Consider the following 142,173-nt stretch of genomic DNA (forward strand, 5'->3'; position numbering starts at 1 on the left):
GTGTTAGGTAAGTGTGAGGCGTAAGGAAAGTGTTAGGCGTAAGGAAAGTGTTAGGCGTAAGGTAAGTGTTAGGCGTAAGGTAAGTGTTAGGCGTAAGGAAAGTGTTAGGCGTAAGGTAAGTGTGAGGCGTAAGGTAAGTGTGAGGCGTAAGGTAAGTGTTAGGCGTAAGGAAAGTGTTAGGCGTAAGGTAAGTGTGAGGCGTAAGGTAAGTGTGAGGCGTAAGGTAAGTGTTAGGCGTAAGGTAAGTGTTAGGCGTAAGGTAAGTGTTAGGCGTAAGGTAAGTGTTAGGCGTTAGGTAAGTGTTAGGCGTAAGGTAAGTGTTAGGCGTAAGGTATGTGTTAGGTAAGTGTTAGGTGTAAGGTAAGTGTTAGGCGTAAGGTAAGTGTTAGGTAAGTGTTAGGCGTAAGGTAAGTGTTAGGCGTAAGGTAAGTGTTAGGCGTAAGGTATGTGTTAGGTAAGTGTTAGGCGTAAGGTAAGTGTTAGGCGTTAGGTAAGTGTTAGGCGTAAGGTAAGTGTTAGGCGTAAGGTATGTGTTAGGTAAGTGTTAGGTGTAAGGTAAGTGTTAGGCGTAAGGTAAGTGTTAGGTAAGTGTTAGGCGTAAGGTAAGTGTTAGGCGTAAGGTAAGTGTTAGGTAAGTGTTAGGCGTAAGGTAAGTGTTAGGCGTAAGGTAAGTGTCAGTCAGGTTTCAAGACTAGTCATTCAACTGAGACTGCTCTTCTCTGTATCACGGAGGCGCTCCGCACTGCTAAAGCTAACTCTCTCTCCTCTGCTCTCATCCTTCTAGACCTATCGGCTGCCTTCGATACTGTGAACCATCAGATCCTCCTCTCCACCCTCTCCGAGTTGGGCATCTCCGGCGCGGCCCACGCTTGGATTGCGTCCTACCTGACAGGTCGCTCCTACCAGGTGGCGTGGCGAGAATCTGTCTCCTCGCCACGCGCTCTCACCACTGGTGTCCCCAGGGCTCTGTTCTAGGCCCTCTCCTATTCTCGCTATACACCAAGTCACTTGGCTCTGTCATAACCTCACATGGTCTCTCCTATCATTGCTATGCAGACGACACACAATTAATCTTCTCCTTTCCCCCTTCTGATGACCAGGTGGCGAATCGCATCTCTGCATGTCTGGCAGACATATCAGTGTGGATGACGGATCACCACCTCAAGCTGAACCTCGGCAAGACGGAGCTGCTCTTCCTCCCGGGGAAGGACTGCCCGTTCCATGATCTCGCCATCACGGTTGACAACTCCATTGTGTCCTCCTCCCAGAGCGCTAAGAACCTTGGCGTGATCCTGGACAACACCCTGTCGTTCTCAACCAACATCATGGCGGTGGCCCGTTCCTGTAGGTTCATGCTCTACAACATCCGCAGAGTACGACCCTGCCTCACACAGGAAGCGGCGCAGGTCCTAATCCAGGCACTTGTCATCTCCCGTCTGGATTACTGCAACTCACTGTTGGCTGGGCTCCCTGCCTGTGCCATTAAACCCCTACAACTCATCCAGAACGCCGCAGCCCGTCTGGTGTTCAACCTTCCCAAGTTCTCTCACGTCACCCCGCTCCTCCGCTCTCTCCACTGGCTTCCAGTTGAAGCTCGCATCCGCTACAAGACCATGGTGCTTGCCTACGGAGCTGTGAGGGGAACGGCACCGCAGTACCTCCAGGCTCTGATCAGGCCCTACACCCAAGCAAGGGCACTGCGTTCATCCACCTCTGGCCTGCTCGCCTCCCTACCATTGAGGAAGTACAGTTCCCGCTCAGCCCAGTCAAAACTGTTCGCTGCTCTGGCCCCCCAATGGTGGAACAAACTCTCTCACGACGCCAGGACAGCGGAGTCAATCACCACCTTCCGGAGACACCTGAAACCCCACCTCTTCAAGGAATACCTAGGATAGGATAAGTAATCCTTCTCACCCCCCCTTAATGATTTAGATGCACTATTGTAAAGTGGCTGTTCCACTGGATGTCAGAAGGTGAATTCACCAATTTGTAAGTCGCTCTGGATAAGAGCGTCTGCTAAATGACTTAAATGTAAATGTAAATGTAAGTGTTAGGTAAGTGTTAGGCGTAAGGTAAGTGTTAGGCGTAAGGTAAGTGTTAGGCATAAGGTAAGTGTGAGGCGTAAGGTAAGTGTGAGGCGTAAGGTAAGTGTTAGGTAAGTGTTAGGCGTAAGGTAAGTGTTAGGCGTTAGGTAAGTGTTAGGCGTTAGGTAAGTGTTAGGTAAGTGTTAGGCATAAGGTAAGTGTTAGGTAAGTGTTAGGCGTTAGGTAAGTGTTAGGTAAGTGTTAGGTAAGTGTTAGGCGTTAGGTAAGTGTTAGGTAAGTGTTAGGTAAGTGTTAGGCGTTAGGTAAGTGTTAGGTAAGTGTTAGGCGTTAGGTAAGTGTTAGGTAAGTGTTAGGTAAGTGTTAGGTAAGTGTTAGGCGTTAGGTAAGTGTTAGGTAAGTGTTAGGCGTTAGGTAAGTGTTAGGTAAGTGTTAGGTAAGTGTTAGGCGTAAGGTAAGTGTTAGGTGTAAGGTAAGTGTTAGGCGTTAGGTAAGTGTTAGGTAAGTGTTAGGCGTAAGGTAAGTGTTAGGCGTTAGGTAAGTGTTAGGCGTTAGGTAAGTGTTAGGTAAGTGTTAGGCGTAAGGTAAGTGTTAGGCGTAAGGTAAGTGTTAGGCGTAAGGTAAGTGTTAGGCGTAAGGTATGTGTTAGGTAAGTGTTAGGTGTAAGGTAAGTGTTAGGTAAGTGTTAGGCGTAAGGTAAGTGTTAGGCGTAAGGTAAGTGTTAGGCGTAAGGTAAGTGTTAGGTAAGTGTTAGGCATAAGGTAAGTGTTAGGCATAAGGTAAGTGTTAGGTAAGTGTTAGGCGTAAGGTAAGTGTTAGGCGTAAGGTAAGTGTGAGGCGTAAGGTAAGTGTGAGGCGTAAGGTAAGTGTTAGGCGTAAGGTAAGTGTTAGGTAAGTGTTAGGCGAAGGTAAGTGTTAGGCGTAAGGTAAGTGTTAGGTAAGTGTTAGGTGTAAGGTAAGTGTTAGGCGTGAGGTAAGTTTTAGGTAAGTGTTAGGCGTAAGGTAAGTGTTAGGTAAGTGTTAGGCGTAAGGTAAGTGTTAGGCGTAAGGTAAGTGTTAGGCGTAAGGTAAGTGTTAGGTAAGTGTTAGGCGTAAGGTAAGTGTTAGGCGTTAGGTAAGTGTTAGGCGTAAGGTAAGTGTTAGGCGTAAGGTAAGTGTTAGGCGTAAGGTAAGCCTTTTGATTCAGGTTTGGGTTACATTAAAAATCTGATTTTAAGAATGAGAAAGTGTAGAACTTTGCATCTTGGTCAGATAATATTTTTTTTTTAATGTTTATATTTTAACCTTTATTTAACTAGGCAAGTCAGTTTAAGAACAAATTCTTGTTTTCCTACAATCATCTGCCTGTGTGTGAGGTGGAAGTGGTTCTGTTTGAGTCAAAGGTGGTAGGTCCTGTCCTCTAATGGCGATGGAAGGAATAGCAGCTAGTGATGGTAAATTATTACATGATAATAAACACTATTAACTCATCAAATAGAATATATACAATGATATATATTTTTTTAAAGCATAAATTAAAAACAATTTCTAAATAGATTGTTTCAATAATAAATCCTTAAAATGATTACCGGTATATAAGGACATGGTCACAGGAAACACTTTGTTCAGGTAGATTGATTATTAAAATAAAATAAATGGAGACAGGTATCTAAGGCATCTGAGTAAATAATAACATTACGTAGCTCTTAAGTAAGGACCTACATTCATAAACTATTCTGTAACGAGACTCGTATTTTAGTTGGATGACCGACCTAAAAGGTTTCTTCTATTACCGAAAACCTGGCGTGTGTTTTAAAGCATCTCAAAATATTCAGTCAGGTGTATCATCATCATGTTTCTTTCCATTGAGAATTGATAACATAACCATAATAAATATTATAAACATGTTGCATGACTTGGTATGCAGTGATGTCAGTGACAGGGGTTTACCCAGGTGGTTTACCAAATTACCAGGATGACATGCACTTCCTTTAGGGTCATCACCATCAGCAGAATGACATGCACTTCCTTTAGCATCATCACCATCAGGACTTTGCTAGAATCTACTGACACGGAGTCACCCATTGTATGCTATGTATTTTTTATTAGCTAAGCAATAAGTGGTAAATGCAATTTCAGTATATACAGGCTCTCTGTCCCACCTCGCAGGGCAAACAGAGAACTGACTTGTTCCTGACAAAGATATTATAATATACTCTTGACAGAAGTAGTTCCTGCTTCCGAGCCGGCCTGTCAGAGTAGAGACTGGGCGTGGTTTAAACTCACCCAGCCTATCGTTGATTGTTAGCGCCCGAGCTGGTCCCAGCCCCCTAAGCGCTTCAGCGGTCAGTCGTTGTAGTTGTGTAGAATATATATGCGCTCACACACTCAATAGAGTTATCACAACACCTGGCTCCTGTTCTCTAACAAAAGACTGTTTGTTCTCGCAACACTACGTTCTGAATGTGCCCCCACAACTCATTGCACAGGTCCTGTCTTCATGTTATTCTGTATTTTTTCCATCACGAGAAAGGCCCATGGCCCTGAAACTGTTAACGATGTCTCAAGTCAGCTATGTTGCATAACACATATACCCACACAAGCCAACAGCAAATAATATTCCATCACATATGATATGGTAACGGGCTATAGTGTACAACACAGAACCTCACAATAGCTTCATTTTAATTTACTATGTCTTTGATCTTGCCCATCTCTATGAAGTCTGTAGGATTCCGTGCAGGAGGCGTGGCTAGAAGACACCTGGTCACCCAGGGAACCAATGATGAGTGTCACATGGTCCACCTTCACAAAGTGGATGTGAACCATCATACCGACAAGGAAGATGATTATGACACTGGAGAGAACGGCTGTGTTCTGGAATGAAGTAGAGAAATTGATGTTGAACTAATTGAACTGTACAAGGTCACACCAGTAAGAGACATATAGGCATATTTAACATGTAGCATGTATCATATAATTTCTATGCATACGTCTGAGTCAACTAGTTTAGTGGTCACCAACTGTGGCTCTGGAGAGCTACTGGTGTTGTGGGCTTTTGTTCTATCCCAGCACTGACACACCTGATTCAACTACACAACATCGGATGCAGTTGGTTGAAACAGATTGTTAGTGTCGGGCAAGAACAAAAGCCTGCACTCCCAGGAGATCTCCAAGAGCAGGATTGTTGACCACTGATGCACGTGCCAGTAGGTATCGAGGAGGAGTCCCAAATGGCCCTATTCCATATACAGTGTAGTTCTTTTTGGTCCAAAGTAGTACACTGTACAGGGAATATGGTGGCATTTGGGACTGACACCGCCCTAGTGTCCTTACCTCAGTAAATCAGAATATGTGTAGGCAGATACACAGACAGCACAAGTGTACGCCATCATTCTGCCTATGGAGACTTTAGTGGAGCTGACTGTGAACTCCCTGCTAAAAAACCCGAGTGACTTTGACACTCCAGAGAGATCAATTACGGCTGGAGCGATATCTAACCATTTCCAAACTACTGTAGGCTAGCTGTAACGTCTTCAGATAGCAGTGAGATAACATTACTAGCTAGCTAACAATGTGCAGACAAAAATATATATATATATATTAAAACGAACATATTGTATGGATCCGGAATGGCATGCACTTCCTTTAACTAAGTATTGATTATTGGACAATATCGATTTGAAAACCTCTGACTTACCTAGCCAGCTAACAAACTACAAACATTGAGTTGCATAGTGAGTTGAGTTGCATACTGGGGAATGTAGTCATGTTATTGATACATTAAAGCGATTCAAAGCAACAACTCTACTGGTATTACTACATTTCCCAGAATGCCATGCGCGGTGTAACTTTTAACCTCTGGATCAAAACAAGCCGATCAGCTGATGAAACTGGGAACAACATCGAATGAAATCTAGCTGTCGGGCAGCGAAATTATATAACGAATGTATACATAATAACGGTGTCTTTGTGCTGAATTAAGTTGCGCTGGATGCCATGTTTTCTATTAAAATATAATAGCGTTTTTCCTCTGTAGAAGCAACGGTTTAGGTTACGGGAACAGCCGTCGTCCATTTTTTTTGTTTTTCGACGAAGGATTTTGTTGATGGTTTTAGTGCTTGAGAAATTTGGTCGTTTGAGTTGATGTGGAGTAACTGAAAAATACGCGAGTGTCATCTTTTGTTATAAAGCGGATTTGTTGACGTTTTGACACTGTTACCGTTGCCTATTTCTGCTGTCAAATTTGCTTCGCCAACAACAACAACAACAACAGCTAACCGTACAGTAGGCTAACTAGCAGTAGCAAGATAATTACAATGTTGTTGCTGATTGACAGCTAACGATTACTTGCATGTGGGGCTTGTAGGATAGCTGCATGTCTGGACATGTATGTAGGAAGTCGTTGTTGTGATTGTTTTGCTGACAGACAGGCACTTTGATGACATATGGCTTTGTCAAAGTGACCTCTCACAGTTCATATTACATGTCCATCTGCTAAGTGTTAGAAGAGGGTGTATAGAAGAGACACCTCTACCAGAAAAAACAACCACATAATACGCTAGAGAAGAATACATGTACATCTTTAACACTATAGAATATAGTCATAAACATATTTCCAAGCAGTTTGGTTTCGCAGTGCAGTTTTAGACTAATCGGGTACAGGTTATCGACAGAAAGGTGCTCTTGTTAGCAGTAGCATACTGAAGCGATCATTATGAGTGGTCAAGGTCCGTCGGTAGATAAAGGGATGAACACCATCCTGGTGTGTCAGGAGAGCTACGCCTGCGGTGGCTCAGATGAGGCCGCCTTTGAATGCGACGAGTGCGGCAGCCTGCAGTGCGTCCGCTGCGAGCTGGAGCTCCATCGTCAGGAACGCATGAGGAACCATGACCGTGTCCGCATCGCCCCGGGACACGTTCCATTCTGTGACTCTTGTAAGGGCGACAGCAGCGGGTGTGGGGTGAACGGGGGCAGGCTGAGGGCGGTGGTGCGCTGCCAGGGCTGTAAAATCAACCTGTGTCTGGATTGCCAGAAGCGGACCCATAGCGGGGTAAACAAGAGGAAGCACCCCGTGACCCCCTACCCTCCTCCCGGTCAAGTCCAGGATAGTAGCCTGGAGGCTGGGGATGGAGGGGAGATGGAGGCCCTCAAGGCAAAACTAGAGAAGGTGCGCAGCTTCTTACTGGTGGATGCGAAGGAGGAGATGCAGGTGAGTTATATCGTTATGACCTGGGGTACATCTCAAATGGCTTCCACTCCCTATATAGTGTACTACTATAGACCAGGGCCCTATTCCCTATATAGTGGTACTACTATAGACCAGAGCCCTATTCCCTATATAGTGTACTACTATAGACCAGAGCCCTATTCCCTATATAGTGTACTACTATAGACCAGGGCCCTATTCCCTATATAGTGGTACTACTATAGACCAGGGCCCTATTCCCTATATAGTGTACTACTATAGACCAGAGCCCTATTCCCTATATAGGGCACTACTTTAGACCAGAGCCCTATTCCCTATATAGGGCACTTCTTTTGACCAGAACCCACTATAGATTAGTGTTCCATTTGGGATATAGACATATTACGATCCAGGTATTGAAACAACACCCATAGAAACCACGTATCCGTAGCCACGAACCCCTAGGGACGTTTTAGATCTGAAAGCCAGTCTGTATGAGCCAGTCTACAATGGACAGGCTTCCTGTACGGAAGGCCAAGGAGAAATCGACCCGGACTGCAGGCAGTCTAAGCAAATACAGGTTAACAATACCTAGGCTGCATCCCAAATAGCACCGTATTGCCTATAAAGTGCAGTACTTTTTGATCAGAGACCTATGATAGTGCACTACTTTTGACAATATGTCTATGGGTCAAAGGTAGGTCACTAAATGAGAAGTACGCTGTGCTCTATTACCTCGGTTGGTGATTAAACTAGCTCACCCCAGGCTCTGTTGTCTTTCCCCTGTAGTTGAAGGATGAGGAAGCCTTTGTGAGCCGGCTGGACTGTAGACCTGAGGAACTCCTCAAGGTCGTGTCTATCTTCGGGAACACAGGGGAGGGGAAGTCCCACACACTGAACCATACCTTCTTCCTGGGGCGGGAGGTGTTCCAGACGTCCCCCACCCAGGAGTCATGTACCGTGGGGGTTTGGGCTGCCATGGATCCCATCCACAGAGTGGTGGTGATCGACACAGAGGGACTGCTGGGGGCAGGTGAGAAGGAGAGAGGGGCAATGACACGAATGTTGCTAAATGTCAGCAGCTGTGACATTTATATTTACGCAATTGACACACCGATTTAATCTGCTATCATATCAAATAAAGATAACGGTGGGAGCAATAACCAGTCAGGAGGCATCTACTAACACGGCCTCTTCCTCTCTATTGGCCACCCAGGATCCAATCAGGGCCAGCGCACCCGGCTGCTCCTCAAAGTCCTAGCCGTCTCCGACCTCATCATCTACCGTACCCACGCCGACCGTCTCCACGACGACCTGTTCAAGTTCCTAGGCGACGCGTCGGACGCCTATCTGAAGCACTTCACCAGGGAGCTGAAGGCCACTACGGCCCGGTGTGGCCTGGACGTCCCTCTGTCCACTCTGGGACCAGCTGTTATTATCTTCCACGAGACCGTCCACACCAAGCTACTGGGCTCAGGTACAGGGTTGGCATTGCCAGGCTTATCAAGAGGTCAAGGTACTATTGGATGAAAACCTAAACCGTGGCTCTTGTGGAAACAGTTCATATAAGGAATTCAGTCAATGGAAATAAATTCATTAAGCCTTAATCTATGTATGTCACATGACTGGGAATACAGATATACACCTGTTGGTCACAGATACCTTAAAGAAAAGGTAGGGGTGTGGATCAGAAGACCAGTCAGCATCTGGTCTGACCACCATTTACCTCATGCAGAGTGACATATCTCCTTCACATAGAGTTGATCAGGCTGTTGATTGTGGCCTGTGGAATGTTGTCCCACTCCTCTTCAATGGCTGTGCGAAGTTGCTGGATATTGGCGGCAGCGTAGATAATTATGAGTTTGTTGTTCCATCGGTCAGAACCTAAACATTTGGTGAGGCTGCCCTTCAGCCCCTACGGTCCTGGCCTGGTGAGGCTGTCTTCAGCCCCTACGGTCCTGGCCTGGTGAGGCTGTCTTCAGCCCCTACGGTCCTGGCCTGGTGAGGCTGTCTTCAGCCCCTACGGTCCTGGCCTTTGTGAGGCTGTCTTCAGCCCCTACGGTCCTGGCCTGGTGAGGCTGTCTTCAGTCCCAATGGTCCTGGCTTGGTGAGGCTGTCTTCAGCCCCTACGGTCCTGGCCTGGTGAGGCTGTCTTCAGCCCCTACGGTCCTGGCCTGGTGAGGCTGTCTTCAGCCCCTACGGTCCTGGCCTGGTGAGGCTGTCTTCAGCCCCTACGGTCCTGGCCTGGTGAGGCTGTCTTCAGCCCCTACGGTCCTGGCCTGGTGAGGCTGTCTTCAGCCCCTACGGTCCTGGCTTGGTGAGACTGTCTTCAGCCCCTACGGTCCTGGCCTGGTGAGGCTGTCTTCAGTCCCTACTTCAGGTCCTGGCCTGGTGAGGCTGTCTTCAGTCCCAATGGTCCTGGCTTGGTGAGGCTGTCTTCAGCCCCTACGGTCCTGGCCTGGTGAGACTGTCTTCAGCCCCTACGGTCCTGGCCTGGTGAGACTGTCTTCAGCCCCTACGGTCCTGGCCTGGTGAGGCTGTCTTCAGCCCCTACGGTCCTGGCCTGGTGAGGCTGTCTTCAGCCCCTACGGTCCTGGCCTGGTGAGGCTGTCTTCAGCCCCTACGGTCCTGGCCTGGTGAGGCTGTCTTCAGCCCCTACGGTCCTGGCCTGGTGAGGCTGTCTTCAGCCCCTATGGTCCTGGCCTGGTGAGGCTGTCTTCAGCCCCTACGGTCCTGGCCTGGTGAGGCTGTCTTCAGCCCCTACGGTCCTGGCCTGGTGAGGCTGTCTTCAGCCCCTACGGTCCTGGCCTGGTGAGGCTGTCTTCAGTCCCCCTGGCCTGGTCCTCACGGTCCTGGCCTGGTGAGACTGTCTTCAGCCCCTACGGTCCTGGCTGGTGGTGAGAGGCTGTCTTCAGCCCCTACGGTCCTGGCCTGGTGAGGCTGTCTTCAGCCCCTACGGTCCTGGCTTGGTGAGGCTGTCTTCAGCCCCTACGGTCCTGGCCTGGTGAGGCTGTCTTCAGCCCCTACGGTCCTGGCCTGGTGAGGCTGTCTTCAGCCCCTACTGGTGAGGCTGTCTTCAGCCCCTATGGTCCTGGCCTGGTGAGGCTGTCTTCAGCCCCTACGGTCCTGGCCTGGTGAGGCTGTCTTCAGTCCCAATGGTCCTGGCCTGGTGAGGCTGTCTTCAGCCCCTACGGTCCTGGCCTGGTGAGGCTGTCTTCAGTCCCTACGGTCCTGGCCTGGTGAGACTGTCTTCAGTCCCTACGGTCCTGGCCTGGTGAGGCTGTCTTCAGCCCCTACGGTCCTGGCCTGGTGAGGCTGTCTTCAGCCCCTATGGTCCTGGCCTGGTGAGGCTGTCTTCAGTCCCAATGGTCCTGGCCTGGTGAGGCTGTCTTCAGCCCCTACGGTCCTGGCTTGGTGAGACTGTCTTCAGTCCCAATGGTCCTGGCCTGGTGAGGCTGTCTTCAGTCCCAATGGTCCTGGCCTGGTGAGGCTGTCTTCAGCCTCCCGGAGGATCTGATGCCCTCAGAAACTGTAAAGATTTTTAAATAAAGATCTTAAGACACCTTTTTAGCCTTTTACTGAGTATAGATCATATAGAATGAGTTTTTTAAAACTATCTATACTATTATCTATTTTATTGTTGTTTGACTATTTTCATCTTTCATTTAGAAAATGTTTTGTTTTAATCTTTCTCATCTTGTATTATTTTAATAGTTAAGCTCCTTGAAATGCATTCCCTGTAAGAAACGTGCTTTATAAATGATGTAGGAGGACAGGGTTTGATTTGATTTAGGAGGACAGGGTTTGATTTGATTTAGGAGGACAGGGTTTGATTTGATTTAGGAGGACAGGGTTAGGGCCTGAGACAGAGATATAGGCCGTAGTAGGGTTGTCCTCAATTAACTTTTCATTTTAGAAAGTGGAAATAACATGTCATTCTGGTAGTCACCTGTAGCTAATGTCTTTCCCTCTCTCTCTCTCTCCCCTATCTCCCTCTCCTCTATATATATCTCTCTCCTCCACCCCTCTCCTCTCCTCCAGACAACCCATCATAGTCTCGTCTGCCTCCACGTTTCCCTTTTCTCCCTCCTCTATATATCTCTCTCTCCTCCACCCCTCTCTCTCTCCTCTATCAGACTCTCTCTCCTCGTACCACAGTTAGATAACAACACTACCCCTCCGTTCTGCAAACGTTATATACAGAGCCCTGCAGGTATGTGTGTGTGTGGTGTGTGGTGTGTTCAGGTCCCAGGTTGATGTTTATTGTCACGAATCTTGCCCTCTCTCCCTGGGCCTCTATGTCAAAATTGACTATATTGTCTTCATTTAGGGTTAGGCATTCTCCCCTCTGATTTTCTCTCTAACCCCCTGACAACCCTAATATTTCTCAAACTCCCCCAAGATCTCATTCTCTCCCTCTCCAGCTGATTCAAATAATCAACTCCTCATCAAGCTAACGTGAATCAGCTCGTGCCCCCTCTCCTCTATGGTTGTATATCTCTCTACCCTTCATTCTCCCTCTCCTCCTGCATATGAATAATATCGCTAGCTGTTCTCACCTCTGACTCTCTCTCTCTCCTCTAGGCCCCCGTTTCTGGGGATATCCCAGAAGAGCACCTGGCCTCTCTTTCCCTCCTCATGAATACTTCCCCCTCTCCCTCTCTCAGCCTCCTCTCTCTCCCCTCTATATATCTCTCTCTGTGTTCTCTCTCCCCTCCCTCCCTCTCTCTGTCTGTGTTAGTTATCTCCTGTCCCTCCTGGGTGAGTCTCTCTCTCTCTCCTCTATCTCTCTCTCCCCCTGTCTCTCCCTCTCCTCCTATGTTCAGTTATCTCTCCCTCCCCTCTCTCTCAGTCCTCTATCTCTCTCTCCCCCTCTCTCCCTCTCCTCTATATATCTCTCTCCCTCCTCTCTCTCTCCCCCTCTCCCTCTCCTCCTATATATATCTCTCTCACTCCTCTCTCTCTCTCCCCCTCTCTCCCTCTCCTCCTATATATATCTCTCTCCCTCCTCTATATCTCTCCGTCTCTCTCCAGACAACCCATCAGAGTCTGCAGAGCGTCTGCTTCAGGAGCGTTTCAGAAAGCTGGGTCTTTTCCCCGAGGCCTTCAGCTCCATCCAGTACCGCGGGACTCGAACCTACAACCCCCCGACAGACTTCAGCGGTCTCCTGCGTAGTCTGGAGCAACAGTTAGATAACAACACTACCCGCTCACCACGTTCTGCAAACGTTATATACAGAGCCCTGCAGGTGTGTGTGTGTCTGTGTGTGGGTGGGTGTGTGTCTGTGTGTGGGTGTGTGTGTGTCTGTGTGTGTGTCTGTGTGTGTGTCTGTCTGTGTGTGTGTCTGTCTGTCTGTCTGTCTGTCTGTCTGTGTGTGTGTGTGTGTGTGTGTGTGTGTGTACAGGTCGCAGATTGATGTTTATTGTCACGAATCTTGCCCTGTAGGCAGCACACTAGATGGGCCAGCAGCAAAGTCAAAATTGACTATATTTTCTTCATTTAGGGTTAGGCATTAGGGCAAACCTCTTCCTGTCAAGGTCTGATTTTAAACCAGTACAGTAACAAACCACACTGACAACCTGTAACAGTACAGTAACACCTCTTTTCAGGTCTGGCAAACTCAGGACCCTTCAAGAGGTGCACATTTTGGTTTGAACCCCCCCTTACACAGCTGATTCAAATAATCAACTCCTCATCAAGCTTTGGTAACGTGAATCAGCTGTGTAGTGGGGGGGGGACAAAACGTGCCCCTCTTGGGGTCCCGAGTTTGGGAAATGCTGCATTAGGGTTGTCAGTGTGGTCAAGGTCAGGTTTAAAATCAGAATTGTGTTTTTTTAACTTTGAGTCTAGCTAGTGACCACTCTGCAGAGCTGCCTCTACACCAACATTCATGACAATAAATGCCAACCTGTGTACAGTTGTGTGTGTGTGTGTGTGAGTGTTTTGTGAATAATGAATGACCAGCTGTTTTAACACCTGTGACAAAGCGCTCTCTCTCCCTTCTAGGCCCTGAGTGAGCGTTTCAGTGGGGATATCCCAGAAGAGCACCTGGCCAGTAGCTCTTTCTTCCCTGATGAATACTTCACCTGCTCCAGTATCTGTCTCAGCTGTGGGTGAGTCTCTCTGTCTGTGTTCAGTTATCTCTCTGTCTCAGTGTTCAGTTATCTCTCTGTCTCAGTGTTCAGTTATCTCTCTGTCTCAGTGTTCAGTTATCTCTCTCTGTCTCAGTGTTCAGTTATCTCTCTCTCTCTGTCTCAGTGTTCAGTTATCTCTCTGTCTCAGTGTTCAGTTATCTCTCTGTCTGTGTTCAGTTATCTCTCTCTGTCTCAGTGTTCAGTTATCTCTCTCTCTCTGTCTCAGTGTTCAGTTATCTCTCTGTCTCAGTGTTCAGTTATCTCTCTCTGTCTCAGTGTTCAGTTATCTCTCTCTCTGTCTCAGTGTTCAGTTATCTCTCTGTCTGTGTTCAGTTATCTCTCTCTGTCTCAGCTGTGGGTGAGTCTCTCTCTGTGTTCAGTTATCTCTCTGTCTGTGTTCAGTTATCTCTCTGTCTGTGTTCAGTTATCTCTCTGTCAGTGTTCAGTTATCTCTCTGTCAGTGTTCAGTTATCTCTCTGTCTGTGTTCAGTTATCTCTCTGTCTGTGTTCAGTTATCTCTCTGTCTGTGTTCAGTTATCTCTCTGTCTCAGTGTTCAGTTATCTCTCTGTCTGTGTTCAGTTATCTCTCTGTCTGTGTTCAGTTATCTCTCTGTCTCAGTGTTCAGTTATCTCTCTGTCTCAGTGTTCAGTTATCTCTCTGTCTCAGTGTTCAGTTATCTCTCTGTCTCAGCTGTGGGTGAGTCTCTCTGTCTCAGTGTTCAGTTATCTCTCTGTCTCAGCTGTGGGTGAGTCTCTCTGTCTCTGTGTTCAGTTATCTCTCTGTCTCAGTGTTCAGATATTTCTCAGCTGTAGGAAGGTGTCTCTCTCTCTTTCTCAGTGTTCAGATATTTCTCAGCTGTAGGAAGGTCTCTCTCTCTCTTTCTCAGTGTTCAGTTATCTCTCTGTCTCTGTCCCAGTGTTCAGATATCTGTCAACTGTAGGAAGGTGTCTCTCTCTCTCTGTCTCAGTGTTCAGTTATCTCTGTCGCTGTCTCGGTGTTCAGATATCTCTCAGCTGTAGGAAGGTGTCTCTCTCTCTCTGTCTCAGTGTTCAGTTATCTCTCTGTCGCTGTCTCGGTGTTCAGATATCTCTCAGCTGTAGGAAGGCGTCTCTCTCTTTCTCAGTGTTCAGGAATGCTTTCTATTACTGTACAGTAATAAACCTCTTCCTGTCAGGTCTGACTGTAATGAACAGTACAGTAACAAACCACTTCCTGTCAGGTCTGGCTGTGTGAACAGTACAGTAACAAACCTCTTCCTGTCAGGTCTGGCTGTGTGAACAGTACAGTAACAAACCTCTTCCTGTCAGGTCTGGCTGTAATGAACAGTACAGTAACAAACCTCTTCCTGTCAGGTCTGGCTGTGTGAACAGTACAGTAACAAACCTCTTCCTGTCAGGTCTGGCTGTGTGAACAGTACAGTAACAAACCTCTTCCTGTCAGGTCTGGCTGTAATGAACAGTACAGTAACAAACCTCTTCCTGTCAGGTCTGGCTGTAATGAACAGTACAGTAACAAACCTCTTCCTGTCAGGTCTGGCTGTAATGAACAGTACAGTAACAAACCTCTTCCTGTCAGGTCTGGCTGTAATGAACAGTACAGTAACAAACCTCTTCCTGTCAGGTCTGACTGTGTGAACAGTACAGTAACAAACCTCTTCCTGTCAGGTCTGGCTGTGTGAACAGTACAGTAACAAACCTCTTCCTGTCAGGTCTGGCTGTGTGAACAGTACAGTAACAAACCTCTTCCTGTCAGGTCTGGCTGTAATGAACAGTACAGTAACAAACCACTTCCTGTCAGGTCTGGCTGTGTGAACAGTACAGTAACAAACCTCTTCCTGTCAGGTCTGACTGTAATGAACAGTACAGTAACAAACCTCTTCCTGTCAGGTCTGGCTGTAATGAACAGTACAGTAACAAACCTCTTCCTGTCAGGTCTGGCTGTGTGAACAGTACAGTAACAAACCTCTTCCTGTCAGATCTGGCTGTGTGAACAGTACAGTAACAAACCTCTTCCTGTCAGGTCTGGCTGTGTGAACAGTACAGTAACAAACCTCTTCCTGTCAGGTCTGGCTGTGTGAACAGTATGAACCATCTGAAAGAGGAAGTGGATCACGAGGCTAAACACCGCTGTCGCTACACTGCTCAATACGACAACCGCATCTACACCTGTAAAGTAGGAACACAGACAGACAGTCTCACTCACTCATTCAATCACTCATTCACTCACCCACTCACTCACTCACTCACCCACTCACTCACTCACTCACTCACTCACTCACTCACTCACTCACTCACTCACTCACTCACTCACTCACACACACACACACACACACACACACGTGCGCAGCTTTGTCTGAGCACGTGCTCTCTGCTCCTCAGGCGTGCTATGAGGGAGGGAAGGAGGTGATTGTGATTCCCAAGACGACAGCCTCCTCTGACTCTCCCTGGTTTGGTCTGGCCACGTACGCCTGGTCTGGGTGAGTCCTGAACACGTAGAACTCCTCATTATAATATCCTGTTCTGATGTCACAGTGAGTATATACAGTGCCTTGCGAAAGTATTCGGCCCCCTTGAACTTTGCGACCTTTTGCCACATTTCAGGCTTCAAACATAAAGATATAAAACTGTATTTGTTTGTGAAGAATCAACAACAAGTGGGACACAATCATGAAGTGGAACGACATTTATTGGATATTTCAAACTTTTTTAACAAATCAAAAACTGAAAAATTGGGCGTGCAAAATTATTCAGCCCCTTTACTTTCAGTGCAGCAAACTCTCTCCAGAAGTTCAATGAGGATCTCTGAATGATCCAATGTTGACCTAAATGACTAATGATGATAAATACAAACCACCTGTGTGTAATCAAGTCTCCGTATAAATGCACCTGCACTGTGATAGTCTCAGAGGTCCGTTAAAAGCGTAGAGAGCATCATGAAGAACAAGGAACACACCAGGCAGGTCCGAGATACTGTTGTGAAGAAGTTTAAAGCCGGATTTGGATACAAAAAGATTTCCCAAGCTTTAAACATCCCAAGGAGCACTGTGCAAGCGATAATATTGAAATGGAAGGAGTATCAGACCACTGCAAATCTACCAAGACCTGGCCGTCCCTCTAAACTTTCAGCTCATACAAGGAGAAGACTGATCAGAGATGCAGCCAAGAGGCCCATGATCACTCTGGATGAACTGCAGAGATCTACAGCTGAGGTGGGAGACTCTGTCCATAGGACAACAATCAGTCGTATATTGCACAAATCTGGCCTTTATGGAAGAGTGGCAAGAAGAAAGACATTTCTTAAACATATCCATAAAAAGTGTTGTTTAAAGTTTGCCACAAGCCACCTGGGAGACACACCAAACATGTGGAAGAAGGTGCTCTGGTCAGATGAAACCAAAATTGAACTTTTTGGCAACAATGCAAAACATTATGTTTGGCGTAAAAGCAACACAGCTCATCACCCTGACCACACCATACCCACTGTCAAACATGGTGGTGGCAGCATCATGGTTTGGATGGAAGATGGTTAAAATTGATGGGAAGATGGATGGAGCCAAATACAGGACCATTCTGGAAGAAAACCTGATGGAGTCTGCAAAAGACCTGAGACTGGGACGGAGATTTGTCTTCCAACAAGACAATGATCCAAAACATAAAGCAAAATCTACAATGGAATGGTTCAAAAATAAACATATCCAGGTGTTAGAATGGCCAAGTCAAAGTCCAGACCTGAATCCAATCGAGAATCTGTGGAAAGAACTGAAAACTGCTGTTCACAAATGCTCTCCATCCAACCTCACTGAGCTCGAGCTGTTTTGCAAGGAGGAATGGGAAAAAATTTCAGTCTCTCTGTGCAAAACTGATAGAGACATACCCCAAGCGACTTACAGCTGTAATCGCAGCAAAAGGTGGCGCTACAAAGTATTAACTCAATGGGGCTGAATAATTTTGCACGCCCAATTTTTCAGTTTTTGATTTGTTAAAAAAGTTTGAAATATCAAATAAATGTCGTTCCACTTCATGATTGTGTCCCACTTGTTGTTGATTCTTCCCCAAAAAATACAGTTTTATATCTTTATGTTTGAAGCCTGAAATGTGGCTAAAGGTCGCAAAGTTCAAGGGGGCTGAATACTTTCGCAAGGCACTGTAATACCCATAAACTGATGTCATAGTGAGTATATAATACCCATAAAACATAGTGAGTATATAATACTCATAAAACATAGTGAGTATATAATACTCATAAAACATAGTGAGTATATAATACCCATAAAACATAGTGAGTATATAATACTCATAAAACATAGTGAGTATATAATACCCATAAAACATAGTGAGTATATAATACTCATAAAACATAGTGAGTATATAATACTCATAAAACATAGTGAGTATATAATACTCATAAAACATAGTGAGTATATAATACTCATAAAACATAGTGAGTATATAATAATCATAAAACATAGTGAGTATATAATACTCATAAAACATAGTGAGTATATAATACTCATAAAACATAGTGAGTATATAATACTCATAAAACATAGTGAGTATATAATACTCATAAAACATAGTGAGTATATAATACTCATAAAACATAGTGAGTATATAATACTCATAAAACATGGTGAGTATATAATACTCATAAAACATAGTGAGTATATAATACTCATAAAGCATAGTGAGTATATAATACTCATAAAGCATAGTGAGTATATAATACCCATAAAATATAGTGAGTATATAATACTCATAAAATATAGTGAGTATATAATACTCATAAAATATAGTGAGTATATAATACTCATAAACTGATGTCATAGTGAGTATATAATACTCATAAAACATAGTGAGTATATAATACCCATAAAACATAGTGAGTATATAATACTCATAAAACATAGTGAGTATATAATACTCAAAAAACATAGTGAGTATATAATACCCATAAAACATAGTGAGTATATAATACTCATAAAACATAGTGAGTATATAATACTCAAACTGATGTCATAGTGAGTATATAATACTCATAAACTGATGTCATAGTGAGTATATAATACTCATAAAACATAGTGAGTATATAATACCCATAAAACATAGTGAGTATATAATACCCATAAAACATAGTGAGTATATAATACTCAAAAAACATAGTGAGTATATAATACCCATAAAACATAGTGAGTATATAATACTCATAAAACATAGTGAGTATATAATACTCAAACTGATGTCATAGTGAGTATATAATACTCATAAACTGATGTCATAGTGAGTATATAATACTCATAAAACATAGTGAGTATATAATACCCATAAAACATAGTGAGTATATAATACTCATAAAACATAGTGAGTATATAATACTCATAAAACATAGTGAGTATATAATACCCATAAAACATAGTGAGTATATAATACTCATAAAACATAGTGAGTATATAATACTCATAAACTGATGTCATAGTGAGTATATAATACTCATAAAACATAGTGAGTATATAATACTCATAAAATATAGTGAGTATATAATACTCATAAAATATAGTGAGTATATAATACTCATAAACTGATGTCATAGTGAGTATATAATACTCATAAAACATAGTGAGTATATAATACCCATAAAACATAGTGAGTATATAATACTCATAAAACATAGTGAGTATATAATACTCATAAAACATAGTGAGTATATAATACTCATAAAAAAAACATAGTGAGTATATAATACCCATACATAAAACATAGTGAGTATATAATACTCATAAAACATAGTGAGTATATAATACTCAAACTGATGTCATAGTGAGTATATAATACTCATAAACTGATGTCATAGTGAGTATATAATACTCATAAAACATAGTGAGTATATAATACTCATAAAACATAGTGAGTATATAATACTCATAAACTGATGTCATAGTGAGTATATAATACCCATAAAACATAGTGAGTATATAATACTCATGAAACATAGTGAGTATATAATACTCATAAAGCATAGTGAGTATATAATACTCATAAAACCTAGTGAGTATATAATACCCATAAAACATAGTGAGTATATAATACTCATAAAACATAGTGAGTATATAATACTCATAAAACATAGTGAGTATATAATACTCATAAAACATAGTGAGTATATAATACTCATAAAACATAGTGAGTATATAATACCCATAAAACATAGTGAGTATATAATACTCATAAAACATAGTGAGTATATAATACTCATAAAACATAGTGAGTATATAATACTCATAAAACATAGTGAGTATATAATACTCATAAAACATAGTGAGTATATAATACCCATAAAACATAGTGAGTATATAATACTCATAAAACATAGTGAGTATATAATACTCATAAAACATAGTGAGTATATAATACCCATAAAACATAGTGAGTATATAATACTCATAAAACATAGTGAGTATATAATACTCATAAACTGATGTCATAGTGAGTATATAATACTCATAAAACATAGTGAGTATATAATACTCATAAACTGATGTCATGGTGAGTATATAATACTCATAAAACATAGTGAGTATATAATACCCATAAAACATAGTGAGTATATAATACTCATAAAACATAGTGAGTATATAATACCCATAAAACATAGTGAGTATATAATACCCATAAAACATAGTGAGTATATAATACTCATAAAACATAGTGAGTATATAATACTCATAAAACATAGCGAGTATATAATACTCATAAAACATAGTGAGTATATAATACTCATAAACTGATGTCATAGTGAGTATATAATACCCATAAAACATAGTGGGTATATAATACTCATAAAACATAGTGAGTATATAATACTCATAAACTGATGTCATGGTGAGTATATAATACTCATAAAACATAGTGAGTATATAATACTCATAAAACATAGTGAGTATATAATACTCATAAAACATAGTGAGTATATAATACTCATAAAACATAGTGAGTATATAATACTCATAAAACATAGTGAGTATATAATACTCATAAAACATAGTGAGTATATAATACTCATAAAGCATAGTGAGTATATAATACTCATAAAACATAGTGAGTATATAATACTCATAAAACATAGTGAGTATATAATACTCATAAAACATAGTGAGTATATAATACTCATAAACTGATGTCATTGTGAGTATATAATACTCATAAAACACAGTGAGTATATAATACTCATAAACTGATGTCATTGTGAGTATATAATACTCATAAAACATAATGAAAGTCCTTTTATTTTTCTGACTTTCAATGTTTCAGCTGATCACATCTGATCTCTGATAGTATAACTGAGAGAGTGTGTTAGCTGAACTGAAGTAGTAGTGTTGTTGTTGTTGTTGCTGTTTACAGGTATGTGATAGAGTGTCCCAACTGTGGAGTGATCTACAGAAGTAGGCAGTACTGGTACGGGAACCAGGACCCAGTGGACACAGTGGTCAGGACTGAAATACAACACATCTGGCCTGGGGTAAGAACAACAGAGGGCTCCCCTACTTATGCCTGGGCCCGTTATTCATGCAGCGTCTCAGAGTAAGAGTGCTGTTCTATGGGCAGGTCCATGTCCTTTTAATCATTGGATCTAACAGGCAAAACTGATCCTTCATCAGCTCTCCTACTCTGAGAGAGATCTCTCCTACTCTGAGAGGGGAGGGGCATCTCTCCTACTCTGAGAGGCGAGGGGCATCACTCCTACTCTGAGAGGAGGGGCATCTCTCCTACTCTGAGAGGGGAGGGGCATCTCTCCTACTCTGAGAGGGGAGGGCATCTCTCCTACTCTGAGAGGGGAGGGGCATCTGATCCTACTCTGAGAGGGGAGGGGCATCTCTCCTACTCTGAGAGGGGAGGGGCATCTCTCCTACTCTGAGAGGGGAGGGGCATCTCTCCTACTCTGAGAGGCATCTCTCCTACTCTGAGAGGCGATGGGCATCTCTCCTCCTCTGAGAGGGGAGGGGCATCTCTCCTACTCTGAGAGGGGAGGGCATTTATCCTACTCTGAGAGGGGAGGGGCATCTCTAATACTCTGAGAGGAGGGGCATCTCTCCTACTCTGAGAGGGGAGGGGCATCTCTCCTACTCTGAGAGGGGAGGGGCATCTCCTACTCTGAGAGGGGAGGGGCATCTCCTACTCCAAGAGGCATCTCTCCTACTCTGAGAGGGGGGCATCTCTCCTACTCTGAGAGGGGAGGGGCATCTCTCCTACTCTGAGAGGGGAGGGGCATCTCTCCTACTCTGAGAGGGGAGGGGCATCTCCTACTCCGAGAGGCATCTCTCCTACTCTGAGAGGGGGGGCATCTCTCCTACTCTGAGAGGGGAGGGGCATCTCTCCTACTCTGAGAGGGGAGGGGCATCTCTCCTACTCTGAGAGGGGAGGGGCATCTCTCCTACTCTGAGAGGGGAGGGGCATCTCTCCTACTCTGAGAGGGGAGGGGCATCTCTCCTACTCTGAGAGGGGAGGGGCATCTCTCCTACTCTGAGAGGGGAGAGGCATCTCTCCTACTCTGAGAGGCGATGGGCATCTCTCCTCCTCTGAGAGGGGAGGGGCATCTCTCCTACTCTGAGAGGGGAGGGGCATCTCTCCTACTCTGAGAGGGGAGGGGCATCTCTCCTACTCTGAGAGGGGAGGGGCATCTCTCCTACTCTGAGAGGGGAGGGGCATCTCTCCTACTCTGAGAGGGGAGGGGCATCTCTCCTACTCTGAGAGGGAGGGGCATCTCCTACTCTGAGAGGCATCTCCTACTCTGGAGAGGAGTATATAATACTCATAAAACATAATGGGGCATGATCTCCTACTCTGAGAGGGGGGCATCTCTCCTACTCTGAGAGGGGGGGCATCTCTCCTACTACTGAGGGGAGGGGCATCTCTCCTACTCTGAGAGGGGAGGGGCATCTCTCCTACTCTGAGAGGGGAGGGGCATCTCTCCTACTCTGAGAGGGGAGGGGCATCTCTCCTACTCTGAGAGGGGAGGGGCATCTCTCCTACTCTGAGAGGGGAGGGGCATCTCTCCTACTCTGAGAGGGAGGGGCATCTCTCCTACTCTCTGATCTCTCCTACTCTGGAGGGGCATCTCTCCTACTCCTCTCCTACTCTGAGAGGAGGGGCATCTCTCCTACTCTGAGAGGGGGGCATCTCTCCTACTCAGAGGGGAGGGGCATCTCTCCTAATCTGAGAGGGGGAGGGGAGGGGCATCTCTCCTACTCTGAGAGGGGGGGCATCTCTCCTACTCTGAGAGGGGGGGCATCTCTCCTACTCTGAGAGGGGGGGGCATCTCTCCTACTCTGAGAGGGGAGGGGCATTTCTCCTACACTGAGAGGGGAGGGGCATTTCTCCTACACTGAGAGGGGATGGGCATTCTCCTACTCTGAGAGGGGGGCACTCTGAGAGGGAGGGCTCCTACTCTGAGAGGGGGGGCATCTCTCCTACTCTGAGAGGGGAGGGGGCATCTCTCCTACTCTGAGAGGGGAGGGGCATCTCTCCTACTCTGAGAGGGGAGGGGCATCTCTCCTACTCTGAGAGGGGAGGGGCATCTCTCCTACTCTGAGAGGGGGAGGGGCATCTCTCCTACTCTGAGAGGGGAGGGGCATCTCTCCTACTCTGAGAGGGGAGGGGCATCTCTCCTACTCTGAGAGGGGAGGGGCATCTCTCCTACTCTGAGAGGGGAGGGGCATCTCTCCTACTCTGAGAGGGGGGGGCATCTCTCCTCCCTCTGAGAGGAGGGGCATCTCTCCTCCTCTGAGACTCTGAGGGAGGGGCATCTCTCCTACTCTGAGAGGGGAGGGCATCTCCTACTCCGAGAGGCATCTCTCCTACTCTGAGAGGGGGGGGGCATCTCTCCTACTCTGAGAGGGGAGGGGCATCTCTCCTACTCTGAGAGGGGAGGGGCATCTCTCCTACTCTGAGAGGGGAGGGGGCATCTCCTACTCCGAGAGGCATCTCTCCTACTCTGAGAGGGGGGGGCATCTCTCCTACTCTGAGAGGGGAGGGGCATCTCTCCTACTCTGAGAGGGGAGGGGCATCTCTCCTACTCTGAGAGGGGAGGGGCATCTCTCCTACTCTGAGGGGAGGGGCATCTCTCCTACTCTGAGAGGGGAGGGGCATCTCTCCTACTCTGAGAGGCATCTCTCCTACTCTGAGAGGCGATGGGCATCTCTCCTCCTCTGAGAGGGGAGGGGCATCTCTCCTACTCTGAGAGGGGAGGGGCATCTCTCCTACTCTGAGAGGAGGGGCATCTCTCCTACTCTGAGAGGGGTGGGGCATCTCTCCTACTCTGAGAGGGGAGGGGCATCTCTCCTACTCTGAGAGGCATCTCTCCTACTCAGAGGGGAGGGGCATCTCTCCTACTCTGAGAGGCGATGGGCATCTCTCCTACTCTGAGAGGGGGCATCTCTCCTACTCTGAGAGGCGGGGGCATCTCTCCTACTCTGAGAGGGGGGGCATCTCTCCCTACTCTGAGAGGGGGGGCATCTCTTCTACTCTGAGAGGGGAGGGGCATCTCTCCTACTCTGAGAGGGGAGGGGCATCTCTCCTACTCTGAGAGGCATCTCTCCTACTCTGAGAGGGGGGGCATCTCTCCTACTCTGAGAGGCGAGGGGCATCTCTCCTACTCTGAGAGGGGGGGCATCTCTCCTACTCTGAGAGGGGAGGGGCATCTCTCCTACTCTGAGAGGGGAGGGGCATCTCTCCTACTCTGAGAGGGGGGGGCATCTCTCCTACTCTGAGGGGAGGGGCATCTCTCCTACTCTGAGAGGGGACTCTGAGAGGGGGGGCATCTCATTCTAGCCCTGCTGTAGAAGCTCTACACAGTTATTTTCTTTAGGCGAAGTCCCACACATTCCAGTTTGGCTGATGTTGAGAGAATGCATCTCTCCTACTCAGAGGGGAGGGGCATCTCTCCTAATCTGGAGAGGCGATGGGCATCTCTCCTACTCTGTAGAGGGGGGGCATCTCTCCTACTCTGAGAGGGGGGCATCTCTCCAAACTCTGAGAGGGGAGGGGCATTTCTCCTACACTGAGAGGGGATGGGCATTCTCCTACTCTGAGAGGGGGGGCATCTCTCCTACTCTGAGAGGGAATGGCATCTCTCCTACTCTGAGAGGGGGGCATCTCTCCTACTCTGAGAGGCATTTCTCCTGACTCTGAGAGGGAATGGCATCTCTCCTACTCTGAGAGGGGGCATCTCTCCTACTCTGAGAGGGAATGGCATCTCTCCTACTCTGTGAGGGGGGCATCTCTCCTACTCTGAGAGGGGAGGGGCATCTCTGTCTGAGAGGCGATGGGCATCTCTCCTACTCTGAGAGGGAGGGGCATCTCTCTTACTCTGAGACCTGTCTGGGAGGGGCATCTCTGACACCTGGTGATTTACTCGGGGCCTGAGAGGGGTCTGGGGCATTTACACTCTGAGACCTGTCTGGGGAGGGGCATCTCTCCTACTCTGAGAGGGGAGGGGCATCTCTCCTGACACTCTGAGAGGGCCTGTTGGAGGGGCATCTCTCCTACTCTGAGTGGGGAGGGCATCTCTCCTGTCTGGAGGGCCTGGGAGGGGCATCTCTCCTACTCTGAGAGGGGAAGGGCATCTCTCCTACTCTGAGAGGGGGGGGTCCTTGTTCTCACTTCATTCTAGCCCTGCTGTAGAAGCTCTACACAGTTATTTTCTTTAGGCGAAGTCCCACACATTCCAGAGGTGTCTGGTTGTTTCAGTTTGGCTGATGTTAAGCAGTTGTTTTAGTAAATGGATTAGAATGTACCACAATAAGCCATACATACTGACTGACCTCCCCGTCACTCCTGCTACCAGTCTTCCTCTCTCGTTCTCACTGGTGGTTTTATGTCAGTTGCTGTAAAGAGTCTCTCTGGGTTGGGGCGTTTGTATAAGAAAGCCTTGTGACGATATTTACTGTATTGGTAATAGGGCCTGTTGGTAATTCTGGATCCCATTATTTAATATGACACCTGTTTTTTATCTCACAAATGTTGATGCCCATGTAGAAGAATTGGTATGATGACAATAGTTTAAGACAAATTCTCATTTGTGGGTCTTCCTACACCAAACAAAAAATATCAACATGTTTCATGAGCTGAAATAAAAGATCCCAGAAATATTCCATATGCACACCTGTCTGGTATTTCTCTCAAATTTTGTGCACAAATTTGTTGGTGTGACATAACATATGACACCTGTCTGGTGATTTACAGGGTCTCAGGGCCTGTTGGTAATATGACACCTGTCTGGTGATTTACAGGGTCTCAGGGCCTGTTGGTAATATGACACCTGTCTGGTGATTTACAGGGTCTCGGGGCCTGTTGGTAATATGACACCTGTCTGGTGATTTACAGGGTCTCGGGGCCTGTTGGTAATATGACACCTGTCTGGTGATTTACAGGGTCTCAGGGCCTGTTGGTAATATGACACCTGTCTGGTGATTTACAGGGTCTCAGGGCCTGTTGGTAATATGACACCTGTCTGGTGATTTACAGGGTCTCAGGGCCTGTTGGTAATATGACACCTGTCTGGTGATTTACAGGGTCTCAGGGCCTGTTGGTAATATGACACCTGTCTGGTGATTTACAGGGTCTCAGGGCCTGTTGGTAATATGACACCTGTCTGGTGATTTACAGGGTCTCAGGGCCTGTTGGTAATATGACACCTGTCTGGTGATTTACAGGGTCTCAGGGCCTGTTGGTAATATGACACCTGTCTGGTGATTTACAGGGTCTCAGGGCCTGTTGGTAATATGACACCTGTCTGGTGATTTACAGGGTCTCAGGGCCTGTTGGTAATATGACACCTGTCTGGTGATTTACAGGGTCTCAGGGCCTGTTGGTAATATGACACCTGTCTGGTGATTTACAGGGTCTCAGGGCCTGTTGGTAATATGACACCTGTCTGGTGATTTACAGGGTCTCAGGGCCTGTTGGTAATATGACACCTGTCTGGTGATTTACAGGGTCTCAGGGCCTGTTGGTAATATGACACCTGTCTGGTGATTTACAGGGTCTCAGGGCCTGTTGGTAATATGACACCTGTCTGGTGATTTACAGGGTCTCAGGGCCTGTTGGTAATATGACACCTGTCTGGTGATTTACAGGGTCTCAGGGCCTGTTGGTAATATGACACCTGTCTGGTGATTTACAGGGTCTCAGGGCCTGTTGGTAATATGACACCTGTCTGGTGATTTACAGGGTCTCAGGGCCTGTTGGTAATATGACACCTGTCTGGTGATTTACAGGGTCTCAGGGCCTGTTGGTAATATGACACCTGTCTGGTGATTTACAGGGTCTCAGGGCCTGTTGGTAATATGACACCTGTCTGGTGATTTACAGGGTCTCAGGGCCTGTTGGTAATATGACACCTGTCTGGTGATTTACAGGGTCTCAGGGCCTGTTGGTAATATGACACCTGTCTGGTGATTTACAGGGTCTCAGGGCCTGTTGGTAATATGACACCTGTCTGGTGATTTACAGGGTCTCAGGGCCTGTTGGTAATATGACACCTGTCTGGTGATTTACAGGGTCTCAGGGCCTGTTGGTAATATGACACCTGTCTGGTGATTTACAGGGTCTCAGGGCCTGTTGGTAATATGACACCTGTCTGGTGATTTACAGGGTCTCGGGGCCTGTTGGTAATATGACACCTGTCTGGTGATTTACAGGGTCTCGGGGCCTGTTGGTAATATGACACCTGTCTGGTGATTTACAGGGTCTCAGGGCCTGTTGGTAATATGACACCTGTCTGGTGATTTACAGGGTCTCAGGGCCTGTTGGTAATATGACACCTGTCTGGTGATTTACAGGGTCTCGGGGCCTGTTGGTAATATGACACCTGTCTGGTGATTTACAGGGTCTCAGGGCCTGTTGGTAATATGACACCTGTCTGGTGATTTACAGGGTCTCAGGGCCTGTTGGTAATATGACACCTGTCTGGTGATTTACAGGGTCTCAGGGCCTGTTGGTAATATGACACCTGTCTGGTGATTTACAGGGTCTCGGGGCCTGTTGGTAATATGACACCTGTCTGGTGATTTACAGGGTCTCAGGGCCTGTTGGTAATATGACACCTGTCTGGTGATTTACAGGGTCTCAGGGCCTGTTGGTAATATGACACCTGTCTGGTGATTTACAGGGTCTCGGGGCCTGTTGGTAATATGACACCTGTCTGGTGATTTACAGGGTCTCAGGGCCTGTTGGTAATATGACACCTGTCTGGTGATTTACAGGGTCTCAGGGCCTGTTGGTAATATGACACCTGTCTGGTGATTTACAGGGTCTCAGGGCCTGTTGGTAATATGACACCTGTCTGGTGATTTACAGGGTCTCGGGGCCTGTTGGTAATATGACACCTGTCTGGTGATTTACAGGGTCTCAGGGCCTGTTGGTAATATGACACCTGTCTGGTGATTTACAGGGTCTCAGGGCCTGTTGGTAATATGACACCTGTCTGGTGATTTACAGGGTCTCAGGGCCTGTTGGTAATATGACACCTGTCTGGTGATTTACAGGGTCTCAGGGCCTGTTGGTAATATGACACCTGTCTGGTGATTTACAGGGTCTCGGGGCCTGTTGGTAATATGACACCTGTCTGGTGATTTACAGGGTCTCAGGGCCTGTTGGTAATATGACACCTGTCTGGTGATTTACAGGGTCTCGGGGCCTGTTGGTAATATGACACCTGTCTGGTGATTTACAGGGTCTCAGGGCCTGTTGGTAATATGACACCTGCCTTCTGTTTCAGATTACTTGCTCTAACCAGTTTGTTGAATATGTCAATACATTAATTACTTTCTAAATTAATGCAATTTTTGTCTTCTTTAAATTTGGTCAAAAATAACTGTAAATCAAGTTTTCAATTTCCATGCTATATTTAACGTTGCCTATTATTCACAAATACTACTTTTATTCCACTTGTATGAGGGCGAGACGAGGTAGGGTTTAGGTTCTGGTCCACTTGTATGAGGGCGAGACGAGGTTGAGTTTCGGTTCTGGTCCACTTGTATGAGGGCGAGAGGGGGTAGGGTTTAGGTTCTGGTCCACTTGTATGAGGGCGAGACGAGGTAGAGTTTAGGTTCTGGTCCACTTGTATGAGGGCTAGACGGGGTAGGGTTTAGGTTCTGGTCCACTTGTATGAGGGCTAGACGGGGTAGGGTTTAGGTTCTGGTCCACTTGTATGAGGGCTAGACGGGGTAGGGTTTAGGTTCTGGTCCACTTGTATGAGGGCGAGACAGGGTAGAGTTAGGTTCTGGTCCACTTGTATGAGGGATTTATGCGACGGGGTAGAGTTTAGGTTCTGGTCCAGTTGTATGAGGGCGAGACGGGGTAGGGTTTAGGTTCTGGTCCACTTGTATGAGGGCGAGACGGGGTATGGTTTAGGTTCTGGTCCACTTGTATGAGGGCTAGACGGGGTAGGGTTTAGGTTCTGGTCCACTTGTATGAGGACGAGACGAGGTAGTTTAGGTTCTGGTCCACTTGTATGAGGGCGAGACGGGGTAGAGTTAGGTTCTGGTCCACTTGTATGAGGGCGAGACGGGGTAGGGTTTAGGTTCTGGTCCACTTGTATGAGGGCGAGAGGACATGACCATAAAGACATTGATTTGTTTCTTGCTCCATATTTGTAATGTCTTGGTGGACTGCAACTGTTTCCCTGTGTAGAGCAATATGTACACCTACCAGGAGAGTCACCCTTCACCCTGCCAATAACAATGTCTCTCACCTCCATCCCCCTCGCTCTCTCTCTCCCCCTTCTCTCTCCTCCCTCTTCTTCTCTCTCCCCCTTCTCTCTCCTCCCTCTTCTCTCTCCCCCTTCTCTTTCCTCCCTCTTCTCTTCTCCTCCCCCTTCTCTTTCCTCCCTCTTCTCCTCCCCCTTCTCTCTCCTCCCTCTTCTCTCTCCCCTTCTCTCTCCTCTCTCTTTTCTCTCCCCCTTCTCTCTCCCTCTCTTTCTCTCCCTCTTCTCTCTCCCCCTTCTCTCTCCTTGCTCTTCTCTCTCCCCCTTCTCTTTCCTCCCTCTTCTCTCTCCTCGCTCTTCTCTTTCCTCCCCTTCTCTCTCCCTCTTCTCTCTCCTCCCCCTTCTCTTTCCTCCCTCTTCCTATCTCCCCCTTCTCTTTCTCTCATCTCTCCCCTTCTCCCTCCTCCCCTCCCTTCTCTCCCTTGCTCTTGCCCCTTTTCTCTCTCCTCCCTCTTCTCTCTCCCCTCTCTCCTCCTTCTCTTTCCTCCCTCTTCTCTCTCCCCCTTCTCTCTCCTCGCTCTTCTCTCTCCCCCTTCTCTCCTCGCTCTTCTCTCTCCCCTTCTCTCTCCTCCCGCTTCTCTCTCCCCCTTCTCTCCTCACTCTTCTCTCTCCCTTTCTCCCTCTTTTCTCTCCTCTCCTCTTCTCTCATCCCCCTTCCCTCCTCCCTCTTCCTCCCTTCTCTCCCTTGCTCTTGCCCCTTCTCTCCCTTCTCTCCCTTGCTCTTGCCCACTTCTCTCGCTCACTGCTTCTCCACCCCCTCTCTCCTCCCTCTTCTCTCTCCCCCTCCCTCTTCTCTCCCTCTCTCCTTCTCCCGTCTCTCTCTCCTCTCCAGTCGGATGGTTTTCTGAAGGACAACAACAATGCAGCTCAGCGACTGTTGGACGGTGTGAACTACATCTCCCAGAGTGTGTCAGAGCTCAGTGTGAAACCTGCCAAAGCCGTCACTTCCTGGCTGACCGACCAGATTGCCCCGGCCTACTGGAAACCCAACTCCCTCATCCTGGTACGTGGTCCTCACAGCCATCGGGACACACAGGTTTAGACACAGCGTGGATCCGATCATGGGATCCCATTCCTAGCCAGTCATTCCCTAAATTGAGGTATTATGCCTCATCTGTGCAGTGAACATGTTTGGACATATTCATGTTGTCATGGATTATTGTTTGACTGTGTAAAGACTGTCCATTTCTCTTATGACTGTGTAAAGGGGCGGCAGGGTAGCCTAGTGGTTAGAGTGTTGGACTAGTAACCGAAAGGTTGCAAGTTCAAATCCCCGAGCTGACAAGGTACAAATCTGTCGTTCTGCCCCTGAACAGGCAGTTAACCCACTGCTCCTAGGCCGTCATTGAAAATAAGAATTTGTTCTTAACTGACTTGCCTGGTTAAATAAAGGTAAAATAAATAAAACATATATATAAAAAAAGACTGTCCATTTCTCTTATGTGTGCTTGTGTTTTCAGCCTGTGATATAATCTCTCTCCTGTGCTCTCTGTGTCCTCTGTACTCTCTGTGTCCTCTGTACTCTCTGTGTCTCTGTACTCTCTGTGTCTCTGTACTCTCTGTGTTCTGTGTCTCTGTGTCTCTGTGGTCTCTGTGTCTCTGTACTCTCTGTGTCTCTGTGTCTCTGTGCTCTCTGTGTCTCTGTGGTCTCTGTGTCTCCGTGTCTCTGTGGTCTCTGTGTCCTCTGTGCTCTCTGTGTCTCTGTGCTCTCTGTGTCTCTGTGTCTCTGTGCTCTCTGTGTCTCTGTGTCCTCTGTGCTCTCTGTGGTCTTCGTGTCTCTGTGGTCTCCGTGTCTCTGTAACAGAAATGTTCTAAGTGCAGTGAGGTGTTCCAGGACAACGATACTAAGCACCACTGCCGTGCCTGTGGAGAGGGCTTCTGTGACGGCTGCTCCACCAAGAACCGCCCTGTTCCTGAGAGGGGCTGGGGGCTCGCCCCCGTACGGGTCTGTGATGCCTGCTTTCTGAACCGCATCGTCTCAGAAGGTGAGGACGTCGTTGCATATTACATTTACATTTAAGTCATTTAGCAGACGCTCTTATCCAGAGCGACTTACAAATTGGTGAATTCACCTTCTGACATCCAGTATCAAACATGATGTCGACAGTTATCCTATGATGTCCCAATAGGTCTTTAAAGAATACTCTTAGAAAAACCTGGATGTCACATGAACATCAACATTAGGCGGTAAATCATCAAATCATATGTTATTTGTCACATGCGCCGAATATAACGGGTGTAGTAGACCTCACAGTGAAATGCTGAATACAACAGGTGTAGGTAGACCTCACAGTGAAATGCTGAATACAACAGGTGTAGTAGACCTCACAGTGAAATGCTGAATACAACAGGTGTAGTAGACCTCACAGTGAAATGCTGAATATAACAGGTGTAGTAGACCTTACAGTGAAATGATGAATACAACAGGTGTAGTAGACCTCACAGTGAAATGCTGAATACAACAGGTGTAGTAGACCTCACAGTGAAATGCTGAATACAACAGGTGTAGTAGACCTCACAGTGAAATGCTGAATACAACAGGTGTAGTGAAATGCTGACCTTCACAGTGAAATGCTGAATACAACAGGTGTAGTAGACCTCACAGTGAAATGCTGAACACAACAGGTGTACAACAGGTGTAGACCTCACAGTGAAATGCTGAATACAACAGGTGTAGTAGACCTCACAGTGAAATGCTGAATATAACAGGTGTAGTAGACCTCACAGTGAAATGCTGAATACAACAGGTGTAGTAGACCTCACAGTGAAATGCTGAACACAACAGGTGTAGTAGACCTCACAGTGAAATGCTGAATACTCACAGGTGTAGTAGACCTCACAGTGAAATGCTGAATACAACAGGTGTAGTAGACCTCACAGTGAAATGCTGAATACAACAGGTGTAGTAGACCTCACAGTGAAATGCTGAATACAACAGGTGTAGTAGACCTCACAGTGAAATGCTGAATACAACAGGTGTAGTAGACCTCACAGTGAAATGATGAATACAACAGGTGTAGTAGACCTCACAGTGAAATGCTGAATACAACAGGTGTAGTAGACCTCACAGTGAAATGCTGAATACAACAGGTGTAGTAGACCTCACAGTGAAATGCTGAATACAACAGGTGTAGTAGACCTCACAGTGAAATGCTGAATACAACAGGTGTAGTAGACCTCACAGTGAAATGCTGAATATAACAGGTGTAGTAGACCTTACAGTGAAATGCTGAATACAACAGGTGTAGTAGACCTCACAGTGAAATGCTGAATACAACAGGTGTAGTAGGCCTTAGTAGACCTCACAGTGAAATGCTGAATACAACAGGTGTAGTAGACCTCACAGTGAAATGCTGAATACAACAGGTGTAGTAGACCTCACAGTGAAATGCTGAATACAACAGGTGTAGTAGACCTTACAGTGAAATGCTGAATACAACAGGTGTAGTAGACCTCACAGTGAAATGCTGAATACAACAGGTGTAGTAGACCTCACAGTGAAATGCTGAATACAACAGGTGTAGTAGACCTCACAGTGAAATGCTGAATACAACAGGTGTAGTAGACCTCACAGTGAAATGCTGAATACAACAGGTGTAGTAGACCTCACAGTGAAATGCTGAATACAACAGGTGTAGGTAGACCTCACAGTGAAATGCTGAATACAACAGGTGTAGTAGACCTCACAGTGAAATGCTGAATACAACAGGTGTAGTAGACCTCACAGTGAAATGCTGAATACAACAGGTGTAGTAGACCTCACAGTGAAATGCTGAATACAACAGGTGTAGTAGACCTCACAGTGAAATGCTGAATACAACAGGTGTAGTAGACCTCACAGTAAAATGCTGAATACAACAGGTGTAGTAGACCTCACAGTGAAATGCTGAATACAACAGGTGTAGTAGACCTCACAGTGAAATGCTGAATACAACAGGTGTAGTAGACCTCACAGTGAAACGCTGAATACAACAGGTGTAGTAGACCTCACAGTGAAATGCTGAATACAACAGGTGTAGTAGACCTCACAGTGAAATGCTGAATACAACAGGTGTAGTAGACCTCCCAGTGAAATGCTGAATACAACAGGTGTAGTAGACCTCACAGTGAAATGCTGAATACAACAGGTGTAGTAGACCTCACAGTGAAATGCTGAATACAACAGGTGTAGTAGACCTCACAGTGAAATACTGAAATACAGTTGTAGTAACCTCAGGTCTGAATATAACAGGTGCAGTAGACCTTACAGTGAAATGCTGAATATAACAGGTGCAGTAGACTAAACGCTTACTGACAGACCATTAACCAACAATGCAATTTTAAGAATAAACAAGTGTTAAGTATTTACTAAATAAATTGAAGTAAACAATAAATAATAAAATAACAGTAATGAGGCTGTATAGAGGAGGTACCGGCAGAGTCAATGTGCGGGGGGCACAGGTTAGTCGAGGTAACATGTTGGTTTTACAGACTCGGTCAGGGACAGGTTGAAAATGTCAGTGAAGACACCTGCCAGTTGGTCAGCTCATGCTCTGAGTACACATCCTGGTAATCCGTCTGGCCCTGTGTCCTTGTGAATGTTGACCTGTTTAAAGGTTTTACATCGGCTACGGAGAGCGTGATCACACAGTCCTCCGGAAACAGCTGGTGCTCTCATGCATGCTTCAGTGTTGCTTGCCTCAATGTTTTCCCCCTTTTTACTTTTTGTTTTTCCTTCTCTTATTTTCTGGTTGCCATATCTTATGAATAATATTTGTTTCTCCTTCCTTCTGTGTGTGTGTTGCAGAGCTGCTGGATGCAGCGTTGGAGGAGGAGGAAGGAGGGACACTCAGTAGGAGAGTAGGAGAGGCTGTTCAGAATACACTGGGAGCTGTGGTCACTGCTACATACATCCCTCTGGGTGAGTACTGTAGTCTAGATTACGCTGTGGTCACTGCTACATACATCCCTCTGGGTGAGTACTGTAGTCTAGATTACGCTGTGGTCACTGCTACATACATCCCTCTGGGTGAGTACTGTAGTCTAGATTACGCTGTGGTCACCAATACATACATCCCTCTGGGTGAGTACTGTAGTCTAGATTACGCTGTGGTCACCAATACATACATCCCTCTGGGTGAGTACTGTAGCCCTCTGGGTGAGTACTGTAGCCCTCTGGGTGAGTACTGTAGTCTAGATTACGCTGTGGTCACTGCTACATACATCCCTCTGGGTGAGTACTGCAGTCTAGATTACGCTGTGGTCACCAATAGACCTCACAGTGAAATGCGGTCACGCGACTCCCTGTGCAGCAGGCCGCGGTCACGCGACTCCCTGTGCAGCAGGCCGCGGTCACGCGACTCCCTGTGCAGCAGGCCGCGGTCACGCGACTCCCTGTGCAGCAGGCCGCGGTCACGCGACTCCCTGTGCAGCAGGCCGCGGTCACGCGACTCCCTGTGCAGCAGGCCGCGGTCACGCGACTCCCTGTGCAGCAGGCCGCGGTCACGCGACTCCCTGTGCAGCAGGCCGCGGTCACGCGACTCCCTGTGCAGCAGGCCGCGGTCACGCGACTCCCTGTGCAGCAGGCCGCGGTCACGCGACTCCCTGTGCAGCAGGCCGCGGTCACGCGACTCCCTGTGCAGCAGGCCGCGGTCACGCGACTCCCTGTGCAGCAGGCCGCGGTCACGCGACTCCCTGTGCAGCAGGCCGCGGTCACGCGACTCCCTGTGCAGCAGGCCGCGGTCACGCGACTCCCTGTGCAGCAGGCCGCGGTCACGCGACTCCCTGTGCAGCAGGCCGCGGTCACGCGACTCCCTGTGCAGCAGGCCGCGGTCACGCGACTCCCTGTGCAGCAGGCCGCGGTCACGCGACTCCCTGTGCAGCAGGCCGCGGTCACGCGACTCCCTGTGCAGCAGGCCGCGGTCACGGACTCCCTGTCACGCGACTCCCTGTGCAGCAGGCCGCGGTCACGCGACTCCCTGTGCAGCAGGCCGCGGGCCACGCGACTCCCTGGGCAGCAGGCCGCGGTCACGCGACTCCTGGGCAGCAGGCCGCGGTCACGCGACTCCCTGGGCAGCAGGCCGCGGTCACGCGACTCCCTGGGCAGCAGGCCGCGGTCACGCGACTCCCTGGGCAGCAGGCCGCGGTCACGCGACTCCCTGTGCAGCAGGCCGCGGTCACGCGACTCCCTGTGCAGCAGGCCGCGGTCACGCGACTCCCTGTGCAGCAGGCCGCGGTCACGCGACTCCCTGTGCAGCAGGCCGCGGTCACGCGACTCCCTGGGCAGCAGGCCGCGGTCACGCGACTCCCTGGGCAGCAGGCCGCGGTCACGCGACTCCTGTGCAGCAGGCCAGCAGGCCGCGGCCGCGGTCACGCGACTCCCTGTGCAGCAGGCCGCGGTCACGCGACTCCCTGGGCAGCAGGCCGCGGTCACGCGACTCCCTGGGCAGCAGGCCGCGGTCACGCGACTCCCTGGGCAGCAGGCCGCGGTCACGCGACTCCCTGGGCAGCAGGCCGCTGTGCAGCAGGCCGCGGTCTCCCTGTGCAGCAGGCCGCGGTCACGCGACTCCCTGTGCAGCAGGCCGACTCCCTGTGCAGCAGGCCGCGCGACTCCCTGTGCAGCAGGCCGCGGTCACGCGACTCCCTGTGCAGCAGGCCGCGGTCACGCGACTCCCTGTGCAGCAGGCCGCGGTCACGCGACTCCCTGTGCAGCAGGCCGCGGTCACGCGACTCCCTGTGCAGCAGGCCGCGGTCACGCGACTCCCTGTGCAGCAGGCCGCGGTCACGCGACTCCCTGTGCAGCAGGCCGCGGTCACGCGACTCCCTGTGCAGCAGGCCGCGGTCACGCGACTCCCTGTCTGTAGGAGCAGGGTGGTGTACGTAATTAACTGCAAGGTCAATAAGAGAGAAGGTTGAACAGATTTAAAGGTGCAATATGCAGAAATCACTCCGCCTTCTCCCGAGTGCTAAAATTCTAAATGGTTTGCCTGAGTTCAGTGTATGTGACAAAACAAGCAGTCATTGTATCATCTAAAAAATATATTTTCATTAAACCAAAAATACATTTTCAGCTGTTTTGAAGCTGGATTACAAAAATAACAGACGCCAACAAAAACAACTGAATTTAAGACCGGGAAGCATAGAAATAGAGCGGATATGCAGCTTGCTTTCAATGAGAATGACAGATCTATAACTCGCGCTTCTATGTGAATTTGGTCGGGTCGCCCAAAAATTGACATATATTGTAGCTTTTAATAGAGGCTTAAGAGGGAAAACTGTGATGGGTCACTTTGACATAGCCATGTCTTCCAAAACTAAAGTGTGTGCGTGTCTGGGTATAACTGTGTGTCCTCTCCTCTCCCTCCTAGGTCTGATGAAGGATGCAGCTCGTCCAGCCTACTGGGTTCCAGACCAAGATATCCGATGCTGCTGTGAGTGTCAGAGAGACTTCTCTGCCCCGCGTCTCTCCATCCACCACTGCAGGGCCTGCGGCCAGGGAGGGTGGGTCGACTGCTCCCCTGAACGCAGAGCGGTGCCCTCTAGGGGTTGGGACCACCCGGTGCGTGTCTGCAACACCTGCCTCCAGAAACCGGGGGGACCTCTAGTAGGAGATAGGGAACATATTGGCACCCTATTCAAAAGTAGGGCACTATATATGGACTGGGACGCAACCAGAGAGACAGTTAAGGGTTGTGTTCATTAGGCTCGAAATGGAAGAAAATACTCCAAAACAGGGAGGGAACTATCTGTACTTGTCCAATAAGAAAGCTTCTAAACCTTTTTTTTTGCTACTACGGTGTGCCCTAATGAACACGACCCAGGTTCCACCTAACGCTGTGGAACTCCCAGTCTCTCTGTGGCTCGGGCCAGGGAGTTCTTGTTAGTCATTGTGATGTCATCCGTCCTAAAGCCATTGGGTGTCACTTCATCCGAGAGGGAGAGAGTTACGTTCCATGGCTTTAAAGAAGTCCATTCCATGTTTTAAGATGATTAGCCTGAATAACTACCAATCTGTATAATAATCTCGGACGCTGGGTGGTTGTATATGAGCTTTTTAAACGGCACAGACAGACAATAATAGAATAGCGTTAATTCCATATATACACTACCAGTCAAAAGTTTGGACACACCTACTCATTCAAGGGTTTTTCTTTATTTTCTACATTGTAGAATAATAGTGAAGACATCAAAACTATGAAATAACACATAGAATCATGTAGTAACCAAAAAAACGTGTTCAACAAATCAAGCATTCCAGGTGAAGCTGGTTGAGAGAATGCCAAGAGTGTGCAACGCTGTCAAGGCAAAGGGTGGCTACTTTGAAGAATCTCAAATACATTTTGATTTGTTTAACACTTTTTTGACTGTAATAATATGAGAAGTTTACTACAGTGGGGGAAAAGTGATTTGTTTTGTATAACATGGCCTCTTTTTGTTTTGTAAACAGTATACAATACTATCTCAAGCCCCATTTCTACCTGGTGCTAACATGGGTCCTGATCTTGACTACATTCTGATTTTCCCACATTTCTAAAAATGTGTCCGTTATCCATCCACTGTGTCCGTTATCCATCTACTGTGTCCGTTATTCATCCACTGTGTCTGCGTTGTGACCAAATTTCTTCGTCCACTTTATCAAAAATGATTTCACAGCTATTCTTTCAAAAACATTATATATTTTAAAGACACATATTGATGTAATCAGTCAATCGTGCCACCTGTCGATGATTTAAATGGTTTCTCTGTCCAGATCTGTCGACACTTGTAAGATATCCAGACAATGAGCGTCTGACTACCTCCAGGGGTGGGCAGGATGATCGGATCACAATGAGTCTTTTTTGATCGTCTACACCAGTCTGAAAATGTGGGCACAATCAGAATGTGGACAAGATCAGGACAAAGGACGCAAGTTAAAACCAGGTATAAACAGGGCTGCAGACTGACTGTCGAATAGATTGCTGAGTGGGAACCATGGAACCATGGAATGATTAGAATGTGAACCATTCTAATTCTACAATATAAGTTGCCTTCAAATAGTGAATGGCTCACAGTGTGTAGAATAGCTTGATTGAAAGGATATCAACACTCTTTGGGGCTGGACCCTGAAACATTCAGTTCATAGTATATAAACCATCACACCACCTGAGACTGTGGTAGCTAGCTGTGCTTAATAATATTAGCTGAAATTATCTAGCCTGGTCTCAGATCTGTTCGTGCTGTTTTGATGACACTTACAATAGGAGTTGGCGAAACACATTTTAGGTCCCAGGCTAAAAAGTATGGGGTAGGTGCAGAGGAACTGACTGGAATCACTGGAACAGGCATCATCTCATATAGAACACTGCTTAAGATAGACTGAAGATCAGAACCATTTGTCTGTTTTAATGTACCATGTGTGCTTACGTAATAAACTTGACAACCTCAGGGTGTGGTTCTAGAACAAGCAGAACCTCAAAGTGTGTGTGTCATCATTTTTTATTTTTTTAAAGCAGACTGGTTATGTGGAGGTCTGTTGACAATGCTATTTTTATTTTATAATTCCATGCCATCCATTCAATCACCATGGATAAAATATGTTGTTTTGAATCGTATAAACATCAATCATTTAAATCTGTTTCGGATGAATAATTACCGTTATTATTATAAAGACAAAAGAAACAACTTCAATAATAGCAGTTGATGAATTGCAGTTTCTGTGGACATAATTCAGGGTTCACTGGTAGACAAATATAGTAGAGAGTCCTGGATCCATGTTCCGGCAGTCCATCTGCAGCTCTACGGTCAGACCCAATGCTCTCCTTGACGTCTTGAAGCTCCAGGCTGATAACTTTAGGCAGTAAGAGTCCTCTTCAATCCAGTTACTTTGCAAAGAAAATTTCAGCCACTACCCCTCCTCCCTCCTGGCTGCCTCAGCCACTATCCCTCCTGGCTGCCTCAGCCACTACCCCTCCTCCCTCCTGGCTGCCTCAGCCACTACCCCTCCTCCCTCCTGGCTGCCTCAGCCACTACCCCTCCTCCCTCCTGGCTGCCTCAGCCACTACCCCTCCTCCCTCCTGGCTGCCTCAGCCACTACCCCTCCTCCCTCCTGGCTGCCTCAGCCACTACCCCCTCCTCCCTCCTGGCTGCCTCAGCCACTACCCCTCCTCCCTCCTGGCTGCCTCAGCCACTCCCTCCCCCTCCTCCCCTCCTGGCTGCCTCAGCCACTACCCCTCCTCCCTCCTGGCTGCCTCAGCCACTACCCCTCCTCCCTCCTGGCTGCCTCAGCCACTACCCCTCCTCCCTCCTGGCTGCCTCCAGCCACTACCCCTCCTCCCTCCTGGCTGCCTCAGCCACTACCCCTCCTCCCTCCTGGCTGCCTCAGCCACTACCCCTCCTCCCTCCTGGCTGCCACTACCCCTCCTCCCTCCTGGCAGCCACTACCCCTCCTCCCTCCTGGCAGCCACTACCCCTCCTCCCTCCTGGTAGCCACTACCCCTCCTCCCTCCTGGTAGCCTCCCTCCCCCTCCTCCCTCCTGGTAGCCACTACCCCTCCTCCCTCCTGGTAGCCACTACCCCTCCTCCCTCCTGGTAGCCACTTCCCCCTCCTCCCTCCTGGTAGTCACTGTTATAAGAGAAGTAATACAGATCGTGCCTGACAGCCATGAGGAGACCAGGCAGGCCTCTGTTGCCTCCTAGCTGAGAAGAGAAGACCACGCTGGGGATCATGTCCTTTCCAGCAGGGTGGGGAGATGGGATGGTCCTCAGGAGCTGGCCGTCCCCAAAGACCACAGACGGGTGTAGCAGTCCTGACCCACTGGAGAAGACAAACGGAAAAGGGCAAGACACTTGTCATTCTTCTCTCATTTCATTTGACATGTACATTTCAGTAATTTAGCAGGCACTTTTCTGAAACGTTTATTCGGATCCTCGTTGGCTTTTGCAGAAGCATCAGCTACTCTTCCTGGGGTCCACAAATATAAATATATAAAAAAAGACAAGTAGCAAAACACTGATAGACACTGAAGGACAGTCACACACACATTTAAAATACAACAAAACACTGATAGACACTGAAGGACAGTCACACACACATTTAAAATACAACAAAACACAGACACTGAAGGACAGTCACACACACATTTAAAATACAACAAAACACTGATAGAAACTGAAGGACAGTCACACACACATTTAAAATACAACAAAACACTGATAGACACTGAAGGACAGTCACACACACACATTTAAAATACAACAAAACACTGAGACACTGAAGGACAGTCACACATTTAAAATACAACAAAACACTGATTGACTGTCCTTCAGTGTCACACACATTTAAAATACAACAAAATGAGGTGTGTCCGCTGCTGTTCCATGAGATGTTGTTTAATCCGTTTTTTTAAAGGTCATTTTGCTGTTTGCTTGAGTAATTGGAGATGGGAGTTCCATGCGATCATGGCTCTTTAAAAAACGGTTCTATTTGGTATTCTATGGGGTTCTATTTGGCATTCTATGGGGTTCTATTTGGCACTCTATGGGGTTCTATTTGGTATTCTATGAGGTTCTATTTGTGCCTTGAATTCTTTTTGGACTTGGAGACCCCTGGTGGCATGTCTTGTTGGGTATGTATGGGTGGTCTGAGCTGACACCCATACAGGCAATCTGGAATGTATCATAACAGTAATATTTCTCATAAAAACTCTTGAGAGAGAGAAGCAGTTAGTCAAATCAAGTGTATTTATAAAGGTCCTTCTTACATCAGCTGATGTCACAAAGTGCTGTACAGAAACCCAGCCTAAAACCCCAAACAGCAAGCAATGCAGGTGTAGAAGAACCTTTCATCAACCAAGAAAGACTGGATTGCATGTTGATGCCGGGAAAATGATGGTGTTGCAGTCGTGGGTGAACAGGAGGGGACTGAGTACGCACCCATGGGGAGCTCCAGTGTTGAGGATCAGCGTGGCCGATGTGTTGCTACCTACCCTCACCACCTGGGGGCGGCCTGTCAGGAAGTCCAGGATCCAGTTGCAGAGGGAGGTGTTTAGTCCCAGGATCCTTAGCTTATTGATGAGCTTTGAGGGCACTATGGTGTTGAACGCTGAGCTGTAGTCAATGAACAGCATTCTCACATAGGTGTTCCTTTTGTCCAGTTGGGAAAGGGAGTGCAATAGAGATTGCATCATCCGTAGATCTGTTAAGGCGGTATGCAAATTGGGTTGCCTTTGTGTTCTTGGGCACAGGGACGATGGTGGTCTGCTTGAAGCATGTTGGTATTACAGACTCAATCAGGGACATGTTGAAAATGTCAGTGAAGACACCTGCCAGTTGGTCAGCACATGCCCGGAGCACACGTCCTGGTAATCTGTCTGGCCTTGCAGCCTTGTGTATGTTGACCTGTTTAAAGGTCTTACTCACGTCGGCTACGGAGAGCGTGTTCACACAGTCATCTGGAAATGCTGATTGCTCTCATGCCTCAGTGTTGCTTGCCTCGAAGCAAGCATAGAAGTGATTTAGCTCGTCTGGTAGGCTCGTCACTGGGCAGCTCTTGGCTGTGCTTCCCTATTGTAGTCTGTAATAGTTTGCAAGCCCTGCCACATCCGACGAGCGTCCGGTGGAGTATGATTCAATCTTAGTCCTGTATTGATGCTTTGCCTGTTTGATGGTTCGTCGCAGGGCACAGCGGGATTTCTTGTAAGCTTCCCGGTTAGAGTCTCACACCTTGAAAGCGGCAGCTCTACCCTTTAGCTCAGTGCGAATGTTGCCTGTAATCCATGGCTTCTGGTTGGGGTATGTACGTACAGTCACTGTGGGGACGACGTCCTCGATGCACTTATTGACGAAGCCAGTGGCTGATGTGGTGTACTACTCAATGCCATCGGAAGAATCCCGGAACATATTCCAGTCCAGTAGTTTAGCATCTGCTTCACCTGACCACTTTTTTATTGATCCAGTGCTTCCTGCTTTAATTTTTGCTTGTAAGCAGGAATCAGGAGGATAGAGTTGTGGTCAGATTTAACAAATGGAGGGCTAGGGAGAGCTTTGTACGCGTCTCTGTGTGTGGAGTACAGGTGATGTAGAATTTTTTAAGGCCCTGTAACCTACCAGCCATCAGCAGTAAGGCCCTGTAACCTACCAAACCTACCAGCCATCAGCAGTAAGGCCCTGTAACCTACCAGCCATCAGCAGTAAGGCCCTGTAACCTACCAGCCATCAGCAGTAAGGCCCTGTAACCTACCAGCCATCAGCAGTAAGGCCCTGTAACCTACCAGCCATCAGCAGTAAGGCCCTGTAACCTACCAGCCATCAGCAGTAAGGCCCTGTAACCTACCAGTCATCAGCAGTAAGGCCCTGTAACCTACCAGCCATCAGCAGTAAGGCCCTGTAACCTACCAGCCATCAGCAGTAAGGCCCTGTAACCTACCAGCCATCAGCAGTAAGGCCCTGTAACCTACCAGCCATCAGCAGTAAGGCCCTGTAACCTACCAGCCATCAGCAGTAAGGCCCTGTAACCTACCAGCCATCAGCAGTAAGGCCCTGTAACCTACCAGCCATCAGCAGTAAGGCCCTGTAACCTACCAGCCATCAGCAGTAAGGCCCTGTAACCTACCAGCCATCAGCAGTAAGGCCCTGTAACCTACCAGCCATCAGCAGTAAGGCCCTGTAACCTACCAGCCATCAGCAGTAAGGCCCTGTAACCTACCAGCCGTAAGGCCCTGTAACCTACCAGCCGTAAGGCCCTGTAACCTACCAGCCGTAAGGCCCTGTAACCTACCAGCCGTAAGGCCCTGTAACCTACCAGTCATCAGCAGTAAGGCCCTGTAACCTACCAGCCATCAGCAGTAAGGCCCTGTAACCTACCAGCCATCAGCAGTAAGGCCCTGTAACCTACCAGCCATCAGCAGTAAGGCCCTGTAACCTACCAGCCATCAGCAGTCCCTCAGCTTCGTTGACGTGGAGGGGTAAGTAGGCGTGTTGGTTATGATGACCCTCGTACTTCCGCACTGGTTTTGTTACTCGTACATCCCACAGCTTGATCTGCCGTGACACATATCAACACACAGGTAAAACAGAGTTGGAGAAGGCGAACTTTACCACGTGTGTGTGTGTCCGTGTTTGTGTGTGTGTCCGTGTCTGTGTGTGGCCTGTCCCAGTGTATCGGTCTGTCCCACCTCTCCAATCATGTCCGCGGCCAGTAGGTAGTTCTCATCCTGTAGTATTCGTACGGAGGTGATAGCAGAGTCCTGGGAGAACTTGCAGGCCTTCCAGCTGTGGTCCCGTCTGCCTCTCTGACGCAGGTCGATACTGAAGATCTCTCCTGACCTGCAACCATTAAACAGGACCGGAGCCTGGATGGAGGGAGAGGGGAATGAGAGAGGGGAGGAGAGGGGAATGAGAGAGGGGGAGAGGGGAATGAGAGGGGGGAAGAGGGGAATGAGAGAGGGGGGAGAGGGGAATGAGAGAGGAATGAGAGAGGGGGGAATGGGAATGAGAGAGGGGGGGAGGGGAATGAGAGAGGGGGGGAGAGGGGAATGAGAGAGGGGGGGAGGGGAATGAGAGAGGGGGAGAGGGGAATGAGAGAGGGGAGAGGGGAATGAGAGGGGGGAGGAGGGGGAGAGGGGGAGAGGGGAATGAGAGAGGGGGAGAGGGGAATGAGAGAGGGCGAGTGGAAAGGGGGAGGGTATAAGGGAGGGGAATAAGGGAGGGAGAGGGGAATGAGGGGAATGAGGGAGGGAGAGGGGAATGAGAGAGGGCGAGGGGAATGAGGGGAGAGAGAGGGGAATGAGGGAGAGAGAGGGGAATGAGGGAGAGAGAGGGAGAGGGGAATGAGAGAGGGGAATGAGAGAGGGAGAGGGAGAGGGGAATGAGAGAGGGGAATGAGAGAGGGAGAGGGGAATGAGAGAGGGCGAGGGGAATGAGAGAGGGCGAGGGGAATGAGAGAGGGAGAGGGGAATGAGGGAGGGAGAGGGGAATGAGAGGGAATAAGGGAGGGGCGGGGAATAAGGGAGGGCGAGGGGAAAGAGGGAGGGCGAGGGGAAAGAGGGAGGGCGAGGGGAAAGAGGGAGGGCGAGGGGAAAGAGGGAGGGCGAGGGGAAAGAGGGAGGGCGAGGGGAAAGAGGGAGGGCGAGGGGAAAGAGGGAGGGCGAGGGGAATGAGGGAGGGGTATAAGGGAAGGGAATAAGGGAGGGAGAGGGGAATAAGGGAGGGAGAGGGGAATGAGGGAGGGAGAGGGGAATGAGGGAGGGAGAGGGGAATGAGGGAGGGAGAGGGGAATGAGGGAGGGAGAGGGGAATGAGGGAAGGAGAGGGGAATGAGGGAGGGGTATAAGGGAGGGGAATAAGGGAGGGCGAGGGGAATGAGGGAGGGGGCAAGGGCTGTTAAAAACTCTTGACGGTCAATAAAAAATAAGTTTGAGAAGCGCCCCTCCATCTGTTCATCACACACACACACACACACTACAGAAATATCAGCTTCTCACCAGTGTTGGTTACACTTTTTGTGACAATGAGTCTAAGTGAATGCCTTGGCACCACTAACTCACCCTGAGGGCAAACTGCTGTGCCAGCACATCACTGCCGATGCCATAGGTCTGTCTCCTGCCCGTCACTGTGTCCGTCACTATCACCCTGCGAGACAGACCTGGCAACAGACGAACACAAAGACCACGGGAGACAGACGGGGAAACGGGGAGACAGACGGGGAAAAGGGGAGACAGGCGGGGAAACAGACGGGGAAAGGGGGAGACAGGCGGGGAAACGGGGAGACAGGCGGGGAAACGGGGAGACAGGCGGGGAAACGGGGAGACAGGCGGGGAAACGGGGAGACAGGCGGGGAAACGGGGAGACAGACGGGGAAACGGGGAGACAGACGGGGAAACGGGGAGACAGACGGGGAAACGGGGAGACAGACGGGAAACGGGGAAACAGGCGGGGAAACGGGGAGACAGGCGGGGGAAACGGGGGAGACAGGCGGGGAAACGGGGAGACAGGCGGGGAAACGGGGAGACAGGCGGGGAAACGGGGAGACAGGCGGGGAAACGGGGGAGACAGGCGGGGAAACGGGAGACAGGCGGGGAAACGGGGAGACAGGCGGGGAAACGGGGAGACAGACGGGGAAACGGGGAGACAGACGGGGAAACGGGGAGACAGACGGGGAAACGGGGAGACAGACGGGGAGACAGACGGGGAAACGGGGAGACAGAGAGGGGGAAACGGCCACCGGAGACAGGCGGGGGAAAGGCCCACGGGAGACAGACGGGGAAACGGGGAGACAGGCGGGGAAACGGGGGAGACAGGCGGGGAAACGGGGAGACAGGCGGGGAAACGGGGAGACAGGCGGGGAAACGGGGAGACAGACGGGGGAAAGGCCACGGGAGACAGACGGGGAAACGGGGAGACAGATGGGGAAACGGTCACTAAAATGGTGCTTTTCAAAATGGCCACCAGGCCAGTGTTAAGAGAAAAGACAGGCTGGCTATGAGAATCTAACCTGCAACCAGTGTGTGTGTGTGTGTGTGTGTGTGTGTGTGTGTGTGTGTGTGTGTGTGTGTGTGTGTGTGTGTGTGTGTGTGTGTGTATATATATATATATATGTATAAAAGGAAGAGTAAGAAGAACAGAATGTTATTGTCATTTAATGATCTGTTATTATTAATGAACAGGCAAGTCTCAGTGAGATGTTTCATGTCGGGAACATTGTATGAAATGGTGCTGCTCCTGTATCACTAACATTGTAGTGTAAATGCTAATCAATTGGTAAAGATGATGGGAGGCCTCCAACTCACCCGTGCTAAATGTTTTGTCCGCCTGAGGGTTGAGACACCAGGCACAGGACCAGGCTGTAGAGATCTTAAAACTACACAGCATCCCTGGCTGGTCTGGAGGAGGAGAGAGGAGGACGAGAGAGGAGGACGAGAGAGGAGGAGGAGAGAGGAGGACGAGAGAGGAGGAGGAGAGAGGAGGACGAGGCGGGGAGGGAGGAGGCGAGAGAGGAGGACGAGAGAGGAGGGCGAGAGGAGGACGAGAGGAGGGGAGGGCGAGAGGAGGAGAGAGGAGGAGGAGGGCGAGAGGGGAGGAGGGGAGAGAGGAGGAGAGAGGAGGGGAGAGAGGAGGACGGGGGAGGGGAGAGAGGAGGGGGAGAGAGAGGAGGACGAGAGAGGAGGAGGAGGAGGACGAGAGAGGAGGAGAGGGGGACGAGAGAGGAGGAGGAGGAGGAGGAGGGGGAGGACGGGGAGAGAGGGGAGGAGGGAGAGAGGAGGGAGGGGGAGAGGAGGAGGGAGGGGGACGATGGAGGAGGAGGAGAGGAGGGGACGAGAGGAGGAGAGAGGAGGAGGGGACGAGAGAGGAGGAGGAGAGAAAGGAGGAGGAGAGAGGAGGACGAGAGAGAGGAGGATGAGAGAGGAGGGGGCGAGAGAGGAGGAGGAGGAGGACGAGAGAGGAGGAGGAGAGAGGAGGAGGACGAGAGAGAGGAGGACGAGAGAGGAGGAGGAGGGACGAGAGAGGAGGAGGAGGGAGGAGGGGAGGGAGGGCGAGAGAGAGAGGGAGGAGAGAGGAGGGAGCGAGGAGGAGGAGAGAGGAGGAGGAGAGGAGGAGGGGCGAGGAGGGACGAGGAGGAGGAGGAGGGGAGGGGAGGAGAGAGGAGGAGGGGCGAGAGAGAGGAGGGACGAGAGAGAGGAGGGGCGAGAGAGAGGAGAGGAGGAGGAGGGGGAGGAGGACGAGAGAGGGAGGGAGAGAGAGAGGAGGGCGAGAGGGAGGAAAGGAGAGGACGAGAGGAGAGAGGAGGAGGGCGAGAGAGGGAGAGAGGAGGGGCGAGAGGAGGAGGAGAGAGGAGGAGGAGGAGAGAGAGAGGAGGAGAGAGGAGAGGGACGAGAGAGGAGGAGAGAGGAGGGGGCGAGAGGAGGAGGAGGAGAGGAGGAGGGCGAGAGAGGAGGAGGGACGAGAGAGAGGAGGAGGGACGAGAGAGAGGAGGAGGGACGAGAGAGGAGCGAGAGAGGAGGAGGAGGGCGAGAGGAGGAGAGAGGAGGGGAGGATGAGAGGAGGAGGAGAGAGGAGGGCGAGAGGAGGAGGGGCGAGAGGAGGAGGGCGAGAGAGGTGGAGGACGAGAGGAGGGGCGAGGAGAGAGAGGAGGGGACGAGAGAGGAGGAGGGGACGAGAGGAGGAGGGGCGAGAGGAGGAGGGAGGAGGGACGAGAGAGGAGGAGGGACGAGAGAGGAGGAGAGGGCGAGAGAGGAGGACGAGGAGGGAGGAGGACGAGGAGGAGGAGGAGAGAAGAGGAGGAGAGAAGAGGAGGAGAGAAGAGGAAGAGAGAAGAGGAAGAGAGAAGAGGAAGAGAGAGGAGGAGGAGGAGAGAGGAGAGAAGAGGAGAGAAGAGGAGAGAGGAGAGAAATAACGAATACGCTCAGCATGAAATATATGAACATTATAGTATTACATTACAGTAAAATGTCATGAAAAGTACAGTATGTTCTGAAAGAAGCACATGGAAAAGTTACCTGGGTTGGAGTTGCTGAAGAGCGAGGCTGGTAGTAAACTGACACAGCCAGGAGTCTCTGCCATGCCCACCAGACACAGGCTGAACACTGGAGTCAAGAAAACACCAACCCAACAACTCTCTTAAGTACAGCTACTGACGGTCTGAATATGAACATGCTGAGGGGACCTTTGACCCCCGTCGAGACAAACTCGAGTGACTAGGCAGGGTCGTGAACTCTAACGTAGCAGGCCTAAAATAAACACCAGAGTGAAGTTCCCACATTCGGCTTTCAGCTGAGAAGGAAGGTTGATTTAGCCGTATCCTGGCAACACCGGAAGCATCCGGGCTGTTGGCAACTCTGCTAAGGAAGCAGGGTCAGTAACCACATTGAGTAGCATCACAGTCTGCTGTGTAAGACGGATACAGGACGTGTGAGTCAGAGTGGGTGACGGAGGCCCAGCAGATTGAGTTCACCTGAAACACAGACAACATGTTTATAACACAGGTACTGAACAGGTGGAACAGACATATATATATATATATAAAACACAGGTACTGAACAGGTGGAACAGACATATATATATATATATATATAAAACACAGGTACAGAACAGGTAGAAAACAGGGACAACATAGTTTAGCGTATAGGCGTTCAAGTTGCCTGGGTAGATATTCCTACCATCCAGCATGCTTCTAATGCCCAACTCCAAAACTAGCCTTCATTCCCAGTCTCCCCCGCTCCTAACACTCCCCTCCATCCCACCTTTCTGTTGGTAGAGGTTATCCTCAGCCCTCTCTCTCCTTCTCACCTTTCTATTTGTAAAGTAGAGGTTGTCACACATCTTGACAGACAGGGAGCCCCTGCTGCAGCCTCTGAAGTTCATGATGCCGTACTTGCAGCCTCCGTGAGACACGTCGTTAACCGTGAACACTCGCTCACATGCAGAGTCACCCTGAGAGAGAAGAGGAGAGGGGAGGAGGGAGAGAGAGAGGGGAGGACGGAGAGAGAGAAGAGAAGAGGGGAGGAAGTGTGGGGAAGAGAGGGGAGGAGGGGGGGAGAGAGAGGGAAGAGGAGAGGAAGTGTGGGGAGAGAGAGAGAGAGAGAGAGAAGAGGAGAGGAAGTGTGGGGGAGAGGGGGGAGGAGGGAGAGAGAGAGAAGAGGAGAGGGGAGGAAGTGTGGGGGGAGAGAGAGAGGGGAGGAGGGAGAGAGAGAAGAGGAGAGGGAGGAAGTGTGGGGTAGAGAGAGAGAGGGGAGGAGGGAGAGAGAGAGAGAGAGAGAAGAGGAGAGGAAGTGTGGGGGAGAGAGAGGGGAGGAGGGAGAGAGAGAGAGAGAGAGAGAGAGGAGAGGGGAGGAAGTGTGGGGGAGAGTGAGGGGAGGGAGGGAGAGAGAGAGAGGAGGAGGGGGAGGAAGTGTGGGGTAGGCGGAGGGGGAGGGAGGGAGAGAGAGAGAGAGAGGAGAGGGGAGGAAGTGTGGGGGAGAGAGAGAGGGGAGGGAGGGGAGAGAGAAGAGGAGAGGGGAGGAAGTGTGGGGGAGAGAGAGAGAGGGGAGGAGGGAGAGAGGACGAAAGGGGGGAGGAAGAAGTGAGGGGAGGAGAGAGAGGAGAAGGAGTAAGAGAGAAACAAAGAGGGCAATCAGGAGGAAGTTTACACCAGTCTACCATTGCCAACGTTCTTCTTAAAAGTCCAAAGAAAGCGTGTGTGTGTGTGTGTGCGTGCGTGCGTAACTCACCACTATGAGTCTAAAGTGGTCTGTGTTGGGACTGCTGCTTTCAGAGCTCTGGACCTCCAGTCTGTGACGTCTCATCCCACTCACCTTCACCTCATGGATCAGCCTGGACACACACACTCATAAGGGACCCAATAACGACGTACGTATGTACGTGTGTGTGTGTGTACTTTTGATACCGTACCTACTGTAAGAGTTCCCAGGCAGCAGACCCAGATGTCTTTTCTGCAGCAACAGAGCTGAGTTCAGGCCTGCTCTTGGTGCTTTCTGGAGGGAGAAACAAAACACACTAGAAAAGCCCTTCAGAGCTGCTGCTGTCGTTTTCAATTAGGGAAGGAGAGACGTCATCTAGCGGGGCTATAAGACACAAAACATATTATTTATTTTTTAATTCGATAGGGTCCCAAATGCCCCTCATCCACCATCAAAAGTTCCCCGTCTGTGGTAGTACCTTCCTGGGCCTCTCGTCCTCAGTGATCATCCTGGCCCTGTGCTTCTCCTGCTCTCTCTCCTGCAGCAGCCCTCTGGTCAGAGGGTTACAGTTGTTGTGGCCCGGCAGCAGCCGGAAGTAACGGTTCTTCTCAGCGTCAAAGTAGAACCCCGGCAGCTCTGGAGACGGAAGGACAAGGTAACGACGCGGACGGTAACGACACGGAGTCTGTATTGTCCTTGTACGTGCAGTGACACACTTTGGACTGCACTGATTTATAAGTAGTCATTCTACAACCAGGTAGAAAGGTGTGTCTGAGTGTAACTGACCTGGAGCAGCGGAGGAGGAGGAGGAGGAGGGTGAGGAGGAGGAGGAGGCTGCACTACTAGAAATAGACCTATTCTCTGGGGTCCTGTCTCTGTAGGAGGGGCCTGCTTCACTGCTGCCATACCTGGGGACCAGAGAGGAGAGGCAAGTCAGTTAACAACAAATTATTATTTACAATGACGGCCTACCCCGGCCTAATCCTAACGGCGCTGAGACAATTGTGGGACTCCCAATCACGCCCGGTTGTGAAACAGCTCTGGAATCGAACCAGGGTCTGTAGTGATGCCTCTAGCACTGAGATGCAGTGCCTTAGACCGCTGCACCACTCTGGAGCCCAATGCCATCATTACACCGGTAAAACAACACACGGGCAAGATTATAACAGAGTTTAGGAATACGTGTAATTCCGATCATATAACATACACTGAATTAAGATTAATGGCCCAAGAACGCCCCGGGCATTTGATAGATCAACTAAACGAGCTGTAAATAAGGTAGTTTACACATAATTAGGGCCAACCAACCTGTGGTCGTGAGAGACGTTGTCACCATCCTACCTTTGTTCCTGTGTCCTGTCCCTTTGCCAGTCAGAGCGGTAACCGAGTCGCCTACGGTCCCTGCCCCTGTCACGCCAATTCCCTTTCTTCATCCCTGCTATTGCTATGGACACAAATACCGGACAGTAAATATCAACACGAAGTCTGTCACTCGCTTCTGTGTTGTGTACTTGGTAGCTAGCTAGCAAGTTAGCTAATTCGGCTAGCCATTTCGCCTGCTAACAAAAGCCCTTTAAATACAGACACGTGGTACGTAGACAATTTGAATGATGAATCATTACTATATTTAAAATGAAATGGGATTATTCGTGTAGTAATTAGAGGATACGATGTTGATCAAATATATTATTGAACATCGGAGCTTTGACACAAAGTTCATTTTACCTGCTACAACGTTGCACCCACGTGACCAAGTTAACACCCGCCCCTAACCCTCATTGGCTTATCGCTCACAATTAGTGGCCCTCTTTGCGGCTTCACTATTGGCTGCTTGTGCTTTCAATCACTATCGTTTCCTCTAACGAAATGTGACTTTAATCATCATTCTCATGAATGAAACATTTGTAACATTGTATCAGAGATGACTGTCGTCTGTAGTAATAAAGAAGTTGTGATTGGTTTAGGTTATGGATAGAGCATTGCTTTGTAATGCATTTCTTGTGTAAACAAACCTTCATGTTTGATTAATGCTTCTATAATATCAATCAAACCAAAATCTGACCTATGTTATTATATTTTACTGCACTACTGCATATTATTATGTCCTTGTTCTAATACCATTCTATTTGTTTTGCTAAATGCCACTGAAGGAAATAGAGTATCTTATATGTTGAGAAAATAAAAGATGGTCGGTTTGCGACAGGCACAAAGGAACACAGTAGGACAACTGACCATGTTTTCATTTTCCCTGCTAGGAAATGCAGCCACTCCTTGAAATATCTCTTTCATACGCCGGCCGATATATACCCACACTATGCAATGGATTTATACTGACTAGTGACCGGTGATGATTTGTATATGTGTGCAACATCACAGATTAATATAAAGTTGTACTCTCGCTACTGTATCAAGCGTCGTCGTCTTTATGAAACGCTTTTGACAGTTTCTCATAAACCACGCCTGATCTCTGGATACTATTATTGTATTGGTTAAGGAGCGGGGCGCCTAGCACCTTATTGGTTGTCTTCTTCATGGGGTCCCAAACAGCTCTGAGATTTAGAGTATTGGGTTACAGTTTCGCAGCAAAATGGCGACTGTCATTCAGAATCCTCTCAAATCGTAAGTAATCTTTAAAATGCTATATTCTTTTCCCCGAAAAAACAAACGCATTTGTTTGGATGCAATGGTTGCATTCAATAAAGGAGAAAAGCACAACACATTGAATAGAATAACGGAATAGCGGATTTTATATGATGTTTGTAAACATATCACAACGTGTATTGAAACAATTAGAAGTTCAGACAAAATGTTTTCGTTTTGTTTGTATTTATTAGTCTCTACACGAATGGATTCGACGCATAAAGCGTGTAGTCACGTGCACGCTTTTAAGAAAATATATTTCCATGCGCGTGAAACAATGTTCTGCACTCCGATTTACGTTGCGCGGACAAGTCAATTGTGTATGGACTTCTTTTACAAAAGTTGTTAAAATATTCTGCTACATTAATAGCCTAAGAACACTAGGATAAGTGTTTGTTAATATTTCACAGATATAGGCTACTTCCATTGTTCAGGTCCGTTTTATTACTTGGAATTCACGTAAACTAACCAGCGCTTCTTTTGTGCGCTCTCTCATCAATAGCCAACATTAGGATAATGTATATTCAGTATTTATAATGTGGGATTATTTCCTCAGTAAAAAAACCACACGGAGTACCCTGTGATGATGGGCTATCATTTGAGTAGCCTATGCATAGGATTGCTTTTTACTGTCTGCGACAGATTTCGGGAGCGAAAGGTCCGATCAGGCTGAGCGCACAGGAGCCGTGTCCGTGAAGGGAAAACGGTTTACCATCAAGAATCGCTTTACTGGGATCGGCAAATAGAACTAGTGGCCTAATCTAATGTGATAAAGAACAAGTCTATGCGTCTCAATAGTGTCAACACTGTTTTTGAGCATTGAACACAGCTCCAGGAGCTGTATGTTTTTTTTGTCTGTCTGCCATTGAAATGCAGCAACAAGTCAATGTACCTGCTGACTTCTGTAGTCACTGCTGCTCTCCTGTAGTCACTGCTGCTGTCCTGTAGTCACTGCTGCTGTCCTGTAGTCACTGCTGCTCTCCTGTAGTCACTGCTGCTCTCCTGTAGTCACTGTTGCTCTCCTGTAGTCACTGCTGCTCTCCTGTAGTCACTGCTGCTCTCCTGTAGTCACTGTTGCTCTCCTAGAGTCACTGTTGCTCTCCTGTAGTCACTGCTGCTGTCCTGTAGTCACTGCTGCTGTCCTGTAGTCACTGCTGCTCTCCTGTAGTCACTGCTGCTCTCCTGTAGTCACTGGTGCTCTCCTGTAGTCACTGCTGCTGTCCTGTAGTCACTGCTGCTGTCCTGTAGTCACTGCTGCTGTCCTGTAGTCACTGCTGCTGTCTTGTAGTCACTGCTGCTCTCCTGTAGTCACTGCTGCTCTCCTGTAGTCACTGCTGCTCTCCTGTAGTCACTGCTGCTCTCCTGTAGTCACTGTTGCTCTCCTGTAGTCACTGCTGCTCTCCTGTAGTCACTGCTGCTCTCCTGTAGTCACTGTTGCTCTCCTGTAGTCACTGCTGCTCTCCTGTAGTCACTGCTGCTATCCTATAGTCACTGCTGCTATCCTATAGTCACTGCTGACTGGATGTTGGTGATAACAACCTTGTTTCTGTGTAAAAGCCTTGCAGCATATTGTCCCATCTGTCTGTGAAAAGTGATGTGATTCCATTCACAGACCGGCTGTATGTCTCCGTCCCACATGTAACCATATTCCCTATGTGTGTAGTGCACACATTTTAACCAGGGAGCTGTTCAGAAATAGTGCACTACATAGGGAATAGTGTACCATTTTGGGACACATACGGACACTCTGCCTGCTAGACACTCTGCCTGCTAGACACGCTAGACTATCAGGACATATTTACCCACATTTGCTGTGGAATGTAGCGAAGGGGTCTGGCACATAGTTATAACACGGCCTATTGTTGGAGTGGTAGTCAGAAGAACAGGCTTGCATTCCTGGTCTACACTAAATAAGCTCCATTGTTTGGTCTAACAGATGGTCCTTCACTGACAGCAAGAGCAAAGCAACCAAACAGACAGTGCGGTCAACATGTTTGTGTCCGGATGGTGTGTGGGCTGAAATATGAATGTGGTTACACACGAGATGCCGTCTTGCTAATTGACTACGAAAAATGGTGTCGATAGATACGGTTGTTTTCACTATAGATACGGTTGTTTTCACTATAGATACGGTTGTTTTCACTATGGAGACTGTTGTTTTCACTATAGAGACTGTTGTTTTCACTATAGGTATGATTGTTTTCACTATAGATACTGTTGTTTTCACTATAGATACGGTTGTTTTCACTATAGATACTGTTGTTTTCACTATATATACTGTTGTTTTCACTATAGATACTGTTGTTTTCACTATAGAGACTGTTGTTTTCACTATATATACTGTTCTTAGTCACTTGGCTATGTTCCTGGTTGAACCAGTGGAAAGTCAAACGAACAATAGTGAATGCAGCACTTTGTTTCATAGCCAGGCTAAATTCTACCTGGGCCAGACTATATTCTGTCTGTTTTATAGCCAGGCTGAATTCTACCTGTCCCAGACTATATTCTGTCTGTTTTATAGCCAGGCTAAATTCTACCTGGCCCAGACTATATTCTGACTGTTTTATAGCCAGGCTAAATTCTACCTGGCCCAGACTATATTCTGACTGTTTTATAGCCAGGCTAAATTCTACCTGGCCCAGACTATATTCTGACTGTTTTATAGCCAGGCTAAATTCTACCTGGCCCAGACTATATTCTGATTGTTTTTTAGCCAGGCTAAATTCTACCTGGCCCAGACTATATTCTGACTGTTTTATAGCCAGGCTAAATTCTACCTGGCCCAGACTATATTCTGTCTGTTTTATAGCCAGGCTAAATTCTACCTGGCCCAGACTATATTCTGACTGTTTTATAGCCAGGCTGAATTCTACCTGGCCCAGACTATATTCTGACTGTTTTATAGCCAGGCTAAATTCTACCTGGCCCAGACTATATTCTGACTGTTTTATAGCCAGGCTAAATTCTACCTGGCCCAGACCATATTCTGTCTGTTTTATAGCCAGGCTAAATTCTACCCGGCCCAGACTATATTCTGACTGTTTTATAGCCAGGCTAAATTCTACCTGGCCCAGACTATATTCTGACTGTTTTATAGCCAGGCTAAATTTTACCTGGCCCAGACTATATTCTGACTGTTTTATAGCCAGGCTAAATTCTACCTGGCCCAGACTATATTCTGACTGTTTTATAGCCAGGCTAAATTCTACCTGGCCCAGACTATATTCTGACTGTTTTATAGCCAGGCTAAATTCTACCTGGCCCAGACTATATTCTGACTGTTTTATAGCCAGGCTAAATTCTACCTGGCCCAGACTATATTCTGACTGTTTTATAGCCAGGCTAAATTCTACCTGGCCCAGACTATATTCTGACTGTTTTATAGCCAGGCTAAATTCTACCTGGCCCAGACCATATTCTGTCTGTTTTATAGCCAGGCTAAATTCTACCTGGCCCAGACTATATTCTGACTGTTTTATAGCCAGGCTAAATTCTACCTGGCCCAGACTATATTCTGACTGTTTTATAGCCAGGCTAAATTCTACCTGGCCCAAACTATATTATTTTTTTCTGTGGTGTTATCTACCATTTCAGAAGACTCTTCCATAGGAAATTCAGTTAAGGCATGAAAGAAAGGACCTTTTTGTCTGCAAGGCATTGTATCACAGGGATGGAGAGAGTCTCGTTTTACATAGATATGAATCACACATTCAAATATATCCTCTTTGTGCCAGGCCTTGTCAAGAGGAAAAGGGGATTCATGGACAGTTATGTCTTCTGCATTTAATCCATTTAACCCAGAGAGGTGCAGGGGACTGCTTGTCGCTCTCCTCGCCATCTTGGGTTTAATGTGGTTCCTATCTGACCAGTGTGTTTCTATGTGAGGTGTCGGGTTTGCACTAAGCTCGTAACAACATCCCCGTTCTGCTGATAAGAGGTTTGGTACCATGGGAAGTTCATTGTCCATGGCTTGTCTCCTGCTCTCTGCATAAAACAAAACCATTTTTAAATAACATAGAGCATAGTCAACCCCCCCTTTAAGAAAACTGGATGCATATATATATATAATTAAAATTCATACTTAGGAGGTGGACAAAATTGAGAGAGAGAGAGAGAGACAGAGATACAGAGAGAGAGACAGAGATACAGAGAGAGAGAGAGAGAGAGAGAGACCGAGAGAGAGAGAGAGATACAGAGAAAGAAAGAGATACAGAGAGAGAGAGAGATAGAGAGAGAGAGAGATACAGCGAGACAGAGAGAGAGAGACAGAGAGAGAGATACAGAGAGAGAACGTGAGGTCCCTCACTATGGTCCCTGGCAACTCCCAGCCCTACTGGATACTTTAATATATTATGGTATTAGCATTTTTAAGACAGTGATTCAATTTGAAGTTAGTTATTACTATAGTATTATCAGTGAATAAGCCTATTCTCTGACAAAGTTGAGTTCAGTTATTACCATTTTAATTACAGGACGCCTCAGTGTTGAGCCTGTCTGGGAAACACAAATGACAGAAAGTCTCAAAAGGTTGTACCTGTTAAATCACATGGTAAACAACAGGAAGTACCTGCTAGTGCTGCTGTCTCACGTCTACTAACAGTTAGTCAGCATATGGCATCATCATGACCCATCGTCTGGCATCTCAGAATAAACCACATCATTCTTCTGAATTATGGATGTTCTAAATATTATTCATCTTTATTTATTCATTTCATTTGTTTTATTTGACCTTTTAGGAAGTATTTTTTTTTTGGGGGGGGGTGATTCAAATATGTGTCTGTGAAAGAGAGCTGGCAACATGTCAGCAAAGGGAAACATTGCATTTGAAGCATACATAGCCCCCCCCCCTCCTCTCCCCACAATGCAACACAATAAAAGAAGATCATACAGAAACAATAGTCAGAGACAATATGCTACACTGGCCTGTTTCTGCGGGGTCGCGGCCCGTGCACTGGCCTGTTTCTGCGGGGTCGCGGCCCGTGTACTGGCCTGTTTCTGCGGGGTCGCGGCCCGTGTACTGGCCTGTTTCTGCGGGGTCGCGGCCCGTGTACTGGCCTGTTTCTGCGGGGTCGCGGCCCGTGCACTCACTCACTGGAAATGTGTGTCTGTGTGATTTTAACTGTGAGGTTGGAGGCACTTACCCATAGAGGGATATAGAGCTGGGCAGACATGGCTCTGAGTTTATAGATTGTGGGGGGCGGGCTGTGCAGGGGGGAAATGTATAGGAGAAGAAGGTGTGCGTGTGTGTGGGGGGGGGTGGATGTCTGTAGGAGTAGGTGTGCGTGTGACCCTTTCCCTGTCTATTTGTGCGTCTGTCTTGTATTTGTGTGTGTGGCCCTGCCCCTTTCTGCCTGTTTGTGTGTGTGTGTGTCTGGCTTACAGGAACACACTCCCCTCCCCCGTTTAGCGTGAGAGGACGAGGGAGCTAGAGTGATTGATGGGTGAATTACATGTGTGCTTTCAGACCGACTCTAAACACTGGGGCAGCTCTCTGGCTCCCTGGCCTTTTGTGATTCCCGCTCGGTTTTGGGGGAATGGTCGAGCTGGCGGGAATGTTTTCCAGGCATTGGGAATTAAACGGCCCGGGAACATTCGGCACCCACTCCCCTTGTGTAGTGCACTTCTTTTGTCCAGGGGGCCCATAGGCCTCTGGTCTAAAGTAGTGCACTAAATAGGGAATAGTGTGCCATTTGGGACACATTGTTCCATAGGGAGACTCCATGGAGGGATCATAAATCCTTTTTCCTGTTCAACACATGGATCTGACACGTTTCTGTATGTAGACTGAGGGAGAGGGGGAGAGGGTGTGTGTACGAGGGGGAGAGGGTGTGTGTACGAGGGGGATAGAGGGTGTGTGTACGAGGGGGAGAGGGTGTGTGTACGAGGGGGAGAGGGTGTGTGTACGAGGGGGAGAGGGTGTGTGTATGAGTGGGTGTGTGACATTGTTTTCATACATCTCAATCTCACTATCCTACTCGCTCTCCCTCTCCATCTCTCTTTCGCTCTCCATCTCTCCCAGTGTCCCTCCATCTCTCTATTGCTCTCCATCTCTCCCAGTGTCCCTCCATCGCTCTTCCTCTCCATCTCTCCCAGTGTCCCTCCATCTCTCTATCGCTCTCCCTCTCCATCTCTCCCAGTGTCCCTCTCCCCTTTCCATCTCTCTATCGCTCTCCCTCCATCTCTCCCTCTCTATCGCTCTCCCTCTCCATCTCTCCCAGTGTCCCCCTCCATCTCTCTATCGCTCTCCCTCTCCATCTCTCCCAGTGTCCCTCCATCTCTCTATCGCTCTCCCTCTCCATCTCTCCCAGTGTCCCTCTCCCCTTTCCATCTCTCTTTCGCTCTCCCTCTCCATCTCTCCCATTGTCCCTCTCCATCTGTCCCAGTGTCCCTCTCCATCCCTCTATCGCTCTCCCTCTCCATCTCTCCCAGTGTCCTTCTCCCCTCTCCATCTCTCTATCGCTCTCCCTCTCCGTCTCTCCCAGTGTCCCTCTCCTTCTCTCTATCGCTCTCCCTCTCCATCTCTCCCAGTGTCCCTCTCCATCTCGCTATCCCTCTCCACCTCTCCCAGTGTCCCTCCATCTCTCTATCGCTCTCCCTCTCTCCCAGTGTCCCTCTCCATCTCTCTATCGCTCTCCCTCTCCATCTCTCCCAGTGTCCCTCTATCGCTCTCCCTCTCCATCTCTCCCAGTGTCCCTCTCTATCTCTCTATCGCTCTCCCTCTTCCTCTCCCAGTGTCCCTCTCTCTATCCCTCTCCCTCTCCACCTCTCCCAGTGTCCCTCCATCTCTCTATCGCTCTCCCTCTCCATCTCTCCCAGTGTCCCTCTCCATCTCTCTATCCCTCTCCACCTCTCCCAGTGTCCCTCCATCTCTCTATCGCTCTCCCTCCATCTCTCCCTCTCTATCGCTCTCCCTCTCCATCTCTCCCATTGTCCCTCTCCATCTCTCTATCGCTCTCCCTCCATCTCTCCCTCTCTATCGCTCTCTCTCTCCATCTCTCCCATTGTCCCTCTCCATCTCTCCCAGTGTCCCTCTCCATCTCTCTATTGCTCTCCCTCTCCACCTCTCCCAGTGTCCCTCTCCATCTCTCTATCACTCTCCCTCTCCATCTCTCTGTGTCCCTCTCGATCTCTCTATCGCTCTCTCTCTCCATCTCTCCCATTGTCCCTCTCCATCTCTCTATCGCTCTCCACCTCTCCCAGTGTCCCTCCATCTCTCTATCGCTCTCCCTCTCCATCTCTCCCATTGTCCCTCTCCATCGCTCTCCCTCCATCTCTCCCTCTGTCCCTCCATCTCTCTATCGCTCTCCCTCTCCATCTCTCCCAGTGTCCCTCTCCCCTCTCCATCGCTCTATCACTCTCCCCTCTCCCTTGAAAAAGAGATTTCAAATTTCAATGAGCCCTTCCTGGTTAAATAAAGATTAAATAAACTAACAAAACATCTCTATCCCTCTCCATTGCTCTATCACTCTCCATCTCTCCCCTTTCCCTCGCTCTATCACTCTCCATCTCTCCCCTCTCCCATTGTCCCTCTCCATCTCTCTATCGCGCTCTTTCTCCATCTCTCCCATTGTCCCTCTCCATCTCTCTATCGCTCTCCCTCCATCTCTCCCTCTCTATCGCTCTCTCTCTCCATCTCTCCCATTGTCCCTCTCCATCTCTCCCAGTGTCCCTCTCCATCTCTCTATCGCTCTCCCTCTCCACCTCTCCCAGTGTCCCTCTCCATCTCTCTATCACTCTCCCTCTCCATCTCTCTCAGTGTCCCTCTCGATCTCTCTATCGCTCTCCCTCTCCATCTCTCCCATTGTCCCTCTCCATCTCTCTATCGCTCTCCACCTCTCCCAGTGTCCCTCCATCTCTCTATCGCTCTCCCTCCATATCTCTCCCATTGTCCCTCTCCATCGCTCTCCCTCCATCTCTCCCTCTGTCCCTCCATCTCTCTATCGCTCTCCCTCTCCATCTCTCCCAGTGTCCCTCTCCCCTCTCCATCGCTCTATCACTCTCCCCTCTCCCTTGAAAAAGAGATTTCAAATTTCAATGAGCCCTTCCTGGTTAAATAAAGATTAAATAAACTAACAAAAACATCTCTATCCCTCTCCATCTCTCCCTCTCCATCGCTCTATCACTCTCCATCTCTCTATCACTCTCCATCTCTCCCCCTTCCCTCGCTCTATCCCTCTCTATCTCTCCCCTTTCCCTCGCTCTATCACTCTCCATCTCTCCCCTTTCCCTCGCTCTATCCCTCTCCATCTCTCCCCCTTCCCTCGCTCTATCACTCTCCCCTTTCCCTCGCTCTATCACTCTCCATCTCTCCCCTTTCCCTCGCTCTATCACTCTCCATCTCTCCCCTTTCCCTCGCTCTATCACTCTTCATCGCTCTATCACTCTCTCTGTGTTCTCCTCCTGTCTGTCTTGGTCTGGGGAAACAGTTTTCCTCCCCCTTCTCCTACAAAAACCTCTCAGCTCCACCTAGCCTCCCGTAGCCACCTAACCTCCCCTAGCATCCCCTAGCGCCACCTAGCCTCCCCAAGCCCCCTAGCCACCTAGCATCCCCTAGCCTCCCCTAGCATCCCTTAGCCTCCCCAAGCCCCCTATCCACCCCAATCCTCCCCAAGCCCCCTAGCTTCCTAGCCCCCTAGCCCCTAGCCTCTCCTAGCCCCCTAGCCTCTCCTAGCCTCTCCTAGCCCCCTAGCCTCTCCTAGCCTCCTAGCCCCCTAGCCTCTCCTAGCCCCCTAGCCTCTCCAAGCCCCCTAGCCTCTCCAAGCCCCCTAGCCTCTCCTAGCCCCCTAGCCCCCTAGCCTCTCCTAGCCCCCTCGCCTCTCCGAGCCCCCTCGCCTCTCCAAGCCCCCTAGCCTCCCCTAGCCCCCTAGCCTCTCCAAGCCCCCTAGCCTCACCTAGCCCCCTAGCCTCTCCTAGCCCCCTAGCCTCTCCTAGCCCCCTAGCCTCTCCTAGCCTCTCCTAGCCCCCTAGCCTCTCCTAGCCCCCTAGTCTCTCCTAGCCCCCTAGCGCCACCTAGCCTCCCCAAGCCCCCTAGCCACCTAGCCTCCCCTAGCCTCCCCTAGCATCCCTTAGCCTCCCCAAGCCCCCTATCCACCCCAATCCTCTCCAAGCCCCTTAGCCTCCCCAAGCCCCCTACCCACCTTGCATCCCCTAGCCTCCCCTAGCATCCCTTAGCCTCTCCAAGCCCCCTAGCCTCTCCTAGCCCCCTAGTCCTCTCCTAGCCCCCTAGCCTCTCCAAGCCCCCTAGCCTCCCCAAGCCTCCCCTAGCCACCTAACCTCCCCTAGCATCCCCTAGCGCCACCTAGCCTCCCCAAGCCACCTAGCCTCCCCTAGCATCCCCTAGCCTCCCCTAGCATCCCTTAGCCTCCCCTAGCATCCCTTAGCCTCCCCAAGCCCCTTATCCACCCCAAGCCCCCCCTAGCTCCCTAGCCTCCCCTAGCTCCCTAGCCTCTCCTAGCCCCTAGCCCCTAGCCTCTCCAAGCCCCCTAGCCTCCCCAAGCCCCCTAGCCCCCTAGCCTCTCCTAGCCCCCTAGCCTCTCCAAGCCCCCTAGCCTCTCCTAGCCCCCTAGCCTCTCCTAGCCCCCTAGTGCCACCTAGCCTCCCCAAGCCCCCTAGCCTCCCCTAGCATCCCCTAGCCTCCCCTAGCATCCCTTAGCCTCCCGAAGCCCCCTATCCACCCCAATCCTCTCCAAGCCCCCGAGCCTCTCCTAGCCCCCTAGCCTCCTCTAGCCCCCTAGCCTCACCTAGCCCCTAGCCTCTCCTAGCCCCCTAGCCTCTCCAAGCCCCCTAGCATCTCCTAGCCCCCTAGCCTCTCCTAGCCCCCTAGCCTCTCCTAGCCCCCTAGCCTCTCCTAGCCCCCTAGCGCCACCTAGCCTCCCCAAGCCCCCTAGCCACCTAGCCTCCCCTAGCATCCCCTAGCCTCCCCTAGCATCCCTTAGCCTCCCCAAGCCCCCTATCCACCCCAATTCTCTCCAAGCCCCCGAGCCTCTCCTAGCCCCCTAGCCTCCCCTAGCCCCCTAGCCTCTCCTAGCCCCCTAGCTTCTCCAAGCCCCCTAGCCACCTAACCTCCCTAGCCCCCTAGGCACCCCAAGCCTCCCCTAGCCACCTAGCCCCCCATAGCCACCTAGCCTCCCGTAGCCACCTAGCCCCCCCCAGCCACCTAGCCCCCCCGATCCACCTAGCCTCCCGTAGCCACCTAGCCTCTCGTAGCCACTTAGCCTCCCGTAGCCACCTAGATGAGCTGGAGGAGGTTGAGGGAAGCTGTAGAAGGGTGAGGAGGGCTGTATAGAAGGGTGAGGAGGGCTGGAGGAGGTTGAGGAGGATTGGAGGAGGTTGAAGAGGATTGGAGGAGGTTGAGGGGGGCTGGATATATACACTACATGACCAAAAGTATGTGGACACCTGCTCGTCAAACACCTCATTCAAAAATGATAAGCATTAATATGGAGTTGGTCCCCCCTTTGCTGTAATATCAGCCTCCACTCTTCTGGGAAGGCTTTCCACTAGATGCTGGAACATTGCTGTGGGGACTTGCTTCCATTTCCAGCCACGAGCATTAGTGAGGTCGAGCAGGTAGCCTAGTGGTTAGAGCAGGTAGCCTAGTGGTTAGAGCAGGTATCCTAGTGGTTAGAGCAGGAAGCCTAGTGGTTAGAGCAGGTAGCCTAGTGGTTAGAGCAGGTAGCCTAGTGGTTAGAGCAGGTAGCCTAGTGGTTAGAGCAGGTAGCCTAGTGGTTAGAGCAGGTAGCCTAGTGGTTAGAGCACGTAGCCTAGTGGTTAGAGCACGTAGCCTAGTGGTTAGAGCACGTAGCCTAGTGGTTAGAGCACGTAGCCTAGTGGTTAGTATTGGACTAGTAACCGAAAGGTTTCTGGATCGAATCCCAGAGCTGACGAGGTAAAAATCTGTCATTCTGCCCCTGAACAAAACAGTTAACCAACTGTTCCCCGGTAGGCCGTCATTATAAATAAGAATTTATGTTTTAACTGACATGCCTAGTTAAATAAAGGTTAAACAAATAAAATGGTCATGCTGAAACAGGAAAGGGCCTTCACCAAACTGTTGCCTCAAAGTTGGAAGCCCAGAATCATCTAGAATATTCATTGCATGCTGTAGCGTTAAGATTTCCCTTCACTGGAACTAAAGGTCCTTAGCCCCAAAATGGAAAAACAGCCCCAGACCATTATTCATCATCCTCCGCCAAACTTTACAGTTGGCACTATGCATTGGCGGAGGTAGCGTTCTCCTGGCATCTGCCAAACCAAGATTCGTCTGTTGGCCTGCCAGATGGTGAAGCGTGATTCATCACTCCAGAGACCACGTTTCCACTGATCCAGAGTCCAATGGCGGCGAGCTTTCATTTAAATGATGTGGAAACAACATTGATTCAACCAGTGGGAGAGAGGGGGAGAAAGGGGGAGAGAGGGGGAGAGAGAGGAGGGGAAACAGAGAGGGGGAGAAAGAGGGAGAGAGGGGAGAGAGAGGGGAGAGAGTGGGAGGGGGAGAGAGGGGGAGAGAGTGGGAGGGGGAGAGAGGGGGAGAAAGAGGAGGGGAAACAGAGAGGGGGAGAAAGAGGAGGGGAAACAGAGGGGAGAAAGAGGAGGGGAAACAGAGAGGAGGTGAGAGGGGGGAGAGGAGGGAGAAAGAGGAGGGGAAACAGAGAGGGGGAGAGAGGGGGAGAGAGGGGGAGAAGAGGAGGGGAAACAGAGAGGGGGAGAGAGGGGGAGAAAGAGGAGGGGAAACAGAGAGGGGGAGAAAGAGGAGGGGAAACAGAGAGAGGGGGAGAAAGAGGAGGGGAAACAGAGAGGGGGAGGAAGAGGAGGGGAAATGCTTTGGCCTTTATTTCATAGACAACCTGTCCCCAACAGAAGGGTTCAATAGGACTGGGCTCTATAGGTTAAGTCTATAAATGAATATTCATGGTATATTCATATTAACCTCTCATTGGAAGTGTGATACTGTTACCACTGCTTTACGCATATGGAATGTAAATTAGAACTTTTAACCATCCAATGAAAAGCTTCAGGTCATGATTATTCATAGATACCTGTGAGTGGCTGGGGGGCTCTAGAGCTTGAATAGAAGAGAGAGGAGAGAGAGGTGCATTACAATATGAGGGAGGAGGGACTCTGTTGGTCTCTAGGGAGAGAGAGTGGTGAATGTATTGAGACAGATGAGGGAAATGGAGAGTGAGAGAGAGAGACAGAGAAACACTCAGAGAGACAGAGACTCCTCCCTCTTGATGAGTGGCTTCTTGCTGCTGTGTAGTGCCACTGTAAACAGCATGCGAGAGTGGGTGAGAGCTAAACTAAGCCTGTCTGGTTTGAACACTACTGTTTATATGAAAACATTCCACTGGCCTCTCCAATTGTCCCTGAGTGTGTGTGTGTGTGTGTGTGTGTGTGTGTGTGTCCGTGTGTGTCCGTGTGACAATGCAATACCAACAGAGCCATTTGTACTGCCCAACGTCCAATCTGTTGTCGAGGATGCCAGAAGTATCATCATGGCATGTTAGAAAACTCAATTACATTTAAAGGCTTTATTGGCACGGGACACATGTGTCAACATTGCCAAAGAAAGTGAAGTAGATAATAAACAAAAGTGAAATTAACAGTAAACAACACACACAGAGAGACAGGCAACGAGAGGCAGATAAACTGGTTATGTCAACTTTTTAACTTTGACTAAGCTTAGTGTTTTGGTGACTGAAGAGGTAACAGGGCTTGAACCAGCAAACCAACATTTACATAGCAAATGCACTCTCTCCAGTGGGGGAAACATATGTTAACATTGCCAAAGCAAACGGAATAGACAATTCTGTGTCTCGCTCTCTCGCAATTACATTTAAGGGCTTTATTGGCATGGGAAACATATGTTAACATTGCCAAAGCAAACGGAATAGACAATTCTCTGTCTCGCTCTCTCTCTCAATTCAATTTGAATTTAAGGGCTTTATTGGCATGGGAAGCATATGTTTACATTGCCAAAGCAAGTGAAATAGATAATAAACAAAAGTGAAATAAATAATACAAAATTAACAGTACACTCACAAAAGTTACAAAATAATAAAGACATTTCAATGTGCAAATTGTTCATGTACAAAAGAGAAAATTTAAAAAATATACATAAATATGGTGTTTATTCTTCACTGGTTGCCCTTTTCTTGTGGCTGTGATGGCACACTGTGATATTTCACCCAGTAGATTGGATTTGTTTAAAAAATCTTTGTGGGTCTGTGTAATCTGAGGGAAATATGTGTCTCGAATATGGTCATACATTTGGCAGGAGGTTAGGATTTGCAGCTCAGTTTCCTCACTTTGTGGGTAGTGTGCACAAGGGCAGACCTGGCACTCAAGAGAAGACCGGCGAAGGTGGCCTTTCTCAATAGCAAGGCTATGCTCACTGAGTCTGTACATAGTCAAAGCTTTCCTTAATTTTGGGTCAATCACAGTGGTCAGGTATTCTGCCGCTGTGTCCTCTCTGTTTAGGGCCAAATAGCATTCTAGTTTGCTCTGGGTTTTTTTGTTAATTCTTTCCAATGTGTCAAGTAATTATCTTATTAGTTTTCTGATGATTTGGTTGGGTCTGATTGTGTTGCTGTCCTCGGGCTCTATGGGGTCTGTTCGTGTTTGTGAACAGAGCCCCAGGACCAGCTTGCTTAGGGGACTCTTTTCCGGGTTCATCTCTCTGTAGGTGATGGCTTTGTTCTGGAAGGTTTGGGAATCGCTTCCTTTTAGGTGGTTGTAGAATTAGTTAGTATTATAGTTGAAATGTTTGTTCTGGAAGATTTGGGAATCGCTTCCTTTTAGGTGGTTATAGAATTAGTTAGTATTATAGTTGAAATGTTTGTTCTGGAAGATTTGGGAATCGCTTCCTTTTAGGTGGTTGTAGAATTAGTTAGTATTATAGTTGAAATGTTTGTTCTGGAAGATTTGGGAATCGCTTCCTTTTAGGTGGTTGTAGAATTAGTTAGTATTATAGTTGAAATGTTTGTTCTGGAAGATTTGGGAATCGCTTCCTTTTAGGTGGTTGTAGAATTAGTTAGTATTATAGTTGAAATGTTTGTTCTGGAAGATTTGGGAATCGCTTCCTTTTAGGTGGTTGTAGAATTAGTTAGTATTATAGTTGAAATGTTTGTTCTGGAAGATTTGGGAATCGCTTCCTTTTAGGTGGTTGTAGAATTAGTTAGTATTATAGTTGAAATGTTTGTTCTGGAAGATTAGGGAATCGCTTCCTTTTAGGTGGTTGTAGAATTAGTTAGTATTATAGTTGAAATGTTTGTTCTGGAAGGTTTGGGAATCGCTTCCTTTTAGGTGGTTGTAGAATTAGTTAGTATTATAGTTGAAATGTTTGTTCTGGAAGGTTTGGGAATCGCTTCCTTTTAGGTGGTTGTAGAATTAGTTAGTATTATAGTTGACATGTTTGTTCTGGAAGATTTGGGAATCGCTTCCTTTTAGGTGGTTATAGAATTAGTTAGTATTATAGTTGAAATGTTTGTTCTGGAAGGTTTGGGAATCGCTTCCTTTTAGGTGGTTGTAGAATTAGTTAGTATTATAGTTGAAATGTTTGTTCTGGAAGATTTGGGAATCGCTTCCTTTTAGGTGGTTGTAGAATTAGTTAGTATTATAGTTGACATGTTTGTTCTGGAAGATTTGGGAATCGCTTCCTTTTAGGTGGTTATAGAATTAGTTAGTATTATAGTTGAAATGTTTGTTCTGGAAGATTTGGGAATCGCTTCCTTTTAGGTGGTTGTAGAATTAGTTAGTATTATAGTTGAAATGTTTGTTCTGGAAGATTTGGGAATCGCTTCCTTTTAGGTGGTTGTAGAATTAGTTAGTATTATAGTTGAAATGTTTGTTCTGGAAGGTTTGGGAATCGCTTCCATTTAGGTGGTTGTAGAATTAGTTAGTATTATAGTTGAAATGTTTGTTCTGGAAGATTTGGGAATCGCTTCCTTTTAGGTGGTTGTAGAATTAGTTAGTATTATAGTTGAAATGTTTGTTCTGGAAGATTTGGGAATCGCTTCCTTTTAGGTGGTTGTAGAATTAGTTAGTATTATAGTTGAAATGTTTGTTCTGGAAGATTTGGGAATCGCTTCCTTTTAGGTGGTTATAGAATTAGTTAGTATTATAGTTGAAATGTTTGTTCTGGAAGATTTGGGAATCGCTTCCTTTTAGGTGGTTGTAGAATTAGTTAGTATTATAGTTGAAATGTTTGTTCTGGAACATTTGGGAATTGCTTCCTTTTAGGTGGTTATAGAATTAGTTAGTATTATAGTTGACATGTTTGTTCTGGAAGATTTGGGAATCGCTTCCTTTTAGGTGGTTGTAGAATTAGTTAGTATTATAGTTGAAATGTTTGTTCTGGAAGGTTTGGGAATCACTTCCTTTTAGGTGGTTATAGAATTAGTTAGTATTATAGTTGAAATGTTTGTTCTGGAAGGTTTGGGAATCACTTCCTTTTAGGTGGTTGTAGAATTAGTTAGTATTATAGTTGAAATGTTTGTTTTGGAAGGTTTGGGAATCGCTTCCTTTTAGGTGGTTGTAGAATTAGCTAGTATTATTAGTATTATAGTTGAAATGTTTGTTCTGGAAGGTTTGGGAATCACTTCCTTTTAGGTGGTTGTAGAATTAGCTAGTATTATAGTTGAAATGTTTGTTCTGGAAGGTTTGGGAATCACTTCCTTTTAGGTGGTTGTAGAATTAGTTAGTATTATAGTTGAAATGTTTGTTCTGGAAGATTTGGGAATCGCTTCCTTTTAGGTGGTTGTAGAATTAGTTAGTATTATAGTTGACATGTTTGTTCTGGAAGATTTGGGAATCGCTTCCTTTTAGGTGGTTGTAGAATTAGTTAGTATTATAGTTGAAATGTTTGTTCTGGAAGATTTGGGAATCGCTTCCTTTTAGGTGGTTGTAGAATTAGTTAGTATTATAGTTGAAATGTTTGTTCTGGAAGATTTGGGAATCGCTTCCTTTTAGGTGGTTATAGAATTAGTTAGTATTATAGTTGAAATGTTTGTTCTGGAAGATTTGGGAATCGCTTCCTTTTAGGTGGTTGTAGAATTAGTTAGTATTATAGTTGAAATGTTTGTTCTGGAAGATTTGGGAATCGCTTCCTTTTAGGTGGTTATAGAATTAGTTAGTATTATAGTTGACATGTTTGTTCTGGAAGATTTGGGAATCGCTTCCTTTTAGGTGGTTGTAGAATTAGTTAGTATTATAGTTGAAATGTTTGTTCTGGAAGATTTGGGAATCGCTTCCTTTTAGGTGGTTATAGAATTAGTTAGTATTATAGTTGACATGTTTGTTCTGGAAGATTTGGGAATCGCTTCCTTTTAGGTGGTTATAGAATTAGTTAGTATTATAGTTGACATGTTTGTTCTGGAAGATTTGGGAATCGCTTCCTTTTAGGTGGTTGTAGAATTAGTTAGTATTATAGTTGAAATGTTTGTTCTGGAAGATTTGGGAATCGCTTCCTTTTAGGTGGTTGTAGAATTAGTTAGTATTATAGTTGAAATGTTTGTTCTGGAAGATTTGGGAATCGCTTCCTTTTAGGTGGTTGTAGAATTAGTTAGTATTTTAGTTGAAATTTTTGTTCTGGAAGATTTGGGAATCGCTTCCTTTTAGGTGGTTATAGAATTAGTTAGTATTATAGTTGAAATGTTTGTTCTGGAAGATTTGGGAATCGCTTCCTTTTAGGTGGTTGTAGAATTAGTTAGTATTATTAGTATTATAGTTGAAATGTTTGACGTGACTCAACAGGAACAGGAAGTGCCTTCTCTCTCTCTGAGAAGAAAGGAGGGGTTTCTGTAACATGGAAAACTTACATTAAAACAACAGAACAACCATTCAAACCCTAATGGACACAGATAGGCACATGGTTTAGAGCAAAATGTTCTGATGTTCGAGATTTGTTTATTTTTTTTATTTTACCTTTATTTAACCAGGCAAGTCAGTTAAGAACAAATTTTTATTTTCAATGACGGCCTGGGAACAGTGGGTTAACTGCCTGTTCAGGGGCAGAACGACAGTACCTTGTCAGCTCGGGGGTTTGAACTAGCAACCTTCCGGTTACTAGACCAACACTCTAACCACTAGGCTCTCAAGTGGAGTGTGGTGTGGTGTGGTGTGCTCCTCTGTAGCTGGGCCTAGCTGTACATCCTTATGTAATGGTGTAGAGAGACCTGAGGGAAGGAACACACACTCTCCTTGGTAGGAGTGGGACAGAAATATCCAGAGAATATGACAGGGCACAGAGACAAAGGGAGAGAAAGATGTCGGTAGGCGAAGAGAGAGATGTGATGGGGAAAGGGAGGAGCTTGGTATAGAAGGGGAGGAGCTTGCTATAGAATGGGAGGGGCTTGGTAAAGAAGGGGAGGAGCTTGGTATAGAAGGGAAGGATTTTAGTATAGAAGGGGAGGAGGTAGGTCTTTTTATTTAACCTTTAAATGAATTTAAATCTTTTTTAATTAACCTAATTTTAACAGGGAAGGCATATTGAGACCTATTTAGGAATCAGTCAAGTAAAATCAATTCATTGGGCCCTAATCTATGGATTTCACATTACTGGGAATGCCGATATGCATATGTTGGTCACAGATACCTTTAAAGAATAAAGGTAAGGGGGGCCTCCCGAGTAGCACCGCGGTCTAAGGCATCGCAGTGATAAGGCGCCACTACAGCCTCGGGTTTGATCACAGGCAACCGGGACCGGGAGACCCATGGGGGCAGCGCACAATTGGCCCAGCGTCGTCCGGGTTAGGGGAGGGTTCGACCGGAGACAATATCGAAAAGGGCCTCGCTATTGTTATTTTACTGCTGCTCTTTCATTATTTGTTACTTTTATTGTTATTTTTTTGTAGGTATTTTTCTTAAAACTGCATTGTTGGTTAAAGGCTTGTCAGTAAGTCACCTGTTGTGTTCGGCTGTGACACATAAACATGGGATGTGATGTCCGCCTGTAGATATACTGTTGGCCATTAGAAAGGTAAACATTTATTGGGCAAATAGTTGTTTCTAACCACTGAACCTGATCAGGTAAAACAATCTGGGCCCTGTATTTAATTACAGGTGTTTTAATAAGAGGTCGACCGATTAATCGGAATGGCCGATTAGTTAGGGCCGATTTCAAGTTTTCAAAACAATCGGAAATCTGTATTTTTGGACACCGATTTGGCCGATTTATATATATATATATATATATATATATATATATATATATATATATATATATACACCTTTATTTTACTAGGCAAGTCAGTTAAGAACACATTCTTATTCTCAATGACGGCCTGGGAACGGTGGGTTAACTGCCTCGTTCAGGGGCAGAACTACAGATTTTTACCTTGTCAGCTCTGGGATTCAATCTTGCAACCTTACGGGTAACTAGTCCAACGCTCTAACCACCTGCCTCACGAGGAGCCTGACTGTTACGCGAATGCAGTAAGCCAAGGTAAGTTGCTAGCTAGCATTAAACTTATCTTATAAAAACAATCAATCATAATCACTAGTTAACTACACATGGTTGATGATATTACTAGTTTATCTAGCGTGTCCTGCGTTGCATATAATCGATGCAGTGCGCATTCGCGAAAAAGGACTGTCGTTGCTCCAATGTGTACCTAACCATAAACATCAATGACTTTCTTAAAATCAATACACAAAAGTATATATTTTTAAACCTGCATATTTAGCTAAAAGAAATCCAGGTTAGCAGGCAATATTAACCAGGTGAAATTGTGTCACTTCTCTTGCGTTCAATGCACGCAGAGTCGGGGTATATGCAACAGTTTGGGCCGCCTGGTTCGTTGCGAACTAATTCGCCAGAATTTTACAGAATTATGACATTACATTGAAGGTTGTGCAATGTAACAAGAATATTTAGACTTAGGGATGCCACCCGTTAAGATAAAATACCAAACGGTTCCGTATTTCACTAAAATAATAAACGCTTTGTTTCGAAATTATAGTTTCCGGATTCGACGATATTAATGACCAAAGGCTCGTATTTCTGTGTGTTATTATGTTATAATTAAGTCTATGATTTGATAGAGCAGTCTGACTGAGCGATGGTAGGCACCAGCAGGCTCATCAGCATTCATTAAAACAGCAATTTTGTGCGTTTTGCCAGCAGCTCTTCACAATGCTTCAAGCATTGCGCTGTTTATGACTTCAAGCCTATCAACTCCAGAGATTAGACTGGTGTAACCGATGTGAAATGGCTAGCTAGTTAGCGGAGTGTGTGCTAATAGCGTTTCAAACGTCACTCGCTCTGAGACTTGGAGTAGTTGTTCCCCTTGCTCTGCGTGGCTAACTCTGCTTCGAGGGTGGCTGTTGTCGATGTGTTCCTGGTTTGAGCCCAGGTAGGAGCGAGGAGAGGGACGGAAGCTATACTGTTACACTGGCAATACTAAAGTGCCTATAAGAACATCCAATAGTCAAAGGTATATGAAATACAAATTGTATAGAGAGAAATAGTCCTATAATTCCTATAACTACAACCTAAAACTTCTTACCTGGGAATATTGAAGACTCATGTTAAAAGGAACCACCAGCTTTCATATGTTCTCATGTTCTGAGCAAGGAACTGAAACCTTCGCTTTCTTAAATGGCACATATTGCACTTTTACTTTCTTCTCCAACACTTTGTTTTTGCATTATTTAAGCCAAATTGAACATGTTTTCATTATTTATTTGAGGCTAAATTGATTTTATTGATGCATTATGTTAAGTTAAAATAAGTGTTCATTCAGTATTTTTGTAATGGTCATTTATTACAAATACATTTTTTTTTTAAATCGGCCGATTAACATATCGGCTTTTTTTGGTCCTCCAATAATCGGTATCAGCGTTGAAAAATTATATTCTGTCGACCTCTAGTTTTAATACCAACACGTACTCTGGCTTGATACCTTTTACACTTGTCATTCTGTCAGTCTTACTAATCATACTGCTGCTGTTTCTAGGGTGGAAGTAATTTATTTATACGAGTGACAGCAGCCCATTGCTAAGTAACAACGTGACATTAATTGCATTATAATGACACCATGTGTTCTAGAATCTTGAGGACAACGATGGCTGTCTCTCCGCTAACGGGATTCTAAATCTAATACCGTTCCTCCTCCCATTACTGAACGGGGATGACAACACAAAGCAGCTATGACACCAGATGTGTTCTAGAATCTTGAGGACAACGGGATTCTAAATCTAATACCGTTCCTCCTCCCATTACTGAACGGGGATGACAACACAAAGCAGCTATGACACCAGGTGTGTTCTAGAATCTTGAGGACAACGGGATTCTAAATCTAATACCGTTCCTCCTCCCATTACTTCCTGAACGGGGATGACAACACAAAGCAGCTGTTTTCCCAGCGAAAACAATATCTGTAAATTGATAACTTGGTGTTGTGTACATTAAACGCTTTTGAATTAGATACACAGCAGTCAATCCACATTCTAATACACTTCAGTCTGTTCATAACTTCTCTGTGTATTTGGTGTTTTATAGGTGTTTTTATCTGCTTGTCTTATCTGGTATAATAAAGATTGATTCATTTATTGATAGGTGGCTTTGTCAATCAGAATATGTGATTCCCCTCCTTTTCTCTCGATAATAGCATAACAAAAAAAAGCTTGTTTAAACCACCGGTCATAGATTGATCTGCTCAGAAACCGTTGTGATCTGTATTCACTGCAGACACACGGTCTACATACACATTTTGTGATTACTGGTCAATGTTGCAGCCCTCTCCCAACCCTCTCAGCTCCATGGCAGATATGTAGAATTGCAGGAAATTAGCTTTAAAATTGCAAACTCTCTCTCTCCTTCCTCTCTCCTTCCTCTCTCCTTTCCTCTCTTCTTCCCTCTCTCCTTTCCTTCTCCCTCTCCCTTCCTCTCTCCTTCCCTCTCTCCTTCTCCTCTCCTGCCCTCACTCCTTGCCCCTCTCCTTGCCCTCTCCTTCCCTCTCTCCTTCACCCCCTCTCCTTCCCTCTTCCTTCTCCCTCTCCTTCACCCTCTCCTTCACCCTCTTCTTCCCTCTCTCCTTCCCTCTCTCCTTCCCTCTCTCCTTCCCTCTATCAGAACACTGCTCTTCTTTATACCCTGGTTGAAACTACAGCTTGTCCTCTTTGTCCAGCCTGGCATTCCTCACATAGCGATCTGTGTATCTTCTGGAGGGAGGGAGAGAGGGAGGGGGAGGGAGAGAGGGAGGGGGAGGGAGAGGGAGGGAGAGAGGGAGGGGGAGGGAGAGAGGGAGGGGGAGAGAGGGAGGGGAGGGAGAGGGGAGGGGAAGGGAGAGGGGGAGGGGAAGGGGGAGGAGAGGGAGAGAGGGAGGGAGAGGGAGAGGGAGAGGGAGGGGGGAGAGAGAGAGAGAGAGGGAGGGAGAGAGAGAGGGGGAGGGGAGAGAGAGAGGGGGAGGGAGAGATAGGGAGGGGGGAGAGAGAGAGGAGGGTGGGAGAGAGAGGGAGGGTGGGAGAGAGAGGGGGAGGGAGGGGGAGAGAGGGAGAGGGAGGGGGAGGGGGGAGAGAGGTAGAGGGAGGGGAGAGAGAGAGAGAGAGAGAGGGAGGGAGAGAGAGGGAGGGAGAGGGAGGGAGGGAGAGAGGAGGAGAGAGGGAGGGGGGAGAGAGAGAGGGAGGGGGGGAGAGAGAGAGGGAGGGGGGGGGAGAGAGAGGGAGGGGGGGGAGAGAGGGAGGGGGGGGGAGAGGGAGGGGGGGAGAGGGAGGGAGGAGAGAGGGAGGGGGAGGGGGAGGGAGGGAGGGGGAGGGGGAGGGGAGAGAGAGAGGGAGGGGAGGGGAAGAGGGAGGGGGAGGGGAGAGAGAGGGAGGGGAGGGAGGGGGAGGGGGAGAGAGAGAGGGAGGGGGGAGGGAGAGAGAGGGAGGGGGGGAGGGAGAGAGGGAGGGGGAGAGGGAGGGGGGGGGAGAGGGAGGGAGAGAGAGAGGGAGGGGGGAGGGGGAGGGGAGGGAGGGGGAGGGGGAGGGGAGGGAGAGAGAGGAGGGGGAGGGGAAGGGGAGAGGGAGGGGGAGAGAGGGAGGGAGGGAGGGGGAGGGGAGAGAGAGGGAGGGGGGAGGGAGAGAGAGGGAGGGGGGGGAGGGAGAGAGAGGGAGGGGGAGAAAGAGGGAGGGAGGGAGGGGGGAGAGAGGGAGGGAGAGAGGGGGGAGAGGGAGGGGGGGAGAGGGGGAGGGAGGGAGGGGGGGAGAGAGAGGGAGGGACCGAGGGGGAGAGAGGGAGGGAGGGGGGGCAGAGGGGGGGAGAGAGAGGGAGGGATGGATGGAGGGAGGGAGGGAGAACATCAGATCTAATGTCGACTGAGATCTACCCTGGGAGAGACACTCTAGACCCTCTCAACGGCTCACCTTCCCCTCAGCCCTGGTTGTGGTAAAGGGCAGTGTTGGTAAATGTGTTGGTGTGCCATTGGCACAAACAGAGCAAGGTTTGAAATCATAAACAGTGCTTTCCAAGTTAGTGGCTGAACTCTGACCTTAAGTGTGAGTATGTGGCACACAAGCAGAGAGAGAGATTAGAGTGCTATTTGGCCCTAAACAGAGAGTACACAGTGGCAGAATACCTGACCACTGTGACTGACCCAAAATGAAGGAAAGCTTTGACTATGTACAGACTCAGGAGCATAGCCTTGCTATTGAGAGGGGCCGCTATAGGCAGACCAGACCTGGCTCTCTTTCGTACATTAACTATTTGCACATAATATAACATTTGAAATGTCTTTATTCTTTTGGAACTGTTATTGTTAATTTTTTATCATTTATTTCACTTTTGTTTATTATCTATTTCACTTGCTTTGGCAATGTAAACATATGTTTCCCATGCCAATAAAGCCCTTAAATTCAAATGGAATTGAGAGAGAGCGAGACAGAGAATTGTCTATTCCGTTTGCTTTGGCAATGTTAACATATGTTTCCCATGCCAATAAAGCCCTCAAATGTAATTGCGAGAGAGCGAGACACAGAATTGTCTATTCCGTTTGCTTTGGCAATGTTAACATATGTTTCCCCCACTGGAGAGAGTGCATTTGCTATGTAAATGTTGGTTTGCTGGTTCAAGCCCTGTTACCTCTTCAGTCACCAAAACACTAAGCTTAGTCAAAGTTAAAAAGTTGACATAACCAGTTTATCTGCCTCTCGTTGCCTGTCTCTCTGTGCCTGATACGCTAGGTTGTATAATAAACTGGGTGGTTCGAGCCCTGAATGCTGATTGGCTGAGAGCCATGGTATATCAGACCATATACCACGGGTATGATAAAATATACATGTTTAATGCTCTAAAATACATGTTTTACTGCTCCGGTAACCAGTTTATATGAGCAATAAGGCATCTCTGGGGTTTGTGGTTGTATCCACACCTTCTCGTGCCTTATTGCTCAATTATAAGACAGTATATTCATCTGCTACTTGTTGCTTGTCTGTGTGCCTGTCGTAACATAACTCTTACGCTAATCAGCCTCTTGTGTTTTTAAAGGCTAGGTGACCAGTTCTACCGGGAGGCCATAGAACACTGTCGCAGCTACAACGCCCGTCTGTGTGCCGAGCGGTCGGTCCGCATGCCCTTCCTGGACAACCAAACTGGCGTGGCCCAGAACAACTGCTACATCTGGATGGAACAGCGCCACCGCGAGCCAGGTGGGTGTACTGCAGGGCAGTGGAGCAAAAATGACACACACAGCCGCAGACACACAAAGTCAGAATAAATAGATATAATGAAAGCCGCGAGGCCACAAAGTACAGGGTGTGGTCCCAGGGCCCAGTATGCTAGATTAAGGGAGAGGCTATTGGCACAGTATGCTAGATTAACCCTGCTTTTGTGTTCGTTTCATGTTAATTAATTCTGTGTTCCCGGTCCAAAATGACTGCCCCATTTATAGCTGATTATAAATCCAAAAGTAATACATATATTATCACCTAATGTTGTCTTAGATCTTTTTAGCAACTTAATTTCTTGTGACAATTACATGTTTTGAACTTCTATTTGCTATTTATGGCCTGTAGGCCTCATTGACCTGAGCTCATATAACTCGTTTTTGAGTTTAAAAAAAAAATTCTGAATGTTTGGATCATTTTGACTATAACAAATACTTAAATGAAACATATTGTGCTATTTATCACAGACTACTTTCTCCTCTAAAGCATCTTCACTGTCAGTTTCCTGGTCTCTCTCCTCCTCACCTGTGTCATGGTCAAAGATATGATCAAGAGCCTCACATACAGTATATCGTTTGGTCATTGCTGCCACAGAATGAATTGTGAGCAAGACCTCAAAAAAGCTTTACATACCAAAGCTGCGAGAAAAGTTCTATATATTATTGAAACAATGTTGCGATTGTTTGTGAGAATGCCAACAGGTGTGGTTCCCCTGGGGGAAAGATTCTTTTGGGGAAAGGTCCCTCTGGGGGTTGCCATGGAAGCCAAGAAGGGGAGTGAGGTGTGTGTGTGTGTGTGTGCGCTCAAACACACATGCATGTGGGGGTCTGGGAGAGAAAGTGTGTCCATTTGATGAATGTGCATGTGCCTGAACTAATTTTATAACCTAATTGTAGTCTCACCCATTCATTTCTGACACCACAAGTGTACAAAAGTTAAATAAAAAAATCCAAAATGTAATGAAAATCAGCTAAATGTATTTTGTGTGTTCAGATGCCCTGTGTGGACGTAGTCATGGAACCCGATGACAATCAGATTCAATGAACTACATTTTTCAGAGAGAATCGTTCAATTCGACCAGAACACAACAGGAGGGTTAAGGGAAAGGCTATTGGCTCAGCATGCTAGATAAAGGAGAGGCTATTGGCCCAGCATGCTAGATAAAGGGAGAGGCTATTGGCCCAGCATGCTAGATAAAGGGAGAGGCTATTGGCAAAGCATGCTAGATAAAGGAGAGGCTATTGGCTCAGCATGCTAGATTAAGGGAGAGGCTATTGGCTCAACATGCTAGATTAAGAGAGAGGCTATTGGCCCAGCATGCTAGATAAAGGGAGAGGCTATTGGCCCAGCATGCTAGATAAAGGAGAGGCTATTGGCCCAGCATGCTAGATAAAGGGAGAGGCTATTGGCCCAGCATGCTAGATAAAGGGAGAGGCTATTGGCCAAGCATGCTAGATAAAGGGAGAGGCTATTGGTGTCCAGCTCTTAGTGAACACCATATTGTTCCCTCTGGCTCAATGGACGACTGGCCATGTGCAGACTGTAAAGAGATGCCTGCAAGGCCTCCTGGGTCTCAGGTCAAATCAGGAAACAGGAAGTCAATGGACACGGAGATATCTGGAAGTTATTTCAGTGAGGTGTATGTTACACTGTGTGTATATTTGTTAAATGTTTTTTTTGTGTGTTCTGACGTGTGTGTGATTGTATGAGTGTGTGTGTGTGTGCGTGCGTGCGTGCGTACGTGTGTGTGTGTATGTGTGTGTGTATTTATGTGTGTATGTGTGCGTGCGTGTGTGTGTATGTGTGCGTGTGTGTGTGTATGTGTGTGTGTGCGTGCGCGTGTGTGTGTGCGTGTGTGTGTATGTGTGTGTGTGTATGTGTGTGTGTGTGTGTATGTGTGTGCGTGTGTTAGGTGTGGCTGCTGGACAGATGTATACGTACCCTGCACGGTGCTGGAGGAAGAAGAGGCGGCTCCACCCCCCTATGGACCCTCAGCTACGCCTCTGTGAACTACGTCTGGGTGAGAAAATAACACCTCACTCTCTCTCCCTCCCCTCCGTCTCTATCTGTCCCTCCCTCTCTCCCTCTCCGTGTCTCTCTCTCTCCCTCCCCGTCTCTCTCTCCCTCGTTCCCTCTCCGTTTCTCTCTCCCTCCCTTGCTCCCCTCTCTTTCCGGCTATCCCCCTCCCTTGCTCTCTCTCTCTCCTCCCTCCCTTGCTCCCTCTCCGTCTCTCTCTCTCCCTCTCTGTCTCGCTCCCCTCTCTGTGTCTCTCTCTCACTCCCCGTCTCTCTCTCCCTCTCCGTTTCTCTCTCTCCCCTCCCTTGCTCCCTCTCTGTCTCTCTCTCTCTCCCTCCCTTGCTCCCTCTCTGTCTCTCTCCCTCCCCCTCCCTTGCTCCCCTCTCCGCCCTCTCTCCCCCTCCCTTGCTCCCTCTCTGTCTCTCTCTCTCTCCCTCCCTTGCTCCCTCTCCGTGTCTCTCTCTCCTCCCCCGTCTCTCCCTCCCTTGCTCCCTCTCTGTCTCTCTCTCTCTCTCCCTCCCTTGCTCCCTCTCTGTCTCTCTCTCTCTCCCTCCCTTGCTCCCTCTCTGTCTCTCTCTCTCTCTCCCTCCCTTGCTCCCTCTCCGTGTCTCTCTCTCCCTCCCCGTCTCTCCCTCCCTTGCCCTCTCTGTCTCTCTCTCCCTCCCTTGCTCCCTCTCCGTGTCTCTCTCCCTCTCTGTCTCTCTCTCTCTCTCCCTTTGCTCCCTCTCTGTCTCTCTCTCTCTCTCTCCCCTCCCTTGCTCCCTCTCTGTCTCTCTCTCTCTCTCCCTCCCTTGCTCCCTCTCTGTCTCTCTCTCTCTCCCTCCCTTGCTCCCTCTCTGTCTCTCTCTCTCCCTCCCTCCCTCGCTCCCTCTCTGTCTCTCTCTCTCTCTCCCTCCCTTGCTCCCTCTCTGTCTCTCTCTCTCCCTCCCTCCCTTGCTCCCTCTCTGTCTCTCTCTCTCCCTCCCTTGCTCCCTCTCTGTCTCTCTCTCTCCCTCCCTTGCTCCCTCTCCGTGTCTCTCTCTCCCTCCCCGTCTCTCTCTCCCTCCCTTGCTCCCTCTCCGTGTCCCTCTCTCCCTCCCCGTCTCTCTCTCCCTCCCTTGCTCCCTCTCTGTCTCTCTCTCTCCCTCCCTTGCTCCCTCTCCGTGTCTCTCTCCCTCCCCGTCTCTCTCTCCCTCCCTTGCTCCCTCTCCGTGTCCCTCTCCCCCTCCGCATCTCTCTCTTTCGCCAACACTGGTTACACACAAATGCAGGCACTTCGTCAGACACCACACAATCACGTACACACACACACACACACACACACACACACACACACACACACACACACATTCCTGGTTCCCCCTCGTCAGTCTGTAGCTACAGAGTGGCCTTAGCCTCAGCGCTAACGTTAGCTATCTGACCATCTGGCTCTGGTTAGCCTCTCTCCCCAGGTTCTCTCTCTCTGCCTGAATCAATGCCTCCTCTTTCTTTCCTCTAGGACACACACACACACACACACTCACACACAGTCCTCCACCTCTCTTACATTCTCACTCCGCATGGACAAATGATTAGAGGGGCCCAGTATAGGTTGTTGCTGTGCCTCAGCTAAGGAGAGGGCCCTAACCTTAACACAAGACCACTGAGATTGTTTATAAAGGCTCGTCTGGTAGAGGAACACTAGGGGAACCGGATAAGAGATAGTTATGAAGACTAGTAGGGGAACCGGATAAGAGATAGTTATGAAGACTAGTAGGGGAACCGGATAAGAGATAGTTATGAAGACTAGTAGGGGACCCGGATAAGAGATAGTTATGAAGACTAGTAGGGGAACCGGATAAGAGATAGTTATGAAGACTAGTAGGGGAACCGGATAAGAGATAGTTATGAAGGCTAGTAGGGGAACCGGATAAGAGATAGTTATGAAGGCTAGTAGGGGAACCGGATAAGAGATAGTTATGAAGGCTAGTAGGGGAACCGGATAAGAGATAGTTATGAAGGCTAGTAGGGGAACCGGATAAGAGATAGTTATGAAGGCTAGTAGGGGAACCGGATAAGAGATAGTTATGAAGGCTAGTAGGGGACCCGGATAAGAGATAGTTATGAAGGCTAGTAGGGAACCGGATAAGAGATAGTTATGAAGGCTAGTAGGGAACCGGATAAGAGATAGTTATGAAGGCTAGTAGGGGAACCGGATAAGAGATAGTTATGAAGGCTAGTAGGGGAACCGGATAAGAGATAGTTATGAAGGCTAGTAGGGGAACCGGATAAGAGATAGTTATGAAGGCTAGTAGGGGAACCGGATAAGAGATAGTTATGAAGGCTAGTAGGGGAACCGGATAAGAGATAGTTATGAAGACTAGTAGGGGAACCGGATAAGAGATAGTTATGAAGACTAGTAGGGGACCCGGATAAGAGATAGTTATGAAGACTAGTAGGGGACCCGGATAAGAGATAGTTATGAAGACTAGTAGGGGAACCGGATAAGAGATAGTTATGAAGACTAGTAGGGGAACCGGATAAGAGATAGTTATGAAGACTAGTAGGGGAACCGGATAAGAGATAGTTATGAAGACTAGTAGGGGACCCGGATAAGAGATAGTTATGAAGACTAGTAGGGGAACCGGATAAGAGATAGTTATGAAGACTAGTAGGGAACCGGATAAGAGATAGTTATGAAGACTAGTAGGGAACCGGATAAGAGATAGTTATGAAGGCTAGTAGGGGAACCGGATAAGAGATAGTTATGAAGACTAGTAGGGGAACCGGATAAGAGATAGTTATGAAGACTAGTAGGGGAACCGGATAAGAGATAGTTATGAAGACTAGTAGGGGAACCGGATAAGAGATAGTTATGAAGACTAGTAGGGGAACCGGATAAGAGATAGTTATGAAGACTAGTAGATAAGGGAACCGGATAAGAGATAGTTATGAAGGCTAGTAGGGAACCGGATAAGAGATAGTTATGAAGGCTAGTAGGGGAACCGGATAAGAGATAGTTATGAAGGCTAGTAGGGGACCCGGATAAGAGATAGTTATGAAGGCTAGTAGGGGAACCGGATAAGAGATAGTTATGAAGACTAGTAGGGGAACCGGATAAGAGATAGTTATGAAGACTAGTAGGGGAACCGGATAAGAGATAGTTATGAAGACTAGTAGGGGAACCGGATAAGAGATAGTTATGAAGGCTAGTAGGGGAACCGGATAAGAGATAGTTATGAAGGCTAGTAGGGGAACCGGATAAGAGATAGTTATGAAGACTAGTAGGGGAACCGGATAAGAGACAGTTATGAAGACTAGTAGGGGACCCGGATAAGAGATAGTTATGAAGACTAGTAGGGGACCCGGATAAGAGATAGTTATGAAGACTAGTAGGGGACCCGGATAAGAGATAGTTATGAAGACTAGTAGGGGAACCGGATAAGAGATAGTTATGAAGACTAGTAGGGGAACCGGATAAGAGATAGTTATGAAGACTAGTAGGGGAACCGGATAAGAGATAGTTATGAAGACTAGTAGGGGAACCGGATAAGAGATGGTTATGAAGGCTAGTAGGGGAACCGGATAAGAGATAGTTATGAAGGCTAGTAGGGGAACCGGATAAGAGATAGTTATGAAGACTAGTAGGGGAACCGGATAAGAGATAGTTATGAAGACTAGTAGGGGAACCGGATAAGAGATAGTTATGAAGACTAGTAGGGAACCGGATAAGAGATAGTTATGAAGGCTAGTAGGGGAACCGGATAAGAGATAGTTATGAAGACTAGTAGGGGAACCGGATAAGAGATAGTTATGAAGACTAGTAGGGGAACCGGATAAGAGATAGTTATGAAGACTAGTAGGGGAACCGGATAAGAGATAGTTATGAACCATGTGACCATGTGATCCCAGACTACCAGACCATGACTGACTGACTGACTGACTGACTGACTGGCTGGCTGGCTGACTGACTGGCTGGCTGGCTGACTGGCTGACTGGCTGGCTGGCTGACTGACTGACTGACTGGCTGGCTGACTGGCTGGCTGGCTGGCTGGCTGACTGGCTGGCTGACTGACTGACTGGCTGGCTGGCTGACTGGCTGGCTGGCTGGCTGGCTGGCAGGCAGGCAGGCAGGCAAGAGTGCAAAAGGTTAACAGTATACTAACCATAGAACACTGACTCCAGTCCAAAGCTATGTGTGTACAATGTTATGGAAACACTGCCTCCACCCTCCCCAATGGTATGGAAACACTGTCTCCACCCTCACCAATGGTAGGTATGGAAACACTACCTCCACCCTCCCCAATGGTATGGAAACACTGCCTCCACCCTCCCCAATGCTATGGAAACACTGCCTCCACCCTCCCCAATGGTAGGTATGGAAACACTACCTCCACCCTCCTCAATGGTATGGAAACACTACCTCCACCCTCCTCAATGGTATGGAAACACTGCCTCCACCCTCCTCAATGCTATGGAAACACTACCTCCACCCTCCCCAATGGTATGGAAACACTGCCTCCACCCTCCCCAATGGTAGGTATGTAAACACTGCCTCCACCCTCCCCAATGGTATGGAAACACTACCTCCACCCTCCCCAATGGTAGGTATGGAAACACTGCCTCCACCCTCCCCAATGATATGGAAACACTACCTCCACCCTCCCCAATGCTATGGAAACACTGCCTCCACCCTCCCCAATGGTATGGAAACACTGCCTCCACCCTCCCCAATGGTATGGAAACACTGCCTCCACCCTCCCCAATGCTATGGAAACACTACCTCCACCCTCCCCAATGGTAGGTATGGAAACACTACCTCCACCCTCCCCAATGGTATGGAAACACTGCCTCCACCCTCCCCAATGCTATGGAAACACTGCATCCACCCTCCCCAATGGTAGGTATGGAAACACTACCTCCACCCTCCCCAATGGTATGGAAACACTGCCTCCACCCTCCCCAATGGTATGGAAACACTGCCTCCACCCTCCCCAATGGTATGGAAACACTGCCTCCACCCTCCCCAATGCTATGGAAACACTACCTCCACCCTCCCCAATGGTATGGAAACACTGCCTCCACCCTCCCCAATGGTATGGAAACACTACCTCCACCCTCCCCAATGGTATGGAAACACTACCTCCACCCTCCGCAATGGTATGGAAACACTTCCTCCACCCTCCCCAATGGTAGGTATGGAAACACTACCTCCACCCTCCCCAATGGTAGGTATGGAAACACTACCTCCACCCTCCTTTTTGTTTACCTCATGTAGACAGACAGATAAAGTAACTGTGGTTGAGTGACTGCAGGCCATACTACTAAGGCTTTGTCCCTACATGGCACCCTATTCCCTACATGGCACCCTATTCCCTACATGGCGCCCTATTCCCTACATGGCACCCTATTCCCTACATGACGCCCTATTCCCTACATGACGCCCTATTCCCTACATGGCGCCCTATTCCCTACATGGCGCCCTATTCCCTACATGGCGCCCTATTCCCTACATGGCACCCAATTCCCTACATGGCACCCAATTCCCTACATGGCGCCCTAATCCCTACATGGCGCCCTAATCCCTACATGGCGCCCTAATCCCTACATGGCGCCCTATTCCCTACATGGCACCCTATTCCCTACATGGCACCCTATTCCCTACATGGCACCCTATTCCCTGCATGGCACCCTATTCCCTACTGAGCCCGATGGGCCCTGGTCAAAAGTAGTGCACTAAAAAGGGAGTAGGGTGCTATTTGGCACACTAGTTGAATTAATGATGTTTCCATGTGGAATTGGAGTCTGTGCCCAGTGGGAGCATTACAGTACGCTGGCAACAGTACGCTGGCAACAGTACCCTGGCAACAGTACCCTGGCAACAGTACGCTGACAACAGTACCCTGGCAACAGTATCCTGGCAACAGTATGCTGGCAGCAGTACCCTGGCAACAGTACGCTGGCAACAGTACGCTGGCAACAGTACGCTGGCAACAGTACGCTGGCAACAGTACGCTGGCAACAGTACCCTGGCAACAGTACCCTGGCAACAGTACCCTGGCAACAGTAAGCTGACAACAGTAAGCTGACAACAGTAAGCTGACAACAGTACCATGACAACACTACCCTGACAACACTACCCTGACAACAGTACCCTGACAACACTACCCTGACAACACTACCCTGACAACACTACCCTGACAACACTACCCTGACAACAGTACCCTGACAACAGTACCCTGACAACAGTACCATGACAACACTACCCTGACAACACTACCCTGACAACAGTACCCTGACAACAGTACCCTGACAACAGTACTCTGACTGAACTACTGATATGAATCATAATAACAAGAGACAGGAATGTAACAGTACCTCTCTTGGGCTTTAGGATTCACACCGTGTTTATTCAGTGGTTCCTGTCTGGGGGGGGAGAAGAGGGCAGGGGAGAACAGAGGATAGGAGAGGAGGGGGAGGAGGGAGGAGGGGGGAGGAGAGGAGAACAGAGAAGAAGGGAGGGGAGGGGGAGGGGAAAACAGAGGAGAGGAGAGGAGAGGGGAGGAGAGGGCAGGGTAGAACAGAGGAGAGGAGAGGGCAGGGGAGAACAGAAGAGAGGAGAACAGAAGAGAGGAGAAGAGAGGAGAGGAGAACAGAAGAGAGGAGAGGAGAGGAGAAAGGAGAAGAAGAGGAGAGGAGAGAGGAGAACAGAGAGGAGAGGAGATTAGAGGAGAGGAGAGGACAGGGGAGAACAGAGGAGAGGAGAACAGAGGAGAGGGCAGGGGAGAACAGAGGAGAACAGAAGAGAGGAGAACAGAGGAGAGGAGAACAGAGGAGAGGAGAACAGAGGAGAGGAGAACAGAGGAGAAGAGAACAGGAGAGGAGAACAGAGGAGAACAGAGGAGAGGAGAGGGCAGAGGAGAGGAGAGGAGAGGGCAGAGGAGAGGAGAGGGCAGGGGAGAACAGAGGAGAGGAGAGGAGAAGAGAGGAGAGGAGAAGAGAGGAGATGAGAGGAGAGGAGAGAGGAGAACAGAGAGGAGAGGAGATTAGAGGAGAGGAGAGGGCAGGGGAGAAGAGAGGAGAGGAGAACAGAAGAGAGGAGAAGAGAGGAGAGGAGAACAGAAGAGAGGAGAAGAGAGGAGAAGAGGAGAGGAGAGGAGAGGAGAGGGGCTTTAGACCATCCAGTTCCTTTCTGCCCCGGTCCTATTGGGTTGAGTGACAGTACAGAGCCATAAAGGTGCTGAAGGAGGGATACACAGCATGAGTAATCTGTAGCTAGCTACCTCATTGCTTTCTGCTCTGCTACCCTCCTCCCCCTCTCTCGGGACAACAGCAGAGGGAGGGGGAGAAGGGGAAAGGAGGGAGGAAGGGAGGGGAGAGCTAGGGGAAGGCGGAGGCAGAGCGGGAGGATGTGTCTCGTCAAAGTCAACCTAGCTACAGCAGACACAAAGAGAGGGGGAGGAGGGAAGAAATGGAGTGAGGGAGAGAGAGGGAAGATTAACCTCACTTCTGCTATTAATAACAGATGCAGCCTCCCTTCATCCCTCTATCTTCTTTATTATAAACTATACAACAGGAAGGAAGCAGAGATTATCCTCTCACTCCTCAGTATATCTCCATGGAAATGAAAGAGAACGAGAGAGGAAGAGATAAATAGAGAGTGAGGTACTGTATGCAAATAGACAAGTGAATAGAGATGGAAAGAATATATTTATTTGACTGTAGGAAGAGGAGGAGGAGGAGGAGGACGTTAGAAGAAGAGGGGGAGGAGGAGGTTCGAAGAAGAGGAGGAGGAGGTTAGAAGAGGAGGAGGAGGAGGTTAGAAGAAGAGGAGGAGGGAGGAGGTTAGAAGAAGAGGAGGAGGGAGGAGGTTAAAAGAAGAGGAGGGAGGTTAGAAGAAGAGGAGGGAGGTTAGAGGAGGGGGAGGAGGTTATAAGAAGAGGAGGAGGAGGGAGGTTAGAAGAAGAGGATGAGGAGGTTAGAAGAAGAGGACGAGGAGGTTAGAAGAAGAGGAGGAGGAGGGAGGTTAGAAGAAGAGGAGGAGGAGGAGGTTAGAAGAAGAGGAGGAGGAGGTTAGAAGAAGAGGGAGGATAGAAGAGGAGGAGGTTAGAAGAGGAGGATGAGGGAGGTTAGAAGAAGAGGAGGGAGGTTAGAAGAAGAGGAGGGAGGTTAGAAGAGGAGGAGGTTAGAAGAAGAGGAGGAGGTTAGAAGAAGAGGGGGAGGAGGTCTGAGACCTTGATCTCTGGTGGCGGTGCTAAAAAAATAAACAGAGTAAAGAAAACAGCCAGACCTCTTCTCTTCTCCTCCTTTCCCCTCATCCCTCCTTTATCCCCTGAACCTCTTCTATTCTCCTCCTCTCCCCTCCTCCCTCCTTTATCCCCTGAACCTCTTCTCCTCCTCTCCCCTCATCCCTCCTTTATCCCCTGAACCTCTTCTCCTCCTCTCCCCTCATCCCTCCTTTATCCCCTGAACCTCTTCTATTCTCCTCCTCTCCCCTCCTTTATCCCCTGAACCTCTCCTCTTCACCTCTCCTCCTCATCCCTCCTTTATCCCCTGAACCTCTTTTCTTCTCCTCCTCATCCCCTGATCCTCTTCTCCCCTCATCCCTCCTTTATCCCCTGAACCTGGCATATTTCATGTTGTATTGCTTCTGACTCTGACACAACCCCCCCTTGGTTTAGGCCAATAAGAAACAGCATTGGGAAGGAGACTGGCCATTGGTGCTCTATGATCTCTCTCTCACACACACACACACACACACACACACACACACACACACACACACACACACAGAGCTCAGAGGTGTCAGTGCAGGGCTGGCTAACCACTAACCACTAATATCACTGGTGTGAACTGGTCGTCTGGAAGATGTGTGCTTGGTTTATACGATAGTCATTCCCCCCCCCCCCCCCCCCCCCAGAGGCAGAGCTGGCCCCTAAGAAGGAGCCCTCCCCAGGAGAGGCCACAGCTCTGGAGACCCTGCTCAGAGGGGAGGGGCTACTGGAGAAGAAGAAAGACATCATCAAGGAGGACGAGACCCTTCTAGAGATACAGGTATGGCAAGAGAGAAGGGACACACACACACATAGGGGCAACAGTAGATGGGCCTTATTGGCAAACAGCATGCAGCCAAATACAATAACTTTACCTTTCTTTACATACAAGATCACACTTTTAAACTGTCACGATGGGAACGCAGCGAATTCCTGATTTGTAAATTGTGTCAAATATCTACTTTCTTACCTCTGTCACTCGTCCTCCTCTCACCTCCTCCCCTTTTTTTTTAACCTCCCTCCTGTGTTTACTCGTCTGTAGAGGGTCCTGGAAGCAGACGAGAATGGGGACGGTTTCCATGACGACGAGGACTTTGAAGTGGACACTCCGAAGAGGAAGCAGAGGAAAGGAAGGGTGAGGAAGTCTCCGAGAAGGGTCTTCTACGACATCAAAAGGAACATCAAATTCAACATACCAATTTAGGACCTGGAAATAAAATACTTATTTTAAATATTTTTTTTTACCTTTATTTTACTAGGCAAGTCAGTTAAGAACAAATTCTTATTTTCAATGACGGCCTGGGAACAGTGGGTTAACTGCCTGTTCAGGGGCAGAACAACAGATTTTGTACCTTGTCAGCTCGGGGATTTGAACTTGCAACCTTTCAGTTACTAGTCCAATGCTCTAACCACTAGGCTACCCTGCCGCCCCGAGTTATAGAACTCATTGCCCTTTATGGTTTTGAGGGGTCCGTGTGCAATGTAAAACACCAAATAATGCATACAGAGCAGAATTAGGCCGATACACGCCAATTGTCAAAATCCAGACGAGACGTTAAATTCTACAACCACCTAAAAGGAACCCATTCCCAAACCTTCCAGAACAAAGCCATCACCTACAGAGAGATGAACCCGGAAAAGAGTCCCCTAAGCAAGCTGGTCCTGGGGCTCTGTTCACAAACACGAACAGACCCCAGGACAGCAACACATTAGACCAAATCATGAGAAAACTAAAAGATAATTACTTGACACATTGGACATATTTCCCTCAGATTACACAGATCCACAAAGAATTCGAAAACAAACCCAATTTTGATAAACTCCCATATCTACTGGGTGAAATACCACAGTGTGCCATCACAGCAGCAAGATGTGTGACCTGTTGCCGCAAGAAAAGGGCAACCAGTGAAGAACAAACACCATTGTAAATACAACCCATATTTATTTGAAATGTCTTTTATTCTTTTTGGAACTTTCGTGAGTGTAATATTTTCTGTTAATTTTATATTGTTCATTTAACTTGTGTTCATTATCTATTTCACTTGCTTTGGCAAAGAGAGAGAGAGAGAGCGAAAGAGGTCTAGTGTGGTGTGACATCATGTATTTCTCTTCACAGGGCAGAGGGTCCAGTCGCAGGAGGACAGAAGCTGCTACCAACGATGATGTGGATAAACCTTACGTCTGTGACAGTAAGACAAAATACAACAACAACAGACATCTCCTGTGAGATTGTGAATGACGTCTTTTCGGGTAACAGGGTTAGATTGATTTTGATTGGCTGAGACCAGAGTAGCTGTTTCCTGATCGGAATATTGTTGCCACGTGAACCAAATTTTGAGTTCAAACTTTTTTTTGAACTCAATTCCATCCGTAGAAGATCTGCTTAATGGATTAATGTTCTCGCGGTCGCAAACGACGTTGGCTCAATCGGAAAGCTTACAACACAGATATTCTGCGCCACGGACTGACTCTTAACTTTTCTGAATCCCACTTCTAACAGGAAATGACCTGTTATTGATTGTTATTAGGTCTCACTGTTCTCTATTATCTTACTATTATCAAGGTCTGTCTGTATCTGGACATGGTTAGCTGCCTAAGATACAATACATGAGCAAAAGTATGTGGACACCTGCTCGTCTAACATCACATTCCAAAATGACATTAATATAGAGTTGGTCCTCCTCTTTGTTGCTATAACAGCCTCCACTCTTCTAGGAAGGCTTTCCACTAGATGTTGGAACATTGCTGCTATAACAGCCTCCACTCTTCTGGGAAGGCTTTCCACTAGATGTTGGAACATTGCTGCTATAACAGCCTTCACTCTTCTGGGAAGGCTTTCCACTAGATGTTGGAACATTGCTGCTATAACAGCCTCCACTCCTCTAGGAAGGCTTTCCACTAGATGTTGGAACATTGCTGCTATAACAGCCACCACTCTTCTGGGAAGGCTTTCCACTAGATGTTGGAACATTGCTGCTATAACAGCCTCCACTCCTCTAGGAAGGCTTTCCACTAGATGTTGGAACATTGCTGCTATAACAGCCTCCACTCTTCTGGGAAGGCTTTCCACTAGATGTTGGAACATTGCTGCTATAACAGCCTCCACTCTTCTGGGAAGGCTTTCCACTAGATGTTGGAACATTGCTGCTATAACAGCCTCCACTCCTCTAGGGAGGTTTTCCACTAGATGTTGGAACATTGCTGCTATAACAGCCTCCACTCTTCTGGGAAGACTTTCCACTAGATGTTGGAACATTGCTGCTATAACAGCCCCCACTCTTCTGGGAAGGCTTTCCACTAGATGTTGGAACATTGCTGCTATAACAGCCTCCACTCCTCTAGGAAGGCTTTCCACTAGATGTTGGAACACTGCTGCTATAACAGCCTCCACTCCTCTAGGAAGGCTTTCCACTAGATGTTGGAACATTGCTGCTATAACAGCCTCCACTCTTCTGGGAAGGCTTTCCACTAGATGTTGGAACATTGCTGCTATAACAGCCTCCACTCCTCTAGGAAGGCTTTCCACTAGATGTTGGAACATTGCTGCTATAACAGCCTCCACTCTTCTGGGAAGGCTTTCCACTAGATGTTGGAACATTGCTGCTATAACAGCCTCCACTCTTCTGGGAAGGCTTTCCACTAGATGTTGGAACATTGCTGCTATAACAGCCTCCACTCTTCTGGGAAGGCTTTCCACTAGATGTTGGAACATTGCTGTGGGGACTTGCTTCCATTCAGCCACAAGAGCATTAATGAGGTCGGTCACTGATGTTGGCCTGGCTCGATTAGGAAGCGATCCAATTGATCTCGAAGGTGTGACTGATGGGGTTGAGGTCAGGGCTCTGTGCAGGCCAGTCAAGTTCTTCCACACCGATCTCAACAAACCATTTTGGTATGGACTTCGCTTTGTGCACGGGGGGCATCGTCTTGCTGAAACAAGGAAAGGACCTTCCCCAAACTGTTTCCACAAAGTTGGAAGCACAGAATCTTCTAGAATTTCATGGTGTGCTGTAGCGTTAAGGTTTCCGCCTGATCTTGAAACGTGATTCATCACTCCAGAGAACGTGTTTCCACTGCTTTGATCGCGACGCGCTTTACACCACTCCAGCCGACACGTGGCATTTTGCGCGTGGTGATCTGGGGCTTGTGTGCGGCTGCTCTGCAATGGAAACCCATTTCATGAAGCTCCCGACGAACAGTTCTTGTGCTGACGTTGCTTCTGTAACGGATGTGAAACGGCTAGCTTAGTTAGCGGTGGTGCGCGCTAAATAGCGTTTCAATCGGTGACTTCACTTGCTCTGAGACCTTGAAGTAGTAGTTCCCCTTGCTCTGCAAGGGCCGCGGCTTTTGTGGAGCGATGGGTAACGATGCTTCGAGGGTGACTGTTGTTGATGTGTGCAGAAGGTCCCTGGTTCGCGCCCGGGTATGGGCGAGGGGACGGTCTAAAGTTATACTGCTACACTTCCAGAGGCAGTTTGGGACTCGGTAGTGAGTGTTGCAACCGAGGACAGACCATATTTACATGCTATGCGCTTCAGCATTCAGGGGTCCCGCTCTGTGAGCTTGTGTGGCCTACCACTTTGCGGCTGAGCCGTTGTTGCTCCTAGACATTTCCACTTCACAGTGACAGCACTTACAGTTGACCGGGGCAGCTCCAGCAAGGCAGAAATTTGACAAACTGACATGTCGCTGAGCTCTTCAGGACGGGCCTATGTTTGTCTATGGAGATTGCATGGCGGTGTGCTCGATTTTATACACCTGTCAGCAACGGGTGTGGCTGAAATAGCTGAAATCCACTAATTTGAAGTAGTGTCCACATACTTTTGTATATATAGTGTAGCTTATTATTCAATAACCTTATTTGACTTTCCTTGGGGTGAGAGAAGCAACTGTTCCCTCTCTAGCATGTCGGACGTTAGCATAGCATGCTACTTCTACCTAAATGGAAACATGGGAGGACCTGGTACTCATGTCGTGAGATATTATAGCCTCTTTGACTGAATCTCTTATTTTAGTTATTTTTCTTTCTTTCTTTGTTCTTTTTCTTTTCATGTTCTCTGTTCCTTCCTTCCTTTCCAGACAGAAACAAACAAAAGCATAAGTCAAAAAGTGCCGACTCAGGTATCTGGATATGCGTGTGTCCTCTTTTCTCCGTGTGGCTTCTCTCTTAACGACAAGATCAGGGACTACTGGGGTCTGTTTGATTTGCGCTAGCATGGGGTCACGTTCAGACGGGTACACAGTTTACACCACATCCAGGCGTATAAAACAGATATGCTTATATTTAAATGTAGAATACAGAAGGATGTAAGATACAAGATGTGTCTATGTTGCACCCTCCTGAATGGAGCCCTGGTTGTCTTTCTGTTTCTGCTTTGGCTAATAATGGCCAAGGCTAAAGTAGAAATGCATCTGGCTACCAGCTAAACCAATCTAAGCAATCTATCGCTATTATGCTTACTAATTGCATAAGCATATGATTATTGAATTCTTCGACCAAAGCAAGCTTGCATGGCGCTACATAACTTTAAGGTATCTGCTGGTTTGTTATCAAGTTGCTGGGGAAGAATGATCTTTGAGCATCAGCTGAGCTAACGCATGTTTCTGTAGTGTTGTAACGATGCTGTCACAGACAACCTAACCTGCTGTCACTATGGTTTCTGGGTAATACAGACAACCTAACCTGCTGTCACTATGGTTTCTGGGTAATGCAGACAACCTAACCCGCTGTCACTGGGGTTTCTGGGTAATACAGACAACCTGACCTGCTGTCACTATGGTTTCTGGGTAATACAGACAACCTAACCTGCTGTCACTATGGTTTCTGGGTAATACAGACAACCTAACCTGCTGTCACTATGGTTTCTGGGTAATGCAGACAACCTAACCCGCTGTCACTGGGGTTTCTGGGTAATACAGACAACCTGACCTGCTGTCACTATGGTTTCTGGGTAATACAGACAACCTAACCTGCTGTCACTATGGTTTCTGGGTAATACAGACAACCTAACCTGCTGTCACTGGGGTTTCTGGGTAATACAGACAACCTAACCCGCTGTCACTATGGTTTCTGGGTAGTACAGACAACCTAACCCGCTGTCACTGGGGTTTCTGGGTATTACAGACAACCTAACCTGCTGTCACTGGGGGTTTCTGGGTAATAAAGACAACCTAACCCGCTGTCACTATGATGTTACCAGGCAACCTAACCTGCTGTCACTATGATGTTACCAGACAACCTAACCTGCTGTCACTGTGATGTTACCAGGCAACCTAACCTGTTGTCACTGTGTTGTTACCAGACAACCTAACCTGCTGTCACTATGGTTTCTGGGTAATACAGACAACCTAACCAGTGTTAGACAACAACATTCTCAACAGTGTTCTCAGAGTGGGCACCATTTCCCCACATATTGTCTTTCTCGAGTATTACAGTGCTGTGTCTTTCTAGGGAGTCCTTTCATAAAGACGTTGTTAGTTTTAGGGATCCTAGGCTACTATCCTAGTAGGAATGTTCTGGTGTCAATCCTCTTAAGATAAAGCCCTCCCCAATAAGACATTGAGGACCTTGTTAACGGGTTGGTTCTTTTGTCTTGAACGCTAGGTCGTCTTCAGTAGTGCACACAAGTAGATAAACGCTTTTTTGAAACTGTAAATTAAAATTAGATTTCAGTTATGACCATAGTGTTTCAAAACAATTTCCTCAATGTTCTGTGGTTCTAATGGATTCTAATGCTTCTGTGTTCTACAGTCTGTGGCAAACGCTACAAGAACCGCCCAGGCCTGAGTTACCACTACGCCCACACACACCTGGCTGAGGAGGAAGGGGAGGAGGAGAGGGAGGAAGAGATGCCACCGACCCCGCCACCACACCGACCAGACCCAGACCCAGACAACCACAAACGTAAGAGACGACCAGGGTTTAAACTAAATGCTTAGTAGTAGTACAGGGTTATAACTTGATGATGGAATGACACCCTATTATCTCTGACATACCACTGTTGAATGGAGTGTATTATCTCTGACATAGCATACCACTGTTGAATGGAGTTTATTATCTCTGACATAGCATACCACTGTTGAATGGAGTGTATTATCTCTGACATAGCATACCACTGTTGAATGGAGTGTATTATCTCTGACATAGCATACCACTGTTGAATGGAGTTTATTATCTCTGACATACCACTGTTGAATGGAGTTTATTATCTCTGACATAGCACTGTTGAATGGAGTTTATTATCTCTGACATAGCATACCACTGTTGAATGGAGTTTATTATCTCTGACATACCACTGGTGAATGGAGTGTATTATCTCTGACATACCACTGTTGAATGGAGTTTATTATCTCTGACATGCATAAATTATCTCAACGCTACATAAAGAGAGACAACTCAACGCTACATATAGAGAGACAACACTACATAAAGACAGACACCCCAACACTACATAAAGAGAGACAACACAACACTACATATAGAGAGACACCACTACATATAGAGAGACACCACAACACTACATAAAGAGAGACACCACAACACTACATAAAGAGAGACATCACAACACTATATAAAGAGAGATAACTCAACGCTACATAAAGAGAGACGCCACAACGCTACATAAAGAGAGATAACTCAACGCTACATAAAGAGAGACGCCACAACACTACATATAGAGAGACACCACTACATATAGAGAGACACCACAACACTACATAAAGAGAGACAACACTACATAAAGAGAGATAACTCAACGCTACATAAAGAGAGACGCCACAACACTACATAAAGACAGACACCACAACACTACAAGGGCGGCAGGGTAGCCTAGTGGTTAGAGTGTTGGACTAGTAACCAGAAGGTTGCAAGATCAAACCCCTGAGCTGACAAGGTACAACTCTGTCGTTCTGCCCCTGAACAGGCAGTTAACCCACTGTTCCTAGGCCGTCATTGTAAATAAGAATTTGTTCTTAACTGACTTGCCTAGTAAAATAAAGGTAAAATAAAAATGAAAAATAAATAAAGAGAGACACTACAACACTACATATAGAGAGACACTACATAAAGAGAGACAACACAACATAAAGAGAGACACCACAACACTACATAAAGAGAGACACTACATAAAGAGAGACCCTACAACACTACATAGAGAGACGCAGCAACACTACATAGAGAGAGACCCTACAACACTACATAGAGAGAGACCCTACAACACTACATTTTATTTCTTTACCTTTATTTAACCAGGCAAGTCAGTTAAGAACAAATTCTTATATATAATAATATATATATATATATACACACACACACTATATATGTTCCTAATGTTTTGTACACTCACTGTGTGTATATCTATATCCATATCCTACTCCTATACAGAGGGCGGATTCTGTATAGAAATCTATATTTTGTGTTTCTATACAGCTCAGAGGGCGGCAGATGGCTCCATCGTTCCTAACGAGGAGATAGATGCTGTATAGTAATCTATATTTTGTGTTTCTATACAGCTCAGAGGGCGGCAGATGGCTCCATCGTTCCTAACGAGGAGATAGATGCTGTATAGTAATCTATATTTTGTGTTTCTATACAGCTCAGAGGGCGGCAGATGGCTCCATCGTCCCTAACGAGGAGATAGATGCTGTATAGTAATCTATATTTTGTGTTTCTATACAGCTCAGAGGGCGGCAGATGGCTCCATCGTTCCTAACGAGGAGATAGATGCTGTATAGTAATCTATATTTTGTGTTTCTATACAGCTCAGAGGGCGGCAGATGGCTCCATCGTTCCTAACGAGGAGATAGATGCTGTATAGTAATCTATATTTTGTGTTTCTATACAGCTCAGAGGGCGGCAGATGGCTCCATCATCCCTAACGAGGAGATAGATGCTGTATAGTAATCTATATTTTGTGTTTCTATACAGCTCAGAGGGCGGCAGATGGCTCCATCGTCCCTAACGAGGAGATAGATGCTGTATAGTAATCTATATTTTGTGTTTCTATACAGCTCAGAGGGCGGCAGATGGCTCCATCGTTCCTAACGAGGAGATAGATGCTGTATAGTAATCTATATTTTGTGTTTCTATACAGCTCAGAGGGCGGCAGATGGCTCCATCGTTCCTAACGAGGAGATAGATGCTGTATAGTAATCTATATTTTGTGTTTCTATACAGCTCAGAGGGCGGCAGATGGCTCCATCATCCCTAACGAGGAGATAGATGCTGTATAGTAATCTATATTTTGTGTTTCTATACAGCTCAGAGGGCGGCAGATGGCTCCATCGTTCCTAACGAGGAGATAGATGCTGTATAGTAATCTATATTTTGTGTTTCTATACAGCTCAGAGGGCGGCAGATGGCTCCATCGTTCCTAACGAGGAGATAGATGCTGTATAGTAATCTATATTTTGTGTTTCTATACAGCTCAGAGGGCGGCAGATGGCTCCATCGTTCCTAACGAGGAGATAGATGCTGTATAGTAATCTATATTTTGTGTTTCTATACAGCTCAGAGGGCGGCAGATGGCTCCATCATCCCTAACGACTACTGTGACTTCTGTCTGGGAGACTCTGACTCTAACAGGAAGACTGGCCAGGCTGAGGAGCTGGTGTCCTGCTCTGACTGCGGCCGCTCCGGTGAGTAGACCGCACTACAGACTACTGTACAGACCGCACTACAGACTACTGTACAGACCGCACTACAGACTACTGTACAGACCGCACTACAGACTACTGTACAGACCGCACTACAGACTACTGTACAGACCGCACTACAGACTACTGTACAGACCGCACTACAGACTACTGTACAGACTGCACTACAGACTACTGTACAGACTTCACTATAGACTGCTCTACAGACTGCTCTACAGACTGTACTATAGACTGTACTATAGACCGCACTACAGACTACTGTACAGACTGCACTACAGACTACTGTACAGACTGCCTACAGACTACTGTACAGACTGCCTACAGACTACTGTACAGACTGCACTATAGACTACTGTACAGACCGCACTACAGACTACTGTACAGACTGCACTACAGACTACTGTACAGACTGCCTACAGACTACTGTACAGACTGCCTACAGACTACTGTACAGACTGCACTATAGACTACTGTACAGACCGCACTACAGACTACTGTACAGACTGCACTATAGACTACTGTACAGACTGCCTACAGACTGTACTATAGACTGCACTACAGACTGCTCTACAGACTGCACTATAGACTACTGTACAGACCGCACTACAGACTACTGAACAGACTGCACTATAGACTACTGTACAGACCGCACTACAGACTACTGAACAGACTGCACTATAGACTACTGTACAGACTGCCTACAGACTACTGTACAGACTGCACTATAGACTACTGTACAGACCGCTCTACAGACTACTGTACAGACTGCCTACAGACTACTGTACAGACCGCACTATAGACTACTGTACAGACTGCCTACAGACTACTGTACAGACTGCACTATAGACTGTACTATAGACTGCACCACAGACTGCACTACAGACTGCTCTACAGACTACTGTACAGACCGCACTACAGACTACTGTACAGACTGCACTATAGACTGCACTACAGACTGCACTATAGACTACTGTACAGACTGCACTACAGACTGCTCTACAGACTACTGTACAGACTGCACTATAGACTACTGTACAGACTGCACTACAGACTGCTCTACAGACTACTGTACAGACTGCACTACAGACTACTGCACAGACTGTACTATAGACTGCTCTACAGACTACTGTACAGACTGCACTATAGACTGCACTACAGACTGCACTATAGACTACTGTACAGACTGCACTACAGACTACTGTACAGACTGTACTATAGACTGCTCTACAGACTACTGTACAGACTGCACTATAGACTGCACTACAGACTGCACTATAGACTACTGTACAGACTGCACTATAGACTGCACTATAGACTGCACTACAGACTACTGTACAGACTGCACTATAGACTGCACTACAGACTGCTCTACAGACTACACTACAGACTGCTCTACAGGCTGTACTACATACTGCACTATATACTGCACTACAGACTGCACTACAGACTGCTCTACACACTGTACTACAGACTGCACTACAGACTGCTCTACAGACTGCACTACAGACTACTGTACAGACTGCACTATAGACTGCACTACAGACTGCTCTACAGACTACTGTACAGACTGCACTATAGACTGCTGTACAGACTGCACTATAGACTGCTGTACAGACTGCACTACAGACTGCTCTACAGACTGCTCTACAGACTGCTCTACATACTGCACTACAGACTACTGTACAGACTGCACTATAGACTGCACTACAGACTGCCTACAGACTACTGTACAGACTGCACTATAGACTGCTGTACAGACTGCACTATAGACTGCACTACAGACTGCTCTATAGACTGCACTACAGACTGCTCTATAGACTGCACTACAGACTGCTCTACAGACTACTGTACAGACTGCCTACAGACTACTGTACAGACTGCACTATAGACTGCTGTACAGACTGCACTACAGACTGCTCTACAGACTGCACTATAGACTGCTCTACAGACTGCACTATAGACTGCTCTACAGACTGCTCTACAGACTGCACTATAGACTGCTCTACAGACTGCACTATAGACTGCTCTACAGACTGCTTTACATACTGCACTACAGACGACTGTACAGACTGCACTATAGACTGCACTACAGACTGCTCTACAGACTGCACTATAGACTGCACTACAGACTGCACTACAGACTGCTCTACAGACTGCTCTACAGACTGCACTACATACTGCACTACAGACTGCACTACATACTGCACTACAGACTGCACTATAGACTGCTCTACAGACTGCACTACATACTGCACTATAGACTGCTCTACAGACTCCACTACATACTGCTCTACAGACTGCACTACAGACTGCACTATAGACTGCTCTACAGACTGCACTACATACTGCTCTACAGACTGCACTACAGACTGCACTACATACTGCACTACAGACTGCACTACAGACTGCACTATAGACTGCACTATAGACTGTACTACAGACTGCACTATAGACTGTACTACAGACTGCACTACAGACTGCTCTACAGACTGCACTACATACTGCACTACAGACTGCACTACATACTGTACTACAGACTGTTCTACAGACTACACTACAGACTGCTCTACAGACTGCACTATAGACTGTACTACAGACTGCACTGTAGACTGCTCTACAGACTGCTCTACAGACTGCTCTACAGACTGTACTACAGACTGCTCTACAGACTGCACTATAGACTGCTCTACAGACTGCACTACATACTGCACTACAGACTGCACTACATACTGCACTACAGACTGCACTACATACTGCACTACAGACTGCACTACATACTGTACTACAGACTGTTCTACAGACTACACTACAGACTGCTCTACAGACTGCACTATAGACTGTACTACAGACTGCACTGTAGACTGCTCTACAGACTGCTCTACAGACTGCTCTACAGACTGTACTACAGACTGCTCTACAGACTGCACTATAGACTGCTCTACAGACTGCACTATAGACTGCTCTACAGACTGCTCTACAGACTGCTCTACAGACTGCTCTCCACACTGCTCTACAGACTGCACTATAGACTGCTCTACAGACTGCTCTACAGACTGCACTACAGACTGCACTACATACTGCTCTACAGACTGCTCTACAGACTGCACTACAGACTGCACTATAGACTGCACTACAGACTGCTCTACAGACTACTGTACTACAGACTGCACTACAGACTGCTCTACAGACTGCTCTACAGACTGCACTGTAGACTGCTCTACAGACTGCACTACATACTGCTCTACAGACTGCTCTACAGACTGCACTACAGACTGCACTGTAGACTGCTCTACAGACTGTACTACAGACTGCACTGTAGACTGCTCTACAGACTGCACTGTAGACTGCTCTACAGACTGTACTACAGACTGTACTATAGACTGCTCTACAGACTGTACTACAGACTGCTCTACAGACTGCACTACAGACTGCTCTACAGACTGTACTACAGACTGCACTGTAGACTGCTCTACAGACTGCACTGTAGACTGCTCTACAGACTGCTCTACAGACTGCACTGTAGACTGCTCTACAGACTGCTCTACAGACTGCACTACAGACTGCACTACAGACTGCTCTACAGACTGCACTGTAGACTGCTCTACAGACTGCACTATAGACTGCACTATAGACTGTACTACAGACTGCTCTACAGACTGCACTACAGACTGCTCTACAGACTGTACTACAGACTGCACTGTAGACTGCTCTACAGACTGCACTGTAGACTGCTCTACAGACTGCTCTACAGACTGCACTGTAGACTGCTCTACAGACTGCACTACAGACTGCTCTACAGACTGCACTACAGACTGCTCTACAGACTGCACTGTAGACTGCTCTACAGACTGTACTACAGACTGCACTATAGACTGCACTGTAGCAAGGCCAAGCTGTGTCCTTCATGGCTAGAGATACCCACACTTTAAAACTGTAAATATATTCCTCTAGTGTTACACAGTGTAATATAGCCAAGGATGACTTCAGTCTAGTAATGTTAGAGATAGTAATGTTTCACCTATATTACATTGATTCCAATAAACCATTTTGAAATGAAATCACTATTAACAGTAGTAGACAAGAGTTGTATCCCACCATATCTACTCTGTCCAGTCGTGAACATTAAGTACACCGACACTGGTCAGATAGGTCACAAATCCTCAGAGGTATTTAATTCACAATCTCTGGAAGAGTTGTTCTATATTCACGCTAGCTGGCCGGGGCCGTGGGGGAACGTAGACAGACGGGAGCAGGAAGACGAGCGTTCTCTGGAAGAGTTGTTCTATATTCACGCTAGCTGGCCGGGGCCGTGGGGGAACGTAGACAGACGGGAGCAGGAAGACGAGCGTTCTCTGGAAGAGTTGTTCTATATTCACGCTAGCTGGCCGGGGCCGTGGGGGAACGTAGACAGACTGGAGCAGGAAGACGAGCGTTCTCTGGAAGAGTTGTTCTGCGACGCGTAGCCTAGTGGTTAGAGTGTAGAGGCGGCAGGTAGCCTAGTGGTTAGAGTGTAGAGGAGGCAGGGTAGCCTAGTGGTTAGAGTGTAGAGGCGGCAGGTAGCCTAGTGGTTAGAGTGTAGAGGTGGCAGAGTAGCCTAGTGGTTAGAGTGTAGAGGAGGCAGGGTAGCCTAGTGGTTAGAGTGTAGAGGCGGCAGGTAGCCTAGTGGTTAGAGTGTAGAGGCGGCAGGTAGCCTAGTGGTTAGAGTGTAGAGGAGGCAGGGTAGCCTAGTGGTTAGAGTGTAGAGGCGGCAGGTAGCCTAGTGGTTAGAGTGTAGAGGTGGCAGAGTAGCCTAGTGGTTAGAGTGTAGAGGCGGCAGGTAGCCTAGTGGTTAGAGTGTAGAGGCGGCAGGTAGCCTAGTGGTTAGAGTGTAGAGGAGGCAGGGTAGCCTAGAGGTTAGAGTGTAGAGGCGGCAGGTAGCCTAGTAGTTAGAGTGTAGAGGTGGCAGAGTAGCCTAGTGGTTAGAGTGTAGAGGTGGCAGGGTAGCCTAGTGGTTAGAGTGTAGAGGAGGCAGGGTAGCCTAGTGGTTAGAGTGTAGAGGCGGCAGGTAGCCTAGTGGTTAGAGTGTAGAGGCGGCAGGGTAGCCTAGTGGTTAGAGTGTAGAGACGGCAGGTAGCCTAGTGGTTAGAGTGTAGAGGCGGCAGGGTAGCCTAGTGGTTAGAGCATTGGACTAGTAACCGGAAGGTTGCAAATTCAAACCCCCGAGCTGACAAGGTACAAATCTGTCGTTCTGCCCCTGAACAGGCAGCTAACCCACAGTTAAGAATTGGTTCTTAACTGACTTGCCTAGTTAAATAAAGGTAACACTTTAATTAAAATAAAAAGCCAGTCAACCTTCTTTGAGGATGTCGAGCTGGAGGACATTTTTGTTTTCCGACGATGAAGACAATCGGTGCTGAGACAGAACTCTTTTTTCTTGAAAAGCTAAATAATTTGCAGAAAAAACTGCAGCTTCTTTTTATGTTTTCTGGACTTTTTGTAGATACTTTGAATAAGTTAGGGAATGTTATTTTCCTACAAAACAAACTCTTGAGAGCAAAGGATGGACATCAAGGCATCTGTTGCTGTTTGAGAGAGCTTTTTCTTGGAGCTTTTCTTATTTTTCCTCTGAAGGAGAAAAGCCAGTGCTGTTCTATATAACATGGATTTAATCATTTAGTAAAGCCTAAATAGTTCAAGAATTGACCGGAATTAAACCCAAATATAAACTGGTCCTATACCTCTTGAGCATGCTGCTGTTACCTCTGGACTGTAAGGGTGTTGAGGAGGGGTGTACTTGGACCCCGAGTCGCTCCATTGGTCAGAGAGGACAGTTAGCCGAGAGGTAAGAGCCAATCGGCATCTTCTTGTCCCTCTCTCTCTGTAGAGACCATTGAACCTCGGCTGGTGTAGGAACACATGGAAAGAAGATGATTGGATAAATGTGTCAGTCATTGTTCCACCACCGTAGGATGGAAGATATTACCTATCCAAATACCAAGACAATCACACATTCACTCTGGCTCTTGGGTCCAAAATGTTTCCTTTAACTTACCTTTAATTGATCAATGACACAGTCATTTCCCATTCAAATCAATCCCCTTACTTTAATGCATCATCATCATCATCGTCATCATCGAGAGAGAGAGAGAGAGAGAGACACAGAGAGAGAGAGACACAGAGAGAGAGAGACACAGAGAGAGAGACACTGAGAGAGAGAGAGAGACACAGAGAGAGAGAGACACAGAGAGAGAGACACAGAGAGAGAGACACAGAGAGAGAGACACAGAGAGAGAGAGACACAGAGAGAGAGAGACACAGAGAGAGAGAGAGAGACACAGAGAGAGAGAGACACAGAGAGAGAGAGACACAGAGGGATGTTTGTGTGCCCGGTCCAATGATTGTCTCTGCCAGGACTGTTTGGTTTCAGAGAGATGAGTGCTTATGGCTCCTTGATATCCCATTGACACTGATGATGAATTCACTTGTGGCTATTATGAATGGGTAACGTGTGTTATTCTGACAGCTCCATTATAGTAAAGTAGGCCGGTCACAAGCCCACTATACTTAAGTCAGAAAACATGTTTGTTTGATTGTTGGCAATGTGATTTTAGCCACAACTTGTCATAGACCGTATGAATGACTGAGGAGACCGTCAGCTACCTATGTCTGCTGTGTTCATTCGACGTACAGCAAGAACTCATTGACCATTATTGCAGCATATTAAACGAATCAGAGCTGATTAGCGTTTTTCTGCATTGAGTTGTAAAATGTAAATCTCCCTCTTTCCCTCCCCAGGCCACCCAACCTGTCTGCAGTTCACAGACAACATGATGACGGCGGTGAAGACCTACCAGTGGCAGTGCATCGAGTGCAAGTCCTGCAGCCTCTGCGGCACCTCCGAGAACGACGTAAGTGCGATGGATAACTCTGAGCCCAGAGGATTCCTTAAAACTCTCGTTAGCTCCCGTAACTACCTAGCCTTTAGCTCAGTGGGCTACCGTTGTTCTCGGGAGGTCAGTTCACAGTGGAAGGGATTCCGTGTCTGTGATGTGGTGTTGTGTCAGTTACCACCCCGTGTCAGTTACCACCCCGTGTCAGTTACCACCCCGTGTCAGTTACCACCCTGTGTCAGTTACCACCCTGTGTCTGTTACCACTCTGTGTCAGTTACCACCCTGTGTCAGTTACCACCCTGTGTCAGTTACCACCCTGTGTCAGTTACCACCCTGTGTCAGTTACCACCCTGTGTCAGTTACCTCAGTCAGTTACCACCCTGTGTCAGTTACCTCAGTCAGTTACCACCCTGTGTCAGTTACCACCCCGTGTCAGTTACCACCCTGTGTCAGTTACCACCCTGTGTCAGTTACCACCCTGTGTCAGTTACCACCCTGTGTCAGTTACCTTAGTCAGTTACCACCCCGTGTCAGTTACCACCCTGTGTCAGTTACCACCCTGTGTCAGTTACCACCCTGTGTCAGTTACCACACAGTGTCAGTTACCACCCTGTGTCAGTTACCACCCTGTGTCAGTTACCACACAGTGTCTGTTACCACACAGTGTCTGTTACCACCCTGTGTCAGTTACCACCCTGTGTCAGTTACCACCCCGTGTCAGTTACCACACAGTGTCAGTTACCACCCTGTGTCAGTTACCACCCTGTGTCAGTTACCACACAGTGTCTGTTACCACACAGTGTCTGTTACCACCCTGTGTCAGTTACCTTAGTCAGTTACCACCCCGTGTCAGTTACCACCCTGTGTCAGTTACCACCCTGTGTCAGTTACCACCCTGTGTCAGTTACCACACAGTGTCTGTTACCACCCTGTGTCAGTTACCTTAGTCAGTTACCACCCCGTGTCAGTTACCACCCTGTGTCAGTTACCACACAGTGTCTGTTACCACCCTGTGTCAGTTACCTTAGTCAGTTACCACCCTGTGTCAGTTACCACCCTGTGTCAGTTACCACCCCGTGTCAGTTACCTTAGTCAGTTACCACCCTGTGTCAGTTACCACCCTGTGTCAGTTACCACCCCGTGTCAGTTACCTTAGTCAGTTACCACCCTGTGTCAGTTACCACCCCGTGTCAGTTACCACCCCGTGTCAGTTACCACCCTGTGTCAGTTACCACCCCGTGTCAGTTACCTTAGTCAGTTACCACCCCGTGTCAGTTACCACCCCGTGTCAGTTACCACCCCGTGTCAGTTACCACCCCGTGTCAGTTACCACCCCGTGTCAGTTACCACACAGTGTCAGTTACCACCCTGTGTCAGTTACCACCCTGTGTCAGTTACCACCCCGGGTCAGTTACCACCCCGGGTCAGTTACCACCCCGTGTCAGTTACCACCCTGTGTCAGTTACCACCCTGTGTCAGTTACCACCCCGTGTCAGTTACCACCCGTGTCAGTTACCACCCCGTGTCAGTTACCACCCGTGTCAGTTACCACCCCCGTGTCAGTTACCACCCGTGTCAGTTACCACCCCGTGTCAGTTACCACCCGTGTCAGTTACCACCCGTGTCAGTTACCACCCGTGTCAGTTACCACCCCGTGTCAGTTACCACCCGTGTCAGTTACCACCCCGTGTCAGTTACCACCCCGTGTCAGTTACCACCCGTGTCAGTTACCACCCGTGTCAGTTACCACCCGTGTCAGTTACCACCCGTGTCAGTTACCACCCTGTGTCAGTTACCACCCTGTGTCAGTTACCACCCCGTGTCAGTTACCACCCCGTGTCAGTTACCTTAGTCAGTTACCACCCTGTGTCAGTTACCACCCTGTGTCAGTTACCACCCGTGTCAGTTACCACCCCGTGTCAGTTACCACCCGTGTCAGTTACCACCCGTGTCAGTTACCACCCGTGTCAGTTACCACCCCGTGTCAGTTACCACCCGTGTCAGTTACCACCCCGTGTCAGTTACCACCCCGTGTCTGTTACCACATTGTGTCAGTTACCACCCTGTGTCAGTTACCACCCTGTGTCAGTTACCACCCTGTGTCAGTTACCACCCTGTGTCAGTTACCACCCCGTGTCAGTTACCACCCCGTGTCAGTTACCTTAGTCAGTTACCACCCTGTGTCAGTTACCACCCTGTGTCAGTTACCACCCCGTGTCAGTTACCACCCTGTGTCAGTTACCACCCCGTGTCAGTTACCACACAGTGTCTGTTACCACTCTGTGTCAGTTACCACCCAGTCAGTTACCACCCTGGGTCAGTTACCTTAGTCAGTTACCACCCTGTGTCAGTTACCACACTGTGTCAGTTACCACCCAGTCAGTTACCACCCTGTGTCAGTTACCACCCCGTGTCAGTTACCACACAGTGTCTGTTACCACTCTGTGTCAGTTACCACCCAGTCAGTTACCACCCTGTGTCAGTTACCACCCTGTGTCAGTTACCACCCTGTGTCAGTTACCACACTGTGTCAGTTACCACCCAGTCAGTTACCACCCTGTGTCAGTTACCACCCTGTGTCAGTTACCACCCTGTGTCAGTTACCTTAGTCAGTTACCACCCTGTGTCAGTTACCACCCTGTGTCAGTTACCACATTGTCAGTTACCACCCTGTGTCTGTTACCACATTGTGTCAGTTACCACCCTGTGTCTGTTACCACCCTGTGTCAGTTACCACACAGTGTCAGTTACCACACAGTGTCAGTTACCACCCTGTGTCTGTTACCACATTGTGTCAGTTACCACCCTGTGTCTGTTACCACCCTGTGTCAGTTACCACCCTGTGTCAGTTACCACCCTGTGTCAGTTACCACCCTGTTTCAGTTACCACCCTGTGTCAGTTACCACCCTGTGTCAGTTACCACCCTGTGTCAGTTACCACCCTGTGTCTGTTACCACATTGTGTCAGTTACCACCCTGTGTCTGTTACCACCCGGTGTCAGTTACCACACAGTGTCAGTTACCACCCTGTGTCAGTTACCACCCTGTGTCTGTTACCACATTGTGTCAGTTACCACCCTGTGTCTGTTACCACCCTGTGTCAGTTACCACCCTGTGTCAGTTACCACCCTGTTTCAGTTACCACCCTGTGTCAGTTACCACCCTGTTTCTGTTACCACCCTGTGTCTGTTACCACCCTGTGTCAGTTACCACCCTGTGTCAGTTACCACCCTGTTTCTGTTACCACCCTGTGTCTGTTACCACCCTGTGTCAGTTACCACCCTGTGTCAGTTACCACCCTGTGTCAGTTACCACCCTGTGTCAGTTACCACCCTGTATCAGTTACCACATTGTGTCAGTTACCACCCTGTGTCAGTTACCACCCTGTGTCAGTTACCACCCTGTGTCAGTTACCTCACAGTCAGTTACCACCCTGTGTCAGTTACCACCCTGTGTCAGTTACCACCCTGTGTCAGTTACCACCCTGTGTCAGTTACCACCCTGTGTCAGTTACCTCACAGTCAGTTACCACCCTGTGTCAGTTACCACCCTGTGTCAGTTACCACATTGTGTCAGTTACCACACCGTGTCAGTTACCACCCTGTGTCAGTTACCACCCCGTGTCAGTTACCACCCTGTGTCAGTTACCACCCTGTGTCAGTTACCACCCTGTGTCAGTTACCACCCCGTGTCAGTTACCACCCTGTGTCAGTTACCACCCTGTGTCAGTTACCACCCCGTGTCAGTTACCTCACAGTCAGTTACCACCCCGTGTCTGTTACCACCCTGTGTCAGTTACCACCCCGTGTCAGTTACCACCCCGTTTCTGTTACCACCCCGTGTCAGTTACCACCCTGTGTCAGTTACCACCCTGTGTCAGTTACCACCCTGTGTCAGTTACCACCCTGTGACAGTTATAATTGTGTCAACATTGTGTGTTTGTCTGTAGGACCAGCTGTTGTTCTGTGACGACTGTGACAGAGGATACCACATGTACTGTCTGAAGCCCCCCATGACCAAACCTCCTGAAGGTAAGACCACTGGACAGTGCAGTATACATTATAAAGACTGGTCCCACACAGCTCAGTGATAATACACAGAGTCTCCTCCTCTCTGACGGACATTCTCACCGGGAGACTTTGAGTGTGGCAGAGAGTTCCGGAAACAATGTTTTTAAACGTCAAGACATTAAACAGCGGCTCAGTACTTGCAACTACCAGCACATGAACACAATGTTGCATTTCTAGTCCACAACAAGTGTTTTGACTCACTCTCTCTACCCTCCTCCTCTCTACATCTCTCTCTCTCTCTCTCCCCCCTCCTCTCTACATCTCTCTCCCCCTCCTCTCTACATCTCTCTCTCCCTCCTCCTCTCTACATCTCTCTCTCCCCCTCCTCTCTACATCTCTCTCTCTCCCCCTCCTCCTCTCTACATCTCTCTCTCTCCCTCCTCCTCCTCTCTCTCATCTCTCTCTCTCCCCTCCTCCTCTCTACATCTCTCTCTCTCTCCCCTCCTCCTCTCTACATCTCTCTCTCCCCTCCTCCTCTCTACATCGCTCTCTCTCCCCTCCTCTCTACATCTCTCTCTCCCCCCTCCTCTCTACATCTCTCTCTCCCCCCTCCTCTCTACATCTCTCCCCTCCTCCTCTCTACATCTCTCCCCTCCTCCTCTCTACATCTCTCTCTCTCTCCCCTCCTCTCTACATCTCTCTCTCTCCCCTCCTCCTCTCTACATCTCTCTCTCTCCCCTCCTCCTCTCTACATCTCTCTCTCTCCCCTCCTCCTCTCTACATCTCTCTCTCTCCCCTCCTCCTCTCTACATCTCTCTCTCTCTCCCCTCCTCCTCTCTACATCTCTCTCTCTCCCCTCCTCCTCTCTACATCTCTGTCTCTCTCTCTCCCATCCTCCTCTCTACATCTCTGTCTCTCTCTCTCCCCTCCTCCTCTCTACATCTCTGTCTCTCTCTCTCTCCCCTCCTCCTCTCTACATCTCTCTCTCCCCCCCTCCTCTCTACATCTCTCTCTCCCCCTCCTCTCTACATCTCTCTCTCTCTCCCCCTCCTCTCTACATCTCTCTCTCTCTCCCCCCCCCTCCTCTCTACATCTCTCTCTCTCCCCTCCTCCTCTCTACATCTCTCTCTTTCTCCCCCTCCTCCTCTCTACATCTCTCTCTCTCCCCTCATCCTCTCTACATCTCCCCTCCTCCTCTCTACATCTCTCTCGCTCTCCCCTCCTCCTCTGCTACTCTCTCTCTCTCTCCCCCTCCTCTCTACATCTCTCTCCCCTCCTCTCTACATCTCTCTCCCTCCTCTCCACCTCTCTCTCTCTCTACCCCCTCCTCTCTATATCTCTCTCCCCCTCCTATCTACATCTCTCTCCCCCTCCTCTCTACATCTCTCTCCCCCTCCTCTCTACATCTCTCTCTCCCTCCTCATCTCTCTCTCCCTCCTCTACATCTCTCTCCCCCTCCTCTCTACATCTCTCTCCCTCCTCATCTCTCTCTCCCTCCTCTCCACCTCTCTCTCTCTCTCTCTCCCCCCTCCTCTCTACATCTCTCTCCCCCTCCTCTCTACATCTCTCTCCCCCTCCCTCTCCACATCTCTCTCCCTCCTCTCTACATCTCTCTCCCCCTCCCTCTCCACATCTCTCTCCCCCTCCTCTCTACATCTCTCTCCCCCTCCCTCTCCACATCCCTCTCCCTCCTCTCTACATCTCTCTCCCCTCCCTCTCCACATCTCTCTCCCCCTCCCTCTCCACATCTCTCTCCCCCTCCCTCTCCACATCTCTCTTCCCCTCCCTCTCCACATCTCTCTCCCCCTCCCTCCCTCTCTACATCTCTCTCCCTCCTCTCTACATCTCTCTCTCTCCCCATCCTCTCTACACTCTCTCTCCCCCTCCTCTCCCCCCCCCTCTCCTCCCTCCTCTCCCCCTCCTCTCTCCCCTCCTCTCCCCCTCCTCTCCCCCTCCTCTCTCCCCCCACCTCTCTCCCCCCAGGGAGCTGGAGCTGTCACCTGTGTTTGGATCTGTTGAAGCACAAGGCCTCAGCCTATGAAGAGCCATAGCATCACACCATAATGGATTTACAGGCTCAGGGCGTAACGTTCAGTCTCACCTCGTTCACTTTCTCAGTTTCTTGTGTGAGGAGAAAGTGCTACCCTCTACCTCTGAAATGGAAACACAACCCTACAGATGCAACACTTCTACAACATGCAATCCTTATCTGCCAATCAGTTCTCTACCTCACAACTTCACAACCAACCACAGACAGAACCCAACAGGCAAACAGGCAATACATTCCACCAGTGATTTACCAGGTATCATGTGAGGTCATAATTAAGCGACATAGGTCAGGACCACTTTGAACCAAAATGTCATTCTGTGCTATAAAGAAAAAAGAAAAGAAAAAAAAAACCTCCACAAAGAATAGTAATTAGTTTAAATAGTAATCTTGTTCCACAGTGTTTGACACTGCTGTTGTACCATGTAGTCTCATCTGACTGTTAGCTAACTAGAGATATTTGTCTTAGCTGAGATCAAAAAAACACTTATGTGCCTGACAAGGAGAGTTTGTGTCTGTTTGACAAACATTTGATTTCGTTTCCAGTCCCGTCCTTGTTTAGATTTCACAGTGACGTTCGTTCATATTTTGCACCAAGACATATTAAATATTTGAAATGGCATTACTCACAGGACTTGTCAAACATCATTTTATCAAGGTGTAACGCAATCCCCCGTTAGGGGGTCGTTGCAGCCACTATTTTATATTACAGTTAGTTGGTTTTTTTGCCCAGTTTGTGGTTACTAGGATACTAAGTACCCAATGACAACGATCTAAACAGTTATTCATTTAAAACTGGTCGAAATGTCTGGTTGTTGTGACTGTTGCTGTGGACGGATGCTTTGTTTGATAGAGAAAGCATACAAGAGGACTTCAGAGTCCGCTATCTAAATCACGTTACCATACAAGAGGACTTCAGAGTCCGCTATCTAAATCACGTTACCATACCAGAGGACTTCAGAGTCCGCTATCTAAATCATGTTACCATACAAGAGGACTTCAGAGTCCGCTATCTAAATCACGTTACCATACAAGAGGACTTCAGAGTCCGCTATCTAAATCACGTTACCATACAAGAGGACTTCAGAGTCCGCTATCTAAATCATGTTTCATGTTACCATACAAGAGGACTTCAGAGTCCGCTATCTAAATCACGTTACCATACAAGAGGACTTCAGAGTCCGCTATCTAAATCACGTTACCATACCAGAGGACTTCAGAGTCCGCTATCTAAATCACGTTACCATACCAGAGGACTTCAGAGTCCGCTATCTAAATCACGTTGCCATACCAGAGGACTTCAGAGTCCGCTATCTAAATCACGTTGCCATACCAGAGGACTTCAGAGTCCGCTATCTAAATCACGTTACCATACAAGAGGACTTCAGAGTCCGCTATCTAAATCATGTTACCATACCAGAGGACTTCAGAGTCCGCTATCTAAATCACGTTACCATACCAGAGGACTTCAGAGTCCGCTATCTAAATCACGTTGCCATACCAGAGGACTTCAGAGTCCGCTATCTAAATCACGTTACCATACAAGAGGACTTCAGAGTCCGCTATCTAAATCACGTTACCATACCAGAGGACTTCAGAGTCCGCTATCTAAATCACGTTACCATACAAGAGGACTTCAGAGTCCGCTATCTAAATCACGTTACCATACAAGAGGACTTCAGAGTCCGCTATCTAAATCACGTTACCATACAAGAGGACTTCAGAGTCCGCTATCTAAATCACGTTACCATACAAGAGGACTTCAGAGTCCGCTATCTAAATCACGTTACCATACCAGAGGACTTCAGAGTCCGCTATCTAAATCACGTTACCATACCAGAGGACTTCAGAGTCCGCTATCTAAATCACGTTACCATACAAGAGGACTTCAGAGTCCGCTATCTAAATCACGTTACCATACAAGAGGACTTCAGAGTCCGCTATCTAAATCATGTTTCATGTTACCATACAAGAGGACTTCAGAGTCCGCTATCTAAATCACGTTACCATACAAGAGGACTTCAGAGTCCGCTATCTAAATCACGTTACCATACCAGAGGACTTCAGAGTCCGCTATCTAAATCATGTTACCATACCAGAGGACTTCAGAGTCCGCTATCTAAATCACGTTACCATACCAGAGGACTTCAGAGTCCGCTATCTAAATCACGTTGCCATACCAGAGGACTTCAGAGTCCGCTATCTAAATCACGTTACCATACAAGAGGACTTCAGAGTCCGCTATCTAAATCACGTTACCATACCAGAGGACTTCAGAGTCCGCTATCTAAATCACGTTACCATACAAGAGGACTTCAGAGTCCGCTATCTAAATCACGTTACCATACAAGAGGACTTCAGAGTCCGCTATCTAAATCACGTTACCATACAAGAGGACTTCAGAGTCCGCTATCTAAATCACGTTACCATACCAGAGGTTTTGGCATGTTGTTGTTGTTGTTGTTGTTGGGAAGATTGATGTAGGACATTGAGACAATTATAGGACTGCATCCATAGACCATAGAGACATATTCACATAGAGACACAATCCATTCACACTGGCTCACAAACATATACAAAACACATACCTCGTAGCTCTACCACCACGTTTCAGTCGGTGAATGGTACCAGGCTATCGTTCGACTGGCACGTAGGATACCTCGCATTGTCCGCGTTATCATGCGCCCGTTGTTTTTTTGTACATTTTGTATCTTATGTTTTAGTAAATGTCAATTTGTTTTATAGGCTTCCTTCCACTTTGTATATCATTCAAAACTTCTAATGTAAAACTCCAAAATTCTTATATAACGATTCACGTTCTTCCACGTGAACATGATGGCGATAGATTGCACTGAACAAGGTCATTATAGATTACATTATAGGACTATTGGATAGATTTTAAAGAACACGGAAACACAATCCTAAAACAGTGGTAGAAGACCTGAAATTGTTTTTAGCGATATTGTTTTAAAAAAAAAAAAAAAAAAAATAAAGTATTTAATGCTAAAAATGAATGACGACGTCATGACTGGAAATGTCTTACAACTATTTTCTTATTTTGTTTTGCGCTTTTGTGTTGAATATTGTTTCTCTCCTCAGACAATCATGAAGTAGACTAGATACTGCATATTGCTCGAGTACCCACTATTCCCTAAATAGTGCACTACTTATGGGCCCTTGTTAACTATAGTGCACTAATATAAGGAATAAGATGCCATTTTGAGACGCATCCATGATGTTAATTAACATCTGAATGGTTTCCTTGGTTTAACCCCCCCCCCCCCCCCCATGTGGGCTGTTTTAACAACTTCCTGTTTATATCACCATGCCAACTTCACACTCTTGAGAAATATGTGTGTCAGTATAATTTTGTTTTATATTGGAGACCATCAATTATATATGGATACTATTTTGTGTTGGTTTTGGGTACATTGTTAAAACGTTTGTATGTATGTTTTAGTTTTTTTTTGTGTTGAAATAAAGATTTAGTCCTTGGTTATACTCTCGACTAATTAATTTGTTTGAGCTGGTTAGTGATATTGCTCTGACATCTGTTTGACATTTCTTTAGTTAAATGTGTTCTGGGATAACAGCATCCCGCTAAAAATGACTAGAATGTAAATATCTGTAAGACCTCTCATCTTAGTGCAAGTCGAGGTCAAAACTAGGCATCGACTGGCTCCATTTTGTAGGCCTATGGTTTTCACCCTCACATGGTACATGAGTGTTGGCACTTCCGTCTCTGTGATCATTACAGACACTGTGTTGTGTCGTAGTTAAACCATCCAAGGCTGTTTAACCTTGATATATATATATATAACAGTAAGAGCTTGGGGGTCATTCAGTGACTACATTTTTTTTTAGCTTTCACTCACAAGTACATCCTTGTTTTTCAGGCCTGACCTATAACCTCTCTATAATGGTCCCGTGTGACCCTTGCTTTCCCTGACCAGTAGTCTTCCTGAGCATGTTGAGAACCTTAGGGCCAGTATGTTTGTGGTATCAGGTCTTCCTGAGCATGTTGAGAACCTTAGTGCCAGTCTGTTTGTGGTATCTGGTCTTCCTGAGCACGTTGACATCCTTTCGGCCGGTCTGTTTGTGGTATCAGGTTGAGAACCTTAGTGCCAGTCTGTTTGTGGTATCAGGTCTTCCTGAGCATGTTGAGAACCTTAGGGCCAGTATGTTTGTGGTATCAGGTTGAGAATCTTAGGGCCAGTCTGTTTGTGGTATCAGGTCTTCCTGAGCACGTTGTGAACCTTAGTGCCAGTCTGTTTGTGGAATCAGGTCTTCCTGAGCATGTTGAGAACCTTAGGGCCAGTATGTTTGTGGTATCAGGTCTTCCTGAGCATGTTGAGAACCTTAGTGCCAGTCTGTTTGTGGTATCTGGTCTTCCTGAGCACGTTGACATCCTTTCGGCCGGTCTGTTTGTGGTATCAGGTCTTCCTGAGCACGTTGAGAACCTTAGTGCCGGTCTGTTTGTGGTATCAGGTCTTCCTGAGCATGTTGAGAACCTTAGGGCCAGTCTGTTTGTGGTATCAGTTTGAAACCTTAGTGCCAGTCTGTTTGTGGTATCTGGTCTTCCTGAGCACGTTGAGAACCTTAGTGCCGGTCTGTTTGTGGTATCAGGTCTTCCTGAGCATGTTGAGAACCTTAGGGCCAGTCTGTTGTGGTATCAGGTCTTCCTGAGCATGTTGAGAACCTTAGTGCCAGTCTGTTTGTGGTATCAGGTTGAGAACCTTAGTGCCAGTCTGTTTGTGGTCTCAGGTCTTCCTGACCACGTTGAGGATCTTAGGGCCAGTCTGTTTGTGGTATCTGGTCTTCCTGACCACGTTGAGAACCTTAGTGCCGGTCTGTTTGTGGTATCAGGTCTTCTTGAGCATGTTGAGAACCTTAGTGCAATTCTGTTTGTTGAATCAGGTCTTTCTGAGCACGTTGAGAACCTTTGGGCCAGTCTGTTGTGGTATCAGGTCTTCCTGAGCATGTTGAGAACCTTAGGGCCAGTCTGTTTGTGGTATCAGGTCGTCCTGAGCATGTTGAGAACCTTAGGGCCAGTCTGTTTGTGGTATCAGGTGTTCCTGAGCACGTTGTGAACCTTAGTGCCGGTCTGTTTGTGGTATCAGGTCTTCCTGAGCACGTTGAGAACCTTTGGGCCAGTCTGTTGTGGTATCAGGTCTTCCTGAGCACGTTGAGAACCTTTGGGCCAGTCTGTTTGTGGTATCAGGTCTTCCTGAGCATGTTGAGAACCTTAGTGCCAGTCTGTTTGTGGTATCAGGTCTTCCTGACCATGTTGAGAATCTTAGGGCCAGTCTGTTTGTGGTATCAGGTGTTCCTGAGCACGTTGAGAACCTTAGGGCCAGTCTGTTTGTGGTATCAGGTCTTCCTGAGCATGTTGAGAACCTTAGGGACAGTCTGTTTGTGGTATCAGGTCTTGCTGAGCAGGTTGAGAACCTTAGGGCCAGTCTGTTTGTGGTATCAGGTCTTCCTGAGCATGTTGAGAACCTTAGGGCCAGTCTGTTTGTGGTATCAGGTCTTCCTGAGCATGTTGAGAACCTTAGCACCGGTCCGTTTGTGGTATCAGGTGTTCCTGAGCATGTTGAGAACCTTAGCACCGGTCTGTTTGTGGTATCAGGTGTTCCTGAGCACGTTGAGAACCTTTGGGCCAGTCTGTTTGTGGTATCAGGTCTTCCTGTGCATGTTGAGAACCTTAGCACCGGTCTGTTTGTGGTATCAGGTGTTCCTGAGCACGTTGAGAACCTTAGGGCCGGTCTGTTTGTGGTATCAGGTCGTCCTGAGCATGTTGAGAACCTTAGGGCCAGTATGTTTGCGGTATAATTTCTTCCTGAGCATGTTGAGATTCTTAGGGCCAGTCTGTTTGTGGTATCAGGTCTTCCTGAGCATGTTGAGAACCTTAGGGCCAGTATGTTTGTGGTATAATTTCTTCCTGAGCATGTTGAGAATCTTAGGGCCAGTCTGTTTGTGGTATCAGGTCTTCCTGAGCATGTTGAGAACCTTAGGGCCAGTCTGTTTGTGGTATCAGGTCTTCCTGAGCATGTTGAGAACCTTAGGGCCAGTCTGTTTGTGGTATCTGGTCTTCCTGAGCACGTTGACATCCTTTCGGCCGGTCTGTTTGTGGTATCAGGTCTCCCTGAGCACGTTGAGAACCTTAGGGCCGGTCTGTTTGTGGTATCAGGTCTTCCTGAGCACGTTGAGAATCTTAGTGCTGGTCTGTTTGTGGTATCAGGTCTTCCTGAGCACGTTGAGAACCTTAGGGCCAGTCTGTTTGTGGTATCTGGTCTTCCTGAGCACGTTGACATCCTTTCGGCCGGTCTGTTTGTGGTATCAGGTCTCCCTGAGCACGTTGAGAACCTTTTGGCCAGTCTGTTTGTGGAATCAGGTCTTCCTGAGCATGTTGAGAACCTTAGTGCCAGTCTGTTTGTGGTTTCAGGTCTTCCTGAGCACGTTGAGAACCTTTGGGCCAGTCTGTTTGTGGAATCAGGTCTTCCTGAGCATGTTGAGAACCTTAGTGCCAGTCTGTTTGTGGTTTCAGGTCTTCCTGAGCATGTTGAGAACCTTAGGGCCAGTCTGTTTGTGGTATCAGTTTGAAACCTTAGTGCCAGTCTGTTTGTGGTATCAGGTCGTCCTGAGCATGTTGAGAACCTTAGGGCCAGTATGTTTGTGGTATAATTTCTTCCTGAGCATGTTGAGAATCTTAGGGCCAGTCTGTTGTGGTATCAGGTCTTCCTGAGCATGTTGAGAACCTTAGGGCCAGTCTGTTTGTGGTATCAGGTCTTCCTGAGCACGTTGAGAACCTTTGGGCCAGTATGTTTGTGGTATAATTTCTTCCTGAGCATGTTGAGAACCTTAGTGCCAGTCTGTTTGTGGTATCAGGTCTTCCTGAGCATGTTGAGAATCTTAGGGCCAGTCTGTTTGTGGTGTCAGGTCTTCCTGAGCATGTTGAGAACCTTAGGGCCAGTCTGTTTGTGGTTTCAGGTCTTCCTGAGCATGTTGAGAACCTTAGTGCCAGTCTGTTTGTGGTATCAGGTCTTCCTGAGCATGTTGAGAACCTTAGTGCCAGTCTGCTTGTGGTATCAGGTTTTCCTGAGCATGTTGAGAACCTTAGTGCCAGTCTGTTTGTGGTATCAGGTTGAGAACCTTAGTGCCAGTCTGTTTGTGGTATCAGGTCTTCCTGAGCATGTTGAGAACCTTAGTGCCAGTCTGTTTGTGGTATCAGGTTGAGAACCTTAGGGCCAGTCTGTTTGTGGTATCAGGTCTTCCTGAGCACGTTGAGAACCTTAGGGCCAGTCTGTTTGTGGTATCAGGTCTTCCTGAGCACGTTGAGAACCTTAGTGCCGGTCTGTTTGTGGTATCAGGTCTTCCTGAGCATGTTGAGAACCTTAGGGCCAGTCTGTTTGTGGTTTCAGGTCTTCCTGAGCATGTTGAGAACCTTAGTGCCAGTCTGTTTGTGGTTTCAGGTCTTCCTGAGCATGTTGAGAACCTTAGTGCCAGTCTGTTTGTGGTATCAGGTCTTCCTGAGCATGTTGAGAACCATAGGGCCAGTATATTTGTGGTGTCAGGTCTTCCTGAGCATGTTGAGAACCTTAGTGCCAGTCTGTTTGTGGTATCAGGTCTTCCTGAGCATGTTGAGAACCTTAGGGCCAGTATATTTGTGGTGTCAGGTCTTCCTGAGCATGTTGAGAACCTTAGTGCCAGTCTGTTTGTGGCATCAGGTCTTCCTGAGCATGTTGAGAACCTTAGTGCCAGTCTGTTTGTGGTTTCAGGTCTTCCTGATTATGTTGAGAACCTTAGGGCCAGTCTGTTTGTGGTATCAGGTCTTCCAGAGCATGTTGAGAATCTTAGGGACAGTCTGTTTGTGGTTTCAGGTCTTCCTGAGCATGTTGAGAACCTTAGTGCCAGTCTGTTTGTGGTATCAGGTTGAGAACCTTAGTGCCAGTCTGTTTGTGGAATCAGGTCTTCCTGAGCATGTTGAGAACCTTAGGGCCAGTATGTTTGTGGTATCAGGTCTTCCTGAGCATGTTGAGAACCTTAGTGCCAGTCTGTTTGTGGTATCTGGTCTTCCTGAGCACGTTGACATCCTTTCGGCCGGTCTGTTTGTGGTATCAGGTCTTCCTGAGCACGTTGAGAACCTTAGTGCCGGTCTGTTTGTGGTATCAGGTCTTCCTGAGCATGTTGAGAACCTTAGGGCCAGTCTGTTTGTGGTATCAGTTTGAAACCTTAGTGCCAGTCTGTTTGTGGTATCTGGTCTTCCTGAGCACGTTGAGAACCTTAGTGCCGGTCTGTTTGTGGTATCAGGTCTTCCTGAGCATGTTGAGAACCTTAGTGCCAGTCTGTTTGTGGTATCAGGTTGAGAACCTTAGTGCCAGTCTGTTTGTGGTCTCAGGTCTTCCTGACCACGTTGAGGATCTTAGGGCCAGTCTGTTTGTGGTATCTGGTCTTCCTGACCACGTTGAGAACCTTAGTGCCGGTCTGTTTGTGGTATCAGGTCTTCTTGAGCATGTTGAGAACCTTAGTGCAATTCTGTTTGTTGAATCAGGTCTTTCTGAGCACGTTGAGAACCTTTGGGCCAGTCTGTTGTGGTATCAGGTCTTCCTGAGCATGTTGAGAACCTTAGGGCCAGTCTGTTTGTGGTATCAGGTCGTCCTGAGCATGTTGAGAACCTTAGGGCCAGTCTGTTTGTGGTATCAGGTGTTCCTGAGCACGTTGTGAACCTTAGTGCCGGTCTGTTTGTGGTATCAGGTCTTCCTGAGCACGTTGAGAACCTTTGGGCCAGTCTGTTGTGGTATCAGGTCTTCCTGAGCACGTTGAGAACCTTTGGGCCAGTCTGTTTGTGGTATCAGGTCTTCCTGAGCATGTTGAGAACCTTAGTGCCAGTCTGTTTGTGGTATCAGGTCTTCCTGACCATGTTGAGAATCTTAGGGCCAGTCTGTTTGTGGTATCAGGTGTTCCTGAGCACGTTGAGAACCTTAGGGCCAGTCTGTTTGTGGTATCAGGTCTTCCTGAGCATGTTGAGAACCTTAGGGACAGTCTGTTTGTGGTATCAGGTCTTGCTGAGCATGTTGAGAACCTTAGGGCCAGTCTGTTTGTGGTATCAGGTCTTCCTGAGCATGTTGAGAACCTTAGGGCCAGTCTGTTTGTGGTATCAGGTCTTCCTGAGCATGTTGAGAACCTTAGCACCGGTCCGTTTGTGGTATCAGGTGTTCCTGAGCATGTTGAGAACCTTAGCACCGGTCTGTTTGTGGTATCAGGTGTTCCTGAGCACGTTGAGAACCTTTGGGCCAGTCTGTTTGTGGTATCAGGTCTTCCTGTGCATGTTGAGAACCTTAGCACCGGTCTGTTTGTGGTATCAGGTGTTCCTGAGCACGTTGAGAACCTTAGGGCCGGTCTGTTTGTGGTATCAGGTCGTCCTGAGCATGTTGAGAACCTTAGGGCCAGTATGTTTGCGGTATAATTTCTTCCTGAGCATGTTGAGATTCTTAGGGCCAGTCTGTTTGTGGTATCAGGTCTTCCTGAGCATGTTGAGAACCTTAGGGCCAGTATGTTTGTGGTATAATTTCTTCCTGAGCATGTTGAGAATCTTAGGGCCAGTCTGTTTGTGGTATCAGGTCTTCCTGAGCATGTTGAGAACCTTAGGGCCAGTCTGTTTGTGGTATCAGGTCTTCCTGAGCATGTTGAGAACCTTAGGGCCAGTCTGTTTGTGGTATCTGGTCTTCCTGAGCACGTTGACATCCTTTCGGCCGGTCTGTTTGTGGTATCAGGTCTCCCTGAGCACGTTGAGAACCTTAGGGCCGGTCTGTTTGTGGTATCAGGTCTTCCTGAGCACGTTGAGAATCTTAGTGCTGGTCTGTTTGTGGTATCAGGTCTTCCTGAGCACGTTGAGAACCTTAGGGCCAGTCTGTTTGTGGTATCTGGTCTTCCTGAGCACGTTGACATCCTTTCGGCCGGTCTGTTTGTGGTATCAGGTCTCCCTGAGCACGTTGAGAACCTTTTGGCCAGTCTGTTTGTGGAATCAGGTCTTCCTGAGCATGTTGAGAACCTTAGTGCCAGTCTGTTTGTGGTTTCAGGTCTTCCTGAGCACGTTGAGAACCTTTGGGCCAGTCTGTTTGTGGAATCAGGTCTTCCTGAGCATGTTGAGAACCTTAGTGCCAGTCTGTTTGTGGTTTCAGGTCTTCCTGAGCATGTTGAGAACCTTAGGGCCAGTCTGTTTGTGGTATCAGTTTGAAACCTTAGTGCCAGTCTGTTTGTGGTATCAGGTCGTCCTGAGCATGTTGAGAACCTTAGGGCCAGTATGTTTGTGGTATAATTTCTTCCTGAGCATGTTGAGAATCTTAGGGCCAGTCTGTTGTGGTATCAGGTCTTCCTGAGCATGTTGAGAACCTTAGGGCCAGTCTGTTTGTGGTATCAGGTCTTCCTGAGCACGTTGAGAACCTTTGGGCCAGTCTGTTTGTGGTATCAGGTCTTCCTGAGCATGTTGAGAATCTTAGGGCCAGTCTGTTTGTGGTGTCAGGTCTTCCTGAGCATGTTGAGAACCTTAGGGCCAGTCTGTTTGTGGTTTCAGGTCTTCCTGAGCATGTTGAGAACCTTAGTGCCAGTCTGTTTGTGGTATCAGGTCTTCCTGAGCATGTTGAGAACCTTAGTGCCAGTCTGCTTGTGGTATCAGGTTTTCCTGAGCATGTTGAGAACCTTAGTGCCAGTCTGTTTGTGGTATCAGGTTGAGAACCTTAGTGCCAGTCTGTTTGTGGTATCAGGTCTTCCTGAGCATGTTGAGAACCTTAGTGCCAGTCTGTTTGTGGTATCAGGTTGAGAACCTTAGGGCCAGTCTGTTTGTGGTATCAGGTCTTCCTGAGCACGTTGAGAACCTTAGGGCCAGTCTGTTTGTGGTATCAGGTCTTCCTGAGCACGTTGAGAACCTTAGTGCCGGTCTGTTTGTGGTATCAGGTCTTCCTGAGCATGTTGAGAACCTTAGGGCCAGTCTGTTTGTGGTTTCAGGTCTTCCTGAGCATGTTGAGAACCTTAGTGCCAGTCTGTTTGTGGTTTCAGGTCTTCCTGAGCATGTTGAGAACCTTAGTGCCAGTCTGTTTGTGGTATCAGGTCTTCCTGAGCATGTTGAGAACCATAGGGCCAGTATATTTGTGGTGTCAGGTCTTCCTGAGCATGTTGAGAACCTTAGTGCCAGTCTGTTTGTGGTATCAGGTCTTCCTGAGCATGTTGAGAACCTTAGGGCCAGTATATTTGTGGTGTCAGGTCTTCCTGAGCATGTTGAGAACCTTAGTGCCAGTCTGTTTGTGGCATCAGGTCTTCCTGAGCATGTTGAGAACCTTAGTGCCAGTCTGTTTGTGGTTTCAGGTCTTCCTGATTATGTTGAGAACCTTAGGGCCAGTCTGTTTGTGGTATCAGGTCTTCCAGAGCATGTTGAGAATCTTAGGGACAGTCTGTTTGTGGTTTCAGGTCTTCCTGAGCATGTTGAGAACCTTAGTGCCAGTCTGTTTGTGGTATCAGGTTGAGAACCTTAGTGCCAGTCTGTTTGTGGTATCAGGTCTCCCTGAGCATGTTGAGAACCTTAGGGCCAGTATGTTTGTGATATCAGGTCTTCCTGAGCATGTTGAGAACCTTAGGGCCAGTCTGTTTGTGGAATCAGGTCTTCCTGAGCATGTTGAGAACCTTAGGGCCAGTCTGTTTGTGGTATCAGTTTGAAACCTTAGTGCCAGTCTGTTTGTGGTCTCAGGTCTTCCTGACCACGTTGAGGATCTTAGGGCCAGTCTGTTTGTGGTATCTGGTCTTCCTGACCACGTTGAGGACCTTAGTGCCGGTCTGTTTGTGGTATCAGGTCTTCTTGAGCATGTTGAGAACCTTAGTGCAATTCTGTTTGTTGAATCAGGTCTTCCTGAGCATGTTGAGAACCTTAGGGCCAGTATGTTTGTGGTATCATGTCTTCCTGATGCATGTTGAGAACCTTAGGGACAGTCTGTTTGTGGTATCAGGTCTTCCTGAGCATGTTGAGAACCTTAGGGCCAGTCTGTTTGTGGTATCAGGTCTTCCTGAGCATGTTGAGAATCTTAGGGCCAGTCTGTTTGTGGTATCAGGTCTTCCTGAGCATGTTGAGAACCTTAGGGCCAGTATGTTTGTGGTATAATTTCTTCCTGAGCATGTTGAGAATCTTAGGGCCAGTCTGTTTGTGGTATCAGGTCTTCCTGAGCATGTTGAGAACCTTAGGGCCAGTCTGTTTGTGGTATCAGGTCTTCCTGAGCATGTTGAGAACCTTAGGGCCAGTCTGTTTGTGGTATCTGGTCTTCCTGAGCACGTTGACATCCTTTCGGCCGGTCTGTTTGTGGTATCAGGTCTCCCTGAGCACGTTGAGAACCTTAGGGCCGGTCTGTTTGTGGTATCAGGTCTTCCTGAGCACGTTGAGAATCTTAGTGCTGGTCTGTTTGTGGTAGCAGGTCTTCCTGAGCACGTTGAGAACCTTAGGGCCAGTCTGTTTGTGGTATCTGGTCTTCCTGAGCACGTTGACATCCTTTCGGCCGGTCTGTTTGTGGTATCAGGTCTCCTGAGCACGTTGAGAACCTTTGGGCCAGTCTGTTTGTGGAATCAGGTCTTCCTGAGCATGTTGAGAACCTTAGTGCCAGTCTGTTTGTGGTTTCAGGTCTTCCTGAGCACGTTGAGAACCTTTGGGCCAGTCTGTTTGTGGAATCAGGTCTTCCTGAGCATGTTGAGAACCTTAGTGCCAGTCTGTTTGTGGTTTCAGGTCTTCCTGAGCATGTTGAGAACCTTAGGGCCAGTCTGTTTGTGGTATCAGGTGTTCCTGAGCACGTTGTGAACCTTAGTGCCGGTCTGTTTGTGGTATCAGGTCTTCCTGAGCACGTTGAGAACCTTTGGGCCAGTCTGTTGTGGTATCAGGTCTTCCTGAGCACGTTGAGAACCTTTGGGCCAGTCTGTTTGTGGTATCAGGTCTTCCTGAGCATGTTGAGAACCTTAGTGCCAGTCTGTTTGTGGTATCAGGTCTTCCTGACCATGTTGAGAATCTTAGGGCCAGTCTGTTTGTGGTATCAGGTGTTCCTGAGCACGTTGAGAACCTTAGGGCCAGTCTGTTTGTGGTATCACGTCTTCCTGAGCATGTTGAGAACCTTAGGGACAGTCTGTTTGTGGTATCAGGTCTTGCTGAGCATGTTGAGAACCTTAGGGCCAGTCTGTTTGTGGTATCAGGTCTTCCTGAGCATGTTGAGAACCTTAGGGCCAGTCTGTTTGTGGTATCAGGTCTTCCTGAGCATGTTGAGAACCTTAGCACCGGTCTGTTTGTGGTATCAGGTGTTCCTGAGCATGTTGAGAACCTTAGCACCCGGTCTGTTTGTGGTATCAGGTGTTCCTGAGCACGTTGAGAACCTTTGGGCCAGTCTGTTTGTGGTATCAGGTCTTCCTGAGCATGTTGAGAACCTTAGCACCGGTCTGTTTGTGGTATCAGGTGTTCCTGAGCACGTTGAGAACCTTAGGGCCGGTCTGTTTGTGGTATCAGGTCGTCCTGAGCATGTTGAGAACCTTAGGGCCAGTATGTTTGTGGTATAATTTCTTCCTGAGCATGTTGAGATTCTTAGGGCCAGTCTGTTTGTGGTATCAGGTCTTCCTGAGCATGTTGAGAACCTTAGGGCCAGTATGTTTGTGGTATAATTTCTTCCTGAGCATGTTGAGAATCTTAGGGCCAGTCTGTTTGTGGTATCAGGTCTTCCTGAGCATGTTGAGAACCTTAGGGCCAGTCTGTTTGTGGTATCAGGTCTTCCTGAGCATGTTGAGAACCTTAGGGCCAGTCTGTTTGTGGTATCTGGTCTTCCTGAGCACGTTGACATCCTTTCGGCCGGTCTGTTTGTGGTATCAGGTCTCCCTGAGCACGTTGAGAACCTTAGGGCCGGTCTGTTTGTGGTATCAGGTCTTCCTGAGCACGTTGAGAATCTTAGTGCTGGTCTGTTTGTGGTATCAGGTCTTCCTGAGCACGTTGAGAACCTTAGGGCCAGTCTGTTTGTGGTATCTGGTCTTCCTGAGCACGTTGACATCCTTTCGGCCGGTCTGTTTGTGGTATCAGGTCTCCCTGAGCACGTTGAGAACCTTTTGGCCAGTCTGTTTGTGGAATCAGGTCTTCCTGAGCATGTTGAGAACCTTAGTGCCAGTCTGTTTGTGGTTTCAGGTCTTCCTGAGCACGTTGAGAACCTTTGGGCCAGTCTGTTTGTGGAATCAGGTCTTCCTGAGCATGTTGAGAACCTTAGTGCCAGTCTGTTTGTGGTTTCAGGTCTTCCTGAGCATGTTGAGAACCTTAGGGCCAGTCTGTTTGTGGTATCAGTTTGAAACCTTAGTGCCAGTCTGTTTGTGGTATCAGGTCGTCCTGAGCATGTTGAGAACCTTAGGGCCAGTATGTTTGTGGTATAATTTCTTCCTGAGCATGTTGAGAATCTTAGGGCCAGTCTGTTGTGGTATCAGGTCTTCCTGAGCATGTTGAGAACCTTAGGGCCAGTCTGTTTGTGGTATCAAGTCTTCCTGAGCACGTTGAGAACCTTTGGGCCAGTCTGTTTGTGGTATCAGGTCTTCCTGAGCATGTTGAGAATCTTAGGGCCAGTCTGTTTGTGGTGTCAGGTCTTCCTGAGCATGTTGAGAACCTTAGGGCCAGTCTGTTTGTGGTTTCAGGTCTTCCTGAGCATGTTGAGAACCTTAGTGCCAGTCTGTTTGTGGTATCAGGTCTTCCTGAGCATGTTGAGAACCTTAGTGCCAGTCTGCTTGTGGTATCAGGTTTTCCTGAGCATGTTGAGAACCTTAGTGCCAGTCTGTTTGTGGTATCAGGTTGAGAACCTTAGTGCCAGTCTGTTTGTGGTATCAGGTCTTCCTGAGCATGTTGAGAACCTTAGTGCCAGTCTGTTTGTGGTATCAGGTTGAGAACCTTAGGGCCAGTCTGTTTGTGGTATCAGGTCTTCCTGAGCACGTTGAGAACCTTAGGGCCAGTCTGTTTGTGGTATCAGGTCTTCCTGAGCACGTTGAGAACCTTAGTGCCGGTCTGTTTGTGGTATCAGGTCTTCCTGAGCATGTTGAGAACCTTAGGGCCAGTCTGTTGTGGTATCAGGTCTTCCTGAGCATGTTGAGAACCTTAGGGCCAGTATGTTTGTGATATCAGGTCTTCCTGAGCATGTTGAGAACCTTAGGGCCAGTCTGTTTGTGGTATCAGTTTGAAACCTTAGTGCCAGTCTGTTTGTGGTCTCAGGTCTTCCTGACCACGTTGAGGATCTTAGGGCCAGTCTGTTTGTGGTATCTGGTCTTCCTGACCACGTTGAGGACCTTAGTGCCGGTCTGTTTGTGGTATCAGGTCTTCTTGAGCATGTTGAGAACCTTAGTGCAATTCTGTTTGTTGAATCAGGTCTTCCTGAGCATGTTGAGAACCTTAGGGCCAGTATGTTTGTGGTATCATGTCTTCCTGATGCATGTTGAGAACCTTAGGGACAGTCTGTTTGTGGTATCAGGTCTTCCTGAGCATGTTGAGAACCTTAGGGCCAGTCTGTTTGTGGTATCAGGTCTTCCTGAGCATGTTGAGAACCTTAGGGCCAGTATGTTTGTGGTATAATTTCTTCCTGAGCATTTTGAGAATCTTAGGGCCAGTCTGTTGTGGTATCAGGTCTTCCTGAGCATGTTGAGAACCTTAGGGCCAGTCTGTTTGTGGTATCAAGTCTTCCTGAGCACGTTGAGAACCTTTGGGCCAGTCTGTTTGTGGTATCAGGTCTTCCTGAGCATGTTGAGAATCTTAGGGCCAGTCTGTTTGTGGTGTCAGGTCTTCCTGAGCATGTTGAGAACCTTAGGGCCAGTCTGTTTGTGGTTTCAGGTCTTCCTGAGCATGTTGAGAACCTTAGTGCCAGTCTGTTTGTGGTATCAGGTCTTCCTGAGCATGTTGAGAACCTTAGTGCCAGTCTGCTTGTGGTATCAGGTTTTCCTGAGCATGTTGAGAACCTTAGTGCCAGTCTGTTTGTGGTATCAGGTTGAGAACCTTAGTGCCAGTCTGTTTGTGGTATCAGGTCTTCCTGAGCATGTTGAGAACCTTAGTGCCAGTCTGTTTGTGGTATCAGGTTGAGAACCTTAGGGCCAGTCTGTTTGTGGTATCAGGTCTTCCTGAGCACGTTGAGAACCTTAGGGCCAGTCTGTTTGTGGTATCAGGTCTTCCTGAGCACGTTGAGAACCTTAGTGCCGGTCTGTTTGTGGTATCAGGTCTTCCTGAGCATGTTGAGAACCTTAGGGCCAGTCTGTTGTGGTATCAGGTCTTCCTGAGCATGTTGAGAACCTTAGGGCCAGTATGTTTGTGATATCAGGTCTTCCTGAGCATGTTGAGAACCTTAGGGCCAGTCTGTTTGTGGAATCAGGTCTTCCTGAGCATGTTGAGAACCTTAGGGCCAGTCTGTTTGTGGTATCAGTTTGAAACCTTAGTGCCAGTCTGTTTGTGGTCTCAGGTCTTCCTGACCACGTTGAGGATCTTAGGGCCAGTCTGTTTGTGGTATCTGGTCTTCCTGACCACGTTGAGGACCTTAGTGCCGGTCTGTTTGTGGTATCAGGTCTTCTTGAGCATGTTGAGAACCTTAGTGCAATTCTGTTTGTTGAATCAGGTCTTCCTGAGCATGTTGAGAACCTTAGGGCCAGTATGTTTGTGGTATCATGTCTTCCTGATGCATGTTGAGAACCTTAGGGACAGTCTGTTTGTGGTATCAGGTCTTCCTGAGCATGTTGAGAACCTTAGGGCCAGTCTGTTTGTGGTATCAGGTCTTCCTGAGCATGTTGAGAATCTTAGGGCCAGTCTGTTTGTGGTATCAGGTCTTCCTGAGCATGTTGAGAACCTTAGGGCCAGTATGTTTGTGGTATAATTTCTTCCTGAGCATGTTGAGAATCTTAGGGCCAGTCTGTTTGTGGTATCAGGTCTTCCTGAGCATGTTGAGAACCTTAGGGCCAGTCTGTTTGTGGTATCAGGTCTTCCTGAGCATGTTGAGAACCTTAGGGCCAGTCTGTTTGTGGTATCTGGTCTTCCTGAGCACGTTGACATCCTTTCGGCCGGTCTGTTTGTGGTATCAGGTCTCCCTGAGCACGTTGAGAACCTTAGGGCCGGTCTGTTTGTGGTATCAGGTCTTCCTGAGCACGTTGAGAATCTTAGTGCTGGTCTGTTTGTGGTATCAGGTCTTCCTGAGCACGTTGAGAACCTTAGGGCCAGTCTGTTTGTGGTATCTGGTCTTCCTGAGCACGTTGACATCCTTTCGGCCGGTCTGTTTGTGGTATCAGGTCTCCCTGAGCACGTTGAGAACCTTTGGGCCAGTCTGTTTGTGGAATCAGGTCTTCCTGAGCATGTTGAGAACCTTAGTGCCAGTCTGTTTGTGGTTTCAGGTCTTCCTGAGCACGTTGAGAACCTTTGGGCCAGTCTGTTTGTGGAATCAGGTCTTCCTGAGCATGTTGAGAACCTTAGTGCCAGTCTGTTTGTGGTTTCAGGTCTTCCTGAGCATGTTGAGAACCTTAGGGCCAGTCTGTTTGTGGTATCAGGTGTTCCTGAGCACGTTGTGAACCTTAGTGCCGGTCTGTTTGTGGTATCAGGTCTTCCTGAGCACGTTGAGAACCTTTGGGCCAGTCTGTTGTGGTATCAGGTCTTCCTGAGCACGTTGAGAACCTTTGGGCCAGTCTGTTTGTGGTGTCAGGTCTTCCTGAGCATGTTGAGAACCTTAGTGCCAGTCTGTTTGTGGTATCAGGTCTTCCTGACCATGTTGAGAATCTTAGGGCCAGTCTGTTTGTGGTATCAGGTGTTCCTGAGCACGTTGAGAACCTTAGCACCGGTCTGTTTGTGGTATCAGGTGTTCCTGAGCACGTTGAGAACCTTAGGGCCGGTCTGTTTGTGGTATCAGGTCGTCCTGAGCATGTTGAGAACCTTAGGGCCAGTATGTTTGTGGTATAATTTCTTCCTGAGCATGTTGAGATTCTTAGGGCCAGTCTGTTTGTGGTATCAGGTCTTCCTGAGCATGTTGAGAACCTTAGGGCCAGTATGTTTGTGGTATAATTTCTTCCTGAGCATGTTGAGAATCTTAGGGCCAGTCTGTTTGTGGTATCAGGTCTTCCTGAGCATGTTGAGAACCTTAGGGCCAGTCTGTTTGTGGTATCAGGTCTTCCTGAGCATGTTGAGAACCTTAGGGCCAGTCTGTTTGTGGTATCTGGTCTTCCTGAGCACGTTGACATCCTTTCGGCCGGTCTGTTTGTGGTATCAGGTCTCCCTGAGCACGTTGAGAACCTTAGGGCCGGTCTGTTTGTGGTATCAGGTCTTCCTGAGCACGTTGAGAATCTTAGTGCTGGTCTGTTTGTGGTATCAGGTCTTCCTGAGCACGTTGAGAACCTTAGGGCCAGTCTGTTTGTGGTATCTGGTCTTCCTGAGCACGTTGACATCCTTTCGGCCGGTCTGTTTGTGGTATCAGGTCTCCCTGAGCACGTTGAGAACCTTTTGGCCAGTCTGTTTGTGGAATCAGGTCTTCCTGAGCATGTTGAGAACCTTAGTGCCAGTCTGTTTGTGGTTTCAGGTCTTCCTGAGCACGTTGAGAACCTTTGGGCCAGTCTGTTTGTGGAATCAGGTCTTCCTGAGCATGTTGAGAACCTTAGTGCCAGTCTGTTTGTGGTTTCAGGTCTTCCTGAGCATGTTGAGAACCTTAGGGCCAGTCTGTTTGTGGTATCAGTTTGAAACCTTAGTGCCAGTCTGTTTGTGGTATCAGGTCGTCCTGAGCATGTTGAGAACCTTAGGGCCAGTATGTTTGTGGTATAATTTCTTCCTGAGCATGTTGAGAATCTTAGGGCCAGTCTGTTGTGGTATCAGGTCTTCCTGAGCATGTTGAGAACCTTAGGGCCAGTCTGTTTGTGGTATCAGGTCTTCCTGAGCACGTTGAGAACCTTTGGGCCAGTCTGTTTGTGGTATCAGGTCTTCCTGAGCATGTTGAGAATCTTAGGGCCAGTCTGTTTGTGGTGTCAGGTCTTCCTGAGCATGTTGAGAACCTTAGGGCCAGTCTGTTTGTGGTTTCAGGTCTTCCTGAGCATGTTGAGAACCTTAGTGCCAGTCTGTTTGTGGTATCAGGTCTTCCTGAGCATGTTGAGAACCTTAGTGCCAGTCTGCTTGTGGTATCAGGTTTTCCTGAGCATGTTGAGAACCTTAGTGCCAGTCTGTTTGTGGTATCAGGTTGAGAACCTTAGTGCCAGTCTGTTTGTGGTATCAGGTCTTCCTGAGCATGTTGAGAACCTTAGTGCCAGTCTGTTTGTGGTATCAGGTTGAGAACCTTAGGGCCAGTCTGTTTGTGGTATCAGGTCTTCCTGAGCACGTTGAGAACCTTAGGGCCAGTCTGTTTGTGGTATCAGGTCTTCCTGAGCACGTTGAGAACCTTAGTGCCGGTCTGTTTGTGGTATCAGGTCTTCCTGAGCATGTTGAGAACCTTAGGGCCAGTCTGTTTGTGGTTTCAGGTCTTCCTGAGCATGTTGAGAACCTTAGTGCCAGTCTGTTTGTGGTTTCAGGTCTTCCTGATTATGTTGAGAACCTTAGGGCCAGTCTGTTTGTGGTATCAGGTCTTCCTGAGCATGTTGAGAACCTTAGTGCCAGTCTGTTTGTGGTTTCAGGTCTTCCTGAGCATGTTGAGAACCTTAGTGCCAGTCTGTTTGTGGTATCAGGTCTTCCTGAGCATGTTGAGAACCATAGGGCCAGTATATTTGTGGTGTCAGGTCTTCCTGAGCATGTTGAGAACCTTAGGGCCAGTCTGTTTGTGGTATCAGGTCTTCCTGAGCATGTTGAGAACCTTAGGGCCAGTATATTTGTGGTGTCAGGTCTTCCTGAGCATGTTGAGAACCTTAGTGCCAGTCTGTTTGTGGCATCAGGTCTTCCTGAGCATGTTGAGAACCTTAGTGCCAGTCTGTTTGTGGTTTCAGGTCTTCCTGATTATGTTGAGAACCTTAGGGCCAGTCTGTTTGTGGTATCAGGTCTTCCAGAGCATGTTGAGAATCTTAGGGACAGTCTGTTTGTGGTTTCAGGTCTTCCTGAGCATGTTGAGAACCTTAGTGCCAGTCTGTTTGTGGTATCAGGTTGAGAACCTTAGTGCCAGTCTGTTTGTGGTATCAGGTCTCCCTGAGCATGTTGAGAACCTTAGGGCCAGTATGTTTGTGATATCAGGTCTTCCTGAGCATGTTGAGAACCTTAGGGCCAGTCTGTTTGTGGAATCAGGTCTTCCTGAGCATGTTGAGAACCTTAGGGCCAGTCTGTTTGTGGTATCAGTTTGAAACCTTAGTGCCAGTCTGTTTGTGGTCTCAGGTCTTCCTGACCACGTTGAGGATCTTAGGGCCAGTCTGTTTGTGGTATCTGGTCTTCCTGACCACGTTGAGAACCTTAGTGCCGGTCTGTTTGTGGTATCAGGTCTTCTTGAGCATGTTGAGAACCTTAGTGCAATTCTGTTTGTTGAATCAGGTCTTCCTGAGCATGTTGAGAACCTTAGGGCCAGTCTGTTTGTGGTATCAGGTCTTCCTGAGCATGTTGAGAATCTTAGGGCCAGTCTGTTTGTGGTATCAGGTCTTCCTGAGCATGTTGAGAACCTTAGGGCCAGTATGTTTGTGGTATAATTTCTTCCTGAGCATGTTGAGAACCTTAGGGCCAGTCTGTTTGTGGTATCAGGTCGTCCTGAGCATGTTGAGAACCTTAGGGCCAGTATGTTTGTGGTATAATTTCTTCCTGAGCATGTTGAGAATCTTAGGGCCAGTCTGTTGTGGTATCAGGTCTTCCTGAGCATGTTGAGAACCTTAGGGCCAGTCTGTTTGTGGTATCAGGTCTTCCTGAGCACGTTGAGAACCTTTGGGCCAGTCTGTTTGTGGTATCAGGTCTTCCTGAGCATGTTGAGAATCTTAGGGCCAGTCTGTTTGTGGTGTCAGGTCTTCCTGAGCATGTTGAGAACCTTAGGGCCAGTCTGTTTGTGGTTTCAGGTCTTCCTGAGCATGTTGAGAACCTTAGTGCCAGTCTGTTTGTGGTATCAGGTCTTCCTGAGCATGTTGAGAACCTTAGTGCCAGTCTGCTTGTGGTATCAGGTTTTCCTGAGCATGTTGAGAACCTTAGTGCCAGTCTGTTTGTGGTATCAGGTTGAGAACCTTAGTGCCAGTCTGTTTGTGGTATCAGGTCTTCCTGAGCATGTTGAGAACCTTAGTGCCAGTCTGTTTGTGGTATCAGGTTGAGAACCTTAGGGCCAGTCTGTTTGTGGTATCAGGTCTTCCTGAGCACGTTGAGAACCTTAGGGCCAGTCTGTTTGTGGTATCAGGTCTTCCTGAGCACGTTGAGAACCTTAGTGCCGGTCTGTTTGTGGTATCAGGTCTTCCTGAGCATGTTGAGAACCTTAGGGCCAGTCTGTTTGTGGTTTCAGGTCTTCCTGAGCATGTTGAGAACCTTAGTGCCAGTCTGTTTGTGGTTTCAGGTCTTCCTGATTATGTTGAGAACCTTAGGGCCAGTCTGTTTGTGGTATCAGGTCTTCCTGAGCATGTTGAGAACCTTAGTGCCAGTCTGTTTGTGGTTTCAGGTCTTCCTGAGCATGTTGAGAACCTTAGTGCCAGTCTGTTTGTGGTATCAGGTCTTCCTGAGCATGTTGAGAACCATAGGGCCAGTATATTTGTGGTGTCAGGTCTTCCTGAGCATGTTGAGAACCTTAGGGCCAGTCTGTTTGTGGTATCAGGTCTTCCTGAGCATGTTGAGAACCTTAGGGCCAGTATATTTGTGGTGTCAGGTCTTCCTGAGCATGTTGAGAACCTTAGTGCCAGTCTGTTTGTGGCATCAGGTCTTCCTGAGCATGTTGAGAACCTTAGTGCCAGTCTGTTTGTGGTTTCAGGTCTTCCTGATTATGTTGAGAACCTTAGGGCCAGTCTGTTTGTGGTATCAGGTCTTCCAGAGCATGTTGAGAATCTTAGGGACAGTCTGTTTGTGGTTTCAGGTCTTCCTGAGCATGTTGAGAACCTTAGTGCCAGTCTGTTTGTGGTATCAGGTTGAGAACCTTAGTGCCAGTCTGTTTGTGGTATCAGGTCTCCCTGAGCATGTTGAGAACCTTAGGGCCAGTATGTTTGTGATATCAGGTCTTCCTGAGCATGTTGAGAACCTTAGGGCCAGTCTGTTTGTGGAATCAGGTCTTCCTGAGCATGTTGAGAACCTTAGGGCCAGTCTGTTTGTGGTATCAGTTTGAAACCTTAGTGCCAGTCTGTTTGTGGTCTCAGGTCTTCCTGACCACGTTGAGGATCTTAGGGCCAGTCTGTTTGTGGTATCTGGTCTTCCTGACCACGTTGAGAACCTTAGTGCCGGTCTGTTTGTGGTATCAGGTCTTCTTGAGCATGTTGAGAACCTTAGTGCAATTCTGTTTGTTGAATCAGGTCTTCCTGAGCATGTTGAGAACCTTAGGGCCAGTCTGTTTGTGGTATCAGGTCTTCCTGAGCATGTTGAGAATCTTAGGGCCAGTCTGTTTGTGGTATCAGGTCTTCCTGAGCATGTTGAGAACCTTAGGGCCAGTATGTTTGTGGTATAATTTCTTCCTGAGCATGTTGAGAATCTTAGGGCCAGTCTGTTTGTGGTATCAGGTCTTCCTGAGCATGTTGAGAACCTTAGGGCCAGTCTGTTTGTGGTATCAGGTCTTCCTGAGCATGTTGAGAACCTTAGGGCCAGTCTGTTTGTGGTATCTGGTCTTCCTGAGCACGTTGACATCCTTTCGGCCGGTCTGTTTGTGGTATCAGGTCTCCCTGAGCACGTTGAGAACCTTAGGGCCGGTCTGTTTGTGGTATCAGGTCTTCTTGAGCACGTTGAGAATCTTAGTGCTGGTCTGTTTGTGGTATCAGGTCTTCCTGAGCACGTTGAGAACCTTAGGGCCAGTCTGTTTGTGGTATCTGGTCTTCCTGAGCATGTTGACATCCTTTCGGCCGGTCTGTTTGTGGTATCAGGTCTCCCTGAGCACGTTGAGAACCTTTGGGCCAGTCTGTTTGTGGAATCAGGTCTTCCTGAGCATGTTGAGAACCTTAGTGCCAGTCTGTTTGTGGTTTCAGGTCTTCCTGAGCACGTTGAGAACCTTTGGGCCAGTCTGTTTGTGGAATCAGGTCTTCCTGAGCATGTTGAGAACCTTAGTGCCAGTCTGTTTGTGGTTTCAGGTCTTCCTGAGCATGTTGAGAACCTTAGGGCCAGTCTGTTTGTGGTATCAGTTTGAAACGTTAGTGCCAGTCTGTTTGTGGTATCAGGTCGTCCTGAGCATGTTGAGAACCTTAGGGCCAGTATGTTTGTGGTATAATTTCTTCCTGAGCATGTTGAGAATCTTAGGGCCAGTCTGTTGTGGTATCAGGTCTTCCTGAGCATGTTGAGAACCTTAGGGCCAGTCTGTTTGTGGTATCAGGTCTTCCTGAGCACGTTGAGAACCTTTGGGCCAGTCTGTTTGTGGTATCAGGTCTTCCTGAGCATGTTGAGAATCTTAGGGCCAGTCTGTTTGTGGTGTCAGGTCTTCCTGAGCATGTTGAGAACCTTAGGGCCAGTCTGTTTGTGGTTTCAGGTCTTCCTGAGCATGTTGAGAACCTTAGTGCCAGTCTGTTTGTGGTATCAGGTCTTCCTGAGCATGTTGAGAACCTTAGTGCCAGTCTGCTTGTGGTATCAGGTTTTCCTGAGCATGTTGAGAACCTTAGTGCCAGTCTGTTTGTGGTATCAGGTTGAGAACCTTAGTGCCAGTCTGTTTGTGGTATCAGGTCTTCCTGAGCATGTTGAGAACCTTAGTGCCAGTCTGTTTGTGGTATCAGGTTGAGAACCTTAGGGCCAGTCTGTTTGTGGTATCAGGTCTTCCTGAGCACGTTGAGAACCTTAGGGCCAGTCTGTTTGTGGTATCAGGTCTTCCTGAGCACGTTGAGAACCTTAGTGCCGGTCTGTTTGTGGTATCAGGTCTTCCTGAGCATGTTGAGAACCTTAGGGCCAGTCTGTTTGTGGTTTCAGGTCTTCCTGAGCATGTTGAGAACCTTAGTGCCAGTCTGTTTGTGGTTTCAGGTCTTCCTGATTATGTTGAGAACCTTAGGGCCAGTCTGTTTGTGGTATCAGGTCTTCCTGAGCATGTTGAGAACCTTAGTGCCAGTCTGTTTGTGGTTTCAGGTCTTCCTGAGCATGTTGAGAACCTTAGTGCCAGTCTGTTTGTGGTATCAGGTCTTCCTGAGCATGTTGAGAACCATAGGGCCAGTATATTTGTGGTGTCAGGTCTTCCTGAGCATGTTGAGAACCTTAGTGCCAGTCTGTTTGTGGTATCAGGTCTTCCTGAGCATGTTGAGAACCTTAGGGCCAGTATATTTGTGGTGTCAGGTCTTCCTGAGCATGTTGAGAACCTTAGTGCCAGTCTGTTTGTGGCATCAGGTCTTCCTGAGCATGTTGAGAACCTTAGTGCCAGTCTGTTTGTGGTTTCAGGTCTTCCTGATTATGTTGAGAACCTTAGGGCCAGTCTGTTTGTGGTATCAGGTCTTCCAGAGCATGTTGAGAATCTTAGGGACAGTCTGTTTGTGGTTTCAGGTCTTCCTGAGCATGTTGAGAACCTTAGTGCCAGTCTGTTTGTGGTATCAGGTTGAGAACCTTAGTGCCAGTCTGTTTGTGGTATCAGGTCTCCCTGAGCATGTTGAGAACCTTAGGGCCAGTATGTTTGTGATATCAGGTCTTCCTGAGCATGTTGAGAACCTTAGGGCCAGTCTGTTTGTGGAATCAGGTCTTCCTGAGCATGTTGAGAACCTTAGGGCCAGTCTGTTTGTGGTATCAGTTTGAAACCTTAGTGCCAGTCTGTTTGTGGTCTCAGGTCTTCCTGACCACGTTGAGGATCTTAGGGCCAGTCTGTTTGTGGTATCTGGTCTTCCTGACCACGTTGAGAACCTTAGTGCCGGTCTGTTTGTGGTATCAGGTCTTCTTGAGCATGTTGAGAACCTTAGTGCAATTCTGTTTGTTGAATCAGGTCTTCCTGAGCATGTTGAGAACCTTAGGGCCAGTATGTTTGTGGTATCATGTCTTCCTGATGCATGTTGAGAACCTTAGGGACAGTCTGTTTGTGGTATCAGGTCTTCCTGAGCATGTTGAGAACCTTAGGGCCAGTCTGTTTGTGGTATCAGGTCTTCCTGAGCATGTTGAGAATCTTAGGGCCAGTCTGTTTGTGGTATCAGGTCTTCCTGAGCATGTTGAGAACCTTAGGGCCAGTATGTTTGTGGTATAATTTCTTCCTGAGCATGTTGAGAATCTTAGGGCCAGTCTGTTTGTGGTATCATGTCTTCCTGAGCATGTTGAGAACCTTAGGGCCAGTCTGTTTGTGGTATCAGGTCTTCCTGAGCATGTTGAGAACCTTAGGGCCAGTCTGTTTGTGGTATCTGGTCTTCCTGAGCACGTTGACATCCTTTCGGCCGGTCTGTTTGTGGTATCAGGTCTCCCTGAGCACGTTGAGAACCTTAGGGCCGGTCTGTTTGTGGTATCAGGTCTTCTTGAGCACGTTGAGAATCTTAGTGCTGGTCTGTTTGTGGTATCAGGTCTTCCTGAGCACGTTGAGAACCTTAGGGCCAGTCTGTTTGTGGTATCTGGTCTTCCTGAGCATGTTGACATCCTTTCGGCCGGTCTGTTTGTGGTATCAGGTCTCCCTGAGCACGTTGAGAACCTTTGGGCCAGTCTGTTTGTGGAATCAGGTCTTCCTGAGCATGTTGAGAACCTTAGTGCCAGTCTGTTTGTGGTTTCAGGTCTTCCTGAGCACGTTGAGAACCTTTGGGCCAGTCTGTTTGTGGAATCAGGTCTTCCTGAGCATGTTGAGAACCTTAGTGCCAGTCTGTTTGTGGTTTCAGGTCTTCCTGAGCATGTTGAGAACCTTAGGGCCAGTCTGTTTGTGGTATCAGTTTGAAACCTTAGTGCCAGTCTGTTTGTGGTATCAGGTCGTCCTGAGCATGTTGAGAACCTTAGGGCCAGTATGTTTGTGGTATAATTTCTTCCTGAGCATGTTGAGAATCTTAGGGCCAGTCTGTTGTGGTATCAGGTCTTCCTGAGCATGTTGAGAACCTTAGTGCCAGTCTGTTTGTGGTTTCAGGTCTTCCTGATTATGTTGAGAACCTTAGGGCCAGTCTGTTTGTGGTATCAGGTCTTCCAGAGCATGTTGAGAATCTTAGGGACAGTCTGTTTGTGGTTTCAGGTCTTCCTGAGCATGTTGAGAACCTTAGTGCCAGTCTGTTTGTGGTATCAGGTTGAGAACCTTAGTGCCAGTCTGTTTGTGGTATCAGGTCTCCCTGAGCATGTTGAGAACCTTAGGGCCAGTATGTTTGTGATATCAGGTCTTCCTGAGCATGTTGAGAACCTTAGGGCCAGTCTGTTTGTGGAATCAGGTCTTCCTGAGCATGTTGAGAACCTTAGGGCCAGTCTGTTTGTGGTATCAGTTTGAAACCTTAGTGCCAGTCTGTTTGTGGTCTCAGGTCTTCCTGACCACGTTGAGGATCTTAGGGCCAGTCTGTTTGTGGTATCTGGTCTTCCTGACCACGTTGAGAACCTTAGGGCCAGTCTGTTTGTGGTATCAGGTCTTCCTGAGCATGTTGAGAACCTTAGGGCCAGTATGTTTGTGGTATAATTTCTTCCTGAGCATGTTGAGAATCTTAGGGCCAGTCTGTTTGTGGTATCAGGTCTTCCTGAGCATGTTGAGAACCTTAGGGCCAGTCTGTTTGTGGTATCAGGTCTTCCTGAGCATGTTGAGAACCTTAGGGCCAGTATGTTTGTGGTATAATTTCTTCCTGAGCATGTTGAGAATCTTAGGGCCAGTCTGTTTGTGGTATCAGGTCTTCCTGAGCATGTTGAGAACCTTAGGGCCAGTCTGTTTGTGGTATCAGGTCTTCCTGAGCATGTTGAGAACCTTAGGGCCAGTCTGTTTGTGGTATCTGGTCTTCCTGAGCACGTTGACATCCTTTCGGCCGGTCTGTTTGTGGTATCAGGTCTCCCTGAGCACGTTGAGAACCTTAGGGCCGGTCTGTTTGTGGTATCAGGTCTTCTTGAGCACGTTGAGAATCTTAGTGCTGGTCTGTTTGTGGTATCAGGTCTTCCTGAGCACGTTGAGAACCTTAGGGCCAGTCTGTTTGTGGTATCTGGTCTTCCTGAGCATGTTGACATCCTTTCGGCCGGTCTGTTTGTGGTATCAGGTCTCCCTGAGCACGTTGAGAACCTTTGGGCCAGTCTGTTTGTGGAATCAGGTCTTCCTGAGCATGTTGAGAACCTTAGTGCCAGTCTGTTTGTGGTTTCAGGTCTTCCTGAGCACGTTGAGAACCTTTGGGCCAGTCTGTTTGTGGAATCAGGTCTTCCTGAGCATGTTGAGAACCTTAGTGCCAGTCTGTTTGTGGTTTCAGGTCTTCCTGAGCATGTTGAGAACCTTAGGGCCAGTCTGTTTGTGGTATCAGTTTGAAACCTTAGTGCCAGTCTGTTTGTGGTATCAGGTCTCCCTGAGCACGTTGAGAACCTTTGGGCCAGTCTGTTTGTGGAATCAGGTCTTCCTGAGCATGTTGAGAACCTTAGTGCCAGTCTGTTTGTGGTTTCAGGTCTTCCTGAGCACGTTGAGAACCTTTGGGCCAGTCTGTTTGTGGAATCAGGTCTTCCTGAGCATGTTGAGAACCTTAGTGCCAGTCTGTTTGTGGTTTCAGGTCTTCCTGAGCATGTTGAGAACCTTAGGGCCAGTCTGTTTGTGGTATCAGTTTGAAACCTTAGTGCCAGTCTGTTTGTGGTATCATGTCTTCCTGATGCATGTTGAGAACCTTAGGGACAGTCTGTTTGTGGTATCAGGTCTTCCTGAGCATGTTGAGAACCTTAGGGCCAGTCTGTTTGTGGTATCAGGTCTTCCTGAGCATGTTGAGAATCTTAGGGCCAGTCTGTTTGTGGTATCAGGTCTTCCTGAGCATGTTGAGAACCTTAGGGCCAGTATGTTTGTGGTATAATTTCTTCCTGAGCATGTTGAGAATCTTAGGGCCAGTCTGTTTGTGGTATCAGGTCTTCCTGAGCATGTTGAGAACCTTAGGGCCAGTCTGTTTGTGGTATCAGGTCTTCCTGAGCATGTTGAGAACCTTAGGGCCAGTCTGTTTGTGGTATCTGGTCTTCCTGAGCACGTTGACATCCTTTCGGCCGGTCTGTTTGTGGTATCAGGTCTCCCTGAGCACGTTGAGAACCTTAGGGCCGGTCTGTTTGTGGTATCAGGTCTTCTTGAGCACGTTGAGAATCTTAGTGCTGGTCTGTTTGTGGTATCAGGTCTTCCTGAGCACGTTGAGAACCTTAGGGCCAGTCTGTTTGTGGTATCTGGTCTTCCTGAGCATGTTGACATCCTTTCGGCCGGTCTGTTTGTGGTATCAGGTCTCCCTGAGCACGTTGAGAACCTTTGGGCCAGTCTGTTTGTGGAATCAGGTCTTCCTGAGCATGTTGAGAACCTTAGTGCCAGTCTGTTTGTGGTTTCAGGTCTTCCTGAGCACGTTGAGAACCTTTGGGCCAGTCTGTTTGTGGAATCAGGTCTTCCTGAGCATGTTGAGAACCTTAGTGCCAGTCTGTTTGTGGTTTCAGGTCTTCCTGAGCATGTTGAGAACCTTAGGGCCAGTCTGTTTGTGGTATCAGTTTGAAACCTTAGTGCCAGTCTGTTTGTGGTATCAGGTCGTCCTGAGCATGTTGAGAACCTTAGGGCCAGTATGTTTGTGGTATAATTTCTTCCTGAGCATGTTGAGAATCTTAGGGCCAGTCTGTTGTGGTATCAGGTCTTCCTGAGCATGTTGAGAACCTTAGTGCCAGTCTGTTTGTGGTTTCAGGTCTTCCTGATTATGTTGAGAACCTTAGGGCCAGTCTGTTTGTGGTATCAGGTCTTCCAGAGCATGTTGAGAATCTTAGGGACAGTCTGTTTGTGGTTTCAGGTCTTCCTGAGCATGTTGAGAACCTTAGTGCCAGTCTGTTTGTGGTATCAGGTTGAGAACCTTAGTGCCAGTCTGTTTGTGGTATCAGGTCTCCCTGAGCATGTTGAGAACCTTAGGGCCAGTATGTTTGTGATATCAGGTCTTCCTGAGCATGTTGAGAACCTTAGGGCCAGTCTGTTTGTGGAATCAGGTCTTCCTGAGCATGTTGAGAACCTTAGGGCCAGTCTGTTTGTGGTATCAGTTTGAAACCTTAGTGCCAGTCTGTTTGTGGTCTCAGGTCTTCCTGACCACGTTGAGGATCTTAGGGCCAGTCTGTTTGTGGTATCTGGTCTTCCTGACCACGTTGAGAACCTTAGTGCCGGTCTGTTTGTGGTATCAGGTCTTCTTGAGCATGTTGAGAACCTTAGTGCAATTCTGTTTGTTGAATCAGGTCTTCCTGAGCATGTTGAGAACCTTAGGGCCAGTATGTTTGTGGTATCATGTCTTCCTGATGCATGTTGAGAACCTTAGGGACAGTCTGTTTGTGGTATCAGGTCTTCCTGAGCATGTTGAGAACCTTAGGGCCAGTCTGTTTGTGGTATCAGGTCTTCCTGAGCATGTTGAGAATCTTAGGGCCAGTCTGTTTGTGGTATCAGGTCTTCCTGAGCATGTTGAGAACCTTAGGGCCAGTATGTTTGTGGTATAATTTCTTCCTGAGCATGTTGAGAATCTTAGGGCCAGTCTGTTTGTGGTATCAGGTCTTCCTGAGCATGTTGAGAACCTTAGGGCCAGTCTGTTTGTGGTATCAGGTCTTCCTGAGCATGTTGAGAACCTTAGGGCCAGTCTGTTTGTGGTATCTGGTCTTCCTGAGCACGTTGACATCCTTTCGGCCGGTCTGTTTGTGGTATCAGGTCTCCCTGAGCACGTTGAGAACCTTAGGGCCGGTCTGTTTGTGGTATCAGGTCTTCCTGAGCACGTTGTGAATCTTAGTGCTGGTCTGTTTGTGGTATCAGGTCTTCCTGAGCACGTTGAGAACCTTAGGGCCAGTCTGTTTGTGGTATCTGGTCTTCCTGAGCATGTTGACATCCTTTCGGCCGGTCTGTTTGTGGTATCAGGTCTCCCTGAGCACGTTGAGAACCTTTGGGCCAGTCTGTTTGTGGAATCAGGTCTTCCTGAGCATGTTGAGAACCTTAGTGCCAGTCTGTTTGTGGTTTCAGGTCTTCCTGAGCACGTTGAGAACCTTTGGGCCAGTCTGTTTGTGGTATCAGGTCTTCCTGAGCATGTTGAGAACCTTAGGGCCAGTATGTTTGTGGTATAATTTCTTCCTGAGCATGTTGAGAATCTTAGGGCCAGTCTGTTTGTGGTATCAGGTCTTCCTGAGCATGTTGAGAACCTTAGGGCCAGTCTGTTTGTGGTATCAGGTCTTCCTGAGCATGTTGAGAACCTTAGGGCCAGTCTGTTTGTGGTATCTGGTCTTCCTGAGCACGTTGACATCCTTTCGGCCGGTCTGTTTGTGGTATCAGGTCTCCCTGAGCACGTTGAGAACCTTAGGGCCGGTCTGTTTGTGGTATCAGGTCTTCTTGAGCACGTTGAGAATCTTAGTGCTGGTCTGTTTGTGGTATCAGGTCTTCCTGAGCACGTTGAGAACCTTAGGGCCAGTCTGTTTGTGGTATCTGGTCTTCCTGAGCATGTTGACATCCTTTCGGCCGGTCTGTTTGTGGTATCAGGTCTCCTGAGCACGTTGAGAACCTTTGGGCCAGTCTGTTTGTGGAATCAGGTCTTCCTGAGCATGTTGAGAACCTTAGTGCCAGTCTGTTTGTGGTTTCAGGTCTTCCTGAGCACGTTGAGAACCTTTGGGCCAGTCTGTTTGTGGAATCAGGTCTTCCTGAGCATGTTGAGAACCTTAGTGCCAGTCTGTTTGTGGTTTCAGGTCTTCCTGAGCATGTTGAGAACCTTAGGGCCAGTCTGTTTGTGGTATCAGTTTGAAACCTTAGTGCCAGTCTGTTTGTGGTATCAGGTCTCCCTGAGCACGTTGAGAACCTTTGGGCCAGTCTGTTTGTGGAATCAGGTCTTCCTGAGCATGTTGAGAACCTTAGTGCCAGTCTGTTTGTGGTTTCAGGTCTTCCTGAGCACGTTGAGAACCTTTGGGCCAGTCTGTTTGTGGAATCAGGTCTTCCTGAGCATGTTGAGAACCTTAGTGCCAGTCTGTTTGTGGTTTCAGGTCTTCCTGAGCATGTTGAGAACCTTAGGGCCAGTCTGTTTGTGGTATCAGTTTGAAACCTTAGTGCCAGTCTGTTTGTGGTATCATGTCTTCCTGATGCATGTTGAGAACCTTAGGGACAGTCTGTTTGTGGTATCAGGTCTTCCTGAGCATGTTGAGAACCTTAGGGCCAGTCTGTTTGTGGTATCAGGTCTTCCTGAGCATGTTGAGAATCTTAGGGCCAGTCTGTTTGTGGTATCAGGTCTTCCTGAGCATGTTGAGAACCTTAGGGCCAGTATGTTTGTGGTATAATTTCTTCCTGAGCATGTTGAGAATCTTAGGGCCAGTCTGTTTGTGGTATCAGGTCTTCCTGAGCATGTTGAGAACCTTAGGGCCAGTCTGTTTGTGGTATCAGGTCTTCCTGAGCATGTTGAGAACCTTAGGGCCAGTCTGTTTGTGGTATCTGGTCTTCCTGAGCACGTTGACATCCTTTCGGCCGGTCTGTTTGTGGTATCAGGTCTCCCTGAGCACGTTGAGAACCTTAGGGCCGGTCTGTTTGTGGTATCAGGTCTTCTTGAGCACGTTGAGAATCTTAGTGCTGGTCTGTTTGTGGTATCAGGTCTTCCTGAGCACGTTGAGAACCTTAGGGCCAGTCTGTTTGTGGTATCTGGTCTTCCTGAGCATGTTGACATCCTTTCGGCCGGTCTGTTTGTGGTATCAGGTCTCCCTGAGCACGTTGAGAACCTTTGGGCCAGTCTGTTTGTGGAATCAGGTCTTCCTGAGCATGTTGAGAACCTTAGTGCCAGTCTGTTTGTGGTTTCAGGTCTTCCTGAGCACGTTGAGAACCTTTGGGCCAGTCTGTTTGTGGAATCAGGTCTTCCTGAGCATGTTGAGAACCTTAGTGCCAGTCTGTTTGTGGTTTCAGGTCTTCCTGAGCATGTTGAGAACCTTAGGGCCAGTCTGTTTGTGGTATCAGTTTGAAACCTTAGTGCCAGTCTGTTTGTGGTATCAGGTCGTCCTGAGCATGTTGAGAACCTTAGGGCCAGTATGTTTGTGGTATAATTTCTTCCTGAGCATGTTGAGAATCTTAGGGCCAGTCTGTTGTGGTATCAGGTCTTCCTGAGCATGTTGAGAACCTTAGTGCCAGTCTGTTTGTGGTTTCAGGTCTTCCTGATTATGTTGAGAACCTTAGGGCCAGTCTGTTTGTGGTATCAGGTCTTCCAGAGCATGTTGAGAATCTTAGGGACAGTCTGTTTGTGGTTTCAGGTCTTCCTGAGCATGTTGAGAACCTTAGTGCCAGTCTGTTTGTGGTATCAGGTTGAGAACCTTAGTGCCAGTCTGTTTGTGGTATCAGGTCTCCCTGAGCATGTTGAGAACCTTAGGGCCAGTATGTTTGTGATATCAGGTCTTCCTGAGCATGTTGAGAACCTTAGGGCCAGTCTGTTTGTGGAATCAGGTCTTCCTGAGCATGTTGAGAACCTTAGGGCCAGTCTGTTTGTGGTATCAGTTTGAAACCTTAGTGCCAGTCTGTTTGTGGTCTCAGGTCTTCCTGACCACGTTGAGGATCTTAGGGCCAGTCTGTTTGTGGTATCTGGTCTTCCTGACCACGTTGAGAACCTTAGTGCCGGTCTGTTTGTGGTATCAGGTCTTCTTGAGCATGTTGAGAACCTTAGTGCAATTCTGTTTGTTGAATCAGGTCTTCCTGAGCATGTTGAGAACCTTAGGGCCAGTATGTTTGTGGTATCATGTCTTCCTGATGCATGTTGAGAACCTTAGGGACAGTCTGTTTGTGGTATCAGGTCTTCCTGAGCATGTTGAGAACCTTAGGGCCAGTCTGTTTGTGGTATCAGGTCTTCCTGAGCATGTTGAGAATCTTAGGGCCAGTCTGTTTGTGGTATCAGGTCTTCCTGAGCATGTTGAGAACCTTAGGGCCAGTATGTTTGTGGTATAATTTCTTCCTGAGCATGTTGAGAATCTTAGGGCCAGTCTGTTTGTGGTATCAGGTCTTCCTGAGCATGTTGAGAACCTTAGGGCCAGTCTGTTTGTGGTATCAGGTCTTCCTGAGCATGTTGAGAACCTTAGGGCCAGTCTGTTTGTGGTATCTGGTCTTCCTGAGCACGTTGACATCCTTTCGGCCGGTCTGTTTGTGGTATCAGGTCTCCCTGAGCACGTTGAGAACCTTAGGGCCGGTCTGTTTGTGGTATCAGGTCTTCCTGAGCACGTTGTGAATCTTAGTGCTGGTCTGTTTGTGGTATCAGGTCTTCCTGAGCATGTTGACATCCTTTCGGCCGGTCTGTTTGTGGTATCAGGTCTCCCTGAGCACGTTGAGAACCTTTGGGCCAGTCTGTTTGTGGAATCAGGTCTTCCTGAGCATGTTGAGAACCTTAGTGCCAGTCTGTTTGTGGTATCAGGTCGTCCTGAGCATGTTGAGAACCTTAGGGCCAGTATGTTTGTGGTATAATTTCTTCCTGAGCATGTTGAGAATCTTAGGGCCAGTCTGTTGTGGTATCAGGTCTTCCTGAGCATGTTGAGAACCTTAGGGCCAGTCTGTTTGTGGTATCAGGTCTTCCTGAGCACGTTGAGAACCTTTGGGCCAGTCTGTTTGTGGTATCAGGTCTTCCTGAGCATGTTGAGAATCTTAGGGCCAGTCTGTTTGTGGTGTCAGGTCTTCCTGAGCATGTTGAGAACCTTAGTGCCAGTCTGTTTGTGGTATCA

General features: G+C 47.8%; 3 protein-coding genes and 1 long non-coding RNA gene across 5 annotated transcripts; 2 read left to right on the plus strand and 2 right to left on the minus strand.

The window, feature by feature from the left end:
- Window positions 1-4,105: 4,105 nt before the first annotated feature.
- LOC135529359 (uncharacterized) lies at window positions 4,106-5,895 on the minus strand. Of its 2 annotated transcripts, none has more exons than XR_010453687.1 (2): window positions 5,358-5,895; window positions 4,106-4,898 (listed from the first exon to the last, which is right to left on the minus strand). It is a non-coding gene; the product is annotated as an uncharacterized LOC135529359 (long non-coding RNA). The 2 variants fall into 2 exon arrangements; XR_010453688.1 differs by having other exon boundaries at window positions 5,722-5,752.
- A 440-nt stretch (window positions 5,896-6,335) lies between these two features.
- Window positions 6,336-38,528, plus strand: LOC135529357 (zinc finger FYVE domain-containing protein 1-like). The gene is made up of 12 exons (XM_064958137.1): window positions 6,336-7,233; window positions 7,999-8,242; window positions 8,426-8,686; window positions 12,244-12,458; window positions 13,217-13,323; window positions 15,409-15,517; window positions 15,724-15,821; window positions 20,740-20,857; window positions 29,934-30,104; window positions 30,906-31,086; window positions 33,888-34,001; window positions 36,448-38,528. Exons 1-12 carry the CDS (start codon window positions 6,739-6,741, stop codon window positions 36,780-36,782), a joined length of 2,448 nt encoding a protein of 815 aa, XP_064814209.1. The 5' UTR covers window positions 6,336-6,738; the 3' UTR covers window positions 36,783-38,528.
- A 1,073-nt stretch (window positions 38,529-39,601) lies between these two features.
- Window positions 39,602-50,984, minus strand: LOC135529356 (DDB1- and CUL4-associated factor 4-like). The gene is given in 15 exon segments (XM_064958136.1): window positions 39,602-39,837; window positions 39,840-39,872; window positions 42,982-43,096; window positions 43,231-43,407; window positions 44,601-44,698; window positions 45,843-45,935; window positions 47,550-47,629; window positions 47,955-48,004; window positions 48,340-48,483; window positions 49,260-49,362; window positions 49,441-49,523; window positions 49,708-49,865; window positions 50,016-50,137; window positions 50,571-50,673; window positions 50,955-50,984. Coding segments are annotated over 14 exon segments (1,584 nt in total). The 5' UTR covers window positions 50,663-50,673; window positions 50,955-50,984.
- Window positions 50,985-51,761: 777 nt separating this feature from the next.
- On the plus strand, window positions 51,762-111,842 carry LOC135529360 (zinc finger protein DPF3-like). Its single transcript, XM_064958138.1, has 11 exons — window positions 51,762-51,848; window positions 75,334-75,494; window positions 77,425-77,532; window positions 86,407-86,540; window positions 86,802-86,894; window positions 87,876-87,948; window positions 92,511-92,663; window positions 95,267-95,395; window positions 102,188-102,300; window positions 106,234-106,315; window positions 108,278-111,842. Exons 1-11 carry the CDS (start codon window positions 51,817-51,819, stop codon window positions 108,343-108,345), a joined length of 1,146 nt encoding a protein of 381 aa, XP_064814210.1. The 5' UTR covers window positions 51,762-51,816; the 3' UTR covers window positions 108,346-111,842.
- Window positions 111,843-142,173: the final 30,331 nt, after the last annotated feature.

This window comes from Oncorhynchus masou, unplaced genomic scaffold (genome assembly GCF_036934945.1).
Source record: "Oncorhynchus masou masou isolate Uvic2021 unplaced genomic scaffold, UVic_Omas_1.1 unplaced_scaffold_1146, whole genome shotgun sequence".
NCBI lineage: Eukaryota > Metazoa > Chordata > Actinopteri > Salmoniformes > Salmonidae > Oncorhynchus > Oncorhynchus masou.

Excerpts from the sequence above, each read along its gene's own strand:
- LOC135529360 (XM_064958138.1), top strand. The coding sequence starts at position 51,817 with ATGGCGACTGTCATTCAGAATCCTCTCAAATC. Across the intron at positions 75,495-77,424 it reads ACAGCGCCACCGCGAGCCAG|GTGTGGCTGCTGGACAGATG; the intron begins GTGGGTGTACTG and ends TGCGTGTGTTAG. Across the intron at positions 87,949-92,510 it reads TAAACCTTACGTCTGTGACA|TCTGTGGCAAACGCTACAAG; the intron begins GTAAGACAAAAT and ends TGTGTTCTACAG.
- LOC135529357 (XM_064958137.1), top strand. The coding sequence starts at position 6,739 with ATGAGTGGTCAAGGTCCGTCGGTAGATAAAGGGATGAACACCATCCTG. Across the intron at positions 30,105-30,905 it reads AACCCAACTCCCTCATCCTG|AAATGTTCTAAGTGCAGTGA; the intron begins GTACGTGGTCCT and ends TCTCTGTAACAG. Across the intron at positions 34,002-36,447 it reads TGCTACATACATCCCTCTGG|GTCTGATGAAGGATGCAGCT; the intron begins GTGAGTACTGTA and ends TCTCCCTCCTAG.